Source organism: Camelus dromedarius, chromosome 13, assembly GCF_036321535.1.
Source record: "Camelus dromedarius isolate mCamDro1 chromosome 13, mCamDro1.pat, whole genome shotgun sequence".
Lineage (NCBI taxonomy): Eukaryota > Metazoa > Chordata > Mammalia > Artiodactyla > Camelidae > Camelus > Camelus dromedarius.
In genome coordinates, this window is record NC_087448.1 from 23566743 (window position 1) to 23710921 (window position 144179).

The following is a 144179-nucleotide window of genomic DNA, read 5'->3' on the forward strand; positions in this document are numbered from 1 at the left end:
CATTGTTAAATGACTATAACTCAATAAAAGAAAGGTAAAAAAATAAAAAGAAAAAAAGAAATGAAATTATAAAACAAAAACTAGTAACTGAAGAGAAAAAAAAAATCCCAAAAAGACAAAAACATAACTGAGAGTAAAATTTACCTGTGATCATCCTGAGAGGTAGGGCTAAAACACGCAACACAATCACCCAAGTCGGTCCTTTGAACATAAATGTGGAAGTATATCAATTTCTTGATGAAAATAATAAATATTATTCATGTCATCTAGGATTTTATATACATACATTGTGTGGCTCTGTAGCTAATGTTCCTGACCACAGTTTTCCAACAAATACAGAAGTTCTCTTTAAATGACTCCTATTATATAACCTGTGCTTTCCAGCAAACATATCCTGGAGATTAAAATAGGGTCATGAGAACAGTATTCTCTAACTCCTATGCCAGTTGAGTAAATGCAGCCTATTTTAAATTCCTCAACAAATGAAAAGTCCACAAGAAGGGCCTTCTTGACCACGAATTGGCATACACCATTTACTTTTCTGTAGTGTGAGCTCCAAGTCACTGCTGGGGGCAAAAATGGCAGCTCCATCACTGAGGCTCACAGAATGGCCATCCCCTGTGGTCGACAAGGACAATGATATTGCTGCTGAGACCCATCGACAAGCAAGTCAAGGCCACGTCGCATCACAAGGGCTGATGTCTGTCCTGAGACTGCCCTCTTCCATTTGAATACATGAAGCTTGGCTTCCCCCTGGGGCGTTACCTCGCTGTTCCTCCCGCTGTTCCTCCCGCTGTTCCTCCGCCTGGGAAGCTTTTTCTTCGGGTCTTCTTATTGAGACAGGATGGAAGGGGGCAGGGCACAGTCATTCAAGGAATGACAGCAATTTAACACCAAAATGGTGGAAGATTCCACTCCCGGCTGGCCTTGAGGATTAAGTTGGCTGGAGGTTTGACTTCTAGTAGACCTTGAGCTTCATTATATGCTCATTGTAACAGCTGATCAATAACATGCACGCAGGCGCCATGACAGCCCCAAGGCTGACCGCAAAAGGCCGAAGAGTGGGCGGTGGCCCGATTCCTGGGAATCCCAGCCCCTTCCCTGGGGCAGTTGGAATGGTCCCACCTGTAGGCTTGTGAAGCTACTGGGCCCATAAAAACTGGCAACACCACGCCTAGCACCCTTTTTCACTCCCTCCCCTTCGAAGACAGCCCCGCACTCTGTTTGTGGAGCATGTACCCACTTTTACTTTAACCTGAGCACCTAATTCCCATACCTCTTTCCTTGCCTTTCTCTTGCCCTATACTCTATGCAGTATGTATCTTTCTAAATAAATCTACCTTTACTCAACTGTGGCTCACACTTGAATTCATTCCTGCACGAAGCCAAGGACCCACACCTGGTGGGGCACACATCCCAGCGGCTCAACCCAGACCTGGGACACAGCCCTCCCCACACCCCACATCCGTTTTCCTGCATCATCATGGCTAACTCCCTCACGAGCTCATGTCTCTGCTCAGATAGCCTACATTTCCCTGAACACGCTAGCTGAAGTTATCACTATACCCTAGTCCCTCTTGATCCCATAACCCTGTTTATTTTTGACTTGGACCAAGTTACCAAACAATTACTCCTTCTTTCTGATTCTTCCTGGAGGACAAAAAAACAAAACCAATCAAATCAAAACAAGCAAGTAACAACAAAAGCACTCAGTCAATGGGCAGATAGTGAAATGAGTTCTCTGAAGTTCTGAGCATCAAATAAATCAAGAGCAGGGGGGCCCTCTTTCTTATCTGGTCATGAAATTCATGTTTACTTCTGATGGGCCCTGGCTGGACATTGTGCAGCCATACAGCAAGAAATAAAAACATAGCAAATACATTTCAGGATGTTTTTCCCAAATTAAATGTCTGCACAAATTAATAAGATTAACTTACCACTAACCTCAAACCGTCCATTTGTCCTTAAAGTACAATTAAATATGTTTATTTTTTAAAAATGCTGATCCCTAGAATAGAGGTGTTGGCGTATGTGCTGCAAATAAGAATAATTTCAATGAAGACAAGTACATCTCTGAGAAACAGGCACTCTTACGACTTAAAGCGGTGAGGAATCAAGAAGGTTTAGTTAGCTGTGAAAGGAAGTTCTTTACTTCCCAGCAAGTCAGAGCATGAAAAGATGGCAGAACTATTTCATAAGATTTGCACAGTGGCTCCTTACAAACCGAAAGGACTATTTAGCCATAATCTACATACTTCCCCAAACAATGCCACTGATATTACAGCACATGCCCAACACTAATAAGATTATTTCTATTACTCACTGAGTTGACTTCAAAAAGGTTTGGGTTTCATTTGCAGGATTTAAGACAAGATTTAAACAAGTAAATAAGTATTTGTTGAGGTTGTCCTTTTCGAATTTTGGCAATGGAGTGAGGCTGGTTATGATAAGTTAATCTGCTGATTGCTGTGGCGTCACCTGCACAGGATGACCTGGCATTGCTATTGGAGTCCCAGGGTCACAAGATACATTAAACCTTGGGAAATGCAGCCACAGGATAACAAGTAGAGCTTGCAAAACATTGCTGTGAAATCGCAAGGACCACTTTAGTTGGTATTTACAGCTGGTGTTTCCCAGCCAAGTCTCTTAGGACAGAAAGCAGATTTGGCATTGCTAGGATTCATCTACTCGCTCAGCCTTTCAGGTCCAAGTATTCACGAAAACTTAGGAGAGCAAAAAAATTTTTTTTTCCATTATAATGTCTGTTATAAAGTTGCTGAGTGAATTCAGGAGATTATTTTGACCAAATCTAAAGACCGTAAACAAAAAAAGATGTGTTAGAGGGATTCAAATTACACTTTTTCCTATTTCCTAAAGACAAATTTGTTCCGAGAAAGAGAATCAAACATCTTTAGTTTAAAAATAAAAACTAGACCAAAAAAAAAAAAAAAAAAAAAAGAAAGAAAGATATACCATATGCCTTGGATAAACAGGCAAATATCAACTAGGATCTTCTTAAGTTAGTATATAAATTTAACTTAATTCTAATAATCATACACGTGGAATTTTTTAATTTGATAAACTAAATGAAAAAAATAAATAAAATAGTAAAAAAAAAGTATAAAATTTGATGACATGATAGAACATTTCTACACAGTAAAAATATATACATATACAGCTTAAATCAAGTCAAAATGCTAAAAACAAACTGGAAATACTATTTGCAATTCATGTATACAAAGGCGAAAGGACGGTCTCTTCAACACGTGGTGTGGGGAAACTGGACAGCCGCATGCCAAAGAATGAAACTGGACCACTATCTTACACCATACACAAGAGTTAACTGAAAATGGATTAAAAGCTTGAACTTAAGACCTGTAACCATAAAACTTCTAGGAGAAAACATAAGCAGTAAGTTTGTTGACATAGGTTTTGGTGATGATTTTCTGAATCTGACAACAAAAGCAAGAAACAAAACAAAACCAAAAAGACAACCAGGAGTACATCAAACTGAAGAGCTTCCGCACAGCAAAGGAAAACAGCAACAAAACGAAAAGGCAACCTACTGAATACAAGAAAGTGTCTGCAATCAGAGAGGTTGCTATCCAAAATACATAAAGAACTCATGCAATGTAATAGAAAAAAATGTTTTTAAAGAACAGAAGATCTGAAAAGACATTTTTCCAAAGAAGACATACAGATGGCCAAAAGCACATAAGAACACGTTCAACATCATTAATCCTCAGGGACATGCAAGTCAGAAATATCACCTCACACATGTTAGAATAAATATTATCAAAAAGATGATAAATGACAAGTGCTGGCGAGGATGTGGAGAGAAGGGAACCGTTGGTATACACAGAATGGCTTAGAGGCTGATAACTATAAAATCAGGCAGATGAGTTCAAATCCTGTCTCTGCCCCTCCTTAGGAGCTACATGACTTTAGCAGGTAGTGTCCTTATCTGAACTTCAGCTAATTCATCATCAAATAGGATAATAATGACAACTCAGGGTTGTGAAAATTCAACTACACTTGGCCCTTGAACAACAGGGATTTGAACTGCAGGGGTCCGTTTGCATGTGTACTTTTTTCAATAAATATGCTGGTACTACGTGATGCTGGGTTGACGGAATCAATGGATGTAGAATCCTGGATAGGAGGGCTGACCACGGGACTTGAGTATCAGTGAGTTCTGATATCCATGGTGGGTTCTGCAACCAGTCCTCCACGGTATCAGGTAGAGGACTGTAGTTTAAATGAAGTAAGTTAGAAAAAGCCCTCAGCCCTGTGTTGGGCTTTAATGAGTGTTCTAGTGGATGTTGCTTGTTGTAAGGTCTTCATTCAATGAAAGTAGATTTAAATGAACTTTTGGTTCAGTATTTTGGGAATTTCTCAGCACTTCTTAAAATATTCTGGAATGCCACATCAGGGATCACAAAACGAAGATGGGGATAACTCCTTTTAAATTAGCAAAAGAATAGTATTCCAGGCAATGTTCCTCACACTTCAGCTCTGCCTTAAACATTGGAATTACTTGGTGAGTTTTTTAAACTCCTGATGCCTGAGTTCCACCTTCAGAGACTCCGATTTAATTGGTTTGGTCTGCAGTCTGGGCAGCAGAAGTTTTAAAGAATTTTTAAAGTTCTAATGTGCAGCCAAGGTTGAGAACCACTGGCATACACTCTTCATAAATCATCTGCTCTTAATTAAGTTGTAGCTATTCTCATCATGTTGCTAGAGGTTTTGAAGGCTTACGTGTTTCCCTCAAAGATTAGAAGTTTCATCAGAACAAGAATTATCTTTCTTTCTTTCTAATTCTTTTTTTTTTTTCCCAACCTCTGCCTTCTATCTTTCATCTCATTAAGTGCCCAGTTGAATCTCAATCTTCTGTTGATGGATTGGTTATTAAAGATTGCAAACTCTGACAGCAGCTGGAAGCCTCTCTCCTTTAGCTTTTCTTCCTCAAGTGGTAACCTGCATAGTGAGAATCACATCAGGTGGGACACACTTGCCACACAGGGATTGCTCCTTCTACAGGCAAACATTTCAGAAACAGGTTCTGCTCCCCGCCAAAGCAGTCATGTTCCCTGATGTTTTTCTTTTCCTGCCATTTGTTTTCAACTTTTACTAGGTCAAAGAATGATGTATGTGAAACCGTGTCCAGAAGTAACCAACTACTTTGTAGTTGCTTTCAGGCATTTGGGGAAGGAGTGTGATCTAGCAGAAGAGCCCTGGACTTGAAGTTCAGGACATGGGTTCAAGTCCCGGTCTACCACCTTCGCTAGAGTGTCACTTTGCCTCATTGCTAGGCCTCAATTTCCTAATCCATGAGGCGAGTAATAATAATATAGGGTTGTTAGTGAATGAGATTATGTGTGTGAAAAGCACTTTATAAAATATAAAGCATGTTTCAAATATTATTATGATTGTGAAAGGAATAAGGGAAAAATTCAGGCCCATGATTAAATCAATTCTATGTAACATGCACTTAGCATCCCTCATTTAGAATGGAAAATCTTCCCTTAAGTCTTCCTTTGTTTGCCTAATCTGTCAGATCCACATCCCTGTCTAAAATTTAACTTGCTTACCTTTATTCCCAACACTGTGAAATTTGTCCTCTAAACACAAAGCAGGTATATCATTGTTGAGATATTCCTTTGCTCAGTGAACTCATACAAGAGAGACATGATGTAAATGGCAAAGGGGAGGAAGCTAATAAGCACTAGCTCAGTCATTCCTCCTGCAGGTGTGTGTGGACAACCTGCAGGTGTGTATGGAGAACCTGCCAGGGTCTTGAGAGCCTGCCAGGTGCCAAGGGCTGTGTGAGGAGCTGTGGCTGAAGTACTGACCAGGACCAGCAGGGAAATGTGCTAAATGTTACAACTGGGAAAGATAGTGATCATTAGCAGGAGAACCTCACAGAGTCAAAAATTATAGAAGGGAAGCTTGAATTTGCCCGCCCAAATGGGGCTGGGCAGGATTGCTGCCCAGGCATGGAGAACAGGAAGGTCTGGATGAGAGACAGCATGGTTCGTTAGAATCACTGGGAGAAGTTCGGTGCACCTGGAGCTTGTGAGAGCAAAAGTGGTGAGAGAAGAGGCTAGAAAGGTGAACAGGAGCCCTAAGCCTTGGAACCCCTGTCAGGGGATTCAGATTGCATCCTAGGGGCATTGGGAAATCATTAGAAGATTTGAACCGGCAGTGACAGCATCAGATTTCTAGGGGTTTTGTTTGTGTGTTTTGCTCGTTTGGTTGCAGGGGAGACAGAACAAGGCAAGCAGACTGGATGTAATACTCCAGGGGGAAAATGCCTGTGGTCTAGTCTTGTGACAAATGGGATCAAAGGGAGGAAGAAGCAATCTTCATAAAACTCAAATCTGGTCACGCCAGTCCCACACTTGAAACTCTTCAAACTTTTCTCATTGTTCTTAGGATAAAATTTCAAAAATTCTTGGCATGGCTTAAAGAGCCCTTCATGTTCTGGCCCCCAGCTTCCCCTTACACACTGGCCCTCTCCGTTCCTGGTACGTACGAAGCTCTTTGGACCTTGAGGTCGATCACACATAACCTGTCTAGAAACTTCATACAGATCACAACTGGCTCACTGAGAAATAAATGAATAAAGTCCATGATTTAAGGCATATGTATCAATAAGACTTAAGACTTGGAGGGGAAAAGGACATCAAGAAAGAAACGAAGATTTCTGGCTCGAAGAACTGGTTAGTTTAGGAAACCTTTGGAGAGGAGGCAGAGAAAATGGTTCAATTTGGCTTATATTGAGCTTGAGGTGGTTGCAAGTTATCCAAGAGAAGATGCTAAATAGGCAGTTGGATCTAAATACTTAACATGTGCCAGATTCTGTGCCAGGCACTTCTACACATATTATCTCGTGTAATTAACTAGAGCCAAATGTAGATCAAAAACAATTAACTATATGATCTAATTTTAAAGTAGGCTCTTCCCTAATTATGTAAATCTGGACTATTTATCTGGGGAAATGAGCAATTTATCCCTAGAGGAGTTAAAAACTGCCTAATGATTTCAATCACTTCATTTTCAAAGTATCCCTACGGTACAGTCATGGGAAAACTTAAAAAGCAAAAACAAGTATAGGTGGGTTGGGGAATAATTTTTTTCTGGTGGAGCAGTTTTAGTGTGTCCTAGTCTTTTACATAAGTAATCGTGCAGCCTGGCTCATTTTAAATAAGCCCAGTGGAGGTAAAGAGGAAAATGCCCTACCAGCTTCAGCTCAACCAACACTCCTCATTTCATATTACCCTAGACACCAATTCCTGTAAGGGTTCTCCCCGCCTGCTTTAGGCAAGGCATTAAAAGCCCGATCTGTGAGATACTTCTTCTACCTACTTTATATATCTTATGCCTGTGTGTTGCACCTCCAGCATTAGAGCATTAGCATTCCAGAATACATTCCACTGCATCCTTTAAACCTTCGGACTCTAAGTTCCGCAGCAATAGATCGAAGCCCTTTGCTCCATAATATTTTAAAACAGTGTTTTTCAAAGTATGATCTGCAGCTCAGCACACTGGAATCAAGGTCTGTTTTTTTAAAACACAGGCTTGGGTCCTTACCCCCCAAATCTACTACATCAGCATCTCTCAAGACGGGACCCAGGAATCTGCATTTTTAAAAAGCTGTCAAGGTGCCATTTATTCACACTGAAGTTTGAGAATTTGGATAATTTATTTTAAGTAAGGTAGACAATTCTCATGACACATCTTGCCATCAGAAATAATTTTAAAACGTCTTCTCACAGAGAATTAATATACCAGAACAATAAATACACTAAATAAATAAAAATTTGAATCCACAAGTGAAAGTGAGAGGTTGTTTGAATACCCTGAATAGGGCTCCTTGAAAGAAAATTTTAAAGGTTTTACCCACCTACTGTTGCCACTAGGGTAAATGCTGGAGAACTAAGTTATAAATATTTTACAGAACTGCTGAATACCAGGTAAGTGTTCACTGATTACAAAAAAGTAAGCTAATTGAAGGGGAGGCTTTGCAATTAAGAGATCTTATTGAGATCATATTACAGAGTAATTCCTATGTTATGAGATTTTTGTTTTTAGATTTTTTTTTTTATGTTTTATTCATGTTTGGGTTTTGGTAAGTGCCTTTCAAAGAAGTTTCCAAAAAGAAATGACAGAACTTACTCATTGAATTAAACTCGCATTTATTGCCCACAAACCTTTATTCAATGTTTGCATCATTCTCATAGAAAGATTATGTGTATGTGTGTGAGTGTGTGTATATATATTAGGGTTATTTCAGTGCTCTTTTGTTTTCCAGGACATATAAACACTGATATCTGAGAGGTGCTGGACACATAGAGGTATGTGAGACTAGAACTCTGCTTAATCTGTAGTTCTTAAATTTGAAAAAGAAGCAAAGATAATTTCTGTGAACCCTTTTTATTCACAAAGCTGAAGTCTTGTTTTTATTATTCAGATACTAAAAGGTTAATTTTTAAGTACTTTCATTTTGCAAAATAAAAAGAAAATTCCATTATCCATCAATTAGACATAGGTAAGAAGTAACAGACATTGAACAGAGGAGAGATACATATTATGCATGCAAGGAAAATTAAAACTTGAGATGTTTGGGGTGGAGGGTATGTGCTTTGATGTACAAAAGAACCATTGTTTGTGTGGGACAAAACCTCCCCAGTATTGAACAGAGATAAAAAGGAGGGAGTTCCTAGCAGATCAAGGTCAACTGAGATCTATGAATAACATAAATGCTATTAATCTAGTACTGAATGAATCACAGGAGTGCAGCAGGGTATGGTTTATGTGGCAGAGTTCGTGGCAGGAGTGTTTTATGTCACTTTGTATTAGATAATGAGCATATTCATCAAGAGTCCTAAATACTATCCAAACTGGCATGGAAGTAGCCTTAAGGAGCTTGAGAGAGCAAATCAAAGGACTAGATCTGAAGCCCAGAAAGGTAATAGGGATGTTCAAACAGGGCAGCAAGTTGAGATGTTTGCAGGCATCCGTACAATCTCACCCCGCAGGAAATAGCGTGAGAAAGGATTTCTTAGTTGGATGGCTAGCAGCTTATTATGTACAATGTCACCTCCCTCATTATGCCCTAGTCTAATAGAAGCAATGCAGACAGTGATACCTTAAAAACTGGATACTGGAAAATGTGGAAGTGTTTTCCTCTTGTGGCTAATTTAAAACACAAAATGAGCTGCTTCTCCTTTCTTCAGGGACACATTACAAAGTCACTAAGTATCATTCTTTTTTTTTCAGATTGAAATCTACCTTAAACGTTTGGGGTCCCTTCCATTTAAGTCTTATTGAAATATATATTTATTTTAAAATATACATGCTTATTTATTTATTCATTTATTTATTTACATGCCAGACCCATATCTTTTAGAAGCACAATTAAAGGAATTGAAAAAAAGAAAAAGGAGATGAAAAGCAAGGAGAACTGGGTGGAAAACAGAGGACTTGTAACTGGAACTAGTAAACTAATCCAACAGGAAATAGGAAGGGAACAAAAGAAAGAGAAATAAGAATAAAAGAGAAAGTAAAAGTAAGGAAATAACATAAAGTAGACTAACAAGTAATACAATTTTTGCTAATGGACTGTATCTTCATCAACCCAATGAGGCATAGAACCTTATATAAATACATTGAAAACTCGTAAAAATCAAGCTCCCTAGAAGACTGGCCCATGACATCTTAATTTGAACATAGCTGGCCACAAGTCAGGAGCTCCTAACACTCAGACCCTGTTTCAACTTTATTCATTCTTTTATTCAATGAATATTAAATGCCTTGAATTAGGCATTGAGGATACTGCAGTGAGCAAGACATTACATAATTCCTGCCTCATAAAGCTTATTGTTTTGAGATTGATTTTGATGGTCATAGAAGATTGAATAGTGATCTCCAAAAATTCCCATCACCCAGAACCTCAGAATGTGATCATTTGGAAATAAGGCCTTGGATAGGATTTTGCGATTAGGTCAACCTGGATTTAGAGAGCTCGAAATCCAGTGACTGGTGTCCTTACAGACAGGCCACGGGAAGATGGAGGCAGAGACGGGGGTGATGCATCTACATGGCAGGAATTGCCCCAGAAGCTAACGGGCAGCACGGACGGTCCTCCCTCCGAGCTTCCAGAAGGAACCAACCCTGCAGACACCCTGATTTCAGACTTCCTGGCCTCCAGAATCATGAGAGAACACATTTCTGTTGCTCTAAGCCACCCAGTTTGCAGTCACTTGTTATGGTAGTCCTAAGAAACTCATACCATGGTGAGCAGAGCTAATGCAAACAGCAAGCCCCAGACTGTGGTAGCACTGAGCATGTAAGCGGCTTATGTAAGGAAACAGAAATGCAGATGTGGGGCTGTCTTTAACAAAATCCCCGATAAAGGGACCAAAGAATGAAGGTGGGCCCACCAACAGAAGGGATTTTGAAATCACCTAGCGTCATCCTGTTCATCTTACAGCTGAAGAAACCGAAGGGAACCTGTCCCTGGGCTTCTGTTCTCCTTTGTCTCAAGGGAGATGCAGATGGTCTGTTGTGTCTCAAGCAGGAAATCTCCGTCTAGCCGATACCCCGAATGAGTCAGCTGGATTCCCAGGGAGTGAGAAATTCTCACCAGTAAGATGGTAAGTGTAAAATGCATTTATCCTAGAGTACCTACGCTGTAAGTCACATCAGGAGAAGCAGGAAATATGAACTGCTGTCCTTTAGAAACACACCCACAATCCCGAGGACGAGACCTGTCACATTTAAGCTACAAGTAAAGTCAAACACGTATGTTTTTGGTTCCTTGAGTTAAAACTAAAGGTTCAAAACAAGGCAGAAGAAAGAGAAACTAGAATATTTCCATCCATAGCATTTAAAACAAGAGCAGGACATTGATATCTGGCCTACAGCAGATCAATTCTCCCTCTTAGGAAAACCAGGACAGCACACACATGCACGCATGCACACACACCCTATTTAAATGGTGTTGCAGAAACATGAAGGTAGCCAAGAGCAAGATCCTGGGAAGAAGGAAAGTTAATTGAGGAGCTGGACAGGAAGTGGCTGCTGAGAGATGCAGAGGAACTGAGCAAAACTGCGAGCAGTCTCACGGGACAGGAGGGTCAGCAACAGGAGGGCAAGACCATCAGGAGACCCAAGATGCGTGAAGCCAAGGTCTGCGGTGCAGGCCAAGAGATAGGGAGGCTGATCCAAAAAGTGCTTTGCTCAGCGACTGAAACACTAAGCTGAGCTACTGGCAGTCTCACTGCACTGGGGAGATTGAAAAACAAAAAGAGTGTCGGGCCTGCCAAATGGAATTGCCCAGGCAAAGAAACACATCAGAGTTTCATGTGAGACTGTCTACACCTGCAAAGTTAAGGCAAACCCCAAGTAGGGAAGCCTTAAAGTTTGGAACTTATAAAAATGGAAAGAGACTCAGAGACATAAAAAACCAAATTAGGGTTACCAGGGGGGAAAAGGGAGAGGGAGGGAAAAGCTGGGAGTCTGGGATTGGCAGATGCAAACTACTACGTACAGAGTAAACAACAAGGTCTTACTGTAGAGCACAGGGAACTATAGTCAATATCTCCTAACAGCCTATAATGAGACAGAATTTATATGTATGTATATGTGTAACTGAATCACTGTACTGTACACCAGAAACTAAAACAACATGTAAATCAATTATACTTCAATTAAAAAAAATTGGAACTCAGGCTCAAATCAGCTTGCTCCCTAATTGGACTAAGGTGATCTGTTCCTCTAAGACCTGCCCTCCAGAAGCTAAAGAAATACTCTCTGAAGAAGGAGAGCATCTCCTAGCTCTTCCACAACTTTTCATACATGAGGTCGAGCCTTCTCTGAAAGATTGTCAGACACACTCAGGGAGAGGACTAGGAGGAAAAAAGATGTAATAGAACCAGACCCAGTTGTGATTCGAACGCTGAAATGATCAGACCCACGTTTTAAAACCAGAGCAGATTTCCACCCCTTTTACCACAAGCAGTTCACAAAGGATCCCAGACAGACTTGCACTGCGTGAAACCAGAACGGGACGTGGCTAAGAATCCTGGTAACTCAGAAATGGGCTTCTCTGTGGGCTGCCGTTCCGTGAGGAAGGACGCTGAGTAAGAGCTGGGAACTCTGGCCGTTGCACCAGAGGCTCGTTCCTTTACCCACTAGTGGTTACTCTCATGAAGCCAGTATTCCCCAGTCTCCTGGAGTCATGAATTAGGGCGCAGTGCTTGAATGTTTAAGTAGTAAAGCTGAATCAGGTGAGAGGATAGGAGAGGGTGGAATGGGTTCACGGTCAGGTGAAAAACAGGAAGCTCGGAAGACCACTAGCGAGCTTCCTAGGAGGTGCAGTGGGGGCCAGACCCTGACACCCACCGTGGGGAGAAAGAAAATGAAGCTCCTTAATTCACAGAGTAAAGAATCCTTTTATTTTTAATTCATCAGAAGCTAGGGGAGAGGGGGGAGAGGGGGCTCTGAGAATTGTAGTTCCCCTTTCTATCTTGTCCTGCCCCCACTCATTAAGTCACAAATCAAAGAACTAATCAAATTAAGACAAGTCTCTCCATTACTCAATTCAGGTTACTTTCCTGGGTCTTTTCTCTCTTGTTTGTCCTTCCTGGACTCCCTCCAAGAATACTGCCTTTTATCCTCTTCCCTTAAGGTGCCCTAAAAGCTATGCAGGCTGCCCAGGCCTTTCCCCTAGTCCTGGCACAGGGCTATCCCTAAGGTAATGGCTTCTGGGACCAAGACAAGCAGGCGGAAAGGAGAATGAGGGGCCGCCTGGCTTTCTCCACTGGCAGTATCAGGCAGGCTCCGAACGGAGGGAGAGCTCTGGTGCTGACAAGTGCACACCGGGAGGGCCGCATCGGCCCGTCGTAGCAGGACAGGTGACAGGCTCTGCTCTGGGCACTTCCATCTGTGCTCTGGGTGTCTCTGCAAGCTGAAAACCAAGCAGAGGGGTTTTACCCTCTGTCTCCCTTCCCATAATTCCTTTTAGTGGTGAAGCAGTTAAGGCCGTGTGCCTCCTCTTGGCTGGGAGTTTGAGTTTTTTATTGGCACCGTTTTCTCCCCGGAGACAATAGCAGATTGTTTCTGGTGTTCGCAGAAGGATCTTGTTCTGGCAGGCAGGACTCCAGTCAACACGCCTAACATCCTCTGCAAGGATCGTGCCGTGTGCCTTGTTCAAACCTGACTTTCAAGTGTCTTTTATGAAGACGATCATCCTAATCACAGCCGGCAACTGTGTGAGGAACTTGCACAAAACTGAAACCAAAAATATTCTTAAGAGAAGCAGAGAGAGAGGACGGCCAAAAGAATGGGGAGGGCAGCTGTGACTGAAATCCTTGGACCAAAATGCTCCTGACCTCAGACCCCTTCCTGTTCCTTGATCAGAAAAAGCCCTTCTTTTCTTCCTACCTCTGACCTGGATAACAGCCTTAAATTGGCTTTATATTGGGTAATCACTGCAGCAATCATCCAGATGAGGAGCTTTCCTGGCAGGAAATAAGGAATTTCAGGCAATGAAGAACTCCCTCCCAGGGCCCGAGGGTCTGTATCCCAAACCAGCAGTCACCCCCTGAAACCATACTTCCTCCTCCACCACCAGCCAGTCCACTGTCACCAACAGCCAGAGGGAGAGCATCCCACTGATAACCTCTGGGAAGGGCCCTCTTGGGGGATGAGAAATCTGAACTAAGAGAAACAATTACTAAGACCCTCATACAGTCACAGCTCATACAGCACAAAGCAATTTTGGACTTCCGTGTCTCAAAAATTATGTGAAGAAGACAGATTTTAAAGATAAGGAAACTAATTCATCAAGGTAGAGCAACTTGCCACAGGTCACGTGGCTCGCAAATGACAGAGCTGGTTATTAAAATAATCTGCCTGGGGGAGAAAGGACAAATCCATCATGCAGAAAAATTCCAAATACTTTATGGAGATGCTCTGCCCTCACGGAAGTAGGACATGGCTGCCCACTCTGTAGTGTGAGTTGAGCCCAGAGACTTCCTTCAGGGCAGGAAGGTAACTTCTGCCCTGACAGGGCAGTGGAGGTAACTGCTCCGTGGAGAAACTGGCCACGACCTCAGCCAGGCGATCAAGGTCAGCATCAACAGTGACAAGACACGTGGCTAGGATGTGCCCTGGGCTGGACTTGATGAGATGGGCACTTTACCTCTGCGCTCTGCATCCCCACAACCCATCACCCCAGTCTAATCATGAGGAAAACATCGGAAAAAATCCAGTTGAGGGACTTTTTACAAACATGCGACGAGCACTCCTCAAAACTGTCGAGGTCAACAAAGGCAAGGACAGTCTAAGGAAATGTCACACCCTGCAGGAGCCTATGGAGACACAATGGGTAAATGTAATGTGCTGTTCTAGATGGAATCTGGATGGAAAAGGGTCATTAGGCATAAGCTACAGGGATGTGTTGTACAACACAGGGAATAGAGCCAGTGTTTTATAATAACTGTAAATGAGTATAACCTTTAAACATTGTGAATCACTGAACTGCCTACCTGTAACTTATATAATATTGCATGACAACTATATTTCAATTTAAAAAAAAGTGTAATGCAAAATAAAAATTAAAACAAATGGTATCATAACATTAAAAAAAAGGTCACTTGGTGAAAACTAGGGAAATCTGAATAAATTATGGACTTTAGCTAATGATAATGTATCAATAGTGGTGCATTAATTGTGACAAATGTACGATACTAATGTAAGATGTTAATAATAGGGGAAACTGTGCTGGGTATGTAAGAATGTTCTGTAGTATCTTCTCAATTTTTTCATAAATCTAAAACTGTTCAAAAATTAAAATTTCATTTTACTAAAAATATGAAGTTCTCTTCCCCAATGTCTCTGCCTCACATCTTTCTATAACAGCACATAGTTCTGTCTCTTATTAAGCAAGCTTTTTTTGCAGCAGCAGCAGCAGAGAAAGGTTTATTACAGGGCCAAGTAAGGAGAGCAGGTGGCTCATGCTCCGAAAGTCCATGCAAGCATTTTCTTGATGTGTAACTCAATTAGCGTCTAGCTCCCTGACCAGACACTAGGTTTTGAAAAGGCAGGTATCATGCCTGCTTTTTTGAGCATTAAATCCCTAACACTTTGCACAGTGTCTGGCACATAGTAGGTGCTCAATAATGCTGAATGAATAAAACTAGTCCCAAAAGTACTTAGAACAAGTTTGTCTCGACACATTAAATTCAAACATACAATCCTAGGTCAGAAAGGATGCTAAAATATTTTGAAGTATCAAAACAAGAAAATAAGACCCCAGAGGTGATTTCAATTGTTAAAGTGCTAATTCTGGTGGTAGGATTTGATGTGGACATTTAAGAACAAAGCATAAACTACAGCAAGGTTACAAACATGAGTTGGAGCCCACGTCATAAAGAAGAGGAATCAAAGAGTCAGTGAACTTCAAGATGCATACAAACAATGTGGTGTCACATGAAAAGTCTGTGTGATCAGTGTGTGCTTACAGCAACACAGCATCTGTAGGCCCCCAAGTTATCTTTTCACTTTCCTGGCTTGTTGGATTTATTCAAAATTCTGTGTACAGTTTGAGATTCCCTACAGAAAAAAAACAAAATATTAAAATGGTTACAGAATAATTACCCCTATGAGAAAAAGTTAAAAAGTTAAGAAAGTTTAGCCAGAAAAGGAAAGAGCTAATAAGTGATTCAGTAACAATTACTTAATATGTAACAAGTGTTTGCAAGGAGAGACCTGACCACTTTCATGGCTTCACAGAAAGCCAGACAAGGGAAAAACTAGCTTAAATTGCTATCTGCCTTTATCACCAGAAACTTCCTCTGTTATCTCCTGGGTAGCTTTAAAATTGAGATAGCCAGCCATCTGGTTGGCATGGCCCTACCAAGAAAGAAGGGGGGCCCTCATGAAAGTCTTTTATATCCTTATCAATCTATGATCCTATTACTTGACTCTGCACATAAATAAAATGATGGCCACAAGGCTTTCTTCCATCACCAACCAGACCACAGCCTTCATGTGGGTAGAAACCATTTCTGTTTTGATCACCACTCTCCTTAGCACCTAACTTTAGCGCCTGGCTGTTTGGTGCCCAATCAGTACTTGTTGAACAAGCACATTAATAAGCAAATTGACAGTGAATCGTGAGAAAGATGACCAATTGCATCCTGCTTTTTTAGACTTAGAACACGAAGCAGAAGAACAAGAACAAAAGAATGTTGCTTTCGTTGCTTTCTATTCAATCATCTAAAGAACTTAAATAGATACTGTAAAGAAAAGCCTAGGAAAGGCATGACACTGTTCCTGGCAAAGGTCATCTGCACAGGTGGCCACATTTAATATATAACCCAAGCCACACGCTCTTCTTACAAAGTGACATTGACCTGCCTCCATGAAGGTCTGCGTTCCCTTTCCTTGAATCCAGGCCCACCTTGTAACTGGCCCAAATGTTACAAAAATGATGCAGTGTGAGTTCTGAGGCTAATGTAACTGTCCAAGATGTTACAAAATGTGAGTTCTGAGGCTAAATTATACAAAGCAATACATGGCTCTTCCTCTCTCTCTCATTCTCTGCCTCTCTCTCTTAGAATGCTTACCCTTGAAGCCCAGCCTTCATGCTGGGAAGAAGCCCAGGCCACATGGAAAGGCCACATGTGGTGACACCAACATCAAGCATGAGACGTGTGAATGAGTGAGCCTTTCAGACAATTCCAGCCCCAGCCTTCAAGCCTTCCACCCGGGGCCCCAGTCACCATGAAGCCATCTCTCCTGTGCTATGCCTAAATTCTGGACTCACCGAAATTGTAAAAGATAATATATGATTATTGTTGATTTAAACCACTAAGTTTCAGGTCATTCCATTAAACAGCAATAGAGAACTATACAGGTATTACTAAAAGTTCGTTTAATTGGTTTAATTGGCTTGAATATCCCCAGTGCAGCTGAACAAATTTGCTGAACTCCTTCTCTTACATGCCTGGCACAGTGTTAGGCCCGAGGGACACACACAGTTAAGGTCCCTCCCTTCTACTAGCTTCTTGTAAGGGGAATAAACACAAAGTAAAAAGTTAATTTGAGAATAATATGATCTGTTTTTATTATTACACTAGTCGGTATTTCCTGGCTCAAACTTGGATCCTGAAATGGGGAGCTGGTGATCCCTGTGGGCACCTCTTTACTTAAACTGACTGGCATGTGATTTCCTGGCTTTTCTCATGATGATGAAGACAGGAAATGAAGATAAACCAGGAGGCAGAGGCTGTCTTTTCAGTGGGCTGAGGCTCCTGAGGAGTAGGGGAGAGATACAGAATGAGGGTTGGCATCTGTTACACACCCAGGCCTGATTCTCTGAGTCTCTCTGAGAGAGGAGTAAGTTGAGAAGTGAAGGGAGTTAAGTTCCTGAAAAATCCTGTGAGACCCTCAGCACGGGCAGGGCTGTTTTAGGAGCCCAGGAGGTAGAGGCATAAGCACTGTGTTACCGAGTTGGTTATTTCTCATTGAATTAATATATTCAAGGTCTGGGGGGCTTTTTATTGTGATAAAATATACATAGCATAAAATATATCACTTTAACTATGTTTAAGTGTGCACTTCAATGGCTTTAACTGTATACTAACAATATTGTGCAACCACCAATATTTATCGCCAGAACTTTTTCTACATCTCAAACTGAAACATCCATTAAACAATAACTCCCCATTCCTCCTCCTCCCAGCCTCTGGTAACTTCCATTCTACTTTGTGTCCACAAACTTGACTGTTCCAGGTGTTGGTTCACAAACTCAGGAGCTTCCCAGTGAAATCTGGAGTGGCCCCGCACATGGAGGTGCAGGGAGAGGCCGAAGAAAGAGATGGGCGCTTCAGGTTGGTAGGAAGCAGTTTAACTAAGCGAAGGAACTTACTTGCCAGGCTTGCCTTCACCAGCTGCAAGACGAATAGCTGTCTGCCCCCACCTGCCAGCATCCTGACCGTTCATGCAGAAGTCTAACTGGGTACAGTCACGCCTGCATTCAGCTGGGCTCAGCAACACACTGCTCTCGCAAGCCTGCATCCTTGAAAGCAGCTCCTAGTGTGGGAATGGTGGGGGAAACATACATTGAAAGCACAGGGGAGGCGGCGGGGAGCCTCCCGTTGCCTGGGTCCAGCTCGCAGATCAACTAGAGGTCACGTCCCCTCCATGACCTCCTCCAACGCTCCCCGGCTCAGACCCGCTCTCACAACCTCGCACGCCCCTCTTCCCACAAGGTGCCCTGAGCCGTCAGCAAGGGGTTTTACTAGGGTGGAGGTGGCTCATTTTGTGGCTATCTGGCTGCACTGGAGGCAGATACCACAGCAAGGGAACAGGCACCTGCAAGAGAAAATACAGATTACGATCATGATTCCCAAAACAAGTAACAATTTTTCTGCTGAGACTCATCATCCAAACGATTGATTCATTAAGTCCCCTGGGCCAGGATCAGTCATTCAGAGCACTCGTGTAGTTGTGTGATTGAACAAAATGACACAAATGAGCAGGCTCATCAGGTGTGGGCACACGATCGTCATTTGGATAACGGCACGTCCAGTTATCCAAGGCAGTAATCATGTCCAAGGCCATCCAGGTTTGGAGGACAGCTTTTCTCATTAGAGATTTCAGTGTTCAGTAAAGACAGACTCCTGGCTATCAGGTGATAAGTCTTGCTGGGTGAATTAGCAAGGGCTTCTAGGTGTGCTAGAATGTCCTCCAGGACAAAGACTGTGGCCCAAAGATCACACCAGTGGAAAACAGAACATGCCCATCTGGACTTCAGGAAAGGAAGTTTGCATGGCAGTAGGAGAAGGGCTTGGGTTAGGCCAGACACAGCGTCCACACAAACCAGGGCATAGTTAGAACCCTCACTCAGAGGAAGGGGGCCAACATAATCAATCTGCCAGTCCTCCACTTGTTGGGAACTCCAGGGAATTGCTTCAGACTCCTTTGTCAGTTGCCTTGTTTAGAGCACACAGAACATGCTGTTACGGCATTAACCAAATCACTGTCTATCAAGGGCAATCCAGCATCCTCGGAAACATACCATCCCACCCAGGCACTACAGTTGCCATGCTTTCTAAGCACTTAATCTGCTGTGTCTACTGAAGGGTCAACTGCTAGGGCTCATACCAAGGCTAGGGCAATCAGAAAAGCTGACATTCTGATTGCCAGAGGGTGTCAGTGCCTTATGAGCCAGGATGTGGAAGACAGTGAGGGTGTCTTTCCACACATCCTGACCCCATGAGCACTTATTCATGATCACCCATCCCTTCACTTCCCATTGTCCAAGCCATAGGGTTGATCCCTTTAGAACAGCCCAATTATCAGTGCAAAGGGTCAACAGCCAGGGTTCCTGAGTGATCACCAGCCAAAGGCTCTGAGTTCAGCTCACTGGCTGCTGCAGTTTGTTCCTGTCTCCATCCAGATGGTGTCAGTGTTGGGCTGGCTAGACGCTGCACCCCATGCTGACCATCTGTGTATATACATCTGGTGTACACCAGGCATCAGCAGGAGTTTCTCCCACTCCCTCCCTACAGGCTGTGAGTGCCGCCACAGGAATGGGGCGGGGGCATCTGGAGGATCTTCATACCCTACAGGCCTAGCAGCACCCACATTTCTAGAGACCGTGGCTGGCGGACAGGGTGTTTCTCTGCTGCAAATAGGCGTGTCGCTCAGTCAACATGGGAGTTTGAGCCATGGCAGAAGTGAGTCGCTAGAATGTATTTCTAACCCACCCCTTGATAGGAAGGGCTGTTCTTACCAGGGTATGTTGTTCCTTCTTGGGAGGCTTTACCAGGAGGAGCTCTGATTACACTGAGAGGAGCTGGGACCAAAACCAGGGGTGCTCCCTCTTTCTGTTGTCTCTGCCAGAGTGCACAGCCCATATGTCTCAAAGTCCCAGACACTCTAATTCAAATGGTAGCCCTGCTCGGGAGATGCCCACAGCTCTCATCTGCTTCACTGGTTCATGTTTGCCTTCTCAAAAGCAGCTTGCTGCACTGATTCCCAGTGCTGAGGAGAGCAGAAAACTTCTGAGGGTGACCGTGTGTTAGAGTGCATTTGTGACTAGAGCAAGCACATTTTGTTTATTTCTGGGGAGACCAATGAATGGTGAGTTCAACACGAGACCTCCAATCTGCTGCCCTCCCTTGGCGGCAGTCTTGGCCTGCATCGCATACCCAGGGTGAGGGAGGTACCCACTCCGAGGAGGACTGTGTCCCCCAGGCCTCTGCTGAAGTCAGCAGGGCCTCAGGGATGGTAGGGGCAGGTGGGCAGGTCTGCACTGTTGTTCAGGCTTTAAGTCTTGGGTTTTTGTCTTTTGACCTCTCCCTCGGGTCTTTCCCACAGTCCATACCCATTCCAGGATTTATCAGTTTCCCCCAGATCAGCAGGGGACTGCCCAGCATCATAGATGTCTTGCCTACCCCAGGGCTCAGCACAGATATCAGCATCCCATACTGAGTGCTGGCAGTGGACTGGAGTGTTTTAACTTTCTTTCTAGCAATGAACGTGACCTTCAAAGTTGGCCTGTCCCACTCCCAACTCCCTAAGAATTTGTTGCACCTCCTTTAGAGATTTCCAAGGTGCCACAGGCTGTCAGGTCCCCTTCGTTGAGCCAAGCCTCCCTCCCCGCAGGCTGGAATAAGCCAGTCTATAAGGGAGAGAGGGCACAGTCTGAACCCCGGCCCCGGGCACCACACAGGCACTGCTGGGGAACGGGGTGTGTGGTGACGTTGCTCATTTTCTCTGCTTCCTGCCTGGTCATAAAAATGCCATCACCACCCCCTGCCCCACCTCCTTCCCATCAGCACACCAACCAGACTTGGATACTTTCCCTGCCTTCTGCTGGAACTTGACAGCTCTATCCATAAGCTCAGCCGGAGTACTGTAACAGACCAAGCAGGACCCGATGGGGCCTTCCTGGGACACACCGCTCCCCCATGTCCTCTGCTGTAGCTCCTCTCTGAAGTACCCAGATAGTAGAAGCTCATGCATATTTCCTGAGTTTTTCAGATGCTACAAACCACCACCAATTGGAAGAAATTAAGGACTTGATGATCAAGAGCATGTGGCCCTCAGACCTTCTGGCGCCATCAACCAATCAGAGAACTGTGCACAGCGGATCTCGTACCCTGGGACGCCCCTCCCTCGCCTGGCCTTTAAAAAGGCTCAGCTGAAGCCCGTTGAGGAGGGCTGCGTTTTTTGGGCATGAGCTACCGGTTCTCTTTGCTCGGCTCAGCAATAACCCTTTCTCTTCCCCAGACTCCGACATTTTCGTATTTTTTGGCCTCACTGTATGCGAGGGTACATCAACTTGCATTTGGTAACAATTTAAGGGAAGCTGACTAGGAGTTTGTGTCCATGCAGGTCAACCTCACCCAGGGGCAGACCCTTCCCTGGGTCCCAGCAGCTGCCAGAGCTCACTTCACTCCGGGAACAGGGAGGGCCTCTTCCTGACGGGCGCCAGCCGCCCCACAGCACCAGGCTGTCTGGATCCGAGGAACGTGGAGCTGCCGTCCACATCCAGGGTCGCCTGGGGGTAAGTCGCTCCTGCTTGCGCAGGCTGGCAATTCTCTCCGCTCCATCTGGGCTTGTTCTTACTGGGAGTGGAGTCTCTCTGGGCTCATAGCGAGGCACTCTGGGTCTGTTCTCTTTCGGGAGCTGGGCCCGTCTGTTGGAGGCCTCGGTCTGGGGGTGAAAGTGGAATTTTTAGGTGACACTTCCTCCTCTGATTGTCTGTGCGACAATAGCTCATTTGCTGTTTGTGGTTTTGGGTGTATTGTTTTAGGGTGAGCCACTCCAGCTTTCACAGGGCGGGAAAACCCTACCTGCTCCACCTAGACTCATTCCCTTCCAGGAAGTGGGCCATTCTGGGCTCACTGGAAGCCACTCTTTTGGGAGACAGACCACTTTGGAGGCCCCTGTCTGGGAGTGGAAGAACAACTTTGGGGCTACACCTCACCTGATCTTTTGTTTGTGGAGCCTGATTTGTTGTTTTGATGTGTGTGTGTATCAGTATTTTGCATTGGCTGGCTGAGACGTCTTTGGTGAGTAACAGGGCTCACATGTGACGATACCAGGGTGTCCTTCCCTGTTGCATTGGTTGGGATTTTCCCTTTCTAGTCTTGGTCATTCATGAAGCTGCATCTCCCCTTTTGGACTGGTGGGGCACTGGTTGGGAATCCCTCTTTTGGGGGCTAGGGAACTGGGACCGTGAGAGTCCATTTTGAATCATTGTTAGCTTGATATTTGATAACATCAGCCATGAATAATTAACTATGGATATTAGAACTCTGTTGCATCTTATAGTCCCCCTGAGGTATATTTTGCAAAACTGGGAGATTTTCAGCTATGCACCCATAAATGAAAGAAAATGATATTTTTTATTGTAACACTATGTGGGCTCAGTACTCCCTGAGATCTCTAACTGCTTTGGCTTTTATTTTGGTTGGGGGTGAGGGGGTGTGGGTATCTGAGTCTAAATCCTGTTTGCTCTTCCTGCTTTTGCTGAAAGTGAGGCATGTAAATGCGAGTGAATGATACAGATATTGTATGCATATATATATATATATATAAAATATATATTGTCTATTACTACTCATTTCTTTCAACTGCAGTGGGTATTGGGAAACTGGGGAGAAAAAATCCCTAAAAATAGTCAGGATGGTTGGGTTTTGTGAAAGCAGTTAGAGGAGGAATTCGCATTTCTCTTCCTGTGCCTTTAAGTTGTAAATGATCTACCTGAGCTCTCAAGGGGAAAAGAGTTGGGGGGCAAAAAAAACCCAAGCAGAAAAACTGAGATCTGTAGTTCTGTTTGTATGTTAAAAAAAAAAAAAAAATTTAACCTGTAAATGAGCTCTATTTAATTGACTTAAAAGTAAATGTTTACAAATTAAATACTTCTAAACATAAAATGTGCTAGACAGAACAAATTTCAAGTTCATGTGCTTGGGAAATATTCAATATTGAATTAATATCTGATATTACAGTTAGCTTAAGCTTGTTGGTATAATCAATACAGACATGTCTTTTATTGTACTTAAGTTTACTGAGGATCAATTAAGTTCATGTTTCTGTTGCAGTTTGTCAACAGAAAGAAAAAAATTAACTTAGTATGATGAAATTCTTATAAGTGAATTAAATGCAAGTAAGTTAGGAGCTTTTGGGTGAACTCTTTGGAAATAATTATATTTTAGGAATGTCTACTTTAAAATGCTCTCTCCAGATATTTGGTGAGTTGAAATTTTAGAGTTGTGCTAAATTAAATGATGAAAGCTTATTGGCTAGTTGGATAGCTAGGTCATTCATTCCCAAACAAAATAAGGTACTGAAACATTCACTAGAAATGAAGGTTTTTGAGAATTCTAATTTAAACATGTAGTTGAAATTATTAAAAATAATTGGAGTTACTAAAAATTTCAGTATACAGTAGGAAGTTGGGATGTATATTTTGAGGGGAAAAAAAAAAAAGGTATGAGAAATGGAATTGCAGTTTAAGGGAAAAGAAATTCATTTGGTCCTAGAGCTGACTGTTTCTAGATTGGGGAAAAAATAAGGGACAAACTAATGGATACAGAAAGTTGTGGAAAGGGAGCCCTAATAAAGGAGTTCTGTGTGTGGTTGGACTGAGATTGAACTTAATTGGGTAAATGGATTTTATAATTGAAAGTAGACTGGTGCAGGACTAGATTTGGTTCCATTGTTAAAAGAACAAGTTTACTTAGAATGCTTCTGACAACAGATTGTGTGAAACTATTTGATATTTCTGACAGACTTCCTATCAAATTCTAATTGAAGTTCTTTTAACTTCAGCTAACTTTGAGATGCTTCAAAAGGTTCGTAAGACATCTAAGAGAAAAATATTTAACTAGGGTTTGTTGGTATATTGAATTGCATGGGAAGCATTGTGAAATGAATGATAAGCCTCCTCGGATTATACAGTATGGATAAATTGTGTTGGTAGGGACAGTCTAGAAATTATATGGAGTTTTTGAAATTTCGATAATGCTACCAGTCATAATTCTGGGTGTTTACTTGATGTTGTATGTCACAGCAACCTGATTGAGCTTCTTTGTCAAAAACCTTGTTATCAGGTCTTTTACTTTACTTTTTTGGGGTCTTTTATCATTGATAGACAATTAAACTGATGCTTTGCAGAACTGTCTCACCTTCAAGAGGATTTATAAGGGGGGCTTTTTGACAAGTACAGGTTTCTTTTAAATCATACTGCCAAGCTGGGTGGGAAGTTTAAGAAGTCTAATAAAAATTGATTTCATAAAACTGGTAGTAAAAGGGATTGATTGCATAGGACTGAGTAAACTGAAGAATATGGTTATTTTTTTGGTTGTCTGAAGTATTATTGGCTTTTAATCTATTTTTCTAATTGAACTGTTTACCAAATATTTGTCGCCCTTCTCTACCTTGCCCCCAATGTTTAAGATAAATTCTCTGATGTAGTTGTCACAGAGTATAACTACTCATGATGTGTAACAATGCTTGCTTGAAGCCTATTGCTAAAAGCACGTGTACAGTGCTTGCGTGACAATGGGGTATAAGTGACAAAAATGTATAGCCTATGAAGTGTTTGCCCATCAACGTATCTTTGAGCCTGTTCATAATATGTGATTAGTTTCTCCCCAACTAGGATAACTAGGCAAATATAGAGGAGGCCTAGCACCGAGGGACACCATCTGAACCTGGGGCAGGAGCCATCCCCCAGCATTGAGATTCTGATCATCAAAGCTTTCTATTGAAAAATTTGTAATCAAAAGAGGAAATGATCAAAAAATCTGTACATATTGAGATATAGGGAATTTATTCTAGCTTATGCATGCTTTGACTTAAACTTTGCTGACCAAAGCGGTCTGTTTTGTGGCCTTTTGGACATGCATCGTACATCGACTTTGGCCTTGAGGAGGGGAACATATTTGAAAAATCAAAATGGAGGAGCTGTGGTTCAGACATCCAAGGTAAATCTAGGTGCCCATTGTGGACGCGATTTCAGACACGTTCCTGTACTGTTGAGGACTGGAATTTTCTGGGCTTTGTCATACTCAGGATGCTCCAGCCATTCTCAAGCAGTGTCTGTTAGCCAGTGGCAGCTATAACCTTATGACCTCAAGGTCTCCTCTTGTAACTATTAAATTTTTAGACAATAAAATTGCTTTAGATCAGATGTTAGCAGAAAAAAGGAGACATGTGTAGTGGCCAACAGCTTTTGTAATATATATGTTAATACCACATCAGAAGTTAAAACCTTCTCAGATAAAAGCAGATAACCAGCTACTTGGCTACAAGTCTCCCCCAGAGTCCAGATTGGTTTTCAGTCTTACTCTCCTGAATTCCTCAGAGACTGAGATCTTAATCATACAAAACTCGAATCCAGGTCGTGAAACTTGGGAATATTTCCAACTTGGTGTCCATTCCCCAAGTTGAGGTAGGACTACACCCCATTTCAGTAGAAGTAGCCACAGTGGTTGTCACCCTATTCCCTTAAAGATTTGGGGAGGAATGAAACAGGACTGGAGATTGAAATGGAGGTCCTCTGCCGAGTTTAGGATTAACCTCTTCTTATCCAGCACCTATTCTCAAGATTGAGGAGTAAGAAAGAAAGGGAGGGAATTGTAACTGAACAGGACCCTATGGGTCCTTCCTGGGACAGACTGCTCCTCTATATCCTCTGCTGTAGCTCCCTCTGAAGTATCCAGATAGTAGAAGCTCATGCATATTTCCTGAGTTTTTCAGATGCTACAAACCTCCACCAATTGGAAGAAATTAACAACTTGATGATCATGAGCATGTGACCCTCAGACCTCCTTGTGCCATCAACCAATCAGAGAACTGTGCACAGCGGATCACGTACCCTCAGATGCCCCTCCCTCGCCTGGCCTTTAAAAAGGCTCAGCTGAAACCCTCTGGGGGCGTTCTGGGTATTTTGGGCATGAGACACAGGTTCTCCTTGCTTAGCCCAGCAAGAACACTTTCTCTTCCCCAAGCTCAGATGTTTTGGCATGTTTTGGTCTCACTGTTTGTGGGGCATATGAACTTCCATTGGATAACAGTACTTAGGAGTCTCCTCTCTTCTCTCTCCTCCCTCCTGCAATATTTTGACCTCTTCCAGCTCTTCTGGCTCCTATGTCTCGTGCTAAGACATCATCATTAGTCCCTTCTCCCATCACACCCTACCTCTGACTGTTTGCTCAAAAACACTAAACTTCTTAGGTTTTTAACATGTTGTTTTCTTTACTTTCTTACCATTGCCCAGGCTCTTTTCTTGGACTGCAATTCCTTTCTCTACCTCCTCTCCTAATTTGCAAGAAAAAAAAATCTATTGTCCAAAAGAGGATAAGAGGTTTGATTTCTTTATTTTTATGATCTCTAATTTTTTTAACATTTTTTATTGATTTATAATCATTTTACAATGTTGTGTCAAATTCCAGTGTAGAGCACAATTTTTCACTTATACATGAGTATATATATTCATTGTCACATTTTTTTCTTTGTGAGCTACCATAAGATCTTGTGTATATTTCCCTGTGCTATACAGTAAAATCTTGTTTATCTATTCTACATTTTGAAATCCCAGTCTATCCCTTCCCACCTCCCACACCCTTGGCAACCACAAGTTTGTATTCTATGTCTGTGAGTCTGTTTCTGTTTTGTATTTATGTTTTGTTTTATTGTTTTGTTTTGTTTTTAGATTCCACATATGAGAGATCTCATATGGTATTTTTTTTTTCTCTTTCTGGCTTATTTCACTTAGAATGACATTCTCCAGGAACATCCATGTTGCTGCAAATGGCGTTATGTTGTCGGTTTTTAAGGCTGAATAGTATTCCATTGTATAAATATACCACATCTTCTTTATCCAGTCATCTGTTGATGGACATTTAGGCTGTTTCCATGTTATGATCTCTAATTTTAATTGGACACAACATATGGACATGTTATTTAAGTTTGCTCAGTTTTACCACCACTCCTCATTCCCAGCCATCCCTCTTGTATAAAACTCTATTAAAAAATGTTTAAATATTTTTTCATTCTTTACCCTGGCATCAGAATGCCTTGTGGGTGTATAATATTGACAATAACACTATCTAGTCCAAAAGCTCAGCTCTGAGTACAAAGTAAAAGAAATGTGTCCAAAATGTCTTGCCACAATGTAAAGTCACTCTTGGTAGATATAACATACATTTTTCTATGTAACATAAATTAAATCTTTAAACCATATCTTGTTACTAAAATAAAAATGTTCTGTAATTCATCACCATACCAGACAATATAAATATTTAGAAAGTTTATTGTAATTAATGACCTTTTGATTAACAATTGTAGAATTACTATATGTAATATAATGTTCTTGATTTGCTCAAATTACTTGATTTGAGCAAGGTATTCTTCTCCTAGAAGATGTCAAATAGATGAAAATTGTCATCAATGTTTTTGTTCATGATAATGTTGGCAGAAAAAGACCCTAAAATCTAAACCCAAGTTTTTAAAATCATTTGACAATGTTTATAGGAAAAATACTCCTTTATAGAGACCTAAGTCTCTTGAATATCTTAGGAAATTTATTCCTCCTGAGCATATTAGGAAAGTTATTCCTATATTTTATTTTTCCAAGGTCACAAAGAGGGACAGAAAATTTAGTTGGCCACCTCAGTTTCCAAATCTAGTATAATGCCAGCAACTTTTAGTTGTAAAGGTAAAGCAGCAGAAATTACAGAAGCTTCCTTACTACAGACTTCCCATAAATCCTACATGCCACTGGATTCTGAACAGTGTATATCAAATGTTGGTTTTCTATAGAACATGTCTATAAAAAATTTTTAATTTTTTTCATAGTTATCCTTGAAAATGGGTGAGCTAGTAGTTAGGAAATATTCTATATTTTATGCTTCAAAGTTCTCAACCCAATGGTGTCTTTACATTTTTGTTCTCTCACATCATTTCATCTCCACCATAATCCTGTGGGGTAGCTCAGGTTGTGTGGCAAGTGCCTTCTTCCTTTATTCTACTTCTTCGAAGAGAAACTTAACCTTAGTCTGTGTTTTGGGAAGCTGGATGTTTCTGCCATCTTGTTAGCTTCAGCTGTGATGATTTTGCCAGTGATGGGTTTGGGAACAGCAAAGAAATGTGAGAGAAGATCTCTGAGGGACCGCTGGAGAGGTTTTGAAACACACCGAGGGGAAACCTCTCTTTCCCTGCCCCTAGACGTTGTAGTCACAAAAGAAAAAGGTGAGCCCATGGGAGGTTCTTTCAGGGGACTTCTCTTGTTCCTTTCATTGAGAGTGGTCCCTCGGCTTCTTCATTTGACTTATTTCTCTAACTCTATGAATTCAGGAATAACAGTTACCTACTGCGGTCTTGAAGGGCTGGTTTTATGTGGGAACGTCCCTGTGCAGACCGTTTGCATCTAATGTTTTTGTTGCAAGGGCTGTTTTTAGTATGCATGCCTGCCACATCTTTCCTCCGTGTGTGCTGGCTGTTATCCCCTTGACTGAGGGTGTGACTAGTGCTGTGGAAACCGCAGCCTGCACTGGATACTGAGTGGAACCTCCTCTTTGCTCTGTGGTTGTCACAGCCCTGTCAGGGACTGGGACTGCTCCCCAGGTGTTGGAGTAGAAGCCCCCAGATCCATTTCTAAGCTACAGTGTGTGGTAGGCCAGGCTAGGGTGCTTCCACTGATAGAGGGGCCACTGAATATTCTTCCACAGGAGATCCGCCAGGAAGTGTCCTCTGCGGTGTCACCTGTCACCTGTTGTACGGGCTCACAAAGTACACTGTGGTGGACGCTGCCCTCGGCCTCGCCACAGCCATGGGAACGCTGGCACGTGCCCTGATGTCCCTTAGGTGCTGCGCTCACTGAGTCACCAGGGCAGATCCATTGAAGTCAGTCACCAGGACCTGCCATAGTCATGGATCTGGACCCGTGGTGGGATCCAGGATCAACCCAGACCCCAGCTGAGTTTACAAAGGCATTGGCAGTGTAAATCTGCCATAGCTGCCTGGGACATGCCTCAAATTTTAGCCCCAACTGTGAATTTATGCAGCCCCTGGAAATGGGCTCAGATTTCTGCCCCACCTCTGCTTAGGTACCACCAGTGACTGCACACGATAGAGGCTGCCATGGCTGAATCCCACCCCTCCCTTCATGTGCCAACGATGGAGCCATGTATATGGGACCCAAGCTCCATTGCCCACACTCTCAGCCTAAGCCCGTAGCACACTCCAGCCCCCCAGGCTGCCTCCATGCAGCCAACCCCAGTCCCCTCCCCAGGTCCGTGCTCTGAAGCCCGAGCTCCAGCACCCAGCCTCAGCACGTATCAGGTGGTGACCATGCAGATCCTCTGCACCTGTTTCTCTCCATTCTGTTTGTGGCTGCCGGATTCTCCTCCGAGCCTCTGAAGCTCCCCTTCTGTCCCAGCTGCCCTTCCTGCTGGAGAGGGTACTTTTCCTCTTTTACTGCTCCCTCCCAGGGCTCACGTCGCATCCTGATTTTTTTTTTTCCTTCTACTCTTGTTTTCGTGATGATTTTTCCTGTAGCTTCACTTGTACACGATCTTCTGCCAGAGCTCAGTAGGTATTCTGTGAGAAATGTTCCACACGTAGATGTATTTCTGATGTATTTGTCGGAGAGGGTGAGCTCTGCGTCCTTCTATTCTGCCATCTTGAAGCCCCTCTCAGAAAACTTTTTATTTTCAACTACTGTCCCTGCCATAAATGTCATGTGTGTATTTGAGAACATGAAACTAAGCATTGATTTCTTCTATTAGTCAAGCTCTTTCCGTGTGAGTCCTCACATTGCTGTTTTAATAACCAAACACTGAGAACTCTTAGTACAATTTTCCCAGCTGCCTGACTGGAGAACACGTGATACGACTCGCAGGAAGACCGTGGAAAGAAGTATAGATTAACATTTTAGATTATGATCTCATTACACTAAAGAAAATTTTGCAATTATTTTTGATAGATATCTCATTTCAAAATGAGTATGGCAACATTTAAGTCATTTCTTTTATCACAATTCAGTGAAATAGAACATTTACTAATGATGTATCACTGAAGAGCAAACATATTCATGAAAACCCCTGATCCATGTATTTTCAGTTTAATTTTAACATATTGTGAGGCTTCTTTGTCTAAAGAGAATGATGTTAAACTAAAACATTTTTAAAGTATATTCCAATGGGGCAACTATATCCAACAAAAACCCCAAGTCCCAGTCTGCATGGCCAGTCTGATGGACGCAGATGAGAACTGCGAGGGTGCCGTGGGCAGCGATCACAGCCTTGGCTCTTTCTGTGGAAGAACATTTACAGTTTGCACTGGGAGCTGAGTATCTTGTTCTGTGTGGGACCAGCCCCACCCAGGGTGCCTGCATCCAGGGTTTCAATGCAGTTTAATCCAGTCTCTCCACGCTGTTTCTTGTCGTATCAGGTTACTTCTCCTGTTTGGGATTCCAGAGCCAATGACCAAGGTCAGCCCAACACAATAGTGTGTGTGTGTGTGAGCCTGATGGGAAAGAATAAAGTCTACAACTTGTCAGCTCATCTCTGCTTGTAGCACTGCCAAATTTGGTGGCATATTTCATTTCTGTTTTGTTCTAAATGACGAAGAATGGTTGGGCCATCCCTGGGGCTTCCTTATTTATTAATCTCCTCCCATTCTGTTTGTCAAATGAGGTTTTCTGTTAGAGCCATAACACCGAAGTCACCGCTGAAAGATTCCTCAAGCTGCTGTGACACTCAGCTTGACCATTAGGGTCACTGAAGCCGACCAGAGAGCCATGGCCAGAATCTTTATCCTTTTGTCTATTCTTGAAAAAGGTACTAACGTCATATTCCATACAATTTATAGGCCGTGATTTACCACTGCTGAACAAGGGTAGTATTCATTATTTTATTATTACATGTAAGACAGTCATGAACATCTTTAAAAAGAGTTTTTTTTCCTTCAGCTGAATTTTTCCATGTGATAAATTCCCATAAATGGGATTGTTAAAACTATTACAAATGATAAGTATGATACAATTGCACAGAAATAAAATTTAGGGTAAAAACATTGTTAAGAAAAAAGGGAACACAATATGCCTTAAAACGTCTAGTAACTACACATGAGGTCAGGACAGAGGAGGGACATGCCAAAAAAAACTGCATCAGGATAATGAGATTATGAGCATTTTTTTTTCCAAAAATTTATAAAATGTTAAATTTTGCTGGAATTTTTAAAAAAGAGCACTGAAGTTTTCTAATTATAGGGACACATGAGTTTCTCATTGAAAACGTATTCTTATTCCCTGAAAAGTATGTGGGAATAGAATGGCTTTCTTCCAGAGTATTATAGCTTTTTAACGACATCGTCAAACTGTAACTGTATGGTTTGCTGGGGTTTCAATATTTGAAAAGTATATAAAGGGCAATAACAACAAAAATAGAATCTCAAAGTTCCCTGTTTTACTGCACCGCTTCCTCAGAAATATGCACATTTGAGGAGTTATAATAATGGCTGATCTACTAATTCAACATAATGGAATAATCATCTTTTCATATTTTAGTCTCATTCATTCAGATATGAATTTCGTTTACATCTTGTATGTAAATTCCAAAGGAAAGACAAAATAAACAACGAGAAGGGAATAACATGGAGGGTTCATTGGTTTTGCTTTGTGTGGACAAGAAATAAAATATTTTCCTCTGTTTTGTAAAATTGTCTTAAAAGATGGATAATAGCATTAATGCATTCTAGTAGCTTTAAATCAAAATTTAAGTTTTTTTTTCCCTTTTGCTTCTTTCATTATGCATCATTTCATCCTTACTTCAATAATTAGGTAAGCTCTAGCATCTGATAGGAATTGTGTTTTATGTCTAAATACCTTATAGGCTAAAGCAGATACTGTTTTTTTTTTTTAATCAATGTTATTGGGCCTAATTTCATTTTGAAATCACAGTAAAAAGCGGCCGTGGATGCTGGGTTTGCGGGAAGGGGTATATGTTTTTGTTTTGTTTTGTTTTTTTACTAAACAGTTTATTCTGTGTGGGGTGGACGGGTTGAGGTGTGTGTGTGTGACTGATTCCCACCTTGGTAAGTAAGGTTCAGCCAGGGAAATCCAAAGAAAAAGAAGTTACCAAAAAAAAGTTTCTTTTAACTTGTGTTTGCCAATCCGGAAGACAGTTTTGCAAATAGGTCACTCATTAAAAGTTTATATGGTAAATTCAGGAAGGCTCATCCCGGGGAGAACAAGAGTGAAGGTTTTATAGAGCATTCTGGGTGGGCAGAACCCAAAGCTTGCGTAAACCATTACTCTTTCAAATACTCCTCCAGCCACTCAAAAAGCATTCAGTTACTGCTTACCCTTAAGTAAACACGTCTAATCATCGTTTTCCCTCCCAAGAATCAAAAGGAGACAAACTTGGTTGCACAATTAAACAAGTTATTCATTTCTCATGCACCGTCTCCAGATATGTGAATGCTAAGGAGTGCCGGAGCTGGGGGAGAGGAGCGATGTACAATAGATTATTTAAGGAATTAGCAGTACTTTTCATCTTCTTAAGAGTGCCATCTTCTCCATTTTTAAAGATTTTCAAAAGTCACCCCCCAATATCTGAATGATCAGTGACAATATACACTAAAGATGGAAATGTTTAAGATTTTTTAAAGCACTTTTTTACTTTTACTGACATGGGCAACCAAATAGATGATCCACTTCCTTAGGAAAACATAAAACACTTCTCCAGTAAAATCTAAAAATTATTCCTACATCCAAGAATCTCGCTAGCTTTATTTCCCAGATATTTCTAGAAAAATTTCAGCGTTTACAGGTCCCATTATACATCTGAACTCTTTAAAAAAAAAACTTTATTGTCGTATAAATTCTTTACAATAAACTACATATATTTCAGATGTACAATTTGATGAATTTTGATAGATGTCTACACCGATGAAACCACTGCCACAATCAAGATACTTAACACTTCCATCTCTCCCCAGGATGTGCAAATTTTGAACTCCCAGTTTCTCTCTTCCCACCCCTTTTACCCACTGGTAACCATAAATCTGTTCATCTGAACTCTTTAATCTCATAATTCAAGGCCACTACTTCATGGTTCTCTGGATAACCTCGTTCCTTCCATTGCAACCTCATTCCTTCCATTGCGTTCTCCTTCCAAGCTCCCATCACCAGGGCTCTCTCTCTTTTATGTTCAACATAGCATCCAGTTCAGGGCTTAATAATCATAAGGCTTTACCTGCTTCTATCAGCATTCTTGAAATACATTGAAATAAATAACCAGTTACGATAATTGCTTGCATTTTTCTCCAGTCCCATTTACTTGTAAGATTGAATATTACTTGAACAGTCACATGAGAATTTCTTGATATTTTTTCCCCGAGTTTAGATTTTAGTAACTGCATAATTGAAATCCTTATGACAAGAGGTTTTTTGGATGAAACCTGGGCATTTCATGTTACGTTATGAGATGCCGGGTGTTAATGAACACTTTCTGTTTTAGCCGGCTTTCTCTGGCCAGGAAGAGGGGTTGCCGCTTTGTTACTCAGGCAGAGAAGTCCACACACCTAACTCGGCCTGCATGTACATTAAAGAGGGGGCCTCATTACTGCTGAGGAGGGAAGGGCGTTCCAGCTCCCCATGTGGTGTCCACTGACCCTGAGAAGGGGTGGCCTTGTTATCACTGGATGGCAAAAATCCTGGCTCCCCACTAGGCCTCCTCTGATGCCCAGGTGCAGGCTCCTTACTTGGCCTTCTCTGCCCCGGGGAGGGTAGGGATAAGCACGGAAGCCTGGGCTCCCCACTTTGAGGAGGTAGCGATGAGGCCACATATTTTGTGTTTGTTTTCTGTATATTTGGCTGAAGTAGAGCAGCTATTGTCCAAAGGTATTCTGTCTGGTTAGGTTGCTTTTTTGCTGGTCCTTTGATAGAGAGGAGAATTTTGCTGGGGGCGTTTTGTGTCTGTGTCCTTTGGTGTTTCAGGGTTGCTGGTTTCTCTGTTTCCGTGTCTAGGATAATGCAAAGGAAAACTCAGCCAACTCACCCCCATATTGTCCCCTGAGTCCTGAGGTCCCTACCTGGTCTCCTTTCTCTCCACCTTTTCTTAGGTCTATTTCATAAAATGTTCGGGTATAAATCTAACAAAATATGTACGAGATCTATATGAAGAAAATTGCAGAACTCTGATGAATGGAACAAAGAACCAAATAAATGGAGAAATTTTTCATGAGTGAGGATAGGAAGACTCAATATTATCAAGATGTTAGTTCTTCCCAACTTGATCTATAGACGTCATGCGCTCCCACCCAGGGCGGACTTCCACATCTTTGGTCAGAACTGCCGTGGAAGCAAAACACTTGGGCTTAGAGTTAAGCAGAGTTTGCACGTAAACTGTGGTCCTCTTAACGATGGTACAGTTTCTTCAGATTCTGTTCTAGGTAAAATAAACTGGTTCAAGGATTTCAACGGAGGACTCTTACTTCTAGGAAGATGGAGTAGACGTACATTTTCTGTTCCTCCTACTAATTACAACTGAAAACTCTGCTTTCGCTGTACATGCATCAAAATTTCGCTACAAATTTCAAAAATTTGTTTTCATTTCATTTAAAATATTTTTTAATTTGTACCTATATTTATTGATGTATAGTCGCTTTACAATGTTGCATTGGTTTCTGATGTATAGCAGTGATTCAGTTATATGTATATATTCTTTTTCATATTTTTTAACATTTTTTATTGATTTATAGTCATTTTACAATGTTGTGTCAAATTCAAGTGTAGAGCACAATTTTTCAGTTATACATGAACATACATATATTCATTGTCACATTTTTTTTTTCGCTGTGAGCTACCACAAGATCTTGTACATATTTCCCTGTGCTATACAGTATAATCTTGTTTATCTATTCTACATTTTGAACTCCCAGTCTGTCCCTTCCCACCCCCGCCCCCTTGGCAACCACAAGTCTGTATTCTAGGTCTATGAGTCTGTTTCTGTTTTGTATTTATTTTTTGTTTTGTTTTGTTTTGTTTAGATTCCACATATGAGCGATCTCATATAGTATTTTTCTTTCTCTTTCTGGCTTATTTCACTTAGAATGACATTCTCCAGGAACATCCATGTTGCTGCAAATGGTGTTATGTTGTTGGTTTTTATGGCTGAATAGTATTCCATTCTATAAATACACCACAACTTCTTTATCCAGTCATCTATCGATGGACATTTAGGCTGTTTCTACATCTTGGCTATTGTAAATAGTGCTGCTATGAACATTGGGGTGCAGGTGTCATCCTGAAGTAGGGTTCCTTCTGGATACAAGCCCAGGAGCGGGATTCCTGGGTCATACGGTAAGTCTATTCCTAGTCTTTTGAGGAATCTCCATACTGTTTTCCACAGTGGCTGCACCAAACTGCATTCCTACCAGCAGTGAAGGAGGGTTCCCTTTTCTCCACAGCCTCTCCAGCATTGTCATTTGTGGACTTTTGAATGATGGCCATTCTGACTGGTGTGAGGTGATACCTCATTGTAGTTTTGATTTGCATTTCTCTGATGATTAGTGATATTGAGCATTTTTTCATGTGCCTATTGATCATTTATATGTCTTCCTTGGAGAATTGCTCGTTTAGGTCTTCTGCCCATTTTTGGGTTGTGTTGTTTGTTTTTTTCTTATTAAGTCGTATGAGCTGCTTATATATTCTGGAGATCAAGCCTTTGTCAGTTTCATTTGCAAAAATTTTCTCCCATTCTGTAGGTTGTCATTTTTGTTTTACTTATGGTTTCCTTTGCTGTGCCGAAGCTTGTAAGTTTCATTAGGTCCCATTTGTTTATTCTTGATTTTATTTCTATTTCTTGGGTAGACTGTTCTAGAACATTTTTGAGATATATGTCAGATAATGTTTTGTCTATATTTTCTTCTGGGAGGTTCATTGTGTCTTGTCTTACAGTTAAGTCTTTGATCCATTTTGAGTTTACTTTTGTGTATGGTGTAAGGGAGTGTTCTAGCTTCATTGTTTTACATGCTGCTGTCCAGTTTTCCTAACACCATTTGCTGAAGAGACTGTCTTTATTCCATTGTATATTCTTGCCTCCTTTGTCGAAGATGAGTTGACCAAAAATTTGTGGGTTCTTTTCTGGGCTCTCGATTCTGTTCCATTGGTCTATATGTCTGTTTTTGTACCAATACCATGCTGTTTTGATTACTGTAGCTCTGTAGTATTGTCTGAAGTCTGGGAGAGTTATTCCTCCAGCCTCTTTCTTTTTCTTCAGTAATGCTTTGGCAATTCTAGGTCTTTGATGGTTTCATATAAAGTTTATTATGATTTGTTCTAGTTCTGTGAAATATGTCCTGGGTAATTGGATAGGGATTGCATTAAATCTGTAGATTGCCTTGGGCAGTGTGACCATTTTAACAATATTGATTCTTCCAATCCAGGAGCATGGGATATCTTTCCATTTTTTTAAGTCTTCTTTAATTTCCTTAACCAGTGTTTTATAGTTTTCCGAATATAAGTCTTTCACCTCCTTGGTTAGATTTATTCCTAGGTATTTTATTATTTTGGGTGGTATTTTAAAGGGGATTGTTTCTTTACTTTCTTTTTCTGTTGATTCATCGTCAGAAATGCAACTGATTTTTGAACGTCAATCTTGTAACCTGCTACCTTGCTGAATTCTTTGATCAGCTCTAGTAGTTTTTGTGTGGACCTTTTAGGGTTTTCTATATATATAGTATCATGTCATCTGCATATAGTGACACTTTTACCCCTTCTTTTTCAATTTGGGTTCCTTTTATTTCTCTCTCTTGCCTGATTGCTATGACTAGAACTTCCAAAACTATGTTGAATCATATTCTTTTTATTATAGGTTATTACAAGCTATTGAATATAGTTCCCTGTGCTATACAGTAAGACCCTGTTGTTTATCTATAGTGTATATAGTAGTTAGTATCTGCAAATCTCAAACTCCCAATTTATCCCTCCTTACCCTCCTTCTTCCCTAGTAACCATGAGTTTGTTTTCTATGTCTGTGAGTCTGTTTGTTTTGTAGATAAGTTCATTTGTGTCATATTTTAGATTTCACATATAAGTGGTATCATATGATATTTGCCTTTCTCTGACTTACTTCTTTTAGTGTGATAATCCCTAGGTCCATTTATGTTGCTGCAAATGGCATTATTTCATTCATTTTTATGGCTGAGTAGTATTCCATTGTGTATATATTATGTACCACAACTTCTTTATCCAGTCATCTGTCAAGGGACATTTAAGTTGTTTCTATGTTTGGCTACTGTAAATAGTGCTGCTGTAAACCCTGGGGTACATTTGTCTTTTCAAATTAGAATTTTCTCCAGATATATGCCCAGGAGTGGGATTGCTGTATCATAGGGTAACTCTATTTTTAGTTTTTTAAGGAAATTCAAATTATTTTCAAATTTCTCTTGAGCTTTCTTCTTTGACCCGTGTGCTATTCAGACCTGTGTTGTTTAATCTCCACATATTTTAGGATTTTCTGGTTATTTTTCTGTTACTGATTTCTGGTTTAATTCCATCATGGTATGAGAACAAACATGGTATGATTTTTATTCTTTTAAATTTTGAAGGTGTGCCTCGTGGCCCAGAATGTGGTCTGTCATGGTAAACATTCCATGTGAGCTTGAGAAAAGTGTGTGTTCTGCTGTTGTGGGTGAAGTCATCTATAGATGTCCATCATACCCAGTTGATTGATGGTGTCATTGAGTTGGCTATGTCATTACTGATTTTCTGCCTGCTGGATCTGTCCCCAAATCCTCCCCTCAAAGATTTCAAACGTAAGAATTCAGACACCTTGCATTTGATAACTAAGGGGACACCTAGTCAGCAGCAGACCTAGTGGGATGTGCATTGTGAGTCTCTGAGGGGCTCCTAAACCAGGCAGAACGGAGCAAATGTGCTCTCCCCAGATGGCACTGGACCGGGGCTGGCTTCTCTGGGCTGGGGCAGAGCAGAGCATCCCCGGAGAAGAGAGCACAACTGGACTCCTGTGAGCCGCTGGCTCTCCAGAGGGAGAGGAGGAGCAGAGCAGAGCACACCCACATGTTTACATTTCAGATTCACCCATCAAATAAAGTGCTCCCCTGGGGAAGCACTCATAAAGAGGCGGCAGGGTCAGGAGTTACTCTAGTTACATTCCCTCCACATGGAAGAAACATCAAAAACACCTTCCAAGAGTACATTAACTCTTCCAAAAAAAAAAAAAAAAAAACCAAAAATAGTTCCCAGACATGTAAGATATTAGCATTATTGGAAACATTTTCCTAGAATCTGAAGACCCAGAGATTTGCCAAATGTTGATGAACGGCTAAAGTTAATACACAGGCTGAAGCTTATAGTACATGTAATTTCTCTTCTAGAAAATCTTCTATTTGGCCTCCACTCTTGACTTCAGACAATGATAAACTATGTTTATGTTAGCAAAGAAATGGTGAGAGATGGAGGATGGGGGAGAGGAAGAAAAGGCAGGAAGTAAGGGAGGTGGGAACAAAGAGGAGAAAAGAAGGGAAGAGGTCATCACTGTTAACAGGTAGGTGTGAACATCCCCAGACTTCTACATGGAGTTGAGAGAGTGGTCAGTTTCTGAGTCTGGACCCTAAACAGGCAAGAGGTGTTTATCTCTGTGGGGCTTCTTTACGTTTTCTTTCTTCGACTCTTCTCTGAGTAAAAATTATTTTTTTCTGGGGAAGAGGATTTGGGATGGGGAAGTAAGTCTTTCTAACTAACGTTAAGGGAGAGTGTGAAGCAGCACCCAAAGCCGCAGTGGTCACCGCAGGTGCCTGGCAGGGATGCGTCTGTGTGAGGCTTGCCCGGCGTGGATCTGCAAATGTCAGATCCTGGAGCTCAGGGTCACTGATGCTGCACTAGACCCGAGGGCAGGACCCAGGGCAGGTGGGAGTGGAGATCGTGGGTGTCCTTCGGGCCCATATGAGCAGCAGGGTCCTTACCTAGACCCCTCCTGGCACAAAAGACAAATCAGGCTTAGTTTCATTTTTTTTTTTTTAATATTTTTTATTGATTTATAATCATTTTACAATGTTGTGTCAAATTCCAGTGTAGAGCACAATTTTTCAGTTATACATGAACATATATATATTCATTCTCATATTTTTTCTCTGTGAGCTACCATAAGATCTTGTATATATTTCCCTGTGCTATATAGTATAATCTTGTTTGTCTATTCTACAATTTTGAAATCCCATCTATCCCTTCCCACCCTCCACCCCCTTGGCAAGGTTTAGTTTTATTTCTAAAAATAAAAACCAAGATCATGCATTTAGGAGGTGGATTGTTGTAAAAGTGAAGGTCCGTTTCAGCTGGTCATTCCCATTTGTTGTTTTACCAACAGACATTTGAAAATGGCAACTGCTTCCCTTGGCAAAGTGTCGATGGACAGTGTGGGTAGCCCTGAATGACCGCTGAGGTAGTGGTTGAACTGGGGCTGTTAACATTTTCACTAATTCCAGCTCTCAAAGTATTTGTTGGGAAATCAGTCACTCTGTGGGGCCCCCAACTGAAGAATGAAGAGAAGGAAGGGGTAGAGTAAAGCAGATATAAACCCACTGCTTTCACACGGCCGCTGCAGTGACTTGATTGACAATAAACCAGGTGCGAGGAGCTTGGATGGTCAGGAGCCCCCATGGGTGGGTAAGACTTGTGACTTCTTTTCCATGTTGGTGGTTTCTGATGGCCTGAGCAGCTCTCCTGTCCATTCTGGGGAAATGGATAGTTACACCTGCGTATCAGTTTGGATTGCTCTTAAATATTGGTAGTAAAGAACTTGACAAATAACCAAGCAAATAGGAATTTATTTTCCTCATTGAGGATGAAGTTGGAAGATAGGTGGTTCCAGGGCTGGTGCAATGCTTTGTGATGTCAGGGAACCTCAAGGCTCCTCCTTCCTTACCACTCTTCATACTAAGTCTGTTGCCTGTTGCCTCAATGGCACAAGATAGCTGCTTAAGTTCCAGATGTCACACTTCAGTGCAAGACAGGAAAAATTGGGAAAGAGAAAAGAAGGGACTTTAAATATTTGTTGGTTTATCCAGAGAACCCTGGGACACAATTTTGATCCTGAAGCAAGGAAAACTGATTTTAAACCCAGAATCATTTTGGCCTAAAGCTACTCAGGCTGGGTATTCTTGACAACTCTGAACCCTTTCCACCTAACAACCTGTTTCCAGAGAATTTCTCACCAAAACAGAGCTGGATGAGATCATAAGGTGGGACATATAAATGCTGCAAATGTCAGATCCTGGAACAGCCCAGGTCCCAAAGGCCTTGCAGCACAAGTCACTGTTCATCTAGAGACTTAAGGATCAAGGAAATAAACCTTGGTTTCTCAGGAGAATAAAAGGACATTTGCAGGAAGAAACAGTACTCTCCCCTAATGCTGCTCCCGGAGGACAGAGGCAAAGGCACACCCGCTCTGACATTGCGCCTGGGGTCATTTCGCCTTTATGACACCAGGAGTCACGCTAACATCACAGAGCCCAGGGTCATCCTAGTAAAAGGTGCATGTGGAAGAAGTCTGTGAGAGTCTATAATAAATAGTTAACAGGAGTTACTGAGGGAGGGAGCGGGAGCTGGGAGATATGTGAAAAGGAGATACCACAATTTACACTTCTTGTACCGGCGTATTTGGAGAAACAGGTGCTTATACCGCTTCTGACTTCTGAAGTTAGTGATCCGCGCAGCGGGACAGTGAGCGGTTCGCAATGACAGGTGGAAAATCTTGGGCTGGATTTCCAAAGGTGCTAACCAAGCGCTAGGCACGCCAGACTCTGAAGTTGCCTTGGGCGTGGCTCCTGCCCTCCAGAGGAAGTGATGACGCAGGAATGCAAATTCCTCTGACACAGAGTAGAAAGTGGTTGAATGATAAACAGGTTCCGAAGAAATATCTTCAGAACCGGAAAGAGAATTCCTTCCTTCCAAGGGGATCAAGGGAGGCAGTCTCATGAAAGAGATGACAAAATATGAAATGTCTATGAAATGTTTATAAACACTCTTACACACTTTCTTTTTTTCTCCCAAGATCAGTTCCTTTGTCACGTCTGGATTGAAGGGTGCCCTGCTTCTCCCAGAGATCAACTGCCCAGACCCATGGTGTCTGTGCTACCTCACATCAGCACCTTTTCCTGTTTATCAATCGGCCTCCATTAGACTCTTGAGTTACGGTCAGAGCATGTCACATGTCCAGGTAGACACACAGCCTGGCACTGGCAGCCATCCCCTCCATCCCTTCAGTTTGTCAAGCTCTGTGCTAGGGGTTGAGGGGGCAAGCAAAGCTGAAGAAGTTAAAATATCTACCATCGAGGAGAGGAACACAGAAATCAGCAGTGGCAGAAGTGCCTTGACAGGAACAGCGCATGGGACTGATAGAACCGACCGAGAGGACCAGAGTCAGGGTGGGAGGAGAAAGAAAGAAAGGCTTCCCCAGAGAGGTAGTATTTCAGCTCTTTTTGAAGAAGGTGGACGGAGGAATATGATTAGGAGATGGATTTTATGTGGCAGAAACAGCATCTCAAAAAATATGACTCCAGTTATGATCAGGGTAGAATCTAGGGGACTTAACTCCCATCTATGTGTTTCCCTTTCAAAGTCATAGACATTTTTTAAAAATCCAACATTAAGAACCCATCATTGTAAGAGAAAGCTGGCAAAGTAATTTATCCTAGAATCAGAAACCACCCGCCCACCAACCTATTTTCTGATCACCTCCCGCCAGGTATTTCAGTGCACTGGCTCCCTGAGCAAAAGCAGTGAGTCACCTGTTACAAAGTAACATCATCTCATCCACTCACAGTGAGACTCTGAGGGACTGGCCTGAGGGGCTTCCAAGCTGCAGGCTGGAGATGTGTATTGTTGGCTCCCTCTCCCCCCATCACCACCAGCTGGAGTGCTGTTATTGTTTGGCAAACAGGCAACTCCCTTCCCCTCTTTGCGCGATTGTGCCCCTTAAAATCAATTGTCATCTAAACAATTTTTGCTTTAATTCCACTTGGCGCAGAGAAGATGTAAGAAGCCAACATCAGGTCATCATGATCTACTATAATCACCCTTTTCACAGGGACTGGCAGATTAAATGCCCACATCAGGCAAGGGCTTACTGCAAGTCCTGGAGACATCTGCTCCCACTGACAGGCAGCCTGGTCCGCAAACACGCTGAGCAGAGATGTAATAATGGCCACCTTTTCCTTTCGCATAAATCTCACTAATCCTCAGGTATACAGTGTGCTTCCCGACAAGCAAGTGAGGAAACTGAGGCATTGGTTAAGCAAACTGCCTGAGCTCACGGCAGAGTTGATATTTTAGTCCAGGGTTAGTCTGGCTCCAAAACCCAATCTTTCTTTCTCACAAAGCTGCCTCTCTTAGCCCTAGGCTCCTCAAGGATAGAGAAGGGAATATACTAGTGGAGAAAAATGTTATCTTTTTTGAGGCAAGAAAAATGAACTATATGGTAGTTAATCCAGTTCGGCTTCCTTTACAGGATTATGGAGAAAGTAACTGCCTTCTCAGCACCAACAATTCTATTCTGTCCTAACGCTCCTCCTGCCCTGCAGATACAGCCCTGCAGAGGGCGCCACGTTGTGTGCGTAAAGGCAGGAAAACCGGAGGGCTCTCAGCCAGAGGTCATAAAGCAAGAACTCCAGAAATGCTCATTAACCCTTTAGGATCTACTTATTTGTGCCTTTTCCTTTTCCTGCAAGAAGTCTGACAGATGTGTTGATCCTAACACTTGTAACTTTCTAGCAAGTGTACACAAGGAGCTAGATACAGAGGGAAACACGTTAAGACAGGAATCAGCAGTACTAGACCCAAACCCCATAACTTCAAACTGTGGGAGGGAAATGTGCGGTCATGGGGCAGATGTGTTGCACTGGAACCTCTGAAAATTGAGGCTGGAATGTTAATTTTTTCCAAACTCCCAGTTGATTATAATGCACCATATTGAATAATAATCACAGCTCTAGAAAGATGTTCGAAGAATTCATTCAATCAAGAATTCGTCCCTGGAGATCTCATAGCCTTAGGAAATGTCAGACTCGGCTGTCTCTTAAAAGTTCGTTAACTCTCTCAGCTGAAGATGAGGGTTTCAGCGAGTTACTTTTTTTCTGGGTCTTTCTCATATTTACATGTTATTAAACTTTTGATTTTCTCCTGTTTGAAAAGGGTTCATAACTCTCAGTGAACTGATGCTACGTGTTTCCCATAGTCTTCTCATCATTTAAAAAATCTGGATTCAGGAAGTGATATTTCACACTCTATCACCACCTGTTACATTAGGATGAGTGGTCACCAATGCCTGCTAGCAATTAAGAGTTAGCCACTATATAAAAAAATAGATTTTAAAAAAATAAATTTCTTCTGTATAGCACAGGGAACTATATTCAATCTGGTAATTACCTTTAATGAAAAATAAGAAAATGAATATACATATGTATATGCAGGACTGGGACATTGTGCTGTACACCAGAAATTGACACATGGTAACAGACTATACTTCAATTGAAAAAAAAAAAGTCTTTAGGTCTTATCTCTGAATGAATAAAATGGGAATTAAAATTTTAGAGCCCAAATGCCAGTTTGCAGTCAAACCAAATCACTACACAGGAATTCAGATGGCTGAGAAAGCTAATTTGATGGAAAATAATGTATTTCCATGCTAGGAATTTATGCACAAGTACTGTTCTTGTACCTCTGAAGAGCTGATTCTTTCCAACAAGGTTATTTGTTACTTATATTCTAGGGCAGAGGCTGCCCTCCAGATTTCTTCTGAGCTTGGAGCAAACTTTTATTTTACTTGCTGATCTCACTGTGCTTCTGGTAAAGCTAAAAGAAGACAAGCAACTATGTTGGAAGGCAGGACAGTCTCTGCCTCTTCTCCTTGTCATTGAATTACTTAAAACACAAAAGGAGTAGCTAATTTAAAAAAAAAATAAAGGATAAAGTGGGTTGGTTTGTTTTGTTTGCAAGCTTGAGAGATAGGAAAACCACCTCCAAACTTTTGTAAACCAGAAGTGTGTGATTTGGGCTTGCTATGACCTCAGCTGGTAAAGGAGCAGTAACTCTATTTCTTCCCTGTTTAGCTACTAGATTTTTTTTTAAATGGTTTCCATGAAAATAAGTGGGTTCTTTAGAAGTAGGTTGCTCAATCTCTCAAAAAAACAAAAAACAAAAAAAAAAAAAGAAGAAAGAAAAGAAGGTTAAGTTGAAGACATCAAGAAAGAAAAGTTAAAACAGACATGTTGAGTTCAAACTAAACACTTTCCTTCTAACTTCTATGAAGTATGGAATGAGCTTTTTCTTTTTTTTCTAAATAACTTTAGGGAAGGTTGCATTTTAGGTCTATGTCCCAAAGAATACATGCCCATAAGCAGGTCTGATCTGTGGCGACCACTGAATCTTCTGCGAAATAGAAATGAGGGTAAACTATCTTCATAAAGCTGATTTTGCATTTATTAAAATTAAACTGCAGTCTATCTCCTAACAAATTACTGTGACAATGATGTTCCACCCCCACCCTGATTCCACACCAGTTGTTCTTATGTCATATAAGTTCTATCACATAAACATTTTGTGAGGAGGTGGTGATAATATATTGTAAATCAAACTGATTTTCAAAAGGATGCATGACAGGTTCACATTTCCACATTTATTGAACTTTATTAACAAGTAAAACACATTAGCATATTTTATATACGGGCAAGGACATTCAATAGTAAATGGCACATTATCATCTAACAGTTGAACTTTATCAAGAATGAGATTTTTAAAAATAATACACTAATACTTTATGACTATTTGAAGAAATTAAATAACAATTAAAATAACTTTTAACAGCAGTTTAAAAATATAAAGGCTCATTGTTTACTGTTTACTATAAGCTGCAATCATTCCAATACAGCCTCTATTAAAAAAAAAAAAGATACATATATGTGTGTCCTACAGGCGGGGCTGTGACTGTGACACCAGTACTGGCTTCTGCCCTAACGCTGCAATTCTTCTCTCAAAGGGCAGAGGGTTTAGGCAGTCACTGCTCAGTAGTGTGCAGTTATATGCAGGGTGATCATATAATTTCTGCTCTAAACTAGGACACTTACGAGAAAGGAGGCACTATTTAAGCTGAGAAAATAGGAATAACCAGATCTGTCCTGAGCAAACTCAGGACATGTGTCACTCTAGTTAAATACAGTATCAGATGCACTGTCATTACCTTTGCGCTTTAGGGGACAGACCAGTTGAAAAAAAAAAACGTTAAATTAAGAAACCCTGAATTTTTTTCCAGTTGGACTTTCTGAACTCCACTTTTCTTTTTATAGAAGTTTTGCTGGAAATGTTAGCGATTATTGTCTTAGGTTATAATTTATGAACCTCAAAGGAATGGGATATAGGTTATAGATTCAAAATATAAGACCAGAGATTGGTATTTTTTCTATTAAAAAGACATTTTCATTTTAACCAAGTAAAGTAGAACGTCTTTTAAGTTTCTAAAATCCCAAACACACTATATAGAAAATGTATTTTTACCTTCAATTCAGCTTATTTCATAAAAACACAAAAATGGATTATTCTGGCCATCACTAGCTTATTCAAATATGGTAGAAATAATTTAACACATTTTTGCATTAACTTCCAAGCTCCAAGTTCACATTCATTCAAAAGTCTAGACACCCTAACAAGGATTCTGATTTTCCATCTTTAAGGCAGAGTGCGGAGGCGGTTAAGTGTCTCCAAAACCCAACAGCAGCTCTTCTGTCCAAGCTCACGGGAGATGAGGGGGAGCATGCAGCACGTGACAAACCCAGAAGGGAACGTTCACTTTGTAAAAATAATATTCTGATTCTCCTGATTGGATGAAGAGACTTTAGACTACAAATGAATTATATCAGTAACAGAGAATTAGGTAACATGTACACTTGAATCTTACAGGTTTGGGGGAAAAAAATCAAAACAAAGAGTGAAGTTTTGACATTGGGTCAACATCTACATGCAGAAACCAAGTAAGTATAAACACCACAAAAACAAATAAAGTTTTATGATAGATGATCTAGTAGTTTTAAATAACCATGTATCGTAGCTTAATTTGATTTAAAAATTATTACAAAGAGCAAAGTATAGGTCTATGGGAAATTAATCTGCAATAAAGAGATTAGCACAAGTTTACATTTGTAATAAGTAAATTCTACTTTTAATTAATTTCCAAATCAGGCAACTAAATTAAATATTTTATTTTCTTTACCCCAGGCTACTATTTTACTTTAAGGGGTGTAACATAGCTACTTCAATCAACAATTGAAATTCTATGCAGGGGAGAATGAATGAGGGAAAACAAAAAATAGGAGGCTTGGTTAGCAAAACAAAACTGCATGGTTTATTTATCAAAAACAATAAAATAAGAGAATACAGAGAAATACAAAAGTTATAAAGCATAATAAATTTTATTTTTTCAGAAATGGAAAAATGACCCTGAAGTTTTAGATGCATCTTTTAGTAGTCAGTGTCTAATAATAAACAAGCAATCAATTGTATATGTTCTCTATACCTGTATCAAATGATTTTTAAATTTAAAAGATGATATAATTCCCATCATTTTTAATGTTGGCATTCAAAAGCAAAGATATAACTGAAAAGAAAACAGATGAGACATAAAATGATTTGCAAAGTGTAGTAGCTCATGAATGTAAAACAGATTCCAGTTGTAATAATACATATGCACACATACAACATTCACACACTCACCCACACTCTTATATTCCACAGACATTTCCATAACTTGAAAACAGATACTTCGCATATCAGTAAATGATTTTTTTACAAGTTAATTCTACAATCATAAAGCAATAAGCTATTAAAAGCACAAATTTTTGATTTGCTAAGTTAAACTAAGCATCTAAAGAAAAAATATTACAATGATATTGAAAGATATTTTTATTGGCTTTTTAAAAGACAAACTGCAAATGAAAATATCTTATTCAGAAAAATTACTGCCAAAAGTCTTAAATGAAATAAATATACTATCTAATACAATCTCTTCCTGCAAGAATCTCTAAGATAGACAATGCTGAAAAACCAAGCTTCTTATTTGAAGATCCCTAAAAACTGGCATGTCCCCTAAAAAAAAAAAAAAAGATTTTCTTATAAAGGACATGTGGAATACCCATATTTTCTTAAAATGTGTCCTAAAACAAACTCTTTTTAACACCCAAATTTTCTATATATATTAAGTCCACTTAATTTAGAATTAGTGAAAAGAATCTAGACACAATTTCTAAGAAAACAATGCAGAAAGTAATTTATGCATGGTTATTTACAGAGTTTTGCTAAATAATGATGTATAAATATCATATTCAAAAATCGGACAAAGCCTTTCTAGTAATCAGCACTGCAGGTTTCAAAAAATTATATATATAACAAAGTATGCTTCATGTGTAGAGTTACCAGGTAATTCTGAAAGCCAGAAACTAAAGCATTTGACATGGTTAATTGCATTTTTATTACGCTAAATGTCAGGTCAGAAGTCAATGGCATATACATGCTGGAAGACTGTTCATCACTCAGCCCTTTCAATTATACCAAACACTGATTAATCAAATGTGACTGGACTTTCAGTCCTACAACTTTATGGTTTCCTTCAAGTATATGCAAATCTTTAAAGTGGGCACATATGCAAATGTGCAAAACAAATGAAATATAAATGTTTTAAGAGAATGAACAGAAACGGCTTTTAAGCATAAACCACTCTGCCATTCAATTTGGAAGCTCTATCTTTTCTTCACTAATTTGTCTTCTGTTTTTAGTAGTCTTCTATTAAAGTTGTAGGTTTACAGATGATCTGGAAATTTCACATTGATATAAGAAAGGAATGTCTGGTCAACGCAGTCTAGGGACAAAGAAAGAATTAGTCTTAAAAAGTATTAAGTTGCAATTATTTAAATGACAGTTCAATAAAACCCATTTTAGAGCAGTATTACATTAAGTATATAATATTCTTGTGCTAAGGATGACAAAGTAGCATAGCTCTGAATATATTCTAAAGTTTAAGCTTCTAAAGGAGACCATCTAGAAAATATTTAGATTATATTTTAGACTATTGAAAATGCAAACAAGGTAGTCACTGAATTTTCACAGCATATTGTTTAAATCAGTACAACTACTCTGTCTTTTATCTTACAGGTAATACTGACAAACTCCTAGTGTCATTGCTTGTAAAGACATTTTACTGGTTAAAGAGAAAATATGACATCTAGGGGGAGGAAAAAACCTTAACTGAACATTTATAATGATAATTTAATATAATCCAGAAATGCAACTGTATTCATTGTACTCTTTAGCAGAAATATAAGATGTAAATAAAATTTAAGCAACCAAATCACAAACCATACAATTTATTTACAAAAACAGTATTTAGCCCGAGCAACCTTGAAACATTTTGTACTTGTAGATACATTCAGAAGTGTTGTAGTAGACACTTGGCTTATGCAGTTCAAATACTTGTTCAAATTATGTATTTATAGATGACATGTATGGTGCTTGCTTTAAAAACAGTATGGAGACCAGAGAGGTCTCTTTGTGTGAAGATCTACTAGCTACACAATAAATGCCTTTACTGTACACTCAGGCTCCAGAGAGGCACTAACTAGTAAGACAAGCTCTGCTCATTTCCTTACGTTCCCATTTATTCAAGTTGTAGCCTTCCATGTTGATACCAACTGACACACGTTACAAAAATAATCACAGAGCTCCTATTTTCTTCACACAACTTTTATTCCTGGATCTAGTTTAAGATTAGTGCATGGCAAAAGGCTTTACAATCACAGATTTGTTTTCTGTTTTATCCACCAGATATCTATATGGATTTCACATTGTTTTATGCAAAATGCCCATTCTTTCTGTGTAAGTGCTTTATCATATTTTGTTTTTCAAGCCTTTAAATACTATACTGGTGGTTACTTCGTAAATATCCTGTAGTCAGTCTTTAAAAAGAAGTTTAAAAGTCTGATTTAAACTTTCAGTTTACTCGCTATATATTAAAAAAAAAACCCTAAAATTTATGAAATTCAAGTTTAAAAATTGAAGTTCTTAAAAGTTCACAACTTACTAAATTTCAATAAGCAACTTAGCAGTGTAAAATACATTAAGCTAAATTTTAGTAAACATGAGTACATATTAAGTATTTAATATGCACCTGGTGAATTTGAATACAAAGGGAATGTTATTTCTTACCTCTATAATAAGAAGAAGTATCTTGTTCTATGAGCTGCTGCCATACTTTCAGACATGTTTCTGACTTTCAGATAATTAACAAATCCTCTGAAGAAAAGCAGCAGGCCTGAGAAGGTTGGAATAATAAGATATATTATGTTCTTATACAGAGAGGGGGGTAAGATAAATTAAAAATAGACAATTATAAACAAGATCCTTTTGGCCTAAGGAATTTAATGTGTAGGATTCCATTCCATAATATAGTTTACACTATATATAATAATTCTATTATGAGGAAATATAATAAAGTTATATTGCCCCCCAAAATTCTTTCCATTTGTTAAGTCTAGATGTATCGAAAGTAAAGCAAATCCAGCCACAATAATACATACTAATGATTCCTTTAAATAACAAAGTTATCTAATGCATTTATACTGATTTAACTCATAGAAGAAATCTAATTTTATACCAAACTTTAGTTTAATAGTTATATTCATTGAGGACATATTTACCGATATTGAAGTATTCAAAAGAGAACATTGCATGTAAATGCTAACAATTGTGGGATAAAACCAGTAAGTCTAGCAAGATCAGGTGCCTGTCATTGGTGAAATCTGTATTTAAAGATATGTGCATTATGTAAAATAATTATTTTTATTTTCAAGTAATAAGACTAATTTGTAATAAAAATTAAGAAAAATCTGAAGCCACTAGTGATTTCTTAAATGATTTGAGATGTATCTTCTATCTCAGTGTTCTCCTCTGTAAAATAGTATTTTAAAATAATAACTATTTGGGGGAGGGAAATAGCTCAACGGTAGACTGCATGCTTAGCATGCACGAGGTCCTGGGTTCAGTCCCCAGTACCATCATTAAAAAAAAAAAACCACTTACATCACAGGTATCTTTAATAAAACAAAGCCTGTGACATGCTTCAAAGTTTCAAATGAAAAATATTAGCTAAGTATAAAAAACATTACCATATTAGTAGAGTTAAGTCTTTGATATAGCTAAGCATACAATCCTAAGGGAAACATTAACTCCAGTAAATTTTTAACCAGGTAATGGTGGGGGGTGGGGGTGGAGCAGAGGATATGGACACATGCAACTTTCCTCACCAGGAGGAAGAATCTGGCAATTTAAAATGTGAAGTCAGAACACTGTGAACTGACTATACATCAATTTAAAAAAAAAATTGTATAGAAAAAAATGCAAGTCCCAAACAAAATTAGTACCCCAACTCTAAGACAGTAATCAAAGCACTAAAATAAGAAGCATGGTTATAATAAATTGGAGAGGAAAGATAGAAGAATACACAAATAATGACTTACACAAGTGGTACAGATTTCAGCTAAATCTGATCCCATCTGCTTCTCATAGCCTAACTCTTTCCACTTGTGGCTCCCACCCTGAATTCTACCCTCATGCCCTTCCAGATGCTGTTCAAAGAAAATGATACTGTGAACCAAACACAAGAAGTATTACTGAAAAATGTAAACCAAGATCATTTGTGAAATCCCTTCTTCTGTCTATGAAGCTCCTGTTTCTAAGACATGTTTTGCTGTTCAGACATTTTCTAAATGAAGCCAGTCCATATCTAGAAACCAGTCACTTAGCAGCTCTGGTTTCTCAGCGATCTATGTGCTCAACGTTCTTCTGAGTGTATGTGAAAGCAGCATTTTCATCATGGATTACATTTTCACCCTCCCCTACATGCTAGATGACGGCTGTGATGTGGAACTGGGACTGTCCTCTGCATTCTCTGTCCACAGGGGACTTCCTAAGATTCCTCAATCCCCTAATATTTATAGGCAAGTAACTCATGCATGCAATCTGCTTAAGTACCTAACAGTTGTTATAAACTTTTTCACCTTTAAGTAAGAACCTCAATAAAGAGCACAGAATCAGTCAGAAAACAACATAAAAAACTCACTGAACTTTAGTACAAGTCTGACTCCCCAACAAAAACCACATTAGAATAATTTCACTATAATTATGAGAGGAAGAATCTAGGATATTTAGTGACCTTAACCGACCACTAAGATTTTGTTTCCCAAAAGATCCTAAGACCCAACAGCAGGACTAAATAAAAACTCAGAGAGAACAGTGCCACCTACTGAAATGCTAGTTTCTGGTACAGTTATGTTACTAGAAATGTGGGCTCTTAAACCTAAGCAGAAACAAAATGTATTCTTCATATTAGTAAATAAATTTGAAATATGGATTTAAAGTATAATGTGATTTTAGGATTGACTTAATTATCATATATCTAAAATGTAAAACAAAAGAGAACAAAAATTGGAAATCCATAACATTCATCAACATTAATAAAAGACATACCCTGTAAGAAGAAAACAGAAGTACTGTGATCATTAGGCATGAAGCCTTTGCTCATGCCCGGCTGATAAATGATTAATGCAGGTCCATTTCAAAAGTGCAAAGAATGTTTCAATGACCCAAAAATAAAAGAATGGACAGAATATCCAACTGTCCTACTCTCAATGTTTCTTAAGATCATTAAAAGAAATTATGCACATATATTTTCCAAAGTAAATGCTGAAAGCAATCATTTTTTTAATCATCTTAAGGCTGTCAAGTTTTGTAGTATTCAATTATCATTCAACCACTGATTGTTTAAATTGACAGGCTCTGAATTTTAAGTCAGAAATCCAGAGTGCTATGTGGAATTATCTGAATAGCTGAGATAAGTGTTTGGATATGAGAATTTAGTAGAAAAATTATTTCCACAAAAATTAGAACAAAGTATATTTATATCTTATAATTTTAGGAAATATCAAAGTTAAACTAAATGCAAATTATTCATACTGAATACATTAAGAATAAACTTACCAAGTACAAGAAATATCCACCAAAGCCAATACTGTCCATTGAAATATCCAGTAAAATAATCAGAAAACTATGGAGTGAACATAAATATATTAAACATATCTATGTACCTAAATTTGAAAAATCATAGATTAGCTTCAGTTTCAGAATGATTTACCTCAAGTAATCTTTAGCACTTAAAACAGTACACACACAAAAAAAACCCCACAGAAATAATGACATATGTATATAATTATTTAAGAAAAAACTTACGTAACAGCAAACAAACATGTAAAATATTTTAGAAACAAAGACCAGTTTCAAACTGCTTGTAAGAAAGAAAGATAAGCACTATGTATCTGACTCCAACATTTTCTCATTAAAGAGTTCACATGTCAGTTCTTTTTTCATAATCTCTCAGAGCCACAGCTACCATCCCAAACACACTACAGCAACCCGCTGCTTTAGATATTAACACCAAAAGCCACATTAGTTTAATCTTATCAGATGGGGATGTTCTGCTGACCTCCAAAAAGAAGAGCTTTTGACCTTCTGTACACCCCCTACTGTTAATCACTGCCAAGAATACGAGGCGCATAAAGACCCCCAACTCATTAGAGTCTTTTTATTTTCAAACTAGATGCTCCAGCATTCAGTTCCCAACAGTGAGCTGAGAACAGTTAAATGAACCTTGAAGTGGTATTTCAACAGCTCCTGTTAGTGGCCATGGTAGATGGTTTATGTTCTCCATGAAATGAGAATATGAACAGGCAGATGGAAGGCAGGGTTTGATGATACTGGACACAGGTTATCTTTTCCTTGATTAGATTCAGGACATGATGGTTTATTTTTCTAAAAAGGTTTTGTTTTAATCAGTCTGATTTTCCAGCTTATTTTATCTGCTGTTTCCACTGGTCTCCAAACTGAATCTGACTGAACTGAAAATGAGTTTGTTAAATGCAGACTTGTCCTCAGATGTACCTATCTCCAACTTTATATCTCCAACTATTTATCTCCATAAAATTATTTCCAACTATTTATCTCCATAAAAGCTTAAAAATCCTATAGCTTTGGTAATAACAGAAATGCTTACAAGTTGTAAATAAGGTCCCTAGTGAGGAAACATAGCCACTAAAGGTTATCTACATCTGTTTTTTAAAGCCTTTAAAATATTTTCACAGAAAGTATTTACAATACATGAACCACAGTCTAAATTCTCAGCTTCGAGTTTTAGAAATTTCAAAGATTAGAAATTTCAAAGAACCATTATAGATGCAACTCCCACATACTTTTATACCTTTAAAATATGTACGATGAAGGGAGATCTAGAAAACAGAAAATGTAGCTTGTAAAGCAGGACAGCACGACATTATTGTTTAATCAAATGATTAGTAATTAGAAGTAAAAGGTTTTCACATAGGTTTTAGAGACCCGAAGAACCAAAGGAATAAAGAGCCAAAGCATACAGCACAGGGAACTATATTCGGTATCTTGTAGGAGCTCACGGTGAAAAAGAATATGAAAATGAATAGATGTATATTCATGTATGACTGAAGCATTGTGCTGTACACCAGAAATTGAAACAATATTGTAAACTGACTATACTTCAATAAAAAAAGATTAAAAAGAAAAAAAAAGAACCAAAGCAATACATTTTAAACTCACTTTTAAATATATTTTGAAGTACATTTAATATATAATACTACCTGGCAAGAGGCAACCAGAAAAAACAATGTCATTCTTCACCGAAAATATTTACCTACAACAATTCTTCATTTGCTCCCAAGCAAAGAATATAATTACCTTCATTTTGAAGAGAAAAACTCACTATGTAAAAAGGATAAATTAATAAGCTTTGGGGCTCGTTACTAAGTTATCAAAAATGTTTTAAAATACTAAAAATCATAGGGCTGGGCCAAATTGTGTTTTTGGTTTTTTAAAAATAAGTATATCATGTTGACTGGTCAACTGCAGGCACAGAAAGCACATTTTGGAAAATAAATTAACCAAAAATAAGAATTTATCTGGTTTTATTTTATTCATGTAACACCAGAATTTTATCGTTTATATCCAGTATACTTTCAAAAAGACTTGTCAGTTTTTAATAAAATATATATACATTTTTAAACAAATAGCAAAAACATCAAAAGCCTTGGACAGAAATATCAGAATCTGGGGCTAAAGATATTTACACTAAATCTGAGCTTTACAGCAACTCAGAAACCAACAAAAAAAGCAACAGTGTGATTTATAAATTACTTAATATCTAATATAAAAGGAAACACTGGGCTTTTAGAAGAAAACCTTTCTCTCAGCAAGGGTAATGTATTGCTTGGAGCATTATAACAAAAGTCAACGTACAGTGTCACAGAGGCAGTACAAAATTAAGAGAACAGACGCGGAACAGAAATCAAGCTAGATTCCAATCCACGTACAAACTGTGGGACACCGTGCAAGAGACTAGACTTGTTATTCTTAGTTCCATCATCAGTAACATAGCTGGCCTGACATCAGCATCACTGATACAGACAGGGTTAAAGAATTCAAGTTCTTTAACTGTATCAGTGAAAAAAAAAAAAAAAAAAAACTGGCTTCAGGCACAAAACCAGTTTGCAATGAAGTATGCCTGAAACGTAGTAAGTACGCACTGAATGGCAGCTATTGTTAAAACAAAAAAATTTTTTAAATCCTTTTCTCATATCAATTCTCAATATATACTACAGGTATAATATTAACCTTAATTCAATAAACGTGTTTTAAAGGGAAACTAAACAGTCCCAGTGATTAAATATGATGCTATACATACCTTACATAACTTCGAGAAACTCCAGTCTTTGAGTTAAGGACCCATCTTACCAACTAACTGGGGCTGATCACTAGACAATCTAACCCCTTCTCAACCTGGGCTTCTATGAGAGCATTAGGCCCGAATATCCTAAAGGCAAAGATTGCATATAATGCACTAATTTCCTTTTTGATTCTAGAATGAGACTAGCAATTACTAACTTCAGGAGAATTGAGAAAATCGAATCGTTTTCTGTTTTCTGTGACCTAGACTAGAAATCCCATTTGAGTAATGGTAGTTCATACTATTACTAACATAACCAAGGTTGAACACATCGCACTCCAACTTTTTTGAGTTTTTCTAGTAATAACTTCCGCAAGATCTATGCTCATGATGGGAACTGTACACTTTCTAACTGAAATTAGAACAAGGATCTGCCAGGGGGCAGTTCTTACAATGGCTCAGGTTTTAATCACCTTAGAAGAAGCAAGCACACAGATTCCCCACCAAGAATCTGATTAGTACCCAAAACCTATAATCTGGTCTGAATGGAGACGGAGTCTGATAAGATTACCGAAACCCTGGAAAGTAATAAAGTAAGTTTAAGAATAATGAAGAAACACATAAAATTTATAATTTTAATATTTTTGTAACAGGTAATTTTTTAATCAATTTGATAATGTAGGTGCATAACTGAAGTGTCTAAAGCACATAAGAAAAGCTGATATATTAGTATGTGATTCTGCTGAAAATTTTAGGACCTCACTCATTCAATTAGAAATCAATGTTAAAATAAAAATGATTTGTAGAAAGTATATATTTTACTAATTGTATAATAGCATTTAAATGTGCCAGAAACTTTTAGGAAGAGTTATTAATTAACAAAGCAACTCTCCTAGCCTTCCCTAAAGAAACTAGGAGAAAAGCTTTGTAAAAAGGAGCCAAAAGGCGCCTACAAGAGGCCAAGTTAAAGAGCTGGGGGAGACTATGCTAACAGTACCGCTGCCTGTGCAATGGTTACAGAACATTGTCTGGGGACTAGAGAAGTTGTTGAGGTGGGAGGGAAAGAAAGGACTTATCGTTATCTCCCTGTACACCACCTTGTAAATGATACAAGGTAGACAGAAGGAGATTTCCAGGAACGAAAGGAAAATGAGAAGAAAGATTTAGAAGAAACATAAAGGGGGAAAAAAGATAAGTTCTGATAAGCACCTCAAAGGCCTGTACTTTACTCTGAGCTCTTAATGTTACCAGAGGGAAAAAAGAGTGAGAAGATTTTTAAGTCCGTGATAATTTTACTAACCAATGGGAATGTTTATGTTTTAACTGATTTTCAGCAGGACTACACTACATGATTTACATAGACTCGTGCAGCAGCTGGGCAAGGGGCTCTAAATACATCATTTCCATACCTCACAAAAATACTGAAAGGCAGCTGTTGTCAGTCTGTTATGAAGAAACTAATGCCCAGAACAATTTACAAACTTAAAGTTCGAACAGTGATATAAAAAGATGAGATTCAAACTCAAATTTTTCTGATTTCAAAGCTTTTCCCAGGTACTAACACGCTCTCACACAGTCATAAAATGTTCACACAACAGAAGTCACTATACGAATTAAGTGCAGATGTTAAGAATAAGCTTCAAAATAACTCAATTCATATACACAAAATGAACATTTATGAACCACACAGGAAATTTCATGTTTTAATTTTGAGAGAGAAAAGTGACAGAGACTACTGAGACACTCACCCTGACAATGAGGATCCACTTGATCAAGGAAAGGCCAAATCCACAGATGGCACCATACCTTCCAGCTATGGTATTGGTGATACAGAAGGATAAACAAAATCCAAGCCAGTTGAAAATAAATGCCACTGAAAGCAAGAGAAATAGTTCTTTTAAAGACCACACTTTGGAAATAAATTAACATAGACATAATATAAACAAAACCTCACTGCTCAACAGAAACAGCAGTTCCCTTTCTTTTAACTCTGTGCCATCAAGTCTTCTTTATAGACTACAGATTACCTTTTGCAAATATGTTAGTTATTTACTATACATTAACAAATGGGTAAGCTCAGTATCCTGTCAGTTTGGTCAGTTAGAATCAATTCCTTAAAGCTTATCACCAATTGGTGAAATGACATTTTTAAACTGGTTAAAAATTAGGTCACCATGTAGCTCCCATGTGATCCTACCCAAGAAGTCCAGACTCAGCAATTAGCCAACCAACTTGGCTTTTTTAAAAAGCAATATTAAAGATGAGCCAAATAAATTATAAAATGCTGTTCCCAGAGCAGATGCTGTCCACGGCCTCCTCCTCCTACCTAACACAATCTGTTGTCCCCCTTCCCAGGAACCCACCCACCCACCACTCTAGCCTTTTATTTCAGGGAAGTCTGGACCCCATACTTAATCCCAATATGTGGGTACTGAGTAGTCTGGGAAACTCCCTGCCAGTGAATTTTTTTTTTTTTTTTTTAGTAAGACTTCTGCAAAACAGTCTTAAAAACACCACAAGGAGAGGGAGGATGGAATACAGGTGAAATAACAGGGGCTCCAGATGGCTCATTGTTGAAGCTGGGTGATGGGTACAGAGAGGTTTGTTACACTCCTGTCTAGTTTGAGAATTTCTACAATAAAAAATTTTTAAAAAGAAAAGATAAGGCCTTTCCTCTTCCACTGGATGTCATGTTTAAACGTAGTACCTGGACCTGCTGCAGGGATCCTGCTATCAGCCCGAGGATTAAACCATCACTCCAAGTGGGGAGGAGTGAAGAAAAGTGAGCGCAGGGCCACCGCACTGGCACGGTCTGCGCCTGAGGTCTGCTCGTCTATGGACTTCTTGTTTTGTGAGCTCATCTCCTAACTATTTAAAACAGTAAGTTTCCTATCACTTGCAGAAGAAACCTTTTTGCCACAGGTCCTTGAGATATGATCAGAGTGCCCTACTTATGTCTCAGACACCAACATTACCAAGTAATAATAGTAATAATAAAACTGAAGACCCATTTGAACCTAAATTTGGTCTTCTTCAGTGCCCACCCTCTTACCCTAAATTTCTCCAACCAACCCTCAGAGAGAATAAAGTAAATTACCCAGAGAAATTCTGGCTTTTCAGGATTCTGAAGACAAAGAGGAAACATTTTAGGTAAGTTTAAATGCAATGGCTATTTCTTCAAAGCAATGCGCCTACTCCTGTCACTTCTTCCCTCATAATACTCTTTAGTCACAGCTTTCTTGATCATTTATGGGAACCTGTACTACATGGTGCAATAGACAGAAGAGTGAATTTTGAAATAAGAGACCTGTGTTTGGGTCACACCATATTCACTCACTGGATATAATCTTGGACTCACTGCTGACTTGTGAGCCACAGTTCTCTGACCTTTAAGTACCTACTTCACAAGGATGATAAAAGGATTAAGGGAGATAATAAAGAGCTTAGCATAGTACAGAACCTGGCATATGGCGACTGCTAAAAAAGTTAGCCATCAGCCATCATCATTACCCATACAAAACGATCCCCTCACATGACAGAGGAGGTCCTGTCTTCCCTTCAAAAAAAAAAAAAAAAAATTCAGGAGACACTAATATAAAAAAGCTTGTTTATTCTCTACTTTTTAGTTACCATACTGGATAGCAGAGATAGAATACTTCCATCATTGTAGAATATTCTGTTGCACATAGCACATAGCAAAAAGCGTATTTTCACTTTCAAGTATGTGTGTTTAGCTTGTCTAATGTTTGCGTTAGCAGTGGGGAAAGCTCAGAAAAGGTAATTATTTTGTATCTATTTAAAGTAAAGAATTTACATTAACAAATAGCAGTAGAGATCCTCAACTGGTTGCCACATATGTGTTAGTGTGACAAGCTGAGATGCTTCTCTCCTAAATCCATAGGACAGGCAGGTGAGGTGTGGGCAGGGGACAGACCCACGGTCCTGAGCATGCCCCTCCGTCATCCCAGTATGCTAAAACATTCTATCATGTTGTAAGCATGTCATGTTGTTAAAACATAGGAAGCGCTGATGGAGAAAATCCAAAACAGCAAAATATTCCAAAAGTGTATTTTCACCTTCGAGTATGTGTATGTTTAGCTTTGGGGGAAAACAGTTTAAACACTGTTCACTTTCTTCAAAATTAGACTTACCAATATCTATTACACATATCGCTGTACCCAAAATAGGAGTTAAGACCCAAAAGAACAAAAAAGTACTTACTGAGCCACCTTGTTTTCTTGATGCTCTCTGCCAGTGGTATGAATTCCTATACCTTGTGCTCATGTGACATAGCTTGTTATAGACTGAATTGTGTCCCCTCAAAATTCAGGTATTAAAGCCCTCACCCTCAGTGTGACTACGTTTAGAGACAGGGCCTTTAGGGAGGTAATTAAGTTTGCATGAGGTTATGGGTGTAAAGCCCTAACAGAGTAGGACTGGTGTCCTTACAGGAAGAGACACCAGAAAGCTCCCTCTGCACACATGCAGAGAAGAGGCCGTGTGAGGACCCTGCAAGGCAGCCATCTGCAAGCCAAGAAGAGAACCCTCACCAGAAACCTTGATCTTGAACTTCTAGCCTCCAGAACAGTGAGAAAATAAATTTTCATTGTTTAAGCCACCCGGTATGTGGTATTTTGTCATGGCAGCCTGAACAGACTAGTATATAATAACTCAGTCTTTGACTGGTTTAAGCACTAGGAAGACAATGCCGTTGTGACTACTGAAGCACACACAGATTCACTTTTTACAGTACTACGAAGGACACATCACTTTTATGGTACTTTTGAGGGGGAAAAAAATGAAAAGAAATGCATAACTTGAATCTAATCATAAGGAAACATTAAATAAAGCCAAATTGAAAGATATTCTACAAAACTACTGGCCAGTACTCTTCAGAAGAGTCAAAGGCATTAAGAAACAAAGACAATTCTTACTGATCACTGGACTGAAGTTGTGTATGTTAACACTTGGAAAAGCCAGATGAAAGTTATAAGGCAATTGTACTATTTTTGCAACTTTTTTGTAAATTTGAAATTATTTCAAATTAAAAATGAAACCTTTAAAAAAATTTTTAATTTAAAAAATGTTTAAATACTTGCTTTCAAAATAAATGAAAATCATAAATAAATACACATGTAATACTAACATTAAGTACTTATTAATTTTTTGATCACAGAAGAATTCTCATTATACATAAATGCACCAGGTTTGACATACAGTAAGTTCCCAAGTAATCACTTTAAAAAGTAATCACTTTCACTTTACTTAATTCTAAACTGCACAAAGGCAAATTTCTGCCTTATCTTCATGCAATTCTCTTTGTTTAAACTGTCAGCCATTGAGAAAAACATGGAGCCAACAATTTATTAATTTTAAGACATTTCCACTAAATTAAAAGCAATGTGAGGACCAGAAAATTATTTTTCTTATAAACAGAACAAATTCAATAAAATTTAATACTTCACAAATATTATGAGTTTCTTAAAGTGTAGTTACAAGTCTTAGATGTTCCCTTTCTAGATTCATTTGCAATATGTAACCCCATATAAAAGCTATATAGAAACACAGCTCTATATGAACAGAATAAGTCGTCATCATATTGTTTTTCAGTGTTTGGTACCCAGATAACCTCTTTAAGAACTGTTAACTTTTATGACTTGTCCATGTGAGGTGCCTGAAAGAACTTACTGAATAAAGATGTTCAGAATCACCAATCATTGGGGAAATGCAAATTAAACCACAACTAGACACTACCACACAACTATCAGATTTCTAAAACCTTTAAAACTGTCAATACCAAATGCTGATGAGGATCAGAGAAATAGAACTCTCACTGCTGATGAGGATGTAGAATGGTACAGCCACTTTGGAAGACAGTTTGGCAAATTCTTACAAATCAGAATTAATGTTTTAAAACACCCTTCTAATTCTTTTTAAAGTTACATACAAATAACTTAATATCCATTTAATTATGGTCCCCTGAAGTCTAAAATGGAAATAATGAAGGTGATTAATTATTATGTAGCACAGTCAAGTGAAGATTCACACATGGTACAAAAGGCTAAACCTTAGAAGAATAGTCTTCTAAACAGAGTCCATTACATTTTTAAACACTAGAGTTCAAGGTCATTTCCACAGAATGTCAATTATCCAATGAACCAAATCTTAATTTATATAACTGACTTCTACTCCATCCTTTAAAAGAGAAAACCTGTTAAAAATAAGCTCAGACACAACAGGTTAGGCACGCCTGAGGCATTCTGCAGTGACACTTCGAGATTATGAGAAGCAAAAACATTATCAGTGGATACACACATTTCTTTCTTTACATTTTCTGAACATGAACTAGCACTTTTCTTACCAAATTTAGGTGTAAACGTTTTTGGGGTGTTACATGTGGTAGGAGACTGAATCACAGACATTGAAAACAGAGAAGGGAAGAATTAAACCAACAAAAGGTTTTAATTCAAATAGTCTTATTAATATTCCCTGCAGTTTTATTTGTACAACTTATATAATGTGAAATGCTTAAATCAATAGCTATTAGTTTAAGGAGTATGGAAAATGCAGCAAGCTGCAATTTGCAGAACAGCCACTAGATGGTAGTGATTACAAATAAATTTATGCTCATTTAAGACAAATAAACTGAAGCACTGGCCAACAGCCTACCTGGAAAAATGTTACCAGGAAATGAAGGTGAAAAGTAATTTATAATTTTACTCGTATAATATTAGTGCAATAGTTGTAAAATAGGAAGCATAAAGATATAAGTTGCAGAAACATAATTTAGTAAAAAATGTAATAAAAGGCAGATAACTGATATTTATATTAAATATAAATATCTATATTCATATTAATATCCCACCCCTGGCTAAAAATAAGGTCAACCAAGTGTACAGATTATCATGCATTAACAATACTGGTGTCAGTGAAATGTTTTCAGATCTAAAAAATAAAGGTTGAAAAGAAGATGGCACGGTTAAATGAAATACAGAAATGGAGAGATAATAACCAAATTCTGAGTAAAATAACTAGGTGGCATCAAATAACCTGTTTTTATTTCTAAAAAACAGGTTATTTATATTACAAATAGTTACAATAAACTTAAATTTTTTCTTTTCCAATTAAGAGTTATCAGAAGACATAACCATGAAATGGTTAATGTTTATGTTGCTCTTTTTGTAAAGAAAATATGTGGGAAGCCTGATATTAATATAAAGGATTACCAGTTGAACTAAAACTAAGAAAACAAGGTTCACTAGACTAATAATACAAAACTGAGTCATTTGTAGCCAAAGTGTTCCTTTCCTTTTCATCACATCCAACATCATTTCTAACTACAAACTGTGTCTAAAACCACAAGATATAAATATTGCACATACATTAATTATCTGGTTGCCAACCTGAATATAATTCACTAATTCTGAAGAGAAAAATATGTCTGCCTACCCTTCCACCCACACATCTCTGAGCAATTATCTACTTCTCTTCAGCAGGTGGAATGAAGGAACAAAAGGAAGCAAGAAACCATTGCAAAATGGAGGAAAAATTAAGTGAATTCTCAGATGCAAAAGTAACTCAATTCAGGAAGTATATACCTTCTATATTTTCTGTTTTTAAAGTTGAATGTGGTACTTTAAATAAGTAAAATATTCCTCGGTTTTATTGTCAAAATGAACTTTACAATTAAAATAAATTAAATCAGCATTCTACTAAAGAAGGTATGAAATCTTCATCATTTAACCAGGTTGAGGGCAGAAATTAACTGTATCATAATCTAATAAATTTATTTACTTGAATATTGGGTTTCCAAAACTGATTTTTGCAATTTCAATAGTTTGAGTGTCATAATACCATTTACTGAGTGTGCTATGTGCTAATCCCTGTGTTATGAATTGAAATAATGAAGACTGTAACAAAGTCTTCCCACAAGTAGCTTAAGTCTACTCTATAAGGTCAAACATTAAATTAAGAATGTTGAAAAATGTTAAAAAATATTCCTTAGGTTTCTGGTCTTCTAATTACTGACCATTCATCCCCAAATAAAACAAACTTTCATATTTTTGTGTCTCAGATCACAGTGTTCCAGTTGCCCAAAACGTCTCCTTTTCCAACCCTTCCTCCTACTTAAAGACGCTCAAATGGAAATTCTCAGCCCCCAAAGCAGAATTTATCATTTCATTATACATGCTCCTGTAACAGTGAATGGACATGCAGCACTTCAATGCAGAAACACATTTCGCTTTAAATATGCTTATAGGTATCTCTCTGCATTCAGTGTCTAGCATAACGACTGTAATACAAAGTCACCTGGTAAGTGTTTGATAAATCCTAGGATTAGTATTGTAACATATGATCACACTTAGTTCAGTATCAGGAGCAATTTACATTTTAAACAAGGTAGACACACATTGACAGTATCTGCCTTTCTTCACTATCTGTTACTTTCAATACACAAACAGCCAATATATGCAACAACGACAAAAAAAAAAGTTTGGAAGTGAAAAGCACTTACTGAAAAATGCCAGCATGAAAATCCCGTCATTCCCCACTCTGAGCTGGTCCGGATCACTGAAGTCATCTCTTGGTGGACACTCTTCCTCCTGAATCTGCGAAACATGTAACATGAGAGGAGCTCACTAAGCTAATTACAACCTTATTATCTTAAGTGTAAAGATAAAAATTTAAGTAAAATCCAATGTCCTCAATTTATCATACAGACAAAATGAGACAATGAGTAGAATGTCTGGCATGCAATAAGTACTCAAAAAACATCAGCAAATATTCAATATTCGTGGGCACCCTTGAAAAGAGTAACTTAAAAGGTAAACACAAAAGGTAAAAAGTGAGTTAACACTGAACTAATGAAATCATGAAAGATGGATGTGACTGCTGCATTAGTATCAAATGGAAAGAGGAGTTTTCATAATCAATGGTAGACTTTACATTGGCCCATCTGTGGTTGGCAATTTGGCAATATTTATCCAAAATAAAATGTATGCATCCTCTGACACAGCAATTCCAGCTCTTCAAGTATAATGTACAAAAATACACATATATTCTCACTTAGAAGAAATGATGTATTAAAGATAACTCATTACAGCAATGTTAGTAAGGGCAAAGAAATAGACACAATCTAAGTGCCCTTTAACAGTGGACTACTGTTGGGAGATAATTCTTCACGAGTTTTTTACCTTTCAGTGTGTCTTCCAGGTAGAGGAATAGGCTTCCTTTTTTCTGTACCATCTTTTCAAGGATTTTTATATAGCAGATGGCTTTGGGAGAGAGAGATAGTATCTCTCTGCAGAGCAGAGATGTAGGCAGGCTTATTTACCATTAGGGAATACTGGGTTCCCTTTACTCAGGGTTTCACACTGAGTATAGAGGCACACTTGTCCCTCTTTGAGTTGTGCTGTGGGACCTGAGGCTCGGGAAACTGGTATGAGAAAATGCTAATACCCTGGCTACTACTACTGCTGCGAATATTAAAGTTTTCTGACCCAGCAGCCTTGTTTTCTGTGAGCATCCACAAAACCGTGACAAGCTAATCAGTTAGCTTGCAAGTAGGGTAAAATTTCAGACCGTTTATAATTCTTGACAAACCAATGAAATCAATTATTGTATATCTAAAACAATGAAATTCAAACATCCATGTAAAAATTTTTAAATAGAACAAAGAAGTTTGTCATAGTCTAATGACAATCTCCAAAATGTATTAAGTGAAAATCGCTTGTATAGTACAATACTTTTGTGTAAAAAATAACATACAAATGTATTAACGTAGTTGCTTGTAAATGTAGAAACACTTCTCTGAAGGTACATAGTGTTTTAAGCAGATGGATAAACCAGTGCCAAGGTCCTAAGATAGAATCATACCTGGCATGTTAGAGAAATAGCAAGGAGGCTAACATGGGTGAATCAGAGTGAATAAGAGAAAACAGAAAGAAATAAGGCCAGAGAGTCCCCTGAAGGACCTGGATTTTACTGAGTGAACTGGGAGGTCTTACAGAGTTTTGATCAAATGAATGACGTGACCTGATTTACAAACATATTACCTCCATGTCACACATAATCTCAGCTGGATCTTAATGTTTCAGTTCTGTGCTGGTACACACAGAGGCTCAGAGAAGCTAAGTGCTCTGCCCAAGATCACATAATTAGTTAGGTCAAGGCAGGACTTGAATCTAGGATACCAACCTTCTCTCCATTCAGTCACAGTATTCTCACTACGTATGTTGTGAGAAAAGACTTTCAAAACCGTATTGCTCATAATTTACAAAAAAGATCTCTTAAACTCTGCAATTATATATCCTAGGAAACCCTCATATAGTGACTGGCAATTATTAAATACATACTAATAAAAGTTTGTATTATTTCAAGCTAATTCAAGAAATAAACATTAAAGCACAGTATGAACCCCCCAGAAACACTGTCAATATGATAGCAAGAATATAAATATTTCATACTCTTTTGAAACTTACCAGCCCAACAGATTTTATCATAGGACATCATTTTTAAAAAGACAGAAGACATGTCCCTCACAGCATAAACACTGGAAAACACACACACACTTGAAAAGAATCATTGTTCACTAGAGAGGAACAGCCACTATATTATATTGATTTCACAGAAGTTCATGCAAACATTAACAGAAAAACATTTACATGAAATGCTTCAAAAATAAAATATGATACCTATGCAATAATTTCAATTACATTAAACACTGACTTATAAACCCTAAAATTGACTAAAAATTTTTTTAAAACGAAGCACTGTACATTTGCAGCAACACAGATAGACCTGGAGATCATCATTCTAAGTGAAGTAAGCCAGAAAGAGAAAGAAAAATACCATATGATATCACTCATATGTGGAATCTTAAAAAAAAAAAAAAAAAGGCACTAATGAACTTACTTACAAAACAGAAACAGACTCACAGAGATAGAAAACAAACTTACGGTTATTGGGGGGGGAAGTGGAGTGGGAAGGGATAAACTGGGAGTTCAAGATTTGCAGATACTAACTACCACATATAAAATAGATAAACAGTAAGTTTATACTGTATAGCATAGGGAACTATATTCAATATCTTGTAGTAACCTATAATAAAAAGTATGAAAAGGAATATATGTGTGTATATGTAAGACTGAAACATTATGCTGTATAGCAGAAATTAATACAACTTTATAAACTGACTATACCTCAATAAAATAAATTAAAAATTAAATAAAATGAAGCACTGAAATAGAACAACTGTGGTATTTCTTTTCTCTAATTTCCCACATTGGCTAATTTAAAGAAAGCGTTCATTAACTTAATTAACTGTTACTTATTAAACACCAAGATAATAATAGCTAGGTGCCAGATAATAGCTAGGTGCTAGAAATTTAAACACAAGGTCCTTGTTCTGGAGTTGCTCAGTTTATCAAGTGCTAGCTTTTATGCCAAAAGATAAAAGTTACTGACACACAATTTTAAACAAAGTATAAAAAAAACCAAACTCTACACACTGTAAGGTTATAAGGTGAGAGTAACTCTGAGAGTTTTATAAAGTGAATTGCATACAATTCAAATATTTTTATAGAAATATTAAAAGTGAGTAATTCATTTCTGCAAATCTATTGAATCGTCACATAATCATACCTGCAACTCTATACATTAGAAATAAGAAGCAGTAGAAACAGTATTGTCTCCAAGTCTCCTGGCTACCTATATTCCCCCATTGAGACTGGAATTAAGAAATAAACTTTCAGCTCATCCGGCTGAGATTCATTTACGACTGAATGTACCCAAACGCAGAGGTTTTTTGTTTTGTTTTGTTCTTGTTTTTTGAATCTGAGTCAGGTACAGAAACTCATATTCAATCATACTTTGCAGAAGGAGGGTGCTGGGGCACTGGGATAGAAAGTGACGAATCTGAAAGATTTTTTTTTACAAGGACCTAAGTTAGCCTTTTGTGTACAACTCTTTGTAGTTTTCCATAAAATTTTCCATAATCCTCACAAGCTAGAGTTACAATAATATGAGAAACAAGTAAAAGAAGTACATTCTTCTTTGTACTTACTTAGGAACTATGTTCCAGTTCATGCTAGGGGTCACATTACTTTCTAAAACAAGACACTGGAAATGATGCTAGTGAAGGTTTTACCAGAAACCCTTTCAGAGTTTTCCCTCCAAAAGGTAAAATCACCTTTATGCTTATCTTAAAGCACAGAATAAGACTTAACGCTTCCTACTTTCTCTTTAAAGCTCTACCCTATTGTGTGGAAGTTAGGGCAGTAGAGGACCCAAGGTCCTTAACAGTCTTTAAGGAGCCTGACACGCTCCTTGAGAAAAGGGGTTACAGTTCTGCTTCTACACGAGAGTGTGTGTGCGTCTACATGAGTGTGTGTCTGTCTACACAAACACATGTACAGACACATACGCGCCAAGCACTCTAGAGCTGACTGTGACAGAAACGCCATGTCTTCTAGATCCACCCTCTTCTCTAGACTCCCCGCGTCCAGCATCAAAAATCCTTACTGACTGAGCAATATTTACGCCGCCGTCTTACCAGAGACTTACTCCCGCACGGAGGGAAAAGGCAGAAATAATAAATTTGAGGTTTACTGTCTTTACTTCTGTGCCCAAGTCTATTTATGTTCACGTTTAACTGTGTGTGGTCGACGGTGAAAGCACGAGCAGGTATGGAGAGGGTTGAGGTTAATGGGAGAAACCCATTTAGGAAAAAAGCTCACCTCTCAGATAATCTGTGCACTGGGCTCTGGCCTGACAGTGGCAAGAGGAGAATGCTGCTCATACAAACACCCTTCTCGCCCTCTGCCCCTCACCTAAGTCTAGCTGTCCTGTATAAAGTGGTATTTTTGTGTCTTTTTCCTGAACAAAATGGGACAAATCCAGAATTTTAAATGATGTCTCCAAAGTATAAATCAAGAAAACAAGGCAATGAACCCTAGACCTGTTTGCAGCCACACTGAAACCTAAGTAATGTCCACCTTTCACCCAGCTGTAGAATAGCATGCATCCATCTCATGGACTCCCCATTACTGAGACAGACACTCCTTTTACCAGGACAGGAAATAACATACATATATGTCACCAGCTCTGTTACTAAGACAGGAAGATAAGGGGAAAGGGCAGTGGAATCCTTGATCATCTTTTTCAAATTCTAGGGTAGGATGTGGTAAAAGGACTGAAATAAAGCGAATTGACAAACATAATTTGAAGGCCTTGTAACTTACTTCTCTGTGTTTTTAACCTACCTTGAGTTCATTCATAGAGTCACTAGACTGGCTATGCTAAAATATAAAACATGAATAGAAAAAACAATGACTTGTGATTATAGTCATGGACCACAGAATCTCAGCTATAAAAGGAGGGAAATATATAAGGAAATATGTAAGGTGGGAAATATATAAGGACACTGACAGGGACGAGGTTGATGGTGTGGGGTAACTAGAGTGAGGGAGTCAGAAGGATGAGGGGGGTGAAGGTCAGCGTGTGAGATGCTTGAAATCAAGATTTAGGAAGTGATAAATGACTGGTAAAGATAACATGCAGGATGACCATAAGCTAAGACAGCGTGCAGGGGAAGGTAACAGAAATGGAAATGAGAAGGACAAGGAATGCAGAAGGTGAATTTAACTAGGAGAGTGCCCACTTCACCACAAAATGATGACACAAATAAGTAGTAGTAGAGAAAATACCAAAAAAAAAAAAAAAAAAAAGCACAGAGGACTACTTTCGATATTACTAAATGTTCATATCAATTAACACAGTGCTGTTCTCACGGAAACCATGGCAGTGTCTTACTCTTTGAGATGCTTCTGCAGCCGCGGCGGCCATTGCAGCAGCTTTGGCCTTCTCCGCTTCATCATATGTAGGAAGCGAGGTAGCAACACTGTAAGGAGGTGGCACAGGATAAAATTCACTGTAAACTTCCGTATCTGAAGAAAAAGATTTGAAAAAGATAACCATTAAAAGAAACTAATATAATTTCTATAGCCAAAATAGAATTTAATAATTTATAAAACGCCACAAAGGACCATTACTGCCATTTGCAGCCTCCTGTTATAAGCTGTGCAACATATAAATTACTACTGCCCTGTATATATTATTTTAGTTCTAAACACATTATCAAGAGAAAAAACTGATAAATATCATCTAAAGGCTGATCTACAAAACAGGAACATCAAGAATGAGATTCTGAAAATCTGTGTAAGACAAAGGAGGTAAGAAACACCACAGACAAGCATCCTCCACGTGCCTATTTCTACGCTCAGATAATTTATTTGCCCATAATTTCACAGCCAAAAAAGTTAAAATATCAGGATGATTGTGACAAACACGGATATAGTACTAGCCATTTACTACACCACTTCTCTGTACATTAAACTCAGCAACTCTGAGGTTCAGAAAAGCGAAGTGATTCGCCCAGTATCACGTGGCCAGTAAGTGGCAGAACCCATGAATTTCCTGACTCCAAACACTTGGTTCTAATAATATATAAGAGGTTAATTTTTCTCACCGTCAGTTTTAGCAACTCCTAGGCAAACTCACTTTTTCTCTTCACTAAAAGATTTGATGATTTTTAACTTTTTTTCATTTTTGTCTTTTCTCCTCCCATTTTTCCTACATCTACCTAGTTCTTTAAATTTTCTTTTTATGAAGAGTTTCTTCCTCCCCAATTTTTAAGCTATTTTTGAAATATGATCTCCAGAAACATATTACAATATTAAGTACAGACTGCTTATTTAAAAAAAAAAAAAACTACATCACTGCCAACTTTGGTATAAGTAAAATAATACATACAGGTCAATCAACTGCCTAGACTTACGCTAGAATCACTAACATAAAAAACAGATAGATTCTAAAAGTAGTCCACACCACAATGTTTGACATCACTTCTGTGATTTCCTCTATTATAACTATAGTATTTTTACATTTTCTACATTGGTTTATAATTTTATCTATCTTTATCAGAATTTCTTGCACTTTCAACATGAAAGTACACTGCGCTCTAGCTATACTTTTTCAATTGTGTTTTAATGTATATAGGTGAGCTTTTTTTATTAAGTTTTTTTTTTTAATGCTACCAATAAGAGCTAATGATCTGAAGTTAGGCAACTTTTACTCTAATGACAGGCAGTGGTAGTGGCAGTGTAAGACTGAATGTTCTCCACCAAAAGGCACAAGAGTCATAAATTCTTAGAAAAGACTTACTATTAGGATGTAAGAACACCGTACACAGTTAAGTAAATAGATTTCTAGTTCTGAAGACTAGAGCAGAAGCAAAATTTTAGGAAAAACAATGAGTATGAATTTTAAGGCAGTAACATTAAAATGATAAATTTTAAAAATGGGAACAATCACATACAGTATTCAAGGAGTTGAGATCCTTTACATTAAAAACATTAATGTAAACATTACAGATATGTAAGTTTTTGAAAAGTGTTAACATCCAAGATAGAAAAAGTTTCCCCACCAGGAACAGGTGAAAGTTGGAAATGAACACCTTTAATTTTCACTTGTTAATTTTACTTATTTTTCTTCCCTTTAAGGCAGTGGTTGGTTCTCACCACAGATTTAAAGTCTGGGGCACTCCAATCCCAGCTCCTCTTCTTAGGTGTTGTGTGACCTCAAGCAAATCACTGAAGCACTATGAAGTTCCACTTTCTCATCCACACTGCTGACCCAGCAAGGCTTTAACTTGCTGTTATGAGGTAAAATGGAAGAGTATTCAAGGGGACTCTGTAAACTGAGGCATTATACCAATGTCAACTGATGTTGCTCAGATCTATAAAATCAGCCATAAAGTGACCAACTGAAGAATATAATCACCACAGAAAACCAGCACTGTCCATGCCTAAAACATAACAAGACTAAGAAGCTGAAGAAAAATAGTATCAATAGTTTACATTAAACAGAGAAACAAAATTCCAGAATTACTCAGTTCTTGTGCTCAATTATACTTAGGAAAGCAAAAAAATTAAAGACCAGGAATCACAGAGGAGAATATGAGAAAAACTAAACATCTAGGTACCAGGCCCCACTTGTCTTATAGCTGAAATGTACCTAACCTTTAGAAGTGTCATGCTGCATGACCAAAACTGCTCCAGACCACAGAAAAATGAGACGCTTCTCAACTCATTTTATGCTGCCTCCATAATATTAACACCAAAACCAGAAAGACCGTGCCTAAAGTCACAGGTCATATTGATAAAGCTTAAAAAAAAAAACCTCTAAGTAAAATATTAATAAATCTAAATCCAAGAGAGACGGTGATGACAAACAGCATTTATTCCAAGAATGTAGGGATAGATTAGCTTAAAGAAGAAATCTGTTCATAACATTTTATTATGACAAAAATTGAAGAAAAACCATGTAGTTTTATGATAAGGTAGCAAAAAGATGGTTCCAAGGCTCCTGGCCTGCTGGAGCCACTTACTGAAACGGGGACGACCGTCAGAGGAGAAGGCCTGGTGGTGGAGGAAGACGCAACACGTGGTTGTGGCGGTTTTAAAGCAGAGTCTATTTTTTGAAACTCTTCCCATGAAGAGGAGGAGACTAATTCCTCAACAGTCTTGAACAAAGATTAAATGACTCACTTCCAACCAACTAAATGTGGCAGATGTGACATAATTTGAAGCAATGTCCTAAAAGGTGACAATGACTCCATCTGGCTTTCTCACGGAATGCCTGTTCCTAGAACCCAGCCTCCATTCAGTGAGGAGCCTAGGCCCCGACAAGAGGTCACACACAGCTGTTTGGGCCAACAGCCTCAGCAGAGGCCCGAGCCGAAGCCCTGGCAACACCACACCAAACATGTGAGTAAGGAAGCCTGCAAATGCCTCCAGTCCTAGTCACCACCGGACAACAGTCACATAAGCCTCTGGGAGGGAACTTCATAACTGAGCCCCGTTCACCCCCTAAACCACAAGAATTAACAATATAAATGACTATTTTACTCCTTTAGGTGTGAGGTAATCTGTTACACAGAAATAGCAATAGGAGCCACAACAAAGGGACTGCAATTTCACTCTTAGCATCTTCCATCATGTAATGATTAACGTAGTGTTACTGGGAAACACAAACTGCGGCCAGAGAAACAGATGAGGGCAGTTCTTTAGAATGACCTGAAAGGGTGAGATGAACACTAGCAAGCAGTAATCACTGCCTTGTATCCAAGAACTATTACCATGTGTACAGGATAACATTATGTGTCATCCTTCACCTCCATTCACACATACCACACTCCCACTCAGATTCATCACTAATAACACCTTGTTTTATGACTATGTAAGTATATACACACACACACATATGGGAGTATTTATATATGCATATGTGTGTATATGTGTATACATGTATGAATATATATGTATCTCTACGTTTGTTTATTTCTTACAAAAGTTACATGGCTAGTCCACTGGGAATGGAGTCTAGTGAGCATAAGAAAGTTTTAACAGCTACACTTTTAAATTAATTTTTAAAACAACAATGAGACAAGTAATATATGAAGTTAATATTTCATAAAGTGTCTTTGGAAAAAATCTTTTTTAAAAACCATAAAACCAAAGAAGCCTATTAATAAGACTGGGTAATTACACAAAACCATACTGGTAAAAACAAAACAAAACAAAAAACTGAGTTATTAAAATACATTACTAGTTGCTTCAAACTAGAAACAACAGTACCTGAAGTCGTAGGTACTTCCACAGTAATACTACTGTAGGGTGGAGGAGAAGAGTCAGTTTCAAGCCCCGATGCTGAGGGAGCAGGCTGCCCAGTCGGTGGTGTGGGGTTGGAAGTTGATGGCTGCTCTATAGCGGATGAGTCTGAATTATCCTCTTCATTGTGAAGCTAAGAGAACAATGGGAAAAAGAAAATATTAATGTAAATATATTTTTTTTAATTTTTAAAGATCATTTCAGGCAAAGAATCATTTTTCAGCTAAAAACAAGGTAAAAATAGCATTTAAAAGATGAATGAACTTTTTAAGAGACAATCAGTTATTAAGTTTAGAATTTTGATAGTTTCTTTACAATAAAGATGAAGTTCAAATTGTTAGGAAATGATAGAGAAAAAAAATTCATGATTACAAATAGATTCAAGTTCAATCAGTCCTACTTTGTGATGAGACAAAATTGTATTTAAGGCAAGTCAAGAAAAATGTAACATAAAATGTCCTCTGCCATTTGAGGCACCACCCCCTCCCGTTTAGTGTTCACTGGGCATCTGTGTTATACATTAACTAGGTCCCCTTAGAACACACAGGAATGCCTACTCATCCAAAAAAAGCAATTTCCATCTGGTGCCAGCAAGGTAACTCTGTAGAAGATAACGTTTCTTTCTGAATCCTATAAGGAGTCACAATGACCCACGACTCACCTTATTTAACTAAGTAAACTCTCAGTACGTTACTTTGAGGTATAACCCTTTGTCTCAAAACCTTACACAACTGTGCCTTGGCCTCTAACACAACAGCCCTCAGAACTTCTGAAAGACTGTCTCTTGGGTTACCATCTTCAGACTGGCTCGAACAAAAATTTCCACTTTTCTTAAAGTGACTACTGATTAATTTTTCATCAACATTTGATTACTTTTTAACTAAATTCATACAGGGGTTCAAATTAAATTACAGGTTTATTAAATAAGACGCCGTCAATTTGTGGACTTTTTCCTTGAACATGTTGTTAAATAGTTCTATTTTTCATTCTTTAACAATTACCTGAACAGCAAAAAAAAAAAAAAAAAACAGGGGGAAGAGTGAGGTGGGATGTGTGTGTGTGTGTGTGTGTGTGTATAAAAATAAAATGAATCAGGCTCTGTGTCCTATCCAAACATCATCTCAAAAGTTACCTTCCCAATGTGTCCTATTTATGAGCCTCCTGAAAAAAAATGTGGGCAATAGCACATGAAAATTAAAATATGTCTTTAGTGACCGGGGTGATGAAAAGCTGCACAATGAACCACAACTTTTTCAGTCTGAGAAATAAAAGGATGACGAGAGGGCTTTGTTAAACACGTCTGTAGTTAGATTTTATAGATGTATAATAAGTATTTTTAATGATAAGAAACTGTAAGCATTATGATTAACTAGCTGGAGGTCTAGCCTTCCTGTGTACAGACTACTGTTTCTTTTACTTTAATTGGTGTGTCTCCTAAAAATAGCCCTTTTTTCTACTGTAAGGTGATAAAATATTAATGTAATAACTGGAAGCATTGCTTTTGAGAAGCCAGAGACCTCACTTGGTGTGTTTTCTAAACACACCAAGATGAGAACATATGGACGTGCTATGAAGCATTGCTCAGTGGGTGGTGCCCAGCACCGGGGCCTGGTGGGTTAGCCAGCAAGCAGTATGGCCTTTTTTTCTTCTCATTTCTTTTCTCTTCTTTTGTTTCAATTTGGGCACAGATCAGAATTATAAAGAGAGAACTGTAAGATTCTGGGGAAAAAATGTCTAAAATTGTACTTTAAAAAGTTTCTTAAGAGCTAATACATTTTGTTTACTATCATATTCTGACTATATTTAGTACCAGAGGGCAAAACTGAGAAGCGTTAGTAGTTGCAAGGAGATAAATTTTAGCTCAATAAAAGAACTTTAATTTTTTTTAATTAGAATTTTTTAAATTATTAGAGCACTAGCTTTTCTGCGAGGAAACAAATCCTTTGAGGCAGATTTTGGACAATTACTTGGCAAGACTGCTGCATGACCAGAATGACCACACAGCTGCTTCTCCCAGGACAGTCCCACTGTATGCTTGTTATGCCAGGGCCCCACTCAACTGAGCATCTTCTCTGCCACTTACACTCTCAAAACAATTGTATGGTCAACCTACAAACAACAGGATTCTTGCCCTCTGTTGGAAATTAGTAGATGACAAAGGTCCCTAACTCTAAATAACATGATCTAGGAAAAAACCTCTGGCAGTCTCTATCATTCAGTGTTGCCTTAGCTACCTGATTTAGAGAAGCAAACAGACAAGGCAGCAATAAAATCAATCCAGAGAGTCAAGCTACTCATTACAGTCACCCAAGAAGAACGTGAGCTACCTTATCTATGCTCCCAGGGATAAAGTAATACAGCTGGTGCTAAGAAATTTCTTCCGACAGCCCAAGTGTTCCAAACCAACAGCTCAGAAGCTAGGTTCCCACAAAACACGGCTGCTTAGCAAACCAGATTTTCTACCAAAACTGAACTACAGCAGTCTTCCTCATGCACACCCATACCATTAAGCAAATTAACAGAATCTTCTTAATTTTAGGCTTAATCCCTTCCCCCCAGTTTTTTTCCACTACACTTTTGCTGTCCCTGGATACTTTTCTGCTAGTGAAGCTAGCCTATGATAAAGCAATGATTAAGAAATTATACAAATGATTAGGAAGAACAAGTGAATATGAATGGAAAAACTGCAAGTTGGCAAATCATGCCTACTTTTCAGCTTCTTCTTTTGAAAGTAGTAGTTTGGTTGTAGTTTTGTATTTCATAATGTAATACAGGCATACTTTTGCTAGTGAAAGTCGTGCTGGTATGAGAGACTATCATTATTTCATGCTGCTCCACAAAGGGCACCTCATAATCTCCCAATCTGGCTCACATCAATTTAGCATGAAAAGACCACAATGTCTGCCATAAATATCTGTGTGTTTCATCACAGGAAGGTGTTCAGCCTCAGCCTCACGTTCTGTGGTTTTATACCAAAATATGTGTTACATATAACATATTTAAAGTTTACTTTTTAAAGACTACATTTTTCAGATCTGGACACTATCTTGGATTTTTGTCTCAACAATGCAAGTAGCTTTTTGAGATGTATTTATCATTGACTACACTATGATCTTAAGCAGTTAGGTTATCTGTGATAGACATGTGACTGCCTCCCTAAAATTTCCCATCCCTCTTTCATCACAGAGTCACAGTAACTTGGGTGGGATTGAACCCACCCTGTTCTAAGACTAGACCTTGACTATCTCTGTCAGTCAGGAAAATGCTCTCCTTTGACACAACATGGACCTCCTTCTGGGCGGATGCCTGAATCAAAGATGGGCAAAAAAATAAGCTAATAAGACTGTCCAGTTAGAGGATATGCAAAACTGCTGTGGAAATGATGATCCAGAGCAATTCCAGTGTTTGATTTCCTTAAGTGGCTTGGGGACCATAATTTAGAAACCCCAATGGAAAAGGTCCCTCTATGCATTTTTTAAAAGCAGAAGAAATTTTAAATAATGTTCGAATTATAAAACTATTCAAATCCTGAGTTTTCAAAATAGTCCAATGCTCTGGTTTTACAAGCTAACACACTGGTGTTTGTGAAGAAAAAAGTGCTGCCTAACATTTCAGTTCTACAAGGATCAGGCCATTAGCTACTGCAGTGGCCCAGAGACAGTGCCCCCCTGAGGGGAATTCGGGATGGAGAAAAACAGGAAACATTCTGTGCTTTGGATCTACTGTCCCTTAGATAGTTAAGATGCATATCTAAGGAAACATTTCAAATGACCCAGATTCTTGCATTTTCTCATACACAGAAAAGCACTAAAATTATTAACTTAAGACGTCTGTTTTTTTGTGATTAGCAGTAATCTTTCTATGCTTAACTTCCCAGCAAATAAAGTTCATATATTATCCTGGCTCCTCCCTTACCTCTTTAGAGCAGTTGCTCAGAGCTGAGAGGCCACTTCCCAGCAACAGTCCTCAGTAAGGTCCCCGAATAAGACTGAACTGACAATATTTATGTTGTACATTTTTATTTCAGTCAACATATCCTATCCAAAACAAGTCATAATAAATATAATGACAATGGCAACTTGTAATGAAAAGGTTTTCCTTTCTGTTTCCTTAATCAAATTAAATAAGAATACTCTGACAGATTCTCCAGAAAGTTTCTTATTTGCATGCACCAAAATAAGTCAGCAAATGTGGTAACTAGGAAAATTTAAAAAGTAAAATTGGCTAAGAGGTATGCTTCACAATAAAATGATTGAGATCCAAAATAATGTATAGTAATAATATTTTTTAAAAAAGACAACACCAGACTTGAAAGAAGCCACCTTTCAGTAATCAAAATCTGAACATTCAAGAGGTTTTTAAAAGCAAAACTATTTAGGTACAAGTATGAAAAACAAAAGCTAGTAAACCCTAACTGCAACCATTTCCTTCGAGGAAATTACCAGTTTGCAAGATTGTGCTGTGCCCTAGAAGCTTAGAGACTCTTTAATTAGATCTGTAAATGTCATTACCTCCCAGTCAGCTTATGAGCTTCTGAAATTTAGGAAGTATGCTTTATTCATCTTGGTATCCCCTAAAACAGGTAGCAGAGTTTAGGGCACAGCGTAAGCTTCACATTAAATGTGCAGTCCACTAAGACTCCCAGAGTTTTTCTTTTACCAAAAGGCAAGAGAGCTTGGTCAATAATGGATGCACTCAACATCTCAAGATCAATAATCACACCATATATATTTCTATGATTTCCATGATGTTATTACACATAGTAGAAACCTGAAACAGTAAATCATTCAACTTTTGTGGGCAATCATCATAACTTAATAAGCAAGTATTTGTTCCCCAAAGCTTACTAAATTAAACTAATGGTGTTCCCCAAAAACCATAGGTAAGTAAATTAATAACAACCTAAACAAGAATATCAGTTCCAACACTGCATCACACAAGTCTTTAGAATAACTACTCTAGAGACATTTTTATGACAGCTTGATAGAACAGTCAACAGTAAGGAAAGCCACAAAAATCACAAGGAGCTATCCTCTCTCACTACAAAATCAGAGTGAGCAAGGCTAGGTCAAAGGATAGAGACAAACTACCCCGAAGTTCTTTACACACTGACAGAAGACGCATCAATGACTTAGAGCACAGAACTGTAATGTGTTCATACACAGGACTTTTACTTACCAAAAGTAGTGTACTATTAAAAAATATAGGTACAAAATCAGGTCACAAAAAGGGTAGTATTTTGATACAAGTTAATAAAAATGAAAACTCTAGGGAAAACCAGATTATATTAGACAAAAGAAATGAAACAAAGTACACAGTAGGAAAATGAATGATTAATTTTAAAAGTAAATATTTCTAATAATTAAAGAAGCAAAAACTGTATGTTAGAAAGGATGGAGAAGAAGTCGAACTACTGCCAGTAAGGGTATAAATTCATTAACCACCTTGAAGGGCAATTGGCAATTCCTAGTAAGACTGTAGGTGTATAGGACCCAGTAATTCCCCACTCCTAGATGTCAACACTAGAAAACTCTCACACTTGCACAAAAGGAGCCATGTACAAGGATGCTTGTGGCAGTACTATTTGTAATAGTGAGACACTGAAAACAATGGTCTGGTCAGCAAGCAATGAATAACTATTATTCCACGATTTATATAACACAATTCATTTTAAACTGATGAATTAAATCTATATGAATCATCATCGATAAATCTTTAAAACGTGCTAAGTAAATAAAGCAAGCTGAAAAACTATAAACTGGTAAAATGCTGTAACAAATATACTTTTACATACTCTAAAACTAAAATATCTGTTGTATACAGACACACATATATGTAATAAAAACACTGACAGGAATTATATACACCAACTTCAAGAGTGTAGAGAAAGGAACGAAAGGCTTAAGTTTATCTCAGGGAAGGGAAGGGAGGAATGCTCAAGACCAAAAATAAATATGGCAAAAATGCTAACATTCATTATCTCCACAGTGGATATAGAACTATCTTTTATATTATTTTCTAAACTTTTCTTTATGTTTAAAATGTTTCATAGTTTTAATATTTACTTAAAAAAAGAAAAACAAAAAGCTGGCCCACCAAGTTGTCTTCCATATACAAAGTATACACAGCACCCAAGAGTCCTTGGGAAAAATTACTCCACGATAAAAATCAATCAGAAAGTTAAGTAAATAAAGAGCAATGAGAAAAGATGTGGTGATTAGCACCGAGTCCTTTCAAATACAGCACTAATGCTAAATATAGTGCAAAACTACTAAATAAATAGCTGCTGTGAAACAGCAAACATTATATACCTGAAAAAGTAAAAATATAAGCAACATAAAAATCAGGAACTGGGAAAAGAAGAGATGAAAAAAAGTACCATTCAGCTCATCGTTCACAGCAGGGACTTAATCTCTAATTATCTAAAATTAAAATGTGCAGTTTTTTAAATTACTCTAGTTTCTTACTGGTTTTTATACTCTTAATTTTAGTAAAATCCTACAGAACCTAAGAACTCTATGGTAAAGAAACTTTTATCCAGAATTTACCAGTTCTTTAAGGATTTTTTCCTTGCTGTTAAATTCAAACAAAATTGTATTTCATATTCTCATTTTTAAAATAGAATATCATTATTCCATTCTTATCATGTTACTCCTGTCTATAAGCACAAACGCAATGATGCTCACCAAATGTCAATATAAGTTATTTCTGGTTGATAAGATTTGGGTGCCTAGATTGCTTTTTTCTTTGTACTCATACTGTCTGTATTTTTAAAAAAATATGTATATATCACTTTCTATAAAAATAAAAGGTGATTACAAAACCTTTTATTACAAAAACACTCATACTTTAGCCTAGTAATTCTCATTTTAAGACTAAACCCAAAGAAACTAATCAGAAACTTAAAACAGGATGTCTTTTTAAAGCTGTTTATCATAGTGTTACAATAATTGAAAACTGGAAACAATCTATTCATCCAAAACAGTAAACACACTGTATCAATATAACAGAACATTATACAGCCATTTAAGATGGTGTTTCCAAAAGATACTTAATGACACAGGAATGCTCATGACACAGTGTTAAATAAGTAACAAGACTGAGTGTAGATCTATATTATTCATCTTATTTTAAATAAGATGAAACCTTAACAATTTCAAAATGACTGTTAACAGACAAAATGGGTAGCATGGGTGCTTGCGAGCTGTTTGTATTTTCTTTGGTTTTTTAAAACTTTTCTGTATTTTTTCTAAGTTCTCTGGAACAGAGATGAAAGACAGTGTGAAATGTTCTTTTCTTGTTCTTAATGTAGGACAGAATGTAATAAGTTAAAGAGATTTCCATCCATGCTTAAAGGAATAAGTTTCTACAAGTTAGAAAACTGACATTTGTAAAATTTCTCCGTGATACTTAAAAAAACACACACACACACACACACACACAGACTTTACACCCATCCATTCAATAACTTTTTATAACCTTTCTCATCTTCACAAGAAAAGAAAGTCAGGTACATAGACCTAGTTATGATAGACGATGTTTGTTATTTTCCATCAACCCGTTAACATTACCAATACATAAAGTAATACCAGCATGTATCCATTTGAGTGTGATGACATTCTAATGAAACCCATTTTAGAAGTCAAAATGATTCATAAGGGCTTTTTCTTTGTCTCTTTTCCACCTATAACAAGAGTTTTCTTCAAGGTGCCCTTTTGCCTTACCTAGTTGTTAATCACATTTTATATTCATGTACATAATCTACAAAGGCATTCTGTTTTCACAGTAATACTATCTATTCCTTAGAACTCCAACGATAATGGCACGCCAACATTGTGAGCAACATACCACCAATGTTCCAATTGTTTTATTCTACAGTCTGATTAAAAAACAAAACAAAACAAAAAACTCTACAAACTCTCCACAAACAACTCTGTGAGAAAACGCTCATTAAGCACCCAGCTTAGCTCAGTAAGCTGCCGGCTCACGTAACTGCTGTGTTGGTCACTATTCCTCCACTGCAGTCCTGTGTACACGTGTAGACAGAGCTTCCTCCATCCGAACTAAACTCCAGACACTATACTTTCACATCATCTCAATGCTATAGGGTAGGAATGTGCAAGAACGAAAGGGACGTGTCACAAGGACAAAGGAGCAGATGGTCAAATCTGGGACAATCTGAGCCTCAAAATAAATGATGATAGTTTAAGATTATAACCAAAAGAATAAAATAAAAATCCATGAATTCATACTGATATAAGTGAATAAATAAACTGGAGGCTAAGGGAGCAAAGAAATGACAGAATTAGGAAATCACATTTGACAACCACCACCGTTATAACTCTTTCAGGCAATAATAACAAGTGAGCTCTAAAACCAATGGGTGAACATACTTATTTTTTTGAGGGACCTGTGTGGAGTATGCTATAAAATAACCAATATGAACCTTTCCAAAACATCAATGTGATCCATGACAAAGAAGATTAAAGAACTGTTCTGGATTAAGGGAGATGAAAAGACACAAAAACTAAGCACTATAGCCAATCACGGGCTAGATCCTGATCTTAAAAAATACATTTATTTTCTTGCGCTATAAAAGACAGTAGGGAAACTAGTATCTTTATAGATTAGAGTATTGCATTAAAGTCATTGATTTTGATAACTGCACTGTAGTTTGTAAGAGAATAGCTTTGTTCTTAGAAAATATACACTGAAATATTTACATGTAAAGGGTAACATGTCTGCCATTCACTTTCAAATGCTTCAGAAAAAATAAGAGTGTATGTGAGTATATATACACATAGATAAAGGGACTATCACAAAGCATATGTGATAAAATGTCAATATTGGAGGAAGCTGAGTAAATGGCATACAGGAATTCTTTGTACTATTTTTCCACACTTTTCAATAAGTCTAAAATTATTTCAAAATAAAGAAAAACAAAATGCTATATGACAAGAAAATAGAAAAATATATTCTATAAACAGATTAACTTAAAACTCTACAATTCTGGCTTCTTACAACTTCCACTCTATCGCCAGAAAGCCCATATGATCATTAAAAATCTCTACCTTCAGGCAATTTTACAAAATGATTTCTCCACATTTAATCAAAATCCTATTTTAGCTGGATGGCACTACACCCCTCAAAAGCCTCTCAAATAAGAATGTTAATCCTCGCACTGCTCCCCTTTATCTGGCAACAAGAAAACAAGGGAAATGTTCTTGGATATTGCCAGTTCTAATCAAGAGCCTCTCTTGAAGTTCATGCTGTCTATACAGCCTGCCAGACTTTCTCTCATCCTGTTCTAAATATTTACAAGGGTCCAAATCATTCCCCAGTGAGTAAGACTTACAAGTCAGCCCGCTAACTCCAATAGCATCCCCTCTACCTTAATTCTTACCATAATAGAAGATAACTAAACCAGCTTAACACTTTAGCTATGCAACAGGAAGTAATGATATCCCAAGTTGAGTGGCCCAGTAACTACCTCAGTTCTCTGCTTCCCTGACCTGATCATCATGTGGAACTGCTTCTGCTAGGAAATATTAGATTTCTGCATCTTAATTCCTGGTCACAGGCTCCTGGCCTCTACCTTTCTCACTCCGTTACTTCCACTAAGTCTATTCTTTGTGCCCTCTAAACTCGCTGCCACCTGGTTTTACTTTCTATCCTACATAGCCTGGACTATAAAGTGAAAACCTTGCTTGACATTCACCCTCAATTTCCTAGTTCCCATATCCTCTGCCATGTCTACCCTCACCGAGACCCAATATGGGATGAGCCTAACTGTCTACTATCTCCCAGCAGGAGGGAAGCAAATCCTGTAAGTGTGTAGACTGGTGCCAAGGACAAATTTAGTTTCAACCCCAGCAGGGCCGTCATCACCGTGGCAGGTGTTAAAGCTCCGCCACCCTTCAAGTCCCCATCTCCAACCATGGGGCTCTGTCAAAATCTTTGCTTCCTATTTCACAGAGGAAAACAGGATTTCAAGCAAAAATGTCTTCAACTTCTCTCCCCTGCATCTCTAAATTTAGCATATGGTTTCCACTTACATTCTTTGCTCCTAAATGCCAGACAGCCATACAGAGAAGATCCTGCCTCCCCAAGTATCATTTTTTTTCTTTACATTATGTCTCTTTCTTTTCTCCACTAACTTCTTTATGCCCACGTGTATATTCTATTCACACCATACTTAAAAAAGAAAAAACCTGCCCCCAGATAAAATTAAAAATTTTTCCCATCCTTTTTGAACTATTTCCATCTTGCCCTTCTTTTCCTTCAGTGACAAACATCCTAGAAGAAGAAGAAGAAGAAATATTCTGTGTACTTCTAGTTCTCATTTCCTCCTCAAACCATTAGCATCTGGCTTTTACTCAAACAATTCTTGCTAAGACAATGACCTTTTAACTGTTAAATCCAAAAACCTTTTTTCAGTACTCATCCTACCCCAAATCTCAAATACAGTTGTCCCTGGATATCCTAGTTTTCCAAAACTCCCCACCCCCACCCTGCAGATACCAAGAGTCCATGGATGCTCAAATCCCTCATATAAAATAGTATAGTGCAGTCGGCCCTCCATCTCCACAGGCTGCAGAAGCCAGATACGGAGGGCCGACTGTACGTTCAACACTGCTGAGTGTAGTTCTAATTGGTTTTCTTTCGCTTCCAGAGAATTAGTCCCTTCTGGTTGTCCTCCTATCTTTGACTGTTCATTCTGTTTGTTTTGAAGGGGTCCTTATTTTCCTCTGCCAACTTTAAAGAGTCCTAGAGAAAACTGAATCCAGAACTGTGGCTACAGCCTCTTTCACATAGAGTGGACTGAAGCTTCAGTCTACATAATTAATTAGCTTGATTTAGTTTTATTAGCAAGGATATATGGCAACTAATCCCATGTAATACTGATAAAGTTTTTATCATAAACATTCATTTGTCATTTACAAAATCAGCATGGTGCACTGTCTTGTTTGACTTCACATTCTTTTAGATAATCAGGGAGTTGCTAAATGAACAGAAAAGAAAGTAATTTGATGCTAGAAAATCTGAATTTAAGATATAGATCTACCACCTCCTGGATAATCTTGACTGGGTCTTTGAGCCTCTTCGACCCTTCTTTCTGTGATTCATTCATTTTCATTCAGTCAGTCAGTTATCCGTTCCTCTACCAATAGTTACTAAATACTTCATATGTTTGAGGTATTATACTGTACTGGAAATGGGTACAAATACCAAACCATCAATTGCTAGAACCTTTAACAAGTCTCTGAGGCAAGGCCATAACACAGCATGACTAGAGCAGTGGGGGAATAAAGAAAAACGAAAGTTTGCCTATCCTATCACAGGAAAACCAGGGAACCAAGACCGGCAAGGCCAAAATACCAACATGCTTCAGAGACAGTTTTGTTCTTTCCTTAGCAAACACCAAAAAGCTAAGAACAGAATTCCCCAGCAAACTAAACAGTAAAATATCAATTACTAAGACACGCTGCTGTCCTTGATTCATCCGGGAAGCAAAGCACATGCTGAGATGCTGAGTTAAAGGGCTCACCCATCAAAGTGTTCTATGCCAAAGCAAACCCTCAAAAACTGGCTGATAAATCTAAATACACAATCTGAATAATTTCATAATATCAAGAGCCAAATACACACACACACACACACACACACACACACATTCTCTGTCTGTTTCCCTCAAAAGTTGGCAGTGTGCCCCATACTGCTTCCCCCCATATATTTCTTTAATCCTGTGTAAATACTACTTATTCTCAGGTTACAGTGATCACTATAATGCCACCTTTCTAAAGGCACTTGTCAGTTAAAAAAAAAAATACTGCTACACCAAGGTTTTCAACAACACTTGACATGATTGGCATTTTCTAGTAAAAATTTACACACATGAATTCATTATGGCATTGATTTGCACTGGGAGCAAATGATGTGCAAGACAAAATATAACTTGGGTCTTTGAAGAAACCAGAGCAAAAGTACCATCCAGAGAGAAGCTGAGTAGGTGGTTCTCTACGGTACTCAAATTCCAATTGTCAGCAAACCTATCTCAGCCCACATAATAAAATAAATTTACCAAACAGCTTTAGAGGGGAAAAACCCCAGTAAACTAAAATTTTAACTTTACTTTTTAAAGAGTGAATTTTTCTTTGAAGAGAAACCTGAGTTGGCATAACTAAAACATGGGAAAAGACAGATCTGAAAATATTTCATTATACAGTAATTTTGTTTTTAATTAACTAAGTCAATGAAAAGCCCTGTGTAGGAATATATCATGTACCAACGAGCCAAATAACAAAATACTGGCACAAACAGTTCTGACTGTCTCAACCATCTAAAATGGACTAAAAATATGAAGCATATTGCTTAAGTATATAGATTTTGGGATCAACTTTTCTAGACTCAAATCTAGGCACCAGCACTTACCAACTCTGTGAGCTGCTTGGGCATTTTTATCATCTACAAAATGGAGTCTGTTTTCTCACAGGGTTTTCATAAGGATTCAAAAACACATAAGCACCTATTCTAAATACTTAGAATAATACCTAACATAGTAAAGGACTAATAAAATGTTACTTTAAAAAAGAGGCACTTTACATATATCATCTACTTCAGTTCCAACAACAATCCTCTGAGATGAATATATATAATGGAACAAACAAAACAACTGAACTGAAACATCTAATTAGGGGCAAAGTCAACCAAATTCAGGTTTTACTGTCTCTAACTTCAGACTATTTCAAGATACTTCCAATAAAAATTACTATGGCAGTAGTAATCTAACTGCCATAGGATTCCCTTTATGAGTACTTCTGATGCTGATTCAAATACACACATACACATATACTACATACTTTTTTTTTTTTTTTTTTTTTTTTTTTTTTTTTTTTGAGCAGAGAAGGTTTATCGCAGGGCCAAGCAAGGTGAATAGGTGGCTCGTGTTCAAAAACTCCAAACTCTCTGATGGTTTCAGGGAAAAGTTTTTACAGGCAAAATTTGAGGTGAGGGCTGCCAAGTGCACACACACATCTTTGAATCCACTCATCTAGTTCTCTTTAGTGCCGTTAATTATCCAATCAAGGCACCAGTACCCCTTACCTAAACTATTGCCATAGCTTCCCAATTAAATGGCAAACCATGACATTTGGGAGGTCCCCAACGAAAAGGCTGGCTCACCAAGAAATGACACAACCCTAGATCAACAAGTCAAGAACACACAAACACAGCTTACAGAATATAAATAAGCAAAGAAGGAATATCCCTCCCCCAAAAAAACTCCAATATGAAAGAAAAACAAAACAAAACAAAAAATAGGAAGAAAGTTAATACAGGGAGTAGAAAAACAAAGGTCTCAAAAATGTACAGTTTGCTCAAGTTCCAGCACGGCAGTGTTAGATCCCCTAACTCTCCCACCGACAGCAACTCTAAACTTGGAACAAAAGACCAAAAAACAACGACCTGAGCATTTTGAACACTAAAGAAAATAGGGACTGGCAGGGAGGTCAAACCTCAGAGAAGTAACCTCACAAAGGAGAGTTTCCCTCTGTGTTCTTTTGGCAGCTTCACTCTGAGGCAGAACCACAGTTGTGAAGAGGCACCTGTCTTGGGCCACTAAAACCCCAGCAGGATCCTTGCTATTTCCAGCCAGAGGAAGCAGGGAACGGAGCCCAAGCAGATCAGAAAGTGAGGGGAAACCACCATCCCTCGAACCATGCTTGTGCAGAACTGACCTAAAACAGATGACTAAAAGCCTGAGGAATCAAGCTTAGATGTGAACCACTGCACACAGAATGTGAAACAGTGCTTACAATCCCAGGTTGAGTTGACTGCCTCTAAAACAAAACATGTACATTTTCCAGAGGACCACAGGAAAGAACACCCAGGATAAAACCCACAAGTACTCGAAATACAAAATCATAGAAAATATAAATCATTCTCCAGGGAAAAGGCAATCAAGAGATGCCAATTCCAGCATGATTCAGATTCCAGTTACCATACAATGGTTTTAAAGCAGCTGTTACAACTCTGCTCTGGGAAGTAAAGCAGTATTACCTTGAAACCAATAAAATGACAGGGAATCTCAGCAATTAAAGAGAAAAATAAATAAATACATAAACAAGCAAACAAAATGTAAAAATTTGATAGAAAAATAAAATAGATAAAATAAAAAATTCACTGGATGGGATCCATAGCACAATGAAGACAACAGGAAAAAGAGCAAATTTAAATTGATTGACAGAATTTATCCATTCTAAAGAACAGAAAAGAAAAACGATTGAAAAAATTAACAAGCTAACAAACAAATGAGCCACAAGGACTTTAAACCTTTAAAAGGTCTAGAAAACGTGTAATCTGAGGCTGAAAGGAAACGAGACTGGAGCAGGAAAAAAAATTGCAGAAATAACATCCATAACTCTTCAAAGTAGTGAAGGAAGTAAATTTACAAATTCAACCTGAGTGAGGCTGAAACAGAAAAAATTCAAAGAAAACTACACCTAGACACATCATAATTAAAACTTCTAAAAGTCAAAGATAAAGAAGTTTTTGGAAACAGCCTGAAAAAAACCAATATACTACATACAGAGAAACAATGATTCCAATAACCACAGGTTTCTCATCAGAAATCATGGTCATCGTAAGAAAATGGAACAAAATCTTAAAGGGTTGAAAGGAAAAAAGAAAAAAGAAAAAAAAAAAAACTCCACCAAGAATTCTACACCCAATATATGTCTATATACTTCAGGAATGAAGGTTATTATTTAACCTGAAGACATTTCAAAGGAAAGAAAGATGAGAACTGACTAGAGCTGATCTTCACTTTAACCAATGAAAAAGGAAGTTCTTTAGACTGAAAAAAATTGATAACAAAGAGAAACTTGTTTCTTCAGGAATGAAGAGAAAGCACAGGGAATGGTAAATGTCTAAGTACACATAAAAGATTCTTTTTTCCGCTTAAGTTTTTTTTAAAATATGAGTTGCTATTTAAAACAAAACTGGTAATGTTATCGGTTGGGGTTTTCAGTGAATGTACAGGTAATGCAAATGACCACTACAGCATGGAGGCAGGCAGCGGGAAGGGAATACACAGACCTGCACAGCCACAAAGTCTTACATCTTACATGAAGCGACAGGACATCAAATATATACATTCCTAACTTCTCACATTTATTATCTTAGAGAAAGCACAAAAATAATCATAGTATTAACATTAATAACAGTAATAATAATGTAAAGAGGAATAGCAAAAGGGGACACTAAAGACAATTTTTTGATCAAATGATCCAAAAGGCAGCAGAAAAGGGTGAAAAGACAAAAAAAAAAAAGAGGACAAACAGAAAAATAATACAACAGTAGAAGTAAGCCAACCATATCAATAATTACATTAAATACAAACATTCCAGTTAAAAGGCAAAGGCTGCCACAATGAATAATAAAGCAAGACCCAACTATATGCTACCAACAAAAGACACACATTAAGGATTCAGACAGATATATTCAGAAAAAGATATGCCCTGAGAAAAATAAGAAGGCTGGAATGTCTATATTAGTATCAAATAAAACAGACTTGAAGACAAGGAGCATTGCCAGAGATAAAGAGGGGCATTTTGTAATAACAGAGCTTCAAAACATGTGAAGCAAGAAATTGAGATAATTAAAGGGAGATAACTCCACAGCCACAGTGGATTTTAACACCCCTTTGCTTAGCAACGAATAGAATAACACAAAAACAAAAATCAGTAAAGACACGGAGGATCAGAACAATACTATGAACCTACTTGATCTAACATTTATACATTATATCCAACAACTGAAGAATATACATTCTTTTCAAGTGCACATAATACATTACCAAGATAATATAAAAAAAGCCTCAATATATTTAAAAGAAATGAGATACACTGTGTTCTCTTGCCAGAAAAGAATTAAATTAGAATTAAAAAAAAAAAAAGACAATCTAAAAAAAATCCCAAATAAATGGAAATCGAATGTAATTCAAGAAATAGAGGATCCAGGGGGAGGGCATAGCTCAGTGGTAGAGTGCATGCCTAGCATGCACAAGGTCCTGGGTTCAACCCCCAGTACCTGCATTAAAAAATAAATAAACCTAAATTACCTCCCCCACTACCAAAAAAAAAAAAAAAAAAGGTGATGTTATTTAAAAAAAAAAAAATAGAGAATCCAACATAGTAAAGTGATGAAGGGAAAAGTCTCAGCATGACAGCTGTGTATCAGGCCTAGAGAACAAACAATATAGACAGAAACAGGAGGATAGAAGGATGTCTTCAAAGAACAAAATAAATGAACTAATAATTATCCAACACACTTGACCATGCAAAAAATATAACTGAAAAGCAAATTCTGAAAAATGACTAGAGGATCTGTAAATAATAAACAATAGATACACAGAAAAATAAAGAAAAATTAGGCAACTGAATTAAAATTTTTAAATTATACAAAATACACGTTGACTCAGTAGTGAACAATATTTTCATAGTCATACAATATAAATACTAATTACTGATTTCACCAAATATTAGGTGCTTTTCATACATTTAATTTTCACAATAATCCTAAGAGAGAATTATCTATACCACCCTCCCTTTATAGATGAGGAAGCTATGGCACAGAGAGGTTAAGGAACTGGCCCAAGGTTACAATCCTTGTAAGCGAGAATTTGAACCTAAGAGGTGAGACTACAGAGATCATGACCTGGGAAAGGAAAGCAAGACACGTAAGAAAGCAAAGTAACATTAACAAATCGACAAGTAGCAGAATATACATACATATAGGTTAAAAATACAGAGTTAAGTAAATAAAGCAGCTAAAACAGTTAAAGATTGTTTTCTTCTGAGGAGAAAGCTTGGAGGACAACGTGGAAACAAGAGATTGCTGTTTCTTGTCGCCTTTTGGTACTCTAACTTTTGAAACAGTATGCCTGAATTATTTTGATTTTAAAAACCATATGCTGGTCAAAGAAAACTCACCTACAAGCTGAATCCAGCCCACAGAACGAGCACTGAGTTTGGGTTCTGGACAATCGGCTGGCTGGGTTCACTCAGTAGCTAGTGAGGACGAGGCTCATCCTATACCATCCGGGCTCCTCATGTCTGGCATCGCCATGAATAAAAGGAAGTTAATCATAATGAAAGTTCTATTTCCCAGGATCTTTGATATATTTTAACTCAGCTGATATGCTTACAAGTAATGAAATAAAATCTGTCAACTCCAAACTGTGCTGCGTAACCTTGAGCAGATCCTCCCTCCAGCAGTCCTCTGCAAAATGAGAAGGTGGAAGAAAACGATCACTAACTACTTCCACAGTATCTGGAAAGTTTACTTTCCTTCTTTCTGTAAGTAAGCCAAATAACCTAACCATGGTTAACTATCTTGCAAATGCAAGTCACCAGTCAGGTAAGAAAGTGTGAAAAAATATCGGAATTCAACTAAACAGAATCCCTAGCACTACTCTAAAGGCACAGCACATTCCCTAATTAAGGACTGTATGTCCTAAACAATACATTGTTACTTTCATGTAAGAGAACTCTGGGAAACTGTTCACTTTGTAAGATACCAGTAACCTCATGCACTGAGTTTACAAAATACTTACCAGGGAATAAGGACTAAGACAGGGATAAGTGCAGAGTGGGGGCGGGGGAGGGGTGATGCAGAGCACTTGGTAGTAAAGGGTAGGAAATGGAAGTGAGAGGCAGAGAGTGAAGGAAGGTTTTCTGGAGAAAACAACATTTAAATAGATCTAAATAAAGAATAAAAGTTCATCATGGAAGAAGGAAGAAAAAAAGAGAAAAGTGAAATAAGTTCAAATGCCAGAAGGCAAGGGAGAGCACGGTATGGAGTGGTGGGTGGAGAGGTATGGGGCAAGGGAACAGAAGTATTACAGTTCACAATACTGCCGTGTGCAGTGCAGTAACAAATGAAGCAGGGGTGAGGTAAGGAGAGGCTCATGTTCTCTAAAGGCTACAGACAAAAATTTTAAAGGGTCTCAAATGTCATTTCAAGTGTTAATCCTTCTCCTTTTGTGGAAATCACACAAAAAGTCAGGCTGATATAAATGATAGCTTTACCCAAATGAGAACAAATGTTTTATAGAAACTATTGGATTTCTTCAGTCTAACATCCAATAGGCTACAAGTTCTAAGAGCCTCAAAATTAGTAAAGAGGTAAAACCATACAGTTTATTTCCTTGTTCTCAAAGCCTCTGCCAAACAGCACAATTTCTTTACATGAAGTTGTGGGTAATTCTGGAGAAACACCATAGACAAAATCAACCACAGCACATTCCTAAAGTTTTAAAATATGAAATTGTTGACGTTCAAACAATCTCAAAAGTAAGCAAGTCAGAACCTTGAAATAATCTGATAGTAAATCTCAGACTACTGCAGCATTTCCCAACTTGCATTTGGCATGTCTCTAACAAGAACTTTACCCACACCTTAATTCCAGCTAAGTGATCAAACTTTTGGAAGAAACCATAACAACAAGGCATGAAAACATAGAGGATGACTTACAGTCACATGGTAGACAGGCTAGCCTTAATTATGACCTTTTGACTGAACAGACATTTAATAAAGGTCAGCAGAATGTATCCCACAGTTATTTTTATTTAAGTCAGGCCTACATATGTACAATATAAACAAAATTCTAAAACAATACATAATTAATACATGTATAATCAGACAAGGTTTTAGCAGGCAGATGTGATATTAAGGAAAGAATAAAAAGAAAATAATCTCTAAAGAATTAATGTAAAACAGATGAGGAAAATCAAAGCAGTACCCACAACTCCACAATTAATAAAGATACTAAGCAGGGCCACTGCACATGGCTTCATGGGCTCCTTACTGAACAGCTCTATGGGGGTGTCAATCATATGTGTGTATGTGTGCATGTGTATGTATACGCGTGTATATATGGGGTGGGGGGGAGAGATACAGACACTAAGCCATGTAATGTTAAGCTGGAAGATAATACAAAACACACACACACACACACACACACACACACACACACACACACACACCCTGAGAGAACCCAAGTCTCAGTAACAAAGAAAAAAACAAATATAAACAATAAGAATTAGGATAAAATAACACAGGCAAGGTTTTGAGTCTAGAGTTAGTCCTGAGCTAGCACCATGCATTCCGTTGTTCTTATCAAATACTTCCTAAATGCCTACCATACGCCAGATACTGAAAGATAACAGCAGTGAACAAAACAGACAAAAATCCCTGTCTTCATGAAGCTTACGTTCAGGAGGAAGGAAAGAGGTAGGAATTAAAACAAGCAAAATATTTGGAATATCAGGTGATGATAAGTACCATGGAAAAAACTGAAACAGGAAATGGGGCTAGGGAGTACTGTGAAGGGGGTGTAGTGATTTTAAATGGCCTCAATGAGGTGATCATTCCAACAGAATGAAGACTTTCTCATACATGAGGATCCTGTCTTTGCCATTCTCCTAGGAAATTTTATACTCTGGGGTCTCCATCCCAATTCTAGTGACAGATTAAGTGCCTGCCCAATTACCAGGTAGAAGTAAGTGATACAAACAACGTTACCACATTCCCGAGGGTTTATTTGGAGACTGGGTGAAATAAAAAATTAACTTCTCAGAAGCATCCTGCAACAGGTCCAAACTTAAGGCCTGTATGAGGAACACTCTTCTATCTTCTACATCAGGGTGGGCAAATTGCAGCCAGCAGGCTAGATCCAGCCTGCCATCTGTTTTCGTAAATAAAGTTTTATTGGGACAAGGCCATATTAACTTGTTTACATATTAAGTATGGATACTTTTGCACTATTACAGATTTGGTACACAGTTGTGACAGAGACCACGCAGTCTGGAAAGCCTAAAATATTTCCCATCTGGTCCTTTACAGAAGTATGCTGACCCTGATCTAGATCACCACCACCACCACTACCCCCACAATGAGGCTACTTTCAGGGCCCTCTTGATGAGCACAAGACCAGTGTAGTCACATAGAACCCTGCCACGGGAAGGCCCCATGCTTGGGGGTTAATGCTCTATGGTCACTTTTAATTCTTAATAATTTCATCTTTGAATCCAAGTTTTATAAGTGAACTCCAATGAGAAAACAGAGCATGTGCCGGGGGCTGAGCACCTCAGCTCAGAAGTAGTCCACCTCCCCAGGAAAGAATCTGAGTCAGCAGAACCCCGTGGTTGCACCTCAACCTCCCCATCCTCACCCTACGACTAGGGGTATGGCAAGGCGGTGGCCATTCCCATCCCAGGCTGGCATCTCTATAACACATTCACGGGGAAACCAGCAGCTTCCCTTGCCTTTTGCCAATTCAGGTGTTGAACAAGTTTTGGCATGGAGGTTGCAACCCCATGGGGGTCATCTGTCTGTTGTGGGTTAAGACAGCAGACCTGTAGGAAGGCGAGACTGGCTTTCCTACTCCCGGCGAGGGCCCCACATTTTCATTTGGCATTGTGCCTTGCAAAGTATGTAGCTGGACTTGACTTGCTTTCATGAAATAAAAATCATAAACAAGAGTTCCATTCTTCTATCAAATTCAGCATAAAGTTTCTTTCTTTATTTTGTCCCATTTCACTGAGCCATCTCCCTTCACCATGCTCTTAGACACACAGTTGTCTTCATATTTCTTAAACCAACAAACCTTCCATTATTACACTTCAAATACTCACCAACTAGAACATTTCAGTCAAGTCTCGGCCTGAATGTCACACCTTCACAGTGGATGGAGTTCCCTGATAATTCTGATTCCAATCAACGGAGGGGTCAAACCAACTGGTGTGGTGGTATCATTTCCAAAGATGGCCACCATCAATTTTTTGCCTCTATGCACGTGCATGCCACTTCCTCATTGGGAACTGAAATTTATTTTCTCTCCCTTTGAATCTGGGCTGGACTTATGATTGCTTTAACCAACACAACACAGCAAAATGACATTCTGGACTTGTAAGCCTAAGGCTTAAGAGGAATGGCAGCTTCCTCTTCCTTCTATGTGAAAGGCCAAGGTCACACTGGGAGGGCACATGAAGAGAACACACAGAGGAGAATTGAAATGATTAATATTCAACAGTCCCAGTTGAGCTCCTAGTCAGTAGTCATCATCAATTGCTAGCCAAGTGAGTGAGCCATCTTCAATGATCCAGCCCAATCAAGCCCCAAAATGGCTGCAGCCCCAGCTAACATCGCATGGCACCGAAGAATCGCTCTGCTGATCAGAGCCAAGCCAAAGAATCTTGAAGCATAATAAAATGCTTGTGCTTAGTTTGTTACACCACAATATAAAACTAAAATACCAAGATCCATTACACCTGGATCCACACACATGCCTATTATTTAACCTCTTTATGTCTCATGTTTTTCATCTGCAAAATGAGGATCATGACTTATACACCCCACAGAAGTGTGCTAAGGAAACGTGCTCGTATGTGTGAGGCACTTAGTTGAGTTCTCGGCATATTTCTGACATAATGCAAAAAGACAGCTTTGTTCTATTATTATTTTGTTCTAATATTCTATATATTATTCTACTATTGTTCTGCTTCATTTTCTTTAAATCATTTATTACTGTTTGAAATTATGCTTACTTAATTATCTGCCTCCCTGCCACCAAAATATGATCCATAAGACAAGAACTTAACTGCCTTGTTCACCAGCACCTAAAACAGAATTTAGCAGATATTTGTAAACTAATAATATATTAAATAAATGAATAAATGAGTTATAGGACCTTTGTTTCATAGTTAATCAATAATAATGGTATCTAAAAACTGTTCCCACACCTTAAATATCTCTGACAAGTGGCACTCAAAATGTGCCATATGTATATAAACTATAATGTGGTGTGATAATATAATTCCAATGCACTTACTTGTTACTGCACAAATATTACACCACTGTTAGATTGTGTACTGCTCAAATATGCCTAAGTGACGGCTAGCATTGTGCAGGTGTCCTAAAGTAGTTTACTCATTAGTATAATTTTTTAAAAAAATAGCTGTATTCAATCAAACTAATGGCACACTCTCCGTTACTACTACTACATGCACAGAAATAGCCAGAGAAGCTTTAATATGGGGTCCACTCAAAAACAAGTTACCCTGGCAACACAAATTAACATGATACTAGTCTTCAAGTTATGGAAACCTGGTTTTAAACACATTTGAGTGTGAATTTCCTCAATTATAGTTTTTTTAAGTTTAAAACCTACTTTTTAAAAATCAGACATTCACATAAACCTGAAGCACCTCTAAGGAAAACACCAGTCTAGAAGGTAGAAAAACTCACAGAAACGTACTTCAGTATAGCAAGTTCTCTAACACTGCGATTTCTCAGCGCTTCCTCTGTCTTGATGTAGAGAAGACAGATGCAAGAAACTCGCCCTGCCTCCCTCTTCCAATTATAATTTCGTAGGAGTTTTTACATTTAGGAACAGGATTTTAAAAGGCAAATAAACCAGAGAGGTGTGGCACAGAACTTTAGATGGAAATAGACATATGTAAAGTCAGGGAAGTAAGAGAGAATACATTATGGTTGAAAAACTTACAATACGTATGCCCTGCTGGACTCCAGCAGGTAGTACACAATAATTAGGAGAGGGGATTGAGAAGATGTGACATTGTATTTGTATGGGAGGTCAACTCAAGGAACTTGTATGTTAAGAACAGCAATTTACACTTCAAAATCCAATAAGCCCACCAGAATGACTAAAATTAAAAAGACTGACAACACTAAATTTTGTCAAGGAGGTAAAGCAGCCAAAACTTTCATACTATTGGTGTAAGTGAAAAATGATACACTTGGAAGTGATACACAGATTTGGGAAAAAGTCTGGTGGTTTCTTATAAAATTAAGCATAAATATACCCTGTTACCCCAGTAATTCCACCCAAGAGAAATGAAAACATACGTCCACAAAAAGATTTGTACAAGAATATTCCTAACAGCTTTACCCATAATAGCCCAAAACTGGAAACAACCCAAATGTCCATCAACAGAGTAATGGATAAACAAACTGTAGTATATCATATAATTTATACAGTACACTATTCAACAATAAAAAGGGATGCGCTACTGATATACACAATAACATGGATCAATCTCCAAAATTTCATGGAGAATGAAAGAAGCTCTGCAGACTATATGCTGTATAATTCTAGAACCGGCAAAGCTAACCTGAAATGGGGAAAAAAAAACAGTAACAATCACCTGGTGGATAGGACTCAACAAGGAAGGGTCAAGAGGGAACTCTCAAAGGTGACAGTAATGTTCTATCCCAGCGGTCAGTAAACTGTCTGTAAAGGACAAAATAGCAAAATATTTCAGGCTTTGTGGGCTTTCCCTCAAATACCCAGCTCTGCCACTGTAAATGCCTGGGCATGGCTGTGCTACAATAAAACTGTATTTATAAAAACAGGAGTTGGAATGTAGTCTGCTGATCCCTGCACTATATTTTAAAAGTGGTTTGGGTTATACAGGTGTATGTACTTGTCAAAACTCATCCAATAGGTCATAGAAGATTTGTGCATTTCACTATATGCCAATTTTATCCCAAAGAAAAAGAACCATAAAGAAATAGTGAACTCGATAAGCCTGTGGGAACAGAACTCGGAAACCCTTTTCACAAAGATGGCGCCAAAAGTGAAGGAACCCCCGTCCCTCCCAAAGCTGAAGCCAAAGCAAAGGCTTTGAAGGCCAAGAAAGCAGTGCTGAAAGCCATCCACAGCCACAAAAAAAAGAAGATTCGGACATCACCCACGTTCCAATGGCCCAAAACACTGCGGCTCAGAAGGCAGCCCAAACCTCCTCAGAAGAGTGTCCCTAGGAGAAACAAGCTTGACCACTATGTCATGAAGTTCCCCCTGACCACCGAGTCAGCTATGAAGAAGATAGAAGACAACAACACACTTGTGTTCATTGTGGATGTCAAGGCCAGCAATCACCAGATCAAACAGGCTGTGAAGAAGCTCTATGACATTGACATGGCTAAGGTCAATACCCTGATCAGGCCTGATGGAGAGACGAAGGCATATGTACGACTGGCTCCTGACTATGATGCTTTGGATGTTGCCAACAAAATTGGAATCAACTAAACTCAGCCTAGCTGGCTAATTCTAAATATAAAAATTTTCACTAAAAAAAAAAAAAAGAAATAGTGAACTCTACAAAATTTGTAGATACTGACAGGCATATGCAGAATAGATAAGATTATACAGTATAGCACAGGGAAATATATACAAGATCTTGTGGTAGCTCACAGAGAAAAAAATGTGACAATGAATATATGTATGCAGAGAAAAAATGTGACAATGAATATATGTATGTTCATGTATAACTGAAAACTTGTGCTCTACACTGGAACTTGACATAATATTGTAAAATGACTAGAACTCAATAAAAAATGTTTTAAAAAAAGAAATAGTGAACTCTAGGCTAATGATAAGTGAGGTACACTGGTATCTGCAACTTACTTTGTTAGCATCAAAAAATAACATGGATTGACAGATATACAATGACACAAATAAAACAAACTATTAGTAACTGCAGAACCCATAACTGGCATATGGTCTATGGGAGAACTGTACAATTCTTTCAACCTTTGTATATATTTGTAAGTTTTCATATTAAATGGAGGGAAGGAGGGTGAATTCAGTAAGAGGCCACTGAAGATTTTTTGAGCAAAGAAATGAACATCAAATATATATTCTACAAATATAATTCATGCAGTGTAAGCAATATACTGAAGGATGGTCAGATGAAGGAAGAAAGTGGTAAGCAGGCTATTACCATAGTCCATGCCACAGAAAGCACCAACATTTAAGGACATGTGCAAAGTGAGTTCATGCAGAGAAGAAAAGTCAGAGAAGTTCAGAGTAGAAAACTCCTTCGTATCAGGAATTAGGAAGGACTTTCAAGGAGAAAGTCCACAGTGCCAATGTAAAAGAAATTAAGCAAGAAGAAAAGTACCTATTAGGTTAAGCAATAGAAAACGTTGCTGATGTAAAAGAGGCGTGGTAAGAATGTAAACCAGATAAAGGATATGGATAAGTTCAAAGGAATCTAGCTGAGCCAAGAGAAGAAGGCAGTAACTAGAGAGCCATAAACTGCAATACTTCTTTAAAATGGAAAACAAAAGTAAATGACTGCACCTAAAAATCACTTTATGTTATTTCATCCAGAACATGTACTACTGGGTAACGCAGTCCGCCATGGGCCTGAGTGTCCCTGCACATTCTTGTTGAGTGTGACAGTCTGTAAAGCTTATCTAGTTCATGACTGAGAGGATTCTTATAGTAAGTCACTTAGGCAACAAAGAAGGTCAAGGTTACCACAGCACACAACTGCCCTCCCAAGGAGAGGTAAACTAGCTTGCTTGTTGTCTGCTACAATGTTTGCAGCTTCATTTAAAAAAAAAAAAAAGTGCTGGATTCTTGGTCCTGGTTCCTCAGCTGTGACCCACTATGTGCATCCATCTAGACTCATCACCCTCATGAGACCTGGTTACAAGGAAAACTGCTGGGAAACAAGCTGCTGGAAAACAAGCTGCTGGAAAACGAACAGCTGGAAAACAAGCCGCACCTAAATTTCCATGAGCTTAAAATATTATATTCACACTAGCTTGCTTAAAATGCACATGCTTGCTTTGTTTTAATGTTTTATGCAGTAGATGACCTATAGCACATATTATGCTAAAGACAATTTGTGGTGAGCAATCCTGAGATTGACCATAAGGGCACAAAGGAGGGCAGATATCTCCTTAGGGTAAAACAATGGACGGTCCTGGAAAGACAGATCATCCATTAACAGAACTTTGTTCTGGCATGAAAGCGTGTGGTTAAGCCCAGGGGAAATATTTGCTATCTCAAGATGTCCCATAGGCAATAACAGGATAGATTTAGAAATTCTGCATAACCCAAGGAGGGTGATTGCTCCTGGAAGGGATAGGTCTGAAATTAATCAGCTACTCAGCAAGCAGAACTTAGTGCTTATCGCATGGAATATCTAAAGCCTCACCTCTTTGATCACATTTTTTTTCTGAGCTGTATACTTCTAATAAATATGATGTTGACCAGGCTTTCAGGACTCTGGATCCACGAGATCTTGAGTCCCCTGGTCCCATCTTTGCTCTTTACTTTGTCTGTTTGTTTCTTAAGTCTTGCATCGCCCGTCCTCAGACATGGTCCCAAGCTGCACTGGACGCAGCAGAAAACCATCACAAATGTGCTGACTTTCATGAGTCTGTAGTGCTATGAGTAATGACATCATTTGTTTCTGACCTGGGAGTCTCCCATTTTTCTGCCAGGAACCATGAAACATTAACAGACTAACTAGTAGCTTGTAAATATGGTAAAATCAAATCTTAAGACTTTTCCGAGCTCTTGACATGGACAACAAAGAACTAGTTGATATTCACGTTGCTAAATAAAACAAGAGACAAAAAGGTAGTCACCAGCAAAAATTGAAATATATACAATATTTGATAGTTTAGTAACCTTACATTATTCATAATATTTATCATACTATATTTACATATATAGTCTCTATACTACATCTTTTACATTTATTACATTATATAATTCCCATATGAGGAAACAGGCTTCAAGATGCTAGATAACTAAGCCAATGGCTGACAAACGGTCAACAGTACAACCTAAATATGAGCACAGATGACTTTAAAAGGTGTGGGGTTATTTAATTATCAATAGTCAACCTCCTTCTCAGCTGATTTATCAGGGGCAACTCTAATTCACCATATATAAAGGCAAAGTATATCATCACAGTATGAATACTTCATTATTTTTATAGAAAAACTAACGTCTTGGAAATATTAATGTACTCTTAAAGTTTTCCTTAAAAATCTGTGGTCAAAGTTTAGAAAGAACTAGATGTAACAAATCCAAACCACCATCTTTACTGCAGAATCTCTCATGGTTTTAACATGCAAATACATTTTCATATGCTTATATACATTATAAATCTTCTAAGACCATCTATTAACATCATTCTGAAATCTACTCTAAGCCAAGTCAACTACTTCATAGTTTGGCAACATTGTCCATTTCCTACCCAAAAAACCGAATTTCCCATAACACAGTGGACCTACACATCATACCTGGCTTTTTCTGAAATTAGAAGGGTACCAAATCAAGGCTTTTCTATTTGTAGCTGTATATCATTATCACTGCTTTACTCAACAAACTTCAGACACTTTTAATAACGGAGGAGAAAAAGAAACCACAGAAATAGCAGTTTCCACCTAAAGCTTGTGAATTGGTTAATGGTAGTAAGTCATTCTGAGGGTCCTGGGCATCACTGTTAACTTATCAATATGGAGACCTAAATTTTAACCCTATCAGTAAGTGAAAAATTAATATAACATCATATACCATTTCACTCCCAAATATGTTTTCTTATCTCCTACTTGGTTATCTCTAAACATTCAACAACTGAAATTGTTTATCACTCAAGTTTATTCATCATTCCAGAGTCAAAAAAAAAAAAAAAAAACTGAGCTAAAGGCACCACACAACAGTTGTATTCATCATATAAGCCATATAAGCCAGAGCTACTGACTGGTCCCTAGCTTACTGGAAACCAACTAAGATTTTTCTTTCTTTCTCTCTTTCTCTCTCTCTCTCTCTTTCTCTTTCTTTCTTTCTTCCTTTTTCTTTCTTTCTTTCCTTCCTTCCTTTTCTTTTTTTGCCCTCTGCTCTGAAGGAATGCCTCCACCCATTCAAAGTCTAAGGATACATCTCCAGCAGTTTGCGGGGAGGGAAGCAGAAGCATACACCTGTAATATACCTAGAATACACCTAGATACAGTTATTGATCAAGCCATTCTCAACAAAACCAAGAGTTATAATAGTCAGAGGGAAGAATAATAGCATAGTAACAGAGCACGTGCTTAGTATGCACAGAGTCCTGGGTTCAATCCCCAATACCTCCATTAGAAAAATAAAAAGTTATACTAGACAGATGAAATTACTATGCAATTACACAGGAACAGGAATTAAAATCCAAATTTAAACTGTGCTAAATTCTCAAACACTTTGCCTTACAAGGAAAACAAATTGATGTCCTACCTACTTAAAGCAAGAAGTAACCTTAGACAGATTTTTGCCCTCTGCTCTGAAGGAATGCCTCCACCCATTCAAAGTCTATGTAGGACACATCTCCAGTTTAAAGAAAAAAAAAAGGCAATAAAATATGATATTGTTCACTTATTTTGAAAGGAATTTGTAGAGAAAAAGAAAATATCTTAAAACTGACAGAACAATTTCCAATATTTTGGTGTTAGGAATTCCTAAAAATAATTATTAAGTCAACTAATCATAACTAGTGAGAGCAAATATGACACTATAATAAATTACTTGAAGGCACGGATACATAAAAATGTTTTGGGTAGTGATTTGCATAAGAGAACATAGTTGATTCTGATCAGCAAAACTCCCAAAGAACAATTCGAATCAGCTAACACAATTAAAGGAAAGAAACAGGAACAGGAAAGAAAAGAGATTACAGAAAGAAACAAGACCCCACCCCCCAAAAGGGGGGGCGTATAGAGCCCAGTGGTATACTGCATGCCTACAAGGCCCTGGGTTCAACTGCCAGTACCTCCATTAAAAAATTAATAAATAAACCTAATTACCAACCCTCCCCAACAAAATAAAATAAATCAATACAATTTTAAAAAAGAAACAAGTCCCACTGTTAATAGTATTCATATTTACCTACTGCATTTTATTTTTGCCAACACCTGCGAAAACAGGAATGCCTTTATTAAAAAAAAAAAATCAAACCACCGATAGTGTATACACAGACAACTTGAAAATGCATTCCCGTACTGCAGCAATATTTTCCAAACTGTTATGGAAAAAAAACTGATAAACTTTCACAGAATTCAGAATATACATCATTTGGAGGTTTTACCAGATGTAAGCCAGATGAAATGGAAGCACCATGAGCTTTTATCTTAGGAGAAAAATGCCAAATTATACATATTAGGGTTTCACCCTTCAGTAGCCTTCATATTTCTCAAAACACACACTAATAGAAATTCTTAGTTCACAACTAAGTCTCACCTGTGCAAATAGATTTAACAGGTGAAACCTGCACTAACAAATCTACATTTGCAAATTTCACAAACAGTACTATTAATTGCACCACAGGAGCGACTATTAACGTTTTTCTCCTCTCCCTCAGTAAATAGGTTTAACTAAATTACCACCTCAAAGTTTACAGAATAACATGCTACCTAGCTGCAATAAACACCTACTGCTGAGTCCTTTTTCTAAAGTAGGGTTTACAATAGGACTCTCCAATGACACCAGAATACTAGGGAAAAAATCTATTAGAAAAACTGACACAGAAAATACAGAGGGTCACTTCTCACTCAGTTCAACATACAAAGGTCTATATGGTTAAACTGGAAAACCTTGTATTTAAGGAAAATAATTTTTCAAACAAGATTAGGAATTTTTTCTAGTAAAATTTCCTCTGTTCCCCGTCCAGCCAATGGAATTATTTTTAAAAAGCGATAGGGAAAAGAGTAGTCACTTTTAATTCTAACAAAACAAAGACAAAATGACAAGGTTAACTAGAGCTGAGACAAGATCAGTCCCACGACTATTCTGCACAGTTGCACAACCTTTAAACCCACGTATTTTTACTAAATCCATATCCCACCCTACGTAATGCTTACATCTCCCTCTTCCCCACCCACTCCATCTATGACGGCGATCACCTTCCCAGCAGGTATGAGAACTCAGCACCATTTCCAGCACACAATCCACGGGAATATCTCTGAAGGGGCTGGATCAGGGAATAACGAAATGACCGAGAGTGAGAAATACAACAGAAGTTTTAAAGGGAGGGGTCGGGAGTAGGGTGCGGGTGAGGGATGCGGAGCTAGAAGACTTGAGTCGAGAGGGAAGGGTCTCAAAGGAGTCACAGGCAGGCTCCATCCAAGGGGTGTGAAGGAAGCAAGGTCCTGCCAGAAGAGCCAAAAATAAATCAGCCAGCACGTCCCCTCCGGGAATAACTCAGGAAAGGGACTCTCGGGGCCGCAGTGGGAGGCAATCCCGGGGTCCCCGGCGGCGCTGGAGGCCCGGGCTGGGGCCAAGGAACTCACCACCTGGTAGCGGCCAGTCCCCGGCTGGTGGTGATCCATCCTGCCCGGCTCGGGATCTGGCTTCCGAGCGGGCGAGTCCCCTCGGCGCTCAGCCCCCTCGGTCGCCCTAGTCGACGACGTCGTCGCCGCAGCGACCCTTCCGCCTCTGTTCCCCGCGCCGCGGTCGCCCGGCCGGGCCGCCTCACTTCCCGTCGCTGCCGCAGAAGCCGCAGAAACCTCCGCGTCGGCCGCTGCTCGGAGGAAAAGCTCCGGGGCGCCGCGCGCGCTACTGAGCATGCTCGGGATGGTCGCGCATGCTCGCAGGGTCCTCCGGCGGCCCATCCGCGTCGCGAGTCGAGGGGGGTTAGCTGGGTGGGAGGAGATGGAAAAGTCAGGAAAGTCCGGGGGAGCCGTGTAGGTTGTCAGCCAGTCGGGAGTGGGCGGTGGCAAAAGGAGGGCGAAAAAAGTCACCGTCCTTGATTGGTGTTTTCTGTTGGACGGGTTTCGCGCAGGCACAGTCACACCGCACAGAGACAGATGTGGAGGCGAGAAGGGACGCATTCCTAGAACACCTGAGAACAGGTCACGCTGTCACCCAGCCTAGGACAATGCAGAGAGATCCATTTCTAGGACATTCCTGAAATGCTTATTAAAATCATTCGTGAGATAAGGGATATCTTTTTAAGGTTTTTGTTTTTGTTTTGGGGGGGCTTGTTTTTAGGTCGGGGTTGTCTCCATGGTAGTGAGAGATTTAAGAATTCAGCAGGGACTCTTTAGCGGTATTCATGTATCTCGCCAAGGAACGAGGCTTCTAGAGCCCTAGGTTACTGGAAGAATACAAGAAAATAATGAAAGAATACAGGACTTTTGTGGTCTCATTCACATCAATAATTGCGAAGGGTTTAACAGTAAGAAATCACTTTGTGTGCAACGTTGTAAGACTGTCTCACTATCTAGTAAACCACACACGTCCTACTACGTGTGTCTCCGACAGGGCACACAGCGTGTTTCTCTAGCAAGTTAAAGTATGATGGGGCAACGTAAATTACTCTATAACCCAAAGACCTGCTTTCTATACCCTGAAAACTATGAACTCACATGATCTGTCTCAGCTTCCTTTTTCACTTCACTTCAGTCTTGAATCACCAAAGGAGATTCCTGGAGTGAAGAAGCCTGCTGGATAAGCCTGATCGCATTAAAAACAATGAGACAGAAACTCAGTGAGAGATCACCAGCTGAATAAATGTAAGTTTTCCTGATAGTTTTATTCAAAGCATTGATCAGTTTTTCCTCTTTTTGCCATCTGGACACATCCCATGGTAGAGAGCATTTTAATAGGCTAACAACAGTAAGAGGTAATGATATTGTCATAGTTAAATGTCTTTAAACTTGCTTTCTTTGGATCTAATTTAATATATTTTAGATTCTAAGCTAATAAACATGACACTTTACTGTATTATTGTGGAAGAGCTCACTCTCACAATTTCACCCCGAAGAGTATCACCTTTCAATGTTCAAAACAACAACCAGTCTCAGCAAAATGAAATTAGATTCCTGCATCACTTATGGTCTATACTGTTCATTTAGAACTTAATTTTATATGCAGTTGCACTTTCATTAATCATTTATATGTCCATTTGTTTTTCAGATAGACTACTGTTCAGGAGAGAGGCCATTTTTCACACTTAATGCACCCAGAACTGTAATGAGAACATAACGGTGAAACCAAAAACCTGGCGGAAAGCAGACATCCTGAACCTTGTTAGAGTAACAAATTCTTTCAGTTTTACTCTCCTCCCAAGTTTTGCGAACATTTTGCTAATCCTAAGACCAGGTGACAAAATTCAACAGGGAAGTGTCTTTTTAGTGAAGCGGAGGAAGAGAAAGAGGAGAAAGAAATAGAATAACAGCTAATAGATATTGAGCCCTTCCCAAGCCGGGAACTGCATGTGTTATATCTTTTCATCCTCACAGTAACTCCATGATGTAGGCACGATTATAATCCTGGTTTAACAAATCAGTATATTAAAGCTCAAAGAGGTTCAGGAACTTGTCCGAAGCCAAATCACTGGTAAGTGGTGACAGACTCCAAGCCTTCACTATATTAAGCACCATGGTATAACACACTGCTAAAACAAGCAAACAAAGAAAATAACCCTTGTCTCTTTCTGTGCACTACTACTGTGAAACTTCTGAAGAAGACCAGTAAATAAATAACTGACTAAATAAAAATGAAAATGAAAATAGTGATGCATTGCAAAAGCCAGTCTGACTTCCTTAAATGCCACCTCCTTGATCTGTATGAGATAAAGGTTTCTTTCTCATCATCCCCTAAAGAGCCATTCTGAGTTCCTTTTGCCCATTTCACAACTAAGCCAGTGTGACCTGTAATGGGCCATCACAAGCAGAGGCCCTGAGTTGCAATAGAAGCAACGTATTTGGGATGAAATGGGGGTAATGATATTCTTACCGATGTTCGAGGCCTTAAACAAAACTCGGTGTTTTCCATCTTAATCTTTTGGGGGTGACAAGTGCAGGGACCTAAGGAACTGCAGGTAGTCTACCACTATAAACGCAAGTGGAATTTTAGAATTATAGTGCACGTCATAACACCTCTTGTTCTGGCCTAATCAGTATTCATCTCCAAATACAGAGCCACCAGAAATTTTACTAGTGCCACACTGCAGTATTGGGTCAGACATGGACATAAGACATCTGGATTCCCTGTCAAGAAAGCACACACTGCCTAGCTGCCATCCAGCTGTTCGTTTGGTTGGGGTTTCCTTCAGCTTTCAACCTTGAGGCCATGCTATTTTTCAGAGTGGCAACCTGCTGTTGACTAAACAAGGCAGTGGTGCAGATCTCGCCACTTTTGCGTGACATTGGACCCCTTTAAGGGGCAATCTTTGCTTCAGAGCCACCTGCTGAACGGGCAGAGATTGCTGTCAACTCTGCCATATGTTGTGACAACTCACCCTGCCCAATCCTTTTTGCTTTCACAGATGTTAACATCAGCATTTGCTTCCTCAAGAACCCGACGTAGACAAGTACCACGATTGTCAACTGAAAGGAAAACACACAACGTACAAGCTGTGAGTGAAAGTTCACCCAGGGAGCTTTCTGAGCACCAGAGCCCTGAGAGAGACAGCCTCTCAAGTAGCTCTGAGGAACTGCTCCAAAGAGGTAAGGGAGGAGCCAGGATACCTATGAGGTGTTTTTGCTGGGAAAAACAGGTAATCAAGCATAAAAAGATTACTGCTAATCACAAAGAACAGACATCTCAAGTTAAAATGATTTTAATGCTTGTCTTATGTATGGGAAGATGTAAGAATCTGGATTCATTTGAAATGTTTCTTTAGGCATGCATCTTAACTATCTGAAGGCTAGCATATCCCAAGCACAGAACATTCTCTGTTTTTCTCCATCTGAGTTGCCCTCAGGGCACACTGTCAGGGGACAACTGCGGTAGCTAATGGCTTGATCCTTGTAGAACTGGAAAGGCAGGCAGCATTGTTTTTCTTTACAAGATGTAAAGTGATAGAACGTTATTATTATCAAGAGTGTGTTAAATGACTGCAACTATCCTTTCACATAACTGATGTTTCATCTACAGAATAACCCTCAGTGCCCTCCATTGTCACCATTTTCTCACATGGGCCTAAGGTATCTACAGCCTTCCCGTTAAGAATGACTTTGATTTTGTCCTTTAGAGTGATGCTGTCAGGTCAAGTCACAGGGACCCCTTTGCCTGGCTATACTTCCCATTGGGAATCCCTCTTACTTTCGCAGAAGCAGAGGCATTCCCTCCAGAGGTAAACTGATTTTTTTTTTATCATTCTCCATAGTCTCCACTTACTTCTAACAAGGTATGCTAAACTGTGTACACATGTGCCAGGATTTTTGTTGAGATTCCCACCAGTTAAAGAGCAGTAAAACGAATATATGTATGTACATGTATGACTGAACTATTATGCTGTACACCAGAAATTGACCATACATCAATTTACATTGTAAACTGACTATATACATCAATTAAAAAAAAAATAAAAGAGCAGTGGACATGTCATTGCCTGCAGATGGCCATCTACATAGGCCTAAATCAGAGGTAGGCAAATGGTCCAAATTTTCCTTACTTCTTCAGTGATTTTTAGTTTTTATATCACTTCCTCTACAACATGGAACATACAACATGAAAGCACTGCTCAAGTGGGTCCTGATGGTTAATGTGAGCACAGGTCCTAATAGTTGATTGCATTTGGAATATGTATGATTTTGTATGTTTATCTGGAGAATGATTGAAAAGAGAGAAAATCGCATTCTCTAGCTGAAGATTTCAATCTCTACCTAATAAAAATTCACTAGTAGATTTTAGAAAACAGAATGTCATTTACATTTTCATTTCAGTAAATGACAATAAGCATAATTATTACTGCAGTTTTATCTCTTACCACGTATGTGGATCTTTTAAGCAGTTTGTAGGCTTGGGCCTCAATTTAGCTTCACATAGTGTTCCTTATTTAGCTGGTTCTGAAATTCCTGTCATCTGCTCAGCTCTATAATTTTAGAGAGGAAGTCTTCTAAAGTGAGCAATGTGACAATCAGGTATCTACTTCCTTGGCCTCTTTATTCTCATCCAGTATGTTGGAAGAATCTGAAATGTTCTTTAGCAGCCAGAGTTCAACCAAAGAGACAGAAGCAGTAGGAGATACATATGAAGAGATTTATTGCAAGGAACTGACTTACACTGTAGTAGGGGCTGGCTGGGCAAGTCCAAAATCCATAACATTGGCCACTGGAACTCCAGAAGAGTTCTAGAAGCTGCTGTCTACAGGCAGAATTCCTTCCTCCTAAGGTCGTTCAACACATTGACTCATGCTCACTCATTGTAGAGGATAATCTCCTTTACTTAATCAACTGATTTTGGACTTAAATCATATCTAATACATTCATAGCAATGCTTAGGTTAGTGTTTGATTGAATAATTAGGGGTATAGTCTAACCAAGTTGACACAGAAAACCATCACATGTTTATTCAAACACTACAAGCTGAAATTGTGTCTATATAATCAAGGAGAGAGAAAGAAGTTAGAACAGAAGAGAGAAAGGGAGGAAGTACCAGAGAGTTAGCTTTGAGATTTAACATGAATTTTCATATTGAGCATTTCTTATCAGCTTTATTTTATATAGGTACTGTCATACATGGAGGCATCACCAGGCAACAGTGAGGAAAGATCTGAATTTTGATAAGCTACATCTCAGCTAACAATATTTTCATTGAGCATTTTCATTTTTGCTTTCTTTGGCCATGAGCAACAAATGTGAGCAAATCAACAGCCATAGGGATTATGTATTTTAAATTGAGCTGACTCATGTTATTAAAGTGGTCTTTGCTTTACCTTGACTATGGGAGGCTGTTCTTTGACCACACTAAAGCAGGACTTTATGTGTTCTTTCCTTTTTTTCTTTGAAAGCCTGATAATCACTCTCATCGTAGAAGAACAGGGTTGGCGCTGAGTATATTGACTATTATGACAGGTTTCTCTTGACTAACATGTGATCATTGTGTAAGAAGACAAACAAAACACTAGATGTGTGTTTGGGGGTGGGTGCGTGTGCAAAATACTAGAAGAGAAAAATGTCTCCAACATGTCAAGGTCTTCCTACCATGTTAAAGATCATGTGCTCTCTTTCTTCATAAGAGGAATCAGGCCTTATTTGTTGAACAGTCTGCTGTCAATTTGCTGCTTGACTATTAACAACATGGTAAAACATTAACAATAAGATCTGCATGTAATCAAGTTGCCTGATTTCAGTATTGAGGCGAAAGGGCATCTAATATCTGAAGGGACAAAATGATGACAGGAATCAGTGACTGACCAGATGCTGCCTTTCCAGAACTAGGAAGAAATACATACCTGTTTCCTAGCCTTAAGGTTCACATAGGGAAACTACTAAGGGCCTGACAGAGCCAAAGTAAGCCGAGGTAATGAAGAAAGGGGAGTTCCCTTTATATCTGGAAGTGATAGCCCAGAATAAATAAAATATTTATAATCTATCTCTCCTCACTTGGCAATCAAATGTAAAGTTCCCATGAAACGTCTTCTAAATTCTCCTCATGAAAAATGATTGCTGAGAAATCTGGCATGATTTCCCCAACAAGGGCAAAGACCTCAAGCTCAGATATTCTCTGTCCAGTGTCTTAGTCCATCTGGGCTGCTGTAACAGAGTACCATTGATCAGGTGGTTTATAAGCAATGGAAATTTATTGCTCACAGTTCTGGAGGCTGGACTTCCAAAGTCAGAGTGCAGCATGGTCTGATTCTAGTGAGGGCGCCCTTTCAGGTTTCAGACTGCTGATTTAGTGTGCTCTCACATGGCAATAAGGGCCCTGAGGGATCTCTCCAGGGACTCTTTTATTATAGGGTCATTAATTCCATTCACAAGGGCTCTGCCTCTGGACCTAATCACCTCCTTAAGACCCACCTCTTAATACTATCAACCTGGGCATTAGATTTTCTTCAATATTTGAATTTAGGGGGGACACAGATGTTCATACCATGCTATCCAGATGCTGACTTATAAAAACAAAAGCATCAATGTTACAAAAACACTCACATACCCATAAATATAGCACATAGAGTAGAAAATCAAAAAAAAATTTTGTTTGAATGGGGCAAATGATTTGGCTCACTACAGGCCCCTGAAATTTCCTTAGAACCCAATTACTTGGAAAAGAGAGAAATGTTATGTTTTCATGGAGGCATAAAACTTCATTCATTTGAAGGGAACTTGCAGATCACCCATCTCAACACCTTCATTTTGTTTTGTGTTTTGGGGGAGGAGGAGGTAATTAGGTTTGTTTGTTTGTTTGTTTTTAATAGAGGTACTAAGGATTGAACCCAGGACTCTGTGCATGCTAAGCATGCACTCCACCACTGAGCTATACCCTCCTTCTCAACACCTTTATTTTGAGGATATGGAGACTGAGGCTGAGAGAAGTAAATGAAGCCTTAGAGAGCCATCTGTGAAACTACCACTCCACTTTCAGCTTGGTTCAAATGTGATAACTCAAAACATTCCAGAATACTCCACTAACTGTTCCCACCACATCCAATGAGAAACAGCCCTCCAAAACAGTACTAGTAAAAATCAAATATATAGAACTCCATCACATCAAGAACTCAACATGTCAAAATTTCTTTTGGAAGAAATGTTATAGTCAAACGTACTGCCACCAAAAAAGATTAATTCTAAGATTGTTGCCGATCCTCTCAGGGGTTGCTGCTTTGGAACAAATAAAACATCTTCTTTTTAAAATGCAGTAAGTGGGCCCTCCAAAAATATAGTCTTTGAAAATACAGTAGGTACCTAACATTAATTATATGCACTCAAACTTAAACAACAAACAATCCCAACCCCATACATACATACATACATACATACATACATACATACATACGTGTCCATTCATATAAGGTTGGGATATAAGATGACCTAAGCACGTAAAGCTAGCCCAGCCCCCACCCTGACCATGGGACTTTACCATGATTCCTGAAACAGTACAGCCACATAGATATACAATAGCCCCTAGTTACGTGTGACCATTTAAATTCAAATTAATAATAAAAATTTGGTTCCTCAGTAACACTAGCAAGTGTCCAGTGGCTGCCATGTTGGACAGTGCTGATGAAGACCATTTGCAGCATCACAGCAAGTTCTATTGGACGTCATTGCCCAAACAATGATTCTCTTACTAGTCATCTTAAATTACGCTCCTTCATTTACTTCCTGAATTACCCGCATAATTTTCTAATAGCTTTTGTCCCAACTATGACGTACCTTGGCAATGTGACTCCTGAGTAAGTCATTTAACTTGCTGAGCTGGTTTGTTCATCTTTAATATCAGAATACGAATTCCTTCCCTGTCTGTCTTACAGGTTGTTGTGAAGTTCAAATGAAAAGTAACCATACACATATCAAGTATAATTGTTTCTGATGGCCCTTTTCCTTTCTTTCACTTTCTAGTGACTGCCAGAAGAAAAAAAAGTGATGTTTAACACCTTTTACTTAAAATGTGGAATAAATATTACAATTTAGGGAAGACAGAGACTACCTAAAAGAACCCAGAAGCTGGTTAGGCCTCCCAGCTGCGCTACATCTTATTTTTTTCTAGGTTAAATGACTGGGCTTATGCCCTACATGAGTCATCATCAAATAAGTAATAGACTCCAGTGTGTGTAACCATAGAAAGTACATCAGTTGTCATCCAAGAGTAAAACTATTCCAGAGTATATTTGTTAATCATTATAATTATGGTAATAATAGCTAACATCGAAGGCTGCCAGCCATTTTGCCAAGTGTTTCATATATATGTGTGTGTGTGTGTGTATATACACCTATATACATATACATATATTTCTTACTATATTTCACAGCAAACATATGCAGCAAGTACTATGGTCATCCCCATTTTATATATCAGGAAACTGAGACTTAGAATCTTAAGGAATTTACCAAAATTACTAATCAAGTGGGGGAATGGGAATTTGCTGGATTTTTTGTTTTAACTTTTGAGAATTTTTATTGAAATAAACATACATACAGAAAAGTATGAAATTCCTCTGTACAGCACAAAGATTTTTCATAAGCCAAACAAACCCATGTAAGCAGCACTCATGTTAAGAAATAGGATATTTCTAGCACCCCAGAAAACTGCTTGGCCCACTTCCTCTCTCTACTCTCATACAAAAAGTAACCGTAATTCTGACTTTTAATACTTGGGTATAAGGTTTTGACCTTATATACATGTAATCACACTGTCTGTGCCCTTTTGTGTCTGATTCTTTTGCTTAACTTTATGTTTATAATATTTATTCACACTGTTGAGTGTGGTGGTAGTTAGTTCATTTTTGTTGTTGTATAGCATGCCATTATGTGTATACCATACTCTATTTACCTGTTTAACTGAATAAATACAGCTGATGGACATTTGGGTTGTTTATAGTTTGGGACCTGTAGTAGTTTCCTAGGGTTATTGTGAGAAAGTATCACAAACTAAGTGGCTTAAGCAACAGAAGTTGATTTTCTCACAGCTTTGGAGGCTGGAAGTCAGAGACAAGATGCTGGCAGGGCTGTTCCTTTGGAGGGATGTGAGCAGGGATCTATTCCATGCCTATCCTCTAGCTTCTGGTGCATTACTGGCAATCTTTGATGTTTCCTGTCTTATTGAAGCATTACCCCAATCTCATGGCATTCTCCCTGTGTGCACGTCTGTGTCCAGATTTCCCCTTTCTGAAAGATCCCCAGTCATGTTAGATTAGAGACTCACCCAACTTCTGTACAACTTCATCTTAACTAATAACGTCTGCAATGACCCTACATCCAAATAAGAGCCCATCTGAGATATTGGGGGTTAGGACTTCAACATTCAATAGATGAATTGTAGGGGGTGGACACAGTTCAACCCATCATTGGGCTATCGTGAACAATACTGCAAAGAATATTTTTGCACATATACTGGTGAATATATGTACTCACTTCTGATGTATATATTCCTATGAGTGGATATGCTTGGATTATACAGTATGTATATATATTCAGCTTTAGTAGATACTGCCAGATGGTTTTGCAAAATGGTTATACCAATTTTCCCCCCTCTCATCAATGTCTGAGAATTTCAGTTGAGCCATTGCCTCACAAGCATTAGGTATCTTCCATCTTTTTTATTTCAGCCATTATGATGGGAAAATAGTTGCATCTAATTGTGATTTCAGTTTAGATTTTCCTGATAATTAATAAAGTTGAACTCCTTTTCAATATCTTTATTGACCATCTAGAGATCATTTTTGTTGATTTGTTCATTTGCCTTTTTTTTTTAAATTGAATTGCCTGCATTTGTCTCAGATTTGCAACAACTCATTATTTTTCTGGAAATATTCTGTGTCATATTTACATATATGTATATCCTTTTGTGTTAGGAACCAAGCTTCAGGCAAGTGGACAGATCTAGGTGATTTGCTTCACTTTCTGTCTCCTTCTCGTCTACATGTATTTAAAATGCCAAAGGTAGTGGGGGCTGGGGCGGGCGGGGAGTCGTACTCTAAAATATGGTCAGGAGGAATAAATGGGTGCAGAACTATCCATCAGTATCTGTTCTATTTGAATATATATTTTTTTAAATCTGACTTTAGTTTCAGAGAGTGAGAGTGTGAATGTTTATCAATGTGTGTGGAAGATTGTCCATCTCTGTGTCTCTATGTCTTTTCCTTTCAATGTTCCCTTCAAAAGGCTTTAGCCATTTGGCCTGCTCACCTCTCTTATGTACAGCTTTCTGTCTGGGCTCACATCCTCTGCCTTCAGGCGCTGGTTGTAGAGAACAGGCTGCGTCTGCTGTCAGTACTTAACATGGGACCTTGCGTAAAGTAGGCCCTTATTATTGATTTGCTGGCTGTAATTGATTGAAGCCTCCATTTCATTGCTGTGTAATAGATGCATAGCATCTATTCTTAGAATGCTGTCTTATTTTTTAAGACTTTTTAACACTAACAAGGAAATACTCCAAGAGGCAACAAAAATGTCATGCTTTGTAAATGAGGTTTAGGAAATCTCCGATAGTGCTCTATGAAATTTTCCCTGACTTAACCTAAATGTAAATAGAACTGGGTCTGACCATTTCAATGGCACCTCACTAATGATCTCCTTCCCACTTTCATTTATCATTACAGATAGAGTCTCTTATGATCCTCAGCCTTGCGTTGGTTCTATAATTGGTTAGAACTCTACTAAAGAATTTTCATGGGGTACTTTTTATTGTGGTAAAAAATATATAAATTTTATCATTTAACTATTTTTAACTGTTCAGTTCAGTGGCACTGCTAGAGTCACACTGTTGTGCAACCATCACCACCATTCATTTCCAGAACTTCTTCCTAGTCCCAAACTGAAATTCCCTACCATTAAACTCTAACTCCCCTATCCCCTCTCCCTTAGCCCCTAGCAACCATCATTCTCTAATTTTTCTCTATGAATTTGACTATTCTGAGTACCTCACACAGGTGGAATATACAATACTTGTCCTTTTGTGTCTGGATTTTTACACTTAGCTTAATTTCCTCAGGTTTATCCATGTATCAGAATTTCATTCCTTTTTTAAGGCTGAATAATATTTCATTATCTGTATATATCACACTTCATTTATCCATTCATCCATCAATGGACATTTGGGTTGTTTTCACCTGGGTTAGTTTATTTAATCTTCACAATTACTACCCCTGGCAGACCTGAATTTGGAAGCTGGCTCTGTCACTTATACAGCAACTGACTTGGCCATGCTGCATTTTCTCTTTGCATATTAATTTTCTCATTTGTAAAATGGGAATAAAATTATCCACCTGATTAGACTGGAGTGAGGGTTTAATAAGATAACAAAATACCTAGTGTAGTGCCTGCCAGATGTTCAATAAATGGCAGCTAGGAACATAAGGATTCACGCTGATAGTAAATAATTCAAAAGTCTGTTCCATACATTGCAGAAGTCCAGACCAATGTATGCAATGCTGTCCCTGCTTTATGAAAAAGTCATCTTAGGTCATATACCTATGGGCTATCCAAAAAGTATTTTTTGGCTTCTAAAGTACTCAAATCAATGAAGGAAGAATTATTTGTGAAACATGCACTTTCTACTCCACCCACAATCTGTTTGTCAACCTCAGAGGAGTTAAAATGTCAGTTCAAAGAGTTCAGTTTTAAGGAGTACCAATGATTTGTTTCTTCAGGGAAAAAAAGTTTCATTTTCTTTATCTGACAAATAAGTAAAATCATATCTTTCAGGAATATGGACTTAATAACTTATTAGAAACTAAAGCATCTTCAAAGTCAGCTACGACTAATCTAATTCTCAGAGTGAGCATCTGGGAAAATAAAGAGCCAAAGTTTTCAGGAGAATTTTTTATAAACTTCATAACAATCTTGATTTTGAGTGCCTCAAATACTAAATATTTATATAAACCAGAAAGAAGTTTTAAATATGCTTTATAATTTTAATAACTAAAGTCTTACAGTAAATGTTTTTCTGATTATAGAAAATTTGAACATACAAAAAAGATCGACAAAATATTTACTTCTGGTCTGTTTTCCTAAGCATAGGGGGACAGAGGGTATTAAGCATAATGAATGATTCTCTATATTCAATTTTATATCCCTTTCACTTAACCTTATAGTTCAATAACTTACATAGGATTTTTCTAAAGTGATGAGAAACTCTTCATGAACACATTGATAACTGATCATGCTTCTTAAACCTTTCCTAGGCAAATTATTTCAAGAAAGGAAATACAGCAAATCAATTAAGAATGTGAAATTCAAACAAATTTCTAGGTTCAAATTCCAATCCCACAAGGTGCCAGCATAAACTTGAGTAAGTTACTTCTTCTCTGTATCTCAGTTTCTTCACTAAAAACATGGAAATATTAATAGTATACTTACCTGATAGGATTGGTATAAGAATTAGATATGTTAATTTTTAACACATTGAATATATATAAAATTATTAAGTACATGTAAAATGCCTTAATAGTGCCTCACATATGCTAAGCGTTCTATAAATATTACCTACTATTATTAGCTATTAAAAATCCTGGGTATGGTACACTAAAAACTGAAATTGCAAAACAAGATAGATTCAATTGACTAACTAAATTTAAAATCTGTAACATTATTTATAGATAACTTATTTATAATGCTTTCTTAGTTTAAAATTTAACATAATTTATTAAGTATTTCAGATAAGTACTATCAGACTTCTAATCCCCAATTTTTAATGTATGGACTACCTTTGTGATTTTGTTTTTCACTTGTCAAAGGGATATACATCTTCACTGAAAAATATAATTTGTCAGATCTTCTAATGAAAAGCACTTAAAAATACAAGTGAAAATCAATAAAATTTAAATTTTAATTCCTCATTTCACTAGCCACTTGGTCATACCAGCCAACTCAATAGCATATGTGGCTAGTGGCTGATAGAAAGAACTGATACGGAATATTTTTGTTTACTTGTAATGTTTTGTTTGTTTGTTTCAGTTTTATTGAGAGATAATTGACCTCTAGCACTGTATAAGTTTAAGGTATGCAGTATAATGACTTGACTTACATATATTGTGAAATGGTTACCACGATAAGTAAGAACTCTTTTCTAAACATAATCACAATCCATTATTATAGCTAAAAACAAACAAACCTAACAGCAGTTCTTAATATTATCAAATATAGTCATGAAACAAAAAGAAACAAGTAAAAAAAGGCCAGTTATTTTTTCTGACTTTAATACCAGATTTCAAGGTCAGCAAGCACATGTGCTATTGTCATCAATTCAAGGTCACTGATCATTTGATGTCAGAAACGCTATGGATCAATATTCAGGAAATGAGAGCAGTATGTTTTATCTATTATTTGCTAACAATAACAAAAAAAAAAGCTTAATAAACAAACTCAAAAATAACCAATACAAACAAAAGTAATTTAGGCTATCCAATTATTCAAAACAGGCCAAATAATTCTAATAATAAAAACAAGTTGCTACCTTACACCAATTAGGATAGCTACTATCAAAAAAAAAAAAAAAAAAAAACCCAGAAAGTATGTGTTGGTGAGAATGTGGAGAAATTGGAACCCTTCTGCAATGTTGGTGAGAATGTAAAATGGTACAGCTGTTGTGGAAAGTAGCATGACATTTCTTTAAAAAATTAAAAGTAGAACTACCCTATGATACAGCAATTCCACTTTTGGGTATATGCTCAAAAGAACTGAAAGCAGAGACTCAAAGAGGTATTTGTACAATCATGTTCATCACAGCATTATTCAAAATAGCTAACACATGGAAGCAGCTCAAGTGTCCATGGATTAATGAATAGATAAGCAAAATGTGATATATAGGTACAATGGAATATTATTCAGCCTTAAAAAAGAAAGGAAATTTTGACATATGCTACAACATGGATGAACATTACAGACATTGTGCTAAGTGAAATAAGCCAGTCACAAAAGGCAAATACTGTATGATTCCATTTATATAGGGTACTTAAAGTAGTCATAATCACAGAGACAGGAAGTAGAATGGTGGTTGCCAGGGCCTGGCAGTTTTGCAAGATGAAGAGAATTCTGGAGTTGGTTGATGATTGCACAACAATATGAATGGACTCAGTACTACTGAACTATCACTTTAAAATGGCTGAGATGCTAAAGTTTATGTTATATGTATTTTACCACAGTAAAAAAGATTGGGAAAACATGATGCACTATACTATGCTCTTTGCAACAGAAGACAAACTGTATAAAGGGTGAAACAAGATAGATTAATAAGTATTTTGCACATGTACTTGCAAATCTAGCATATACAAATATAGGAATGATTCCTGTATATTTTGAACAATATTAGTCACAGGGAACTCATTTTCGCTTCGACGTTTTATAATTTCCAGGTAATGTGGAGAAAATAATAGTAAAAATGTGAAGAAAACATAAAAAGTTGATGATAAGTGTTTGCACTGATGGAAGGAAATAAATTGTTTGACTCCATTAAAACATCCTACTCACAGGCCAGATCGAAGCAGAGAAGGTGGGCTCTTGTAGGCAGGGACAGACCCAGAGATGTTGAGAAGGTAGAACTGTCGAAACCTGGTGAGGGTCCCACCCTAGGAAATTGCTTGATCTGGAGAGGGATCTTGAGGCAGATAGTTCAATAAAATTTCCTGGGTAATGCTCTTGATTAGACAGGAGTGAAACCCACAAGTGCAGATTGCTTCTCAAAGAGCTTGCATGTCAGAGAAAAGAGGAGAGGATGGCAGTGAGAGGGTCATAGGGAGCCTTTGGTTAAAGATCAAAGAGCTATGACTGTTCACCTGCCAAAGGAAGAGAACCAGTGGGGAGGGAGAAGCTGGAGGAGCTGAGATCATAGAATTCATCTTGCAGGAACATGACTTTCAATGGGAGCAGGATCTCAGTTCTAGATAGGAACTAAAGAAGAAAGTGTAGGAAAATGGATGCAGACAGATAGGGAGGGAGAGATAGGGACAAGGTTGAGGGAATTCTACCTTCCACACTTTCACCACCGGTGCCCCCGCCTCCGCTCCATGCAGGTGGTGAGAGGGGGCTCATGAGATAAAGATCAAGAAAGAAACATAAAAGAACCTATCAGGAAAGAAACTGTGTTTGTACAGGTACCAGTGGACACACTATGTTATTTTCTTCCTGCATGGTTACCAGATTTAGCAAATTAAAAAAAAAAAAATACAAGACACCCAACTAAATTTGAATTACAGATAAACAGTGGATAACTTTTTAGTATGTCTCATGCAATATTTAGGACATACTTAAACTTACTCATTTATTCTCAATATTGTTTGCACATGCTTTAAAATTTTTTTCATTAGTTTTGTGAAATTTAAATTTAACTGGGCATCCTGAATATTACCCGGCAATTCTACATGAGGACTTGAAAAACTGGATGTGAGGCTTACGGCCTAATGCTTAAAGTCAAGGTTGAAGTTTACAACGAAAATAGTACTCTTCATTTATTAATCCTTACTTGATTTGCAAGCATGACTCACTGTCAGCAGCAGACAGAGCCACAAGCACATGCTCATAACATGGCACCAACTACAAGCAAGACTGATTCACTTGTGACTGCTGAGCTGATTCTTTCCTGCTTCTGGCCCATTTCCAGAAACATCCCCCTTCACCTCTCACTCTGGGAATCAGTGTTTCCTAACAGTGAATCATCTGTTAGGTTTTTGTTATCCAAATTTAAAAAAATCTAATCATCTCTCTTAGACTACCCTAAACCAGCTACCCTGAGACTAGCTAAAATTAGAGGATAACCAGCTGTCCCGGTTTGCCCAGAACTGACATTTCCCAGGACTTGGGATTTTCAGTTTGAACACTGGAAATGTCCTAGGCAAAGCAGGGTGGTTAGTCATCTGCCTCGACGATGGTAGATTCCTTTAAGCCAGAGATGTCTCCAAGTTGCTTATTAAGCTTTAATTCTCACAGGAGGTTTATAGTTTTTCTCAAAACACCTTATCTGCATTACTTAAATTCTCTCTCTTCTATATAAAAGGTAAGAATTTATAAAGGAAAAGGTATAATTTTTCATATATTATGCCACATTACATTTTAGTTCTTAGGACATCCTTACTAGAAAAGTATGTCAAGTATAAGATCATATTTTTTTCTAGGTTAATTAGTAATGCCATTTTTAAATGCTTGGGTCAAGGAAAGAGTTGATCCTTATAAGTAGGTTGACTTCATTCCCTAAGTACCAGTTTGGAGATATCCTATGATCCATGAATAATATAGAATGACAAAATAGATATTTATATATTGTATATATTTGTATACTACATGCAAAATATAAATTACCGGCAACCTGTCTTACTTTCTGAACTCAAAAAATCTTATTTTTGTGTCTTGAAGTAAAGTACCCTCTTACAAATTTCAAGGAAATTGGCATTCCACTGGCTCAAGCATATCTTTACCACAGGGCAAAACAAAGACAACATAATTTTGGAGTCATGCGTTGATCAATTAAAACCTTTGTTATGATGGCAATGCTAGGGTCCTGATTTACAGTTGTAAGAGAAGCTAGCTGCCAAACCAATCCTGACTCTCTTCTTACTTAACAACAGAACTTTGATATTATTCCAGGTAGCAACATGACCACCCAATGAAGTCCTTTCACAGCCCCAGCGCAGCTAGACTCGGAATCTGAGCTAGTGCCTAAGCTGGTTATGTACTTCTGCTCCGTTACACTGAACACCCTAACTTATGGCCTCCTACCCAAAGCACCCCCAACAGCCCGAGCTCCAGTCATAAATGAACCTTAACCCAACGAGCAATGTCCCAGAGAAGTTCCAAGTCTTGGAGTCAGCCTTCTCATCTCCACTCAAGGTCTTCTAGCTGTCAAAGTAATGAAGTTTATAAACGAAGGTATGATAAAGTTGGAAATTAGTCTTTGTTCTTGGTTTTCTTTCTTGTCAAGATACACTTGGACACCCAAAGGCTCAATTCATAGATGTGTGTGTGTATATGTATGTGTGAGAGAGACAGACAAAGGAGGAAGGAGGAGAGGGAGGGGAAGGGACAAGGAGAAAGAAAAGGAGAAAGAGAGAGAAAGAAACTTTAGTAAAGTAGTAGCCTATTAAAAATACAGTTTCCTACTATAATTCCTTACCCATCTCCATGTCATTCCCCAGATGAAATTCCTTTTAATGCTTATGCTTTTTTTCTGGTATTTACCTTCATTTTTCTAAATACTCCGCTTATACTGATATGTCCTGTTAATCAATTTCAAATTTGTTTTCAATATCCTGTTATGATAAATGAGGATTTTCATCTCTTATACCACCAATCCCACTTTCCTTACAGCTGTCACTCTCCCAAGATAGTTAAACCACAATTTTTAGTTAAATCGATATTCACTGTTTACATTTTCATGTTGCCACTTCAGATTCACGTTTTTTCTTGTAAAACCCTGTTTTTCCTAGCATTAATAATTTCCACATTTTGTCATTTCTTAACATTAATAGCTCCCTGTTTTCTCAATTTCCTCAAGAAATTTCTACACACGCTCCATCTTCTCTCTCAATGTCAGTATTTTTCAAGTGCTCAAACATGTCAGATAATCTATCAATTCTGTTTTTCCCCAGGAGGCTACCCCATCCTCTTGCTCCAGTCTTGATTTACTGTTGGGATCGTTGCACTGCTGTCATTTAGGGTGTCCTTTTGCTGTTACTCTATTCGCTAGCTCCTTTCCCTCCTGCTTGAGTTGGATCCTTTTCTTGCTGTAGCCCCTGAAGTTTGCTGCTCTGGATACTCTCTCATCTGTTGAAATATATTCTCCACTAGTTTCCTATAAAAGTTATACGTTTGAATTCTCATGTGTCTGCAGATATTTTTATCTACCCTCATACTTAACTATTAATTTGTCTGGGTCAAAAAATCATTGAAGAATGGCTTCATCGTCGTTTAGGATGTTGAATAGCTGCTGAAGCTGTGTGATTCAAATTCCCTTGCATGTGAACTAACTTTAAAGACACTTTCAAGATTCCTTCCCCCCTGATGTTCTGAAATTTCACGACAATATGCCTTGGTTTGGATCTTCATTTGTGCTGCTGACATTCAATGGGGTTCTTTCTATCTGAAGACTCATGGCCTAAATTTCAGGAAATTGCCTTGTTTTCTTTTTCTAAAACTCATCTTTCTCTAGATGTTCTCCTAGATTGATCCTAACAATCTATTACATTTTTTATACCAAAGTCTTTTTTCTTTGTTCCTCTGTCGCATTTTTCTGGGAGACTTTCTTTATTTATCTTTCATCTCTTCTATCAAAGATTTTATCTGTCCTGTTGTTCTAAGAACTCTACTTTACCACTCTTCATTTCATGCTGTTTTTGTTTCTCAGGGATGCTATATCTTGGGGGAGGTTAGGTCTGCACCAGGATATTAGTTTTTGGGCATCAGGTCAGGAAAAGCCCTCTTGGGAGAGATATAGAAACTAATACGCTAACACACTTTCTAACATCACCAGGAATGATGTAGGATCACACTTCTTATTCTCAAAGTAGCTTCAGGACTGCCCTTGTTTAGTCTATGGGACAATATTTTTTGAATTCAGATACAACTCAAATGTGTGGATTAGGTAACAGTAAGCATTAGATAATCTAATGGATGAAGAATGATTTCTAACAAAATAAGACTACTTTCTTATTTTGAGCTTACTGTATTGAGCTCCCACCAAAAGGTCAGTTTAAATTTCATTTTGTCTTCTAATTTTCTGGCTACAAGATTCCTTAGGTTCAGAAGTAACTCCCAGAACCTCAGAGACGATAGGTATTTGTTCAGCTTTCTATTTTGATATTATGCAGGATGATAACTGAGGTCCACAAACTTCATCAGACAGAATGATTTCCCTCGGTGTCTTTCTTGTTTGTGACTCTTTCTCTTAACTGGGCTAAACTTAACGCTTTGTAGTTCTGTCAGTTTTTTTTAGTTTGTAGGTCTTTCTTTTTAAAAGACCAATCTAGTAGCCAAAAACCTATGCACCTTACCTAGCTGTCAAATTAATCTCAGATTTCTCTCTCTCCCTCTCTCTCTTTTGTTTCCACACGAAATGATCCAACTGTTTTAACTTCCTTTTAGGAAGTTCTACAGCAGTTTGGGTGGGGATAAACATTGCAGCCTCACCCTTCTCTCCAGCTGGTTAGCCAACATTTTTATACAGGTGGAATTGCATTCAGTGTGAAGAGAGGGGCGAGTGGAATGTTGTTTAAGAATAATAAGGGAGAAGCAGTCCAACCCTTCCCTTTGAAGGCAATGCAGCCTGGCAGGTACTGATTATACAGACACCGATTTCAGACCTGTCTCTAGCAGTGGCTGAGCCACTTCCTCTCTGAAAAACAGAGTCGCGGCCCTGAGTCACCGCCTTGCTGTTGCTAAGTGCTTATTTGCTAAGTAGTAACACACTCCGCCCCCACCTCCCCACACACAGAGTTCTGGGGAATTGCCCCAATTTCCAGCTCTGCTGAGGTGGTTTGTGACTCATCCTCTTTTCTCTTTAGTGACCTTTTAAAGCGACAGGAATAACCCCTATTTTAATGTTATTCTTTTAATCATTTCCCTTATAGGCCTCTTCTTATTTATTTGAACACAAGCTATAATGAAGTCTAAAATCAATAACTTTGTTTTGCATACCATTTATATAAAATTGGCTTTCTACTCTGCTTCCTAGTTAAAATATTTTCTTTTCATTGGGGGAAAAAAGTCCAGGTGGGTCTTATTTCCTTTGGGACAGTTGACTACATTTCCCATTAAACATTATCAGTAATTGTCCACTGCAACCCTGGGCATTCTATTTAGGATCTGTTTGTTCATAGCTTTACATACAATACCATCTTGTCTAGGATGACAAGAATTACCCGCGCAAGCAAAATCGCAGCACCCCATCTTTGCATTATGCTGCAGTATCAAGCGATTTTTTAAAAAAAATCTTAAGTCCCTCATCTTTGTTTCTTTGTTTTATTTTATTATGTTTTGCAACTATTATCATAACTAAATATCCTCCACCTTTTGGAGTTGAAAATCTCCTTGACAATAGTTTATGTTAAGAGTTTGTGGCATGCTTATTAGCAATTTAACCTCCCATAGGGTGGAGAAACTTTCGTGGATGGGCTACAGAAGACATGTCTTTGTGTATATACTTAACTCCCATCGCAAGCCCTAGAACCAACTGGATTAGAGAATTTTAAGCAGCCCAATTTTGTTGGAACATAAGGTGTGAAGGTGGGAATGGCAGGAGATGATGTAAGAGAGATAGTGTTAAAGAGCTTAAATTTTGTTATTTTGGAGTTTGTCTTAGGTCTGGAGAGAAAGGCTGGGCATGATCTAATTTTAGGAAGTCTAAAATCTAATTTAGATCAATTCTCCTAGATTTAAGAAACTATATTTCCCCCGAAAATTAAGAGAAAGAAGTATAAGGCTCCTATACAGTTCAAGAGGGTTTAGAACTCCAGAAATACATTTCTCACTGTACAATTCAAATGGTACTAGTAATTGCACTAGTATTGAGTATTGGTTTAGTACATGTGTGAGTGAGTGAATGGGGAGATATAAAAAAAAAAGCGATTCACACTGAATATTTTGGCAACCTCACATTTAAATGTATGTATATATATTTCTTTTTGTACATAACATTTTTATATATAAATTTATGTGAATACATGTGACATCGCACACACACACATACACACATGCATGTGTGTTTGTCTACATAGTAGAAATAAAAAGCATATAATGATGGACAGTGTCAAAGGGTAGCAATATGCCTAAAGAATAAACTGGAATTATTTTTTAAATACCATACATAGCAAGCTGTTTCTTTTTTCCCTTTCTGCTTTTTTCCCTTCCTCCCCCCTTCTCTTCCCTTCTCTCTTCTTTTTCTGTTAAATTTGACAGGAAGAAAGAAAGAAAAAAGAGAGGGAGGGAGGAAGGAAGGGAGGGAGGGGAGGAGGGAGGGAAGGAGGAGAGAGAAAGACAGAGAGAGAGAAAGGAAAGAAGGAAAGAAGAAAGAGAAAGAGAGGAGAAGACCAAGTGCCAGCTCAGGGGGCTGGCACCTGCCTGTGGCGGGCCCCAGCCAGGCTGCCACGCCTCATGCATGCTTGCAGATGGGTCATTGTTGCATAGTGCTGATGAGACATGATCGCAGTGCCACTGTACATGAATAAACCCTAGTCATTTTTATATAACCTATAGACCAAGTAGCACGACTGTTGTCTATGACACAGTGAAAAAAAAAAAAAAAAAAAAAAGAAAGAAAAAAACAACGGTGCCTAGACCCTGGATGCATGCAATATAGTTTGCTTAAGACAGTTTTAGAAACCATATAATTTAATTATTCTGGAGTTTCTGGTGAACATTATTTAAGTAAAAGGAGCAGCAGCATATTTACATTTCATGAGTCTGGAATGTATTCACTTTGGGAGAAGGGCCCTATTTAAGACAAAATAAACACTGACAAATTCAAAATTTCTATGGTTTCCCCCAAGGTCTTGGGAAAGGCTCATGCAAGCAAGGAACCCTAAAGCTTAAGTTTTAATCTGCCGTTGCGCCAATGGGGGACTTTGTCTGATGTATCAGGACCTTATCCTGGACAATCACAAGAGCACTTCTACCACCCAAACAAACGTACTTTGCAGGACTCAAGAAGCTATATTCTCTGCCCACTTGAGCCAAAAGACATGGAAAATTGATTTTAATGACAATTTTCTCAATTCTCCCAAAGTTGTCACGTAACTAGTTCCCCTCTAGATGCACAGGAAAGAAGTTAATTCATTGCATACAGTGGACACCTTAGTTCAATACGGCCTAATTCTCTTATGGAACTAGTTGAGAAAGACGACTAGCTTCATACCCTCTGTTATTCTTTGCTGGAAGAATGCATCACTGGAAGTTACACAATAAAATGTGTAAGATATATGTGTCAGAGTGTGCATCTTTAAAGCCAATTTCTACAAGACTGAGTCATCACTTTAGACTATTATCCCAGAAATTGGGCTTACTCAGAGTGGTCACATGTAGGTAGATATGATCCTCTGGTTATTATCAGAGGAATAATATACCTCATTAGAGCCAAGAGGCCAAGATGAGGTCATAAACAGGAAGTGAGGAAAAGCATCGGGAACCATGGTGGTCAGAAAGAAGTATCAAGCCTAAACATGAAGGAAATATTGTAACCCAGTTTGTAACTGGTGCTACCCACATGATACAAATACAAGCTTGACAGGATGGGTCCAAATTGAGAACCAGTGGTGTGCTAATGATACAAAGAAAGTGCACATCTCATTTCCTATGCTCTACTACTATTTTCTCTCAGGGAGAACAAATTTTTGGTGGACAATCATGAAATGAATATTAGTCAAAAAATTTCTAATTATAGAAACCTATAATTAAAGAAGAGGTGGCATAGAACATGTCAATAAATTACATAATATGAAGTCCCTTAATTTGGGTAAGTTCCATCTGTTGTGGGATATAAAGTATAGTTGCATATTAGCTATGCCTATGGAGAGATGGCATCTAAGAAGGATTCTCAGAAAAGACAGTGCTTGAGATGAATCTCAGGGATGAACAGAACATGGCAGGTGGTCGTGGCAGAGCAAGAAAGGCAATGTAGTGTGAACAAATGATGCTTGAGGGGCTGTGAAAGATGGCTGCAGAGCAAGAGTAAAATAAAGATTACATGACATTCAGAAAAGATAAGATCATTCCACAAATGGCTAAGATGGTGCCCAAGGAGGATTCTAAATTGAATTACTGAAGAATCCTTTTAGTTTTCAGCATGGATTAATTTGAAAAGAACAACACATCCTAAACTCATCTCTCCAGGTCCCATACATGCCATTCATGACTGTGTGCTTGAAGAGGGGGAGCAGGGAAGGAGAACAGAAGCACTGTCTGAGGAAATGCAATGAAAGTTAGCAAAAAATAACCCTAGGGATTAAGGCAGGCAATGGGGAAGGCTATGGCAATAGGAGATGTTAAGGCCAGATGACTGAGGGAAGAAAAAGGAAAAAAAATAATGTGCCAAGTTTCAAAAATGTCAGAAAAAGATTTCCAGGAATTGAAGGCAGAATATGGTACCAAAAATATAAATCTCAGGATAATAATAGCAAGTGCAAACAGTTTGGGATTAAGCTGGAGGAAAGGGAGAGAAAAAGAAGACAGAGGACGTAAGTCCTGAGTGGTTGCCTAAAACATTTGTTCTTAAAGTGTGAAGCACCGGATGAGCATCCCATGACAATTTGTTAGAAATGCAGGTTCCCAGGCCCTGCCCCAGATCTACTGAATCAGAAACTCTGGGATCTAGCCATCTGTGTTTTAACAAGCCCACCAGGTGTTTCTGGCACAACTAAAGTTTGAGAACTGCCTCCCTAGAATATCAGCTAGATTTTGAAACTTGCTTTAATTGGAGTAGGGAACTCAGTCTAACTTGAAGGGCCAGATTCTGTCTTGATTGCTATATGTTAAAGGTTTTTTTTTTAATATAAAATAAAGTTACCCCAAATTTTTGCATTATATTTAGATTGCAGGGATCAGTCACAAATTGTTTTGTTAAAAGATCTGCTGCAGAATAGACTGTCATTTTTTTTCCTAACCAACTGAGAGTTATAATGAGCTTTATATAGCTCTGAAAATAAAAGACCTAAAAAGAGAAAACTTAGTGAACTTGCTGCTTATTCATTTGTACCAACTGATAAAATTTATGAACCATCATCAATTTTCAGGCTAGCTATTATATCATGATTTTAGGCAATTATTTACAACAAAACTTCACAAAACCTTAACACTCACTCAAGCAGAAAGGTTTCTATTGTGTACACCATAATAGATAAAATCAGGTTCCATAGCACATCCTCTTCTTTTTGGGGACAGGAGCTTAGAGAACAGAAAGTACGCTATAAAACAAAATGTAATCCGATTTAGGACATTTATTCCTAGCCTAGTATATCCAATGAGCAAAAGGCAATTTACTTGATTAAAAGTAAGTAATTTTCTTCTCAAAGGGTTTATGAGTCAGGGTCCAGTCAGGAGGCAGAAACCACACCAGTAATTTGAACAGGAAAAGTTCAATATAAAGAATTGTTAGATGGTAGATGGTCATCTACCAAAATGAACATAAAGAGCTCAGAAATGTCAGGTGTGAAAAAACAGCTGTTGTCTGTAGGCTATGAAAACAGACAATAAAGGAATTAACTATCAGGAGAAGGAAGCCACCCCATCTCCTTCATCACTCTCCCCCATCACTTTGCCTTCCCTGAGATTTCTGTTTCTTCAGAGAGGAAGCAGCTCCCATAGTAACACACAGCCTGCGGGTGGCCCAAGAAGTTACTAGAATGTAGGAGGGCGCTGGTCTGTAAAAGAGGCCCCACATTGCTGGAGCTGGTCTCAGGAAGTGATACCCCACTGCCAAAAGGTATAGGCAGGCCGGAGCTGCTCAGTCCTCTGGTAGGGAGATCATGGCCTCAGGGTATGACTGGAGCTCCTCTGAACAGGAGGCTGCTAATCTCCTGCCCTGAATAATAATATCTAAGAACTGGAATCTGGAAGGGAAGTGTCTTCCTGAGGCTTTTGTTTGGAGGATCACATGAGTTCCCCCTACTAGCAAAGTCCAATAATCCCTTAATGGGTGAAGGAGAAATGTTTAGACTCAGCTGCAGGATCACAAAACAGGGCCATTGAATGGTGGATTTGGAGCCGAAAGACAATGAATTGATAACTGTACACCCCATCATCTGGCTACTCAGTGTCCATATACACTTTTCGACACACTTTTAAACTTCCACTCAACAATGAAAACAACTCAAGTTTTCCACCCAACAAGAAACAGCTACCCTTCAAGCACATGAAGTCTCATCCTTCTCCTGGAATGCGGAGACACACATTTCTAAGGGTTATTGTAACTGTTGTATTGTAATGCAATCATAGTCCCACTGAATATTCAGTTATCTAAAGGCTAAATTAAGAATTTTGCCTTCAAAAACATGTATATACTTGCAGACATAGTAAACAATCTTATGGTTACCGGGGCAAAGGGGGTGGGAAGGGATAAACTTGGGAGTTTGAGATTTACAAATGTTAACCACTATATTACAAACATAGTTAAAAAAACAAATTTCTTCTGCATAACACAGGGAACTATATTCAATATCTTGTAATAATCTTTAATGAAAAAGAATATGAAAACCAAAAAAAACCCATGTATAAAATAATAAATGAAAGAGAGAGAAGAAAATCACGAATACATAAATAAATGTATAGCACGACAAGCAAATAGAAAATTTGCAAAGCTACTATAGTCCTTGCTTCTGTAACTGGCCATGAAGCTGTAGTTGGTATCTATGACTTCTGTCCTCTACTATCCTTTCCATGTTTCCCTTGCTCTCAGGAGAAATAATCAGCTATCTGGGGCTCTTTGCTGGTAGAATGATCCAAAACTTAATTCCTAAAGAGTCTATATTCTCAATACTCTAATCTATTTATTCATTTATTTGGTTGCTAAGTTTCCAGTTAACCTTAGAACATGAAAGTACTAAGAGGTAGCTCAGAGAATCTTGGATTCCAGACACAGTACTCTTTGCCTCTATGTGTGTTAGCAACTCAATTTCCCCTTATTGGGTGGGTAATTGGGATCAGGTATACCAGCCAGGAGAATAACTTGTTTTATTTTTTTCCTGTTGATTTAGTGGTATAAGAGCTTCAAATGACAAGATGACAATCTTATCTTCCAATTCAATAGAACCACTATTTTGTCTTCTGGTGGAAGCTTTCTCTCCTGAGAACTAATGGAGCTCAAAACTGCTGGCAAAGGAAGTAGATTCTCTAAGGGGGTTATTAGGCATGGTATTAAGAGAAGCTGCTCCTATTTCTACCCTTTGATTCCTACTACCATATATCAGGGGGTAGAGAGAATCATACAAGTCTGATTCAAAGCATATAACAAATTCTGCATTCAGACCCCATTTCCTCAGATTAGTTTCGCCCCCGCCTAAATTGGAACTATAACTGAGTTTTTAGTAAGGCATTTACTAATCAATTAAGCCAACTGCTTCTAGGCTTCTGACTCCATACATTTTTCTAAAAGAGAATACTTACATGTGTGTTTTTAGAGCAGATAGTGAAAATCACTTAGATCCAGTGTGGGTTGAACCATAGTGGAACATTTGACAAATGGATCATGATATACTTATAAACCATTTAGGAATCTATGGGTTGAGTGGATGGCTTGGATTAGAAAATAGTTGAACATGCATTCCCAAAAGATTCACAGGTCAATGTCACCTGAGAGGGACATGTCTAATGTATCAATGGAGAAGAGTGTTGTTGGCCCACTAATGTATCACACTCTGATAAATGTCATGGATCATGATATGATTGATGTTGAGGGCATACTCTTTAAATCTATAATGACATAAAATTAGAAGGGATATGGAATCAATTGAATGATTTAGGATATTAAATTAAGTCCTAAATTTAAAGTCAAAATATTTTAACAAGATTAAATTTAATATAGAATCAATAATAATACTGATAAGCTCTTATGGAATTAGACAACTTGATACTAAAGTTCATATTAAAAAAAAAAAACAGGCAAGAATAGCCAGGAAAATACTGAAAAAGGAAATACTACCAGGGAATTAGCCCTATCACATATTAAAACACAGTACATACAAATCTTCTATAATTAAAACTGGCACATGATTAGATAAATAGGCCAGTGGAATATAACAGGATAGCCAGGATTAGATCCACATTCTTACAGAAATTTAGTACATGAGGAAGGCAATTATTCAAATCACCGGGTCAAAGGTGACTTTTTAGTACGTGGTGCTGGGACAACTGGGTAACTATTTGTAGAAAGGTAAAATTAGATTCACATCACACACCATACGCAAAATAAACTTCAAATGGATTAGGAATCTAAACCTAAATTTAAAAATTATACAAGTACTAATGGAAAAATGAGTGAATTCTTCATCCTTTGTGTAATGAAAGACTTTCTAATCATGACTTAAAATCCAGAATCAATAAGAAAATAATAAATTTGACTACATAAAAATTGTTAAAATTTTGCATGACAAAAAACCCCATAAACAACGTATAGCTGACAAATTGGGAGAAATATTGATGATATATGACTGACAAAGGGCTAATAATATTAATATACAACTAATCTTAAAACTGAGGGACAATAGCTAAAGCAGTGCTTACTAGAACATTAATAGCGTTAAATGTTTATATTTGAAAGGAAGAAAAGTCTCAAATCAATAATGTAAGTTTTAAATTAAGGAACTAGCAAAAGAAGAGAAAAATAAATCCAAAATAAGATTAATGAAGGAAATAATAAATAGTAGAGCAGAAATCAATCAAAGTAAAAACAGAAAAGCAATAGAAAAAAATCAATGAAACAAAAAGCTGGTTCCTTAGATAAAAAAAAAAAAAAAAAGAGTAAGATCGATAAACTTCTAGTAAGACTGACAGAAAAGAGAGTAAGTGGCTCAAACTAATAATATCAGGAATACCAGAGGAGATATTACTACAGACCCCAGAGACAATAAAAGGACAAGAAGGAAATATGATAAACTCTATGCATATAAATTTAATAACCCTTATGCACACAAGATAAAAAGAACCAATTCTTTGAAAAAACAAGGCTACCAAAACATATCTCAGCTGAAATACGTAACTTGAATACTCAAGAAATTGAATAGTTTAAAGCCTTCTGAAAAAGAAATATCCAGCCCAGATTGTTTAATTAGAGAATTCTACTAAACATTTTAAGAAGAAATAAAAGTAATTCTATAAAATTTCTTCCAGAAAATAGAAGAGAAGAGAACATTTTCTAATTCATTTCATGAAGCCAAATCCAAAGACATCATAAGAAAACTACAGACTCATACCTTCAAGAATACAGACAATAAATCTTCAACAAAATATAACAAATAAGATCCAACAACATATAAACAGAATAATACATCACAACCAAGTGGGGTTTATCCCAGGAATGCAAGGCTGGTTGGTTCAATATCAGAAATTCAACTGTTGTAATTCACCATATTAGCAATCTAAAGAAAAACACAACATGACAATTACTAATTGATGCATAAAAAGCATTTTACAAAATTCAACATCTATTCATTATAAAAATTCTTGACAGATTAGAATAGATAGGAACTTCCTCAACCTGATTAAGGGGATCAACAAAAAGCCTATCGCTAGCCTTTATGTTAAACAGCTTCAATTCAGTATCATACACATATATATATAGCCACAGGCAAGATATCCATATTTTATAAAGTTGATATAAAGGCTTTTTCCAATCGGTGATGCGTATCACATATTTGCATATATTTGCATATACAATATATAGAAATCTTTCCATTCTTTCCATTTTCCTAAGATAATATTACATTATCTTCTGATGATTCTCAAACTATTTTGGTTTAAAAAAAAAAGCTAGAATTCCAAAATGTAGTTTGTTCTAACTTTTTATCTTTTACAAGGCAGAAGTTTCTCATATAAATAAAATGGCTTTAATTATAATTAGAACAAAGAAAAACAGTCTTGCTGACAAACACCTCCAGGTTTTTCCTCATTTATGTTACACTCAAAGCAATTTTTTAATTTAGTTGTGTTGTGAAAAGGCAATATAATTATCTTACTTGTTTATGAAACATAGCACATGATGATGTATTGCAATTCCAAATCCCTGCTTCAAACATTGTTAAATGTTCCCTTTATAAAAAGGATACCAATGAAAAGGCCCAGATTTATTTTAATCAGAGAGTTCTATATTCTATTTATATGGAGAATATGAGAAATGAAAGCTTAATTTGTCTCATCAGCTTCATTAATATTTGCTTCTGCTCAGGTGGAATGTTAACATAGCATATGAAAACTACTAAATTCTAACTAGTATACATAATTTTCCAAACCAATGGCTAGAAAAAGAGTAATTTTATAATTCATAACTCATTTTAAAACGTTAAGTATTTATTTTTGTTTTCTTTTAGTTATATAAACCTGAGTTATAAATTTATGAGATAAAGGAATATAAAGGAATATTTGAACTGGACTGTGTCCCCCTCAAATCTTTAACCTCCAGGACCTTAGAATGTGACTATATTTGGAGACAGTGCCTTTAAAGAGGTGATTAAGATACAATGAGGTCATATGGATGGGCACTGATCCAAGATGACTGGTGTCCTTATAAGAGAGTAGGACACAGACATACACACTAACAGAGAAAAGACCATGTGACAACACAGTGGGAAGGTGGATGTCTGCAAGTCAAGGAGAGAGGCCTCAGAAGGAAACAAACTTGCTGACACCTTGATATGGGACATCTAGCCTCCAGAACTGTGAGAAATAAATTTCAGTGGTTTAAGCCAGCCAGTCTATGTTACTTTGTTATAACAGCCCTTGCAAATGAATAGAAGAATTTTCAATATTCTTTTCAATGTGTTGAAAAGTGACCGCTGTATGCTGGCACAGTGGGGAATACAAACATTTTAAGAAACAGTTGTTTCACTCAAGAAGTTTAGAATATTCAGACTTAAATGGGCTGAAGACCATTGTGGTAGATCTTACATTCTTTAATAAGCAGAATGATATATGTATACACATTCCCTCATGTCTTGTAATAAACAGAAGAGAAAATTGAGTTTTCTCTTCATGATGGCTTAAATAAATCTTACAATGCTTTTTTCCACTAAAATACATAAAGCCCCATAATAACATGCAGTTTAATCATGGACAAATTATTAATGAAAAACTTTTTTTTTCTGCTCCTCCGTACTTTCACAAGAACTACAAAAGCAAAAGTAGTAAAATTTATACTACATTTAACTGAGTATGTCTTTAAGATCACCAAATAGGTGCTCATTAACAACTGAATACCCACTGAAAGGTAATAATTTGAGGCCAGGGGACTGATAACTGGAGCTGAGTAGAGACCAGGGTCCATGCACCAATGGAGCTAGAATCCAAATGGTGGTATCCAGGATTTACTCTTCTTACAAAACAGGAGTGGCTCTTGTTATTTGTGATGAGGAGTAATTACAGGAAATTTCTCTCCAGTAAAATGTTTCAAAACTGATAGGCTGCTTTTTTCACTTGAAAAAAAAATCTGTGTTATTAGTTAAAAGAAGATATGTTGATAAATGAGAATCTTGTCTGTTCTCTGAAGTTTGGTACAAGCTGTATAATGCATTCCCATCCCATGCATTTGCATTACTCAACTCTATCACTGAATAATTGAAAGTTAGCCTCACAGTTAGGCACTTACTGCATTGTCTTCTCATACATTCTTAATATTGTATTGCTAATAAGGTGATAATGTACCCCCTTACATTAGAAATAAATAATTAATCAAAGGTGCTAAACTCTGGGAATACTAGCTATCAGCTTTCCTTTCCTCCCTAATATTGAGTTCATTACTTTCATATCTTGGATCAATGGTTACGGTTAAGCATAACCCATCCTTTGCTGAACACTGAATAAGCATTTGGGGGAAGCTCCTTCTGGAAATGAATTAAATTGATCAGAAAGGGACAGAGGCAAATTTACAAGCATGTTATTAGTACTTGCTAAGAAATATTCCCAACACATAGTTATTGCTAAAAACTATATGAAGCATATCTAGGTTTGGTCTATAAATTTTATAACTAATATTAAACAGATTAATTCCATTCATTCAGTCAGTCCACAAAGATTTGCTGAGTCTTGCCTACTAAGATGCTATCTTATATCAAGTTCCCTAGAAGCAAAACCTGAGATGAAATGATTAGTTGAGAGAGTGAACTCAGGAGAAGGGAGGTGAGAGAGGCAGGTTAGTACAGGGGAAAAATGCTTAGCAGAGATGTAATCTCATGGGGACACTAGATTCAGTCCAGTCCCATGGGAAATTCTGGTCCTATCTTGAAGGAAAGGGGCCAACTTTTGTGCCTTGTGTCAATTATTGGATGGAGGCCATACCCCTCTGGGTGTGGCTCCACCAGTTTCCTGTGCCGCTGAAGGAAAGAGAGTAGTTCTCCTGGGTTGAGGACAGCTGTGAGTTGCTAACAAGAGATACTCATAACAGCTAGATGAGGGAGGAACCAGTTGGATCAAGGAGTGTGGGCATTGATGTAGTCCAGCAGATGATTGTGTTAGATATGGTTCTGACTTGTTAAATTTTTAGAAGTAGAAAATACCCTAGAGTTTATCCAGCAAATTACCACTCATTTTTCATACAAGGAGAACACAAATCCGACTTCTTTTTTATATGCCAATTCCTAATTCCAGAAATTTTTCTTTTAATTAGTATATAGGTAGCAGAAACTTTATCTCTAGTATTTTCCCTTCAGAAAATGAAAAGACCTGATAACACATTTTGGGAAAAAATGAATTTAGTAATAGGAAAGAATTGACTGCTCAAGAACAAGTAACCAGGCCTATCCTTCTTGCAATGAGTTTAAGAAGAAGTCAACATTTAAATTTAGATGAGAATGAAAAAAAAAAAAAAAAAAAAAAAAACCAACAGGCAGCCCCAAACTGAAGATAAGAATAAGAAACAAAAGATCAGTTTCTTCCTATCACAAGTGATGAGGCAGAAAAACCCCAGGCTGGAATGAAGCCTAGAAATAAAAGAGCAGAAAGAAATGCCTCATAACCAGATTTTTTAAAAAACTGCACTAAGTATTTTGACCACAACTTATGAGGGAGAATCTTGAAAGAAACTGAGAGTTAGGATTCTATTTTTGAGTCTTTAGACTTGACATAGACAAAATCAGGAATTTTCCTTTTCTCTTAAAACATCTTGGCTTTATAGGTCTGTTTAAGCTGCCTTCAGGCATTATGTAACTGTACCAAAAAGCCAAAATGTGAGGATTATAAATTCCGTTTAACTTATCTGTTTGTATCAGGAGTTCTTAACCTGTAGTCCTTGGATGCCTTAACTGTCCATGGATAGAATTGAGAGGGTGGTTGAACTTTATGGGTAAAAAAATTTTACATCTCTATTTTCAGTAATATTTAACTGAAATTTAGAAAGCCCTCCAAGTATGAATGTTGGCAAAACTCTTAGTCCCTATGACCTTATCATCAGTAGAAATCATAGAGACTTTCAAACCACAGTGAAGTTGTTGCAGATATCTCAAAACACCATTTATGCTCATCACTCCTTCAAAACTACTGCAATATTAGCTCTCAGCCTCCCTGTCCACAGACACCCTTGCAGTGGAGCTGGCCAACTGCAGAGAAACCCTGGGCCTCCATATGGTGGACCTTTATAGCCTCATAATGAAAATTTAACTCAAACAGCTTTAGAGATTTTTGATATTTCTTGAGAGAACCTATCCATTTCTTGTTATGTGCTGTGGAAGCTTTAAAATTAAATTTATGATAATATATTTTTGAGAATCTGGACTGTTGACACTTGAAACCAAAAAGTAAAAACTGGAAGTCAAGCTGGATGTCACATACGACATATGCATTGCTCTGGCAAAGACAGTTTATCACTCTTATTCATGCTAAGTAACAACAGCCTTCACATTGATAAGTGTTGTAAAAATAAAATTTAGCTTTGAGTTGCCTATTTTAAACCTACTGCTATTTAGCATATTTTTAAAGCTCATAGATTGTTATAGTACAAAAATAACAATTAAAAAATTTTCAATGTAATTGATTTTCTTTGTATTCCTATGTATTCAAAATATTTTTTGCATTGAATTAAAAAAATATTTACTGAAACTTACCATGAGCCAGCTAGGGACATAGTGATGAGTATCTCTACTCTCATACATAGCAACAAATTTTTAACATGTATAAATTATTTTGTACTAATACAAATGTCCACATAACCACAAAGATGAAAAACAATCAATGATTTTTTTTTTTTTTTTTTTTTTTTTTGCAAACCTTGTTGTCCCTTGAATTGCTCTTAAGCTCACCTAGGGTCTTATCATCAGGGCAGTCTTTAATGGTCTCACTTGGCTACTTACCCACGTCCAGTGAGACACAAGGTAACCTATCAGATTAAAGGGGAATGGATTTTACAATTTTAAAATGCAAGTATATAAGAAGTGCTGACCACAGTTGAATTTCCAAACAGTATTCTTAATAGGAATTCACAGGATTTATCAGACTGCCAAAGGGGCCCATGATAGAAAAGAAGGCTAAGAACCCTTGATTTAGATGTAAGTTGTTACTTATGTAAATCATGACACTGAATAATTGCTCTCACTGGCCTTTGCATCCATGTTCTGATTTAAGTCATTTGTATTATTTCCTTAACTCATATTTCTTCTTATTGTTACCTCTTCAATGAGATATATTTTATATAGCATAAAAATGCTCATTTCAGATGTTCAAGTCAAGCATGCAATTAGTAGCTTTACTGAATCAGTTGTAGAACATTTTCAAAGTCGTGGTTATTCATGGTCCTTAGATCATCTTTAGGCATACTGAAATTGTATCTCATCTCCTCCTCATTGATTATAGTGTTTTCTAGGTTATAAGAATTCACCTATAAAAAAGAAGTCTTATGACTATGCTAACACTTAGCAAGTTTATTAAAAGATTAAAAGATATTCATTCTAATTAACCCAGGCAGTAGTCATCAATAGATGCTAAAACTAGTGTGTAAATTTTTGAGGTGTAACAAGACAGTTACATAATCTTAAAGTATTTTTCCACAAAGCATTTGTTAATTATAAGAGATACCAAAATAATACTACAGTGGAGAAACATGGCAGATACCATCTTAGCCAAATGATGAAGGTTAACTTCAGTCATAATGGGACAAATCAACAGCATATGCCTCCTAATGTGGTGCACTGAGAAGAACATGGTATCGTGTCTATGATATTCCTATCAAATGTGCATTACTTGAATCTAATCATGAGACAACATCAGACAAACCATAATTCAAGGGACATTCTACAAAATCCTTGTCTTGTACTCTTCAAAAATGTCAGCTTCATGAAATACAAAGAATGTCTCAGGACTTTATATTGAAGGAAAGTAAAGAGATACAACAACAGAATGTGATACACGATCTTAAATTTTTCTGTAAGTGATATTGCTGGACAATTAGTAAAATCTGAATAAAGACTATATAGTACATAATATTGTTGTATCAGTATTAATTTCTCAATTTTGAAAATTGTGCTGTGGTTATATAAGATATTCTTGGTTCTAGGAAATACACACTGAACTAGATAGCAGGAAAGAAGTATTGTATCTAAAATTTACTCTTAAATGATTCAAAAGTGCGTGTGTTGGGGGTTGGGTGAATATGGGTCGATGCGTGCATGTGTGCTTGGATCTGTGGGAGAGAGAGAATGAGGAAGATTGTGAGTACAATAAAAGTTAACATATGAAGAATCAGGGTAGAGGTTATTCTAGAATTCTTTGTACTATTTCTGAAATTTTTCTATAGTATGATACTGTGTTAAAAGGAAAAAAAAGACCTAAGTGTATTTATTGTCATACCAAATATTGAAAGTTCTGATACCTCAGTTTACACTCCACTCGCAGTTATTTTTAGCTACTGGCAAATTTTCTCCACAGATTTTTTTTTTTTTTTTTTTGGCTGTGCACATTTGCTTCTTTCATTTGAGTATTTGTGCTCTTTTCTTTTGTTTATTATTTCCCTAGGGCAGATGATGCTGTTTCAAACATATGGCCATTTTCATTTTCTTCCAATCACCCACAAAAAAATTCCCCCAAAGACCAATAGTTGTGATAAACTAAAATAAGGTATAGAAATGTGAAGCAGAATGAGTCATATATTTTGGGAGTCAGCAGCTTTGGTTGGCTGCTGACTCAATTCGTGACCTTGGGAAAAAACACGTCATTGTTTTGTGCCCTATTCTCCTCATAATCTTTTTCATTACAGAGTGTTGAAAGGATTAATTTATGATTGTGCATCACTTTGAATCTCCATGATTTAGGTATTAAGGGAGTTATCACAATTAAATATCCCTATAAATAGCACACTTATGAAAATCCTCTTTTTGCTATTTTGGTAGGTGTTTTAAAACTATAAAAGCTTTTTCATAATGCTCAAAGTACTACCAGCCTTGGCTTGTAGTATACTTTCTCCCTGCAGGCATTGAATTATTGACCATTATTGAAGACAACAGGAATCACGCAAAAGATTTGTAGATCACCAGTATTCTGCCTATTTTGTCTTTTCATTTCTAGACTGAAAGTGCCTAAATTAATTTTCTTCCATCAAAGTTTTTACTCTCTCTACCAGGTCTGCTGTTATTTGCCTGCCTGTCATCCAGTTACCCTTTTACTGACATTGACTTTAACTTAGGGAAATATGCCTCCCCCAGCTCAGTTCATATGATTTAGTTCAGACTGACCCAGGAGCATGGGGTCCATGGTACAAATCCGGCCAATCAGAGCAGCACATGCCCTGTCTACAATGACTGTAGGAAGAGACACGTGATATCAAGGACCATGAGTCCCTCTTATGACTCATTCTAAAATTATTAAGAAACAGGTGATCTCTTTCCACTGGGATTGCTAAACTGGGAAGATGTAAGCCCAGTCTTTCTAACAGCTATCTTGCCACCATGAGGGAAGAGCATATCCAAGCCTGCTTCTAATCCAGATAAAAGCAAAGGTGAGCGATAAAAGGAAGTCATTTCCTCTTCCTAATGATCATTTGAGTACCTAGATTGGGGACATCTGTACAGAGATAACAGTTTGCTAATCTGGGTCAACGTATTTATTATTATTATTATTATTTGGCTTGAATTGGTTGAGAAAGCTCCGACAAAATCATTTGGTACATGTGACAGCTGTTTGCTTATTCAATATCCATTTTCCCCTTTATCCTTAGTAATACACTCTCAATTTTATTCAAGGTGCCAATTGTCTAGCTTAAAAAAAAAAGTACTTCCCCTGCCTCCTTTGTAGGTAGAAATGACCATTTAACTTAACTAAATACTGATCAAAGAGATACAGGCAGAAGTTACAGGCTGGGATATATTTGAAGACTCTTACTAACAGAAAGCTTGGATGAGTCCTTCTGCTCCTCACTCTTCTACATATCCTTTCCTGAAATAGATGTATGATGGTTGCAATTCCAGTGGTCATCTTCTGACCTTGAGGATGGAAACCATGTATTTGTATTAAGAAAGGATTCCTGTTGCCTTTGTGGATAGCCCATTTTGAGTTTCTTTTACGTAAAAGAATAAACTCAAGTATTTAAGCCATTGTAGTCAGATTTCTATTGCTTGTAGCTGACACAATTCCTATTTGATAGAATATATCTCTGCAACTGAACATCAGTGGTACTTCAGGAGATGCTTGAACTTATTTTCTGTGAAATGAAGAGAGATGAGACGAAAATAGTTTTGCCTAAAGTTACAGGCAATCCTCTTTATTTTTGCCTCATGTATGAATTGTAGGTGAGAATCAATGAATAATTCTGGCTGCTGCTTCCTCACCTCTTTTCTGATCCTTTCTATACAATGAAGAAATTTTTACATGGCTCAGATGTGGCAGTCCAGAGTCACAGATCTTGCCAATAAGAGCTTGTAGATGTTCTCTCTCTCTCTCTCTCTCTTTTGCCTTCTCCATTCTTGTGATTATTGTTCCATTCCAGGACACCATCAGTCTGTTATTCAGGGCTTCCTGCATCCAGTATTTGTTCACTAAATCTAATTCTCTGCACTGGCATCAGAATAACAAATCAAAAAACATCATGATTTTAAAAACTACAGGAAACAACTACCTAAATGAGCTGTTGGGTGACCAAAATCAGGTAGAAGCTGGAGGAAAGTCAAAACCTGAAGGAAGTGGCAACATACAATTTTATATATATATAATATATATATAAAACAACATGTGTGTGTGTGTGTGTGTGTAATTTTTATCCTGAGGGCAGGCTCCAGTGAGGGGGCTAAAACTTGGATGGCAACCCATAGTCATACTGGCTTAAAGAATTAAGAAATAAAGCACAGAGTTTGGGGTGACCACTGCAGCTAGAAAGAAAAGAGAAAAAAAATTTCACAAAGGAGAGATCCAGAAAGGGAGAGTTCCAAATTGTCTGCTCAGGTCTTTAGTTGAAACCTGAACTCTACTTGCACAGGACAGATTCAAAGGAGCCTAGATAAGGCCAAAAGATTTGAACAGAAATTTCAGCTGCTACCTTCTATAGAGAAGACAGATTTTGGAGTGTGAGTCCAGGTATGTTAACTACCTATTAAAAAACAAACAAACAAGCAAATATCACTCTTAACAAACTAGGAATAGGGAGAAACTCCTTCAACTTAATAAAGACCATCTACAAAAAACCTACAGCTATTATTATATTTAATGGTGAGAAAATTAAAACTCTCCTGCTAATAAGGCAAGGATAGCCCCCCTCACTAATGCTTTTCAACATTATACTGGAAATCCTAGCTAATGTAGTAAGACAAGAAAAGGAAATAAAAGTTATACAGATTGAGAAGGAAGAAATAAAACTGTCTTTGTTTGTTGATGACATGACTGTCTATGTAGAAAACCCAGAAAAACTAACAAAAAAACCCTCCTGTAATTAGTAAGTTTTATAGCAAGGTTGCAGGATACATGGTTAATATATCCAAGTCAATTTCCTATATACTGGCCATGAACAATTGGAATTTGAAATTAAAAACACATTACTACTTACATTAGCATCCCCTCTCCAATGAAATACTTCTGTAAAAATCTAGCAAAATATGTACAAGAGCTATATAAGGGAAACTCTAAACTCTGAGGAAAGACAAAAAGAACTAAATTGAGATATTTAATATTCATTTAATTGACAGACATAAATATTAATATTTAATTGCATTTCCTTGATGATTAATGACGTTGAGCATCTTTTCACAATACCTGTTGGCCATTTGTATGTATTTTTTTGGAAAGATGTCTATTCAGATCCTCCACCCATTTCCTAATGGGATTATTTGATATTTTTTGCTATTGAGTTGTGTGAGTTTCTTATATATGTTGGATATTAACCTTTTATTAGATATATGGTTTGCAATATTTTCTCCCATTCCATAGGTTGCCTTTACATTTTGTTGATTTTTTTTTCTTTTTGCTTTGTAGACTGTTTTTTAGTTTGATGTAGTCTCACTTGGTGATTTTTGCTTTTGTTGCTTGATGTCATATACAGAAAATCATTTCCAAGACCAAAATCAAGGAGCTTTTCTCCATGTTTTCTTTAAGGAGTTTTACAGTCTCAGGACTTTTGTTTAAGACCTTAATCTATATCAAGTTTTTGCAAGTGACATACGATAGGGGTCCAATTTTATTCATTTTGCATGTGAATATCCAGTTTTTTCCAACACCATTTATGGAAGAAACTATCCTTTCTCCACTGAATATTTTTGACTCCCTTGTCAAATATTAGTAGATTGTATAGGCACGGGTTTATTTCTGGGTTCTCAATTCTGTTCCATTGGTCTGTGTCTAGTTTTATTTCAGTACCATATTATTTTATCTTTGTAATATAGTTTGAAATCAGTAAGTGTGATGACTCCAGCTTTGTTCTTTCTCATAATTGCTTTGGCAAGTCAAGGTCTTTCGTGGTTCCATACAAGTTTTAGAATTTTTTTCTATTTTTGTGAAAAATGTGATTGGAATTTTGGTAGGAATTGCATTCAATCTACAGATGGCATAGAGTAATGTGGACACTTTAATAATATTAATTCTTCCAATCAATTAATATGGGATATTGTCCCATTCAGTTGTATCTTCAATTTCTTTCATCAATCTCTTATAGTTTTTGGTGTATAGATCTTTCAATTCTTTGATTAAATTTAGTCCTAAGTATTTTACTGTTTTTGATGCTATTATAAATTGGATTGTTTTATTTCTTTTTCAGATAATTCACTGTTACTGTATAGAAATGCAACTGATTTTTGTATTTTGATTTTGTACTCTGCAACTTTACTGAACTCATTTATTAGTTCTAACAGTTTTTTGGTGGAGTCATTTGGATGTTATACTATATTGGTAGTATTGGGACATTTTGGTACCTATTTGGAAAAATAAAGTTTGATTCATAATGTACTTCAGAATAAAGCCCAAACCCCCAAATCAATGAAAACAATAAAAACAACATAAAAGTACTAGAGAAAACATGGGAGAATTCTTTATAACCTGGGGATGGGGATGGTTTTTCTAATAATGACCCAAAATCTAAAAGGCATTAATTAGCAAGATTAATACATTTGACTAGGTAGGTAGGAAGATTTCTGCATGCCAAATAAATACCGTAAGTATGAAGACAACAAAGTGGTAACACATATCACAGAGGGTTAATCTCCCAAATAGAGAGAGCCCACAAATTAATAAGAAAAGGACCAGCAACCCAAAAGAAAAACAATCAAAGGATTAGAAACAGTAAGTTCATGGAAAGGAAATACAAATAGCTCTAACAATGATGTTTAATTCACTCATAATAAGAGAAATGTATAATATAATTACAACTAGATACATTTTTTACCTATCAGATAGGCAAAATTCAAGTTTGATAACACTCAGTTGGCAATATTGTAACAAAATCACTACACTGCTCCTAAGGGAATATAAATTGGTATAACCTTCATAGACAGTAATTTGACATTATCTATCAATAATACAAACTTGTATGTCTTTTTACCTAGCAATCTCACTTTTGGGACTTTATCCATCAGACATAATTTTCACATGTATAACAAGGTTATTACAGAAAGATTCTTCACAATAGAAAAAGACTGAAAACAAGTTAAAGTTTATCAACTGGGGACAGGTAAATAAATTATGATATATTCTTAAAATGTACTTGCTATCCACTATACAAATGTCGAAAAATAAAAAGCAAGATCTCTACAACAGGTTTACGGAAAGATTTCCAAGATACATATAAAGCAAGATATAGAATAGGATATATGATTGATACTTTTTATATAAGAAAAAATGGGTTAGAATAAAAATATATATCTATCTGTAATTCACAAAGAAATTCTGGGAGGATACATAAGAAACTAATAATAACAGTATCTTATAATAACCTATAATGGAAAAGAATCTGAAAATGAATACACATATATATGTATAACTGAATCACTTTGCTGTACACCTGAAACATTGTAAATCAACTATACTTCAATTACAAAATCAAAAAATTTTTTTTTTAAATTTTAATAAGATATAGAAAAAAAGAAACGAATTATGAATGATGTTTATCCATGTATGTGGCGGGGCTGAGAATTTACCGGATAGAAACATGTTTGTATTATGTTTTACAACATATACAAGAAATACTTAAAATGTGTCATATTTTACCTATCATGTTCTATATTTTAATTTTAGTTTAGTCCACCTTAGCAAAACCAGAAATCTTGGTTAAAAAAAATTTTTTTTAAAGTAAAGGCTATTGGAAAAGTAAGTGGAAAGAATGCGACTTTAATTGCCTGCCATTTCTAAGTAAAGTAAGTGATACTGATATCTTTTTTGTTTGGGAATATATTTATTACTTAAACAAGAAATATGATATTCTTTTTTTACTAATACATCTTTACCATTTAAACCACAACTACATTATTTTTCAGAATCCAGCATCTTCAAAAGAGAAAATAATTTTTAGTTAAAAAACAAAACAAAAAGCTTGAGCTCCCTCTGCTGGCTCTGTGGTAGCATATCAGAATGAATTTTGGTTTTATTTAGAAACAGTCACATAGTTAATTCATTTGCCAAAATTCAAGAGAGTAATTCTAAACTGTTTCCCACAATTTTCTAAATGTTAAGTTCGCTGGTATATCACTAATATTGGCAAGTAAGATGAGCATTTCAATATAAATTTAAAAATTTTAAATTTTATTCAGTATGTGCCTTTAATACACCCCTAAATATGGTACCATAAAAGTGAGTTGTACAGGAAAATTTTTTACAGGTACAGTATGTACAGGAGAATTTTAGTTTTTAAATTTATAATGGCTTTCAAGTTGCAGGAACCATAAAACTTATATGTTGTGTTACTGTACTAATATTTAATTGATTTAAAAATCACACACATATTTTGAAGTTAGAAGAAATAGAAAATACTTGCATAGTTAAGCAATTATTTACATGAAAATTCTGAGTAACTGGAAATATTTTGTTCTTTGTCATGACAGCATAATCTATGATGTACTAATTTATGATGTACCATGCAAAATGACAAGCTACTTCTCTTTTTATGATTTCTATCTTCCAGATCATAGATTAGTGTCTCAGTGATGACCATCTTATTCTTCTATTTACCTACTAACTTCTTTAATTATTTTTCTCTTTCACTTAAATCTCTTTAATGATGC

General features: G+C 37.7%; 1 protein-coding gene and 1 pseudogene across 2 annotated transcripts; one reads left to right on the forward strand and one right to left on the reverse strand.

The window, feature by feature from the left end:
• Positions 1-45324: 45324 nt before the first annotated feature.
• On the reverse strand, positions 45325-103226 carry NDFIP2 (Nedd4 family interacting protein 2). 2 transcript variants are annotated; one of them, XM_031466187.2, is made up of 8 exons: positions 102781-103226; positions 72599-72764; positions 68715-68848; positions 63418-63511; positions 56651-56775; positions 52139-52205; positions 49310-49415; positions 45325-47197 (listed from the first exon to the last, which is right to left on the reverse strand). In XM_031466187.2, the coding sequence occupies exons 1-7, from the start codon at positions 103099-103101 to the stop codon at positions 49312-49314; spliced, it is 1011 nt and encodes a 336-aa protein (XP_031322047.1). In that variant the 5' UTR covers positions 103102-103226; the 3' UTR covers positions 45325-47197; positions 49310-49311. The 2 variants fall into 2 exon arrangements, with proteins under 2 accessions (XP_031322047.1, XP_010995144.2); XM_010996842.3 differs by having other exon boundaries at positions 45325-47966; positions 102781-103225.
• LOC105103276 (large ribosomal subunit protein uL23-like) lies at positions 96182-96742 on the forward strand (annotated as a pseudogene).
• Positions 103227-144179: the final 40953 nt, after the last annotated feature.

What these genes read in the sequence shown, in the direction of transcription:
- NDFIP2 (XM_031466187.2), bottom strand. Translation starts at nt 103,101, where the DNA reads ATGGGCCGCCGGAGGACCCTGCGAGCATGCGCGACCATCCCGAGCATG. An exon ending in GGAAGTACCTACGACTTCAG is followed by an intron (nt 68,849 to 72,598) that starts GTACTGTTGTTT and finishes CTTTTTCTTCAG; the next exon opens with ATACGGAAGTTTACAGTGAA. An exon ending in TTTCATGCTGGCATTTTTCA is followed by an intron (nt 56,776 to 63,417) that starts GTAAGTGCTTTT and finishes TCTTGCTTTCAG; the next exon opens with TGGCATTTATTTTCAACTGG.